Here is a 134,546-nt window from a genome sequence, read left to right as displayed (position 1 = left end):
TAACACCAGAAACAAGCATACAGCTTATCTTGTCAGATCTGACAATAATATCAGAAAACACCTGATCTGCTGCATGATTGTGCATAAAATGATTAGAGGAAGAAGATCAGCACAGCAGGATAGCCAGGGAACTGGTATTGCTTAAAAGCAAATAAATATGAAAGCCTCCATATCCCTCTAGCTTCTAGAAGAGTCTCAGGTTCCATACTTACCTGGGGCTACCTTAAGCCCCCCCCCTTAAGTATGCTCATCCCTCGACATCTTCCCGGGTGGCTCCTGTCCTCCGCAATTCAGCCCGAAAGCTTGGCCAAGTTGCAGAATGCTCCCAGCGAAGGAAGTGAGACAGGGGAGCGCACCTGGCCAAGCACAATGTTTTCAGGCTGAATTGCGGGGAACTGGAGCCACGCAGAACTAGTGCACCTGCGCAGTAAGCCGCGAACAACGTGTTTGTGATTGACAGTGACGCTTTACGCAGGCGCAGTAAGGGCGACCTCGAGGTCGTTCTCTGCACCATGCGTGCGGCGAGAGCGTGATAGTGGCGGAGATCGGAGGTGGCAGCGTGGGACAGTCGGCTGCAAGGGGCTGAAGAAAGCCCCAGGTGAGTAAAGCAGATTTTGTCCAATTTGCCTGATTACTCCTTTAAGGGGGGGTTAAAGTGGACCTGAACTCTTGCACAGGACAGAAGGAAAACATAGAGAAATGCACAATGTAGATAATTAGAGAGTTTAGCCTTTTTAATCCCCTCTCATTTTTGTCTACAAGTTGTAATTTGATTTTTCCCTTGTGTCACATGACTGCGATGGCACAGATTGCAGACAAGAGCGGCCTCAATTCACTAAGCTTTATCAAACACTTTATCAAACGTTTTATTATTTACCTCATGGGTAAAATCTACTTTTGAATTCACTAAGGTGTTATATATTTATTGAACGTTTTAGCGATAAAACATTTGATAAATCTACAACACCTTAGTGAATTCAAAAGTAGATTTTAACCATGAGGTAAATTATCAAGCGTTTGATAAAGTGTTTGATAAAGCTTAGTGAATTGAGGCCAAGCTCATTTAAAAGCACAGGATGTAAACAATATGTCTGCTTCCATAAATCAGGAAGTAGACAGTGCAGATTTATTTTAGGATTTATATCAGCTATAACAAAGAAATGTTTTTTGTTTAAAGGTTATTATGCTGTTGCGTATCTTTTAGAGCAGAGGACGTTCTGAGTTTAGATCCGCTTTAAGGAAGCCCCAGGTAACTACGGTACACTTTAAGGTTGGGGACCACGGGGAGGGGGGTTAATGGTTAGGCATTGGTAGAGGGAGGTCTTAGGGTTAGGCATCAGTAGAGGGAGGGTTCTGTGTGAGAGTAGGGTTAGGTTAAGACATAGTAAAATATCGGTAAAGATTAAAGAGACACTGAAGCGAAAAAAATATATGATATAGTGAATTGGTTGTGCACTATGAATAATTACTAGAAGATTAGCAGCAAAGAAAATATTCTCATACTTTTATTTTCAGGTATATAGTGTTTTTTTTAACATTGCATCATTCTATAATATGTGCAGATTACACAACACTCAGCATTCAAAATGAGTCTTTCAGAGCAGTCTGTGAAGTAATGGCCTCTCCTCTAGCAGAGAAAAAGTAAACAGTTTACTTACAGTTGAGATAATAAAAGTCAGATAACAGCCCTCTCCACCACTAAGACTTATGCTGCGACACACTGGCGACTACGGTCGTTTGAAACAGCTAATTAACGATCGTTCCGCCGACAATCGGGGAATGAACTTTACCAAACGATCATTAACACGAACGACAAAAGAACGACATCGGGAAGATGGAAATATCCAACCTGACGGATCGTATCTACCGACAATCGTTACAAAACTATAGTGTGTACAGACATCGGCCGAGAACGATCGTTACAAGGGCCAATGCGTCTGCGTTGAATTCTGCCCAGCTTCAGTACTTCCTTTGTAGCGCGGCCGTAAAGATTGTTACATTGCTCATTTCAATTAAACTTTGTTTTCAAGTTAACAATCATATATTTGTACTTTGTAACTCCATGTCAGTGGGTTTTTTTTTTATTTAATATAAATATGTACGCAACGAATCCTTCTGATCGTTCTTTTCTGCGAGAACGATCGTTAAAATGTGTATGATGATCGCTGCATCCCATCGTTGCATTCCAATCTTTCCAATATCGTTCGTCTGGTAACTATTGTTCCTTGCAAACGATAGTTATCGCAAGTGTGTACGTAGCATTAGTCGGAGAGTTAATGGCTTGTTTGCATAGAGATAACAACTGGAGTTTCTTAACTCTTCCTGTACTGGAAACAATTAGACTGATGTATCTGATCTTAATGTTTTATTTCTTAGCTGTACTACACATACAAATCATAATATCATAATTTTTTTTTTCGCTTCAGTGTCTCTTTAATGATATTTTACTACTGGAATTAAAGGGAACCAGAGATCCTGTAAAGAAAAGAAGTTATACATACCTGGGGCTTCCTCCAGCCCCATACGCGCTGATCGATCCCACACCACCGTCCAGCGCTGCCTGCAACTACGAGAACGGGCTCTCGTCGCTGACGTCATCGGAGCCGGGCTACGCAGGAGAAGTGCGTCCTCTACGTATCTCTCCATACATTGCTGCAGAGATACGCAAAGAGCGCACCTCTGCTACGCTAGACTGGTTCCGACTGGCGGCAGAGCAGGGTCCTGGTTTTCATAGCTGCGGGCAGCGCTGGACGGCGGCGTGGGATCGATCAGCATTTATGGGGCTGGAGGAAGCTCCATGTATGTTTCCAGCTTGATCATGCAACCTCACTGTCTAACAGCCCTCTTGCAGACTAGAACAGAATCTGTTGGGTGCTTTATAAATACAATAAATAATTTTTTTCATATGCCTCCCAAATACTCCTGTTTTGCTTGAGGAAGCAGGCCGTGTTCCGGAAAACATGTTGCATGTTTGGAGGGTTTTTTTGTGATAAATTAAAAAGTCTATTCTGAAATTGACTGTTTGGGTCATCAATTAGGACAGTGGTCCTCAAACTACAGCCCACGGGCCGAATGCGGCCCCCCGAGGATTTTTCACTGGCACCCAAACACAAAATGTATAACTTTTAGATGTGGCCCACTGCACCTTTAACCTTCTTGGCGGTAACCCCGAACGTAGTTCGGGGTAAGCCGCCGGAGGGTGCCGCTCAGGCCCTGCTGGGCCGATTTGTTTAATTTTTTTTTTGCTGGACGCAGCTAGCACTTTGCTAGCTGCGCCAGCACCCCGATCGCCGCCGCGCGCCCGATCGCCGCTATCCGGTGCGGCGCGCGGCCCCCCCCCCAGACCCCGTGCGCTGCCTGGCCAATCAGTGCCAGGCAGCGCCGAGGGGTGGGCCGGTGACTTCCAATGACGTCCCGACGTCAGTGACGTCGGTGACGTCATCCCGCCCGTCGCCATGGCGACGGGGGAAGCCCTCCAGGAAATCCCGTTCTTTGAACGGGATTTCCTGATCGGAGGTCGCCGAAGGCGATCGAAGAGGGCGGGGGGATGCCGCTGAGCAGCGGCTATCATGTAGCGAGCCCTGGGCTCGCTACATGATATAGAAAAATTTTTTTTAAAAAAAACTGCCGCGCTGCCTCCTGGCGTATTTTTTTTATACCGCCAGGAGGGTTAAATATCCTCAGCCCGCATATAGAATAGCAGTGCTGGCACCACCCATATACATACTACAGCAAGCAGTCAATTGCTGGCTTCCAATTCTGCATCAGGTGACACTGCTGTCCAACTGGAAGGCAGGTTGTCCCCTGGGTATGCTTCACTGTCTGGAGCACAAATATATTCTTCGGGCGCTGCATGACTGAATGGCTGCTGCTGGGAGGTCTCCTCTGGGCATGATTGGGGGAATCAATACAATGGGCTTGATTCACAAAGCCGTGCTAACTGTTTAGCACGGGTGTGCTAAACAGTTAGCACGTGAAGTGCCGTTCGCGGACTTTTGCTCAATCGCGGCAATTTGCGAGCGCCAAAGTCTGCGATTGCGCGAATCGTGGCACTTTGCGCGCGCAAAAGTCCGCGAACGGCACTTCACGTGCTAACTGTTTAGCACACCCATGCTAAACAGTTAGCATGGCTTTGTGAATCAAGCCCATAGATTCAATGTCATTTTTTTCAACATTTTATGTATGTTCCGGCCCCCCAGCAGTCTGAAGTTTGTTGACCTCGGCCCTTGACCAAAAAAGTTTGGGGACCCCTGAACTAGGAGGTAAATCCAACACTACCTCTATTTTTAGTCTGTTTTAATACATTTTATAAATTTTGGCATCTCTGTGACATCTTTTTTGGTGTGGTCATGTAGATGATTTGCCAGGGATTCCTATACAGACCTAATGAGTCTGTACAGCAATCCTCGGCAAAAGCATTGCAATTTCTTGCGGGTTTCCTGACAGTGTGCTGACCCAGAAGGTAACCCCGGTGGCGAAGTCACTGCTTTTGCTGGGGATATATGCACAACTGTAATTCCCATGTATAGAGGCTTTTCTATTACTGCAGAAGTCGACACCACTGACTTCAATGTAAAATGTGAAATTCAGTCTGAAATCTGCTGACAATCTTTTGACTGCTATTAAGGGCTAAAATTGAGAAATGGATACCAACATTTTTACTTCTCTTTACAATAATTTTATGGAAAATCCTTGTTCTTACCTAATGTGGCTTCATGGTGAGAACTGGCTTCCAATCTTGGGAGAATCTTGTTAAAGGTGGCCACACACCATACAATTTTTCATATTTCATTTCCATTCAATTACAATCAATGTTTCTGATAGGTCGATTTTTGAAATGTTACACTCAATGTATCACAACCACACACGTTACATTTTTAAACATATATGAAAAGAATGTTTGAAAACACTGAGAAAATTGCTTGGGCGTATACATAAAAAAATTGACAATCTACCCTACACCATTCAACTTTTATATTTTTATTTTTTATAAAAATCCACCACTCCTGATCGATTTATATTGGAAAAAAAATGGGAAATTCTGTCAGATTTCTTAACCTCTTGAGGACTGCAGGGGGTAATGACCAGGCCACTTTCAGAAAAATTGGCCACTGCAGCTTTAAGGCCAAGCTGCAGGGCCGCACAACACAGCACACAAGTGATTCCCCCCCCCCCCCTTTCTCCCCACCAACAGAGCTCTCTGTTGGTGGGGTCTGATCGCTCCCCCATGTTTATTTTTTTTTTTTTTATAAATGTTATTGTTGTCCTTTTTTTTAAAAAAAAAAACCTGTTTCTTTAAATCCCTTCCCTCCCTCCAGCCAGCCAATTATGGCGATCGGCTGTCATAGGCTTCACCCTATGAGAGCCGATCGTTTTCTTGTCTCACAGGGGGACAGCCGTGTAACACGGCTGTCCCCAGTGCAGCGCTGCTGATGATCGCAGCGCTGCACCATGTAAATAGACGGCGATTACGCCGTCTAACAGTCTACCGAGCGGCAATAGCCGTTCGGAGACTGAAGGCGGGGTGGAGCTCCGCCCCCCAAGCAGGAGATGCGCGCGATCTCCTTTAAAACAGAGCCCCAGGACTTTACGCCAACTGGCGTTAGGCGGTCCTGGGGCTGCCACCGCGGCCACGCCCATCGGCGTGACGCGGTCGGCAAAAGGTTAACCAAAAAAAAAAAAAACATTTTTTCTTTACAACTGATCATTCTTTTCAAATTGCTGTAAAACTGGATCATTTTATTGTATTGCTTGTGGCCACCTTAAGTGGAATTGGGGCTAGAGACTGAACTTCAACATTTTTCTTGCTTATCCTTATTGTCTTCAGGTTAATCAAATTTAATTTTATCATTTTGCCTACTTGTTCTGATTTATCATAAAGGGGCCCATACACTGGTCGATTTCAGCCATCAATCGATCGATCGATCCTATGGATTTATCGATCGGAAATCGATTCCATTAAATCGATTGATTTGCAGCCGATTTTGATCGATTTGATCTATCTGACAGGATGAAAAATCTAGGTCGATCTGCTGCTGGTAGCAGATCCATGGCCCATAGAGTTGCATTGGATCTAATGGTCCAATAATGCATTTAGATCGATTTCCAATAGATTTAATTCTGAATGGAAATCTGTTCCTAGTGTGTGGCACACATCAGATAGATTCCTGTCAGATTCGACTTGACAGGCATCTGACAGAAATCTATCTGATGGTCGAATCTGCTGCAAATCTATAAGTGTATGGTCACCTTAATGTACCGATTTTGTGGAAACCTACAGTGTCTAAAAAAGCATACTTCCAAACATGCTTTATTGTCATCAACAGAGCATTAATTGGCTTGTCTTTCAAATTCTTGTTTTGTTTTAACTTCTTGAAATTGATTACCCTAGTCTAAATATTTAAATAGTTGTTTTGTTACCTGTTTCTCATTGAAGATCATCAAAAACTGATGTTGTAGTCCTGTAAAAATGGACTTAAGCATTTCTTGGTAATGCATCAGCAGCCAGCATAAAATATTAATGTAGGATCTATAGTTATATATTTCTGTTGCTCCTTAAATGAAAAATGTATTCAAATAAAAAGCATTAATCTTACTTTAAGTATTAATATATAAGCAGCGGTCACAATTAAATATTTGTTTTGTAATCAAGCAAGGCTTCAGTACAACTATGTACATACTGAATTATTCTGAAAAATGTGTGGTCATGTTCAGCTTTTAAGTGCTAGTTCACAGTGGTCACTGGTCAGTTGTGTTTCAGCATAATTCTGCAGGTCAACTCACTGCCCATACAATCCTATTGGACTGTTCACGCTACTGCGTTGTAACTGATTGCGTTATTCTAACTCTCTGCATGAAGGCTTTGTATTAAAGGGTACCTGAAACGAATTTTTTAAAAAAAGTTATATACATACCTGGGGCTTCCTCCAGTCCCCTTCAGGCTGATTGGTCCCTCTCAATCATTCGCTGCTACCTGGATCCTCCGATAGGCGGCCCGGTATCTTTGCCAGTCTGTGTAGGTGCAGTCTGGCCACGCACACTACCCCATGGCGCTCCTGTGGCCAGAACTCACCCGGTGACAGGAGCATGATATGGTCCGCACGGGCAGTTCGCGCATGCCGCAATTGCTGAAGACCCCGGGCTGCCTAGAAAAGGATCCAGGTGGTGGAGGAGGACGGCGAGGGGCCGGTCAACCTGAAGATGGCTGGAGGAAGCCTCAGGTATGTACAAAACCTTTTTTAAATGTTATCTCAGGTTTACTTTAAACTGTTTAGTCTCCATTGCATTTCACACTCATCACAATGCGTACATTTAACAACTGACCACTGTGAACCTAGCCTTAATTACTATTATTCATTTTAACACTGAATAAAATCCAACCATTAAACCTGTTGCCAAAATATATCAAATTAATGTTTTTGATAATTAACAGGTTAATGGTCTGTTAAAGTTCTTAGCTGTACAGTCCTGGCCAAAAGTTTTGAGACTGTCAAAAATATTGGGAATTAGAAAAGTTGGTGCTTATGTTTTTATAATAGCAATTTGCATATACTCCAGAATGTTATGAAGAGTGTTCAGATAAATTGCATAGTCCTTCTTTGCCTTGAAAATTAACTGAATCCCAAATAAAACCTTACCACTGCATTTCATTGCTGTCATTGAAGGACCTGCTGAGATTATTTCAGTAATCGTCTTGTTAACTCAGGTAAGAATGTTGAGGAGCACAAGGCTGGAGATCATTATGTCAGGCTGATTGGGTTAGAATGGCAGACATGACATGTTAAAAGGAGGGTGATACTTGAACTCATTGATCTTCCATTGTTAACCATGGTGACCAGTAAAGAAATGCATGCAGCCATCATTGCGTTGCATAAAAATGGCTTCACAGGCAAGGATATTGTGGCTACTAAGATTGCACCTAAATCAACAATTTATAGGATCATCAAGAACTTCAAGGAAAGAGCTTCAATTCTTGTTAAGAAGGCTTCAGGGCGTCCAAGAAAGTCCAGCAAGTGCCAGGATCGTCTCCTAAAGAGGATTCAGCTGCGGGATCGGAGTGCACCCAGTGCAGAGGTTGCTCAGGAATGGCAGCAGGCAGGTGTGAGCACATCTGCACGCACAGTGAGGCGAAGACTTTTGGAAGATGGCCTGGTGTCAAGAAGGGCAGCAAAGAAGTCACTTCTCTCCCAAAAAAAACATAAGGGACAGTTTGACCTTCTGCAGAAAGTATGGTCAATGGATTGCTGAGGACTGGGGCAAAGTCATATTCTCAGATGAAGCCCCTTTCTGATTGTTTGGGGCATCTGGAAAAAGGCTTGTCAGGAGAAGAAAAGGTGAGCGCTACCATCAGTCCCGTGTCATGCCAACAGTAAAGCATTCCGAGACCATTCATGTGTGGGGTTGCTTCTCATCCAAGGGAGTGGGCTCACTCATAATTTTGCCAAAAAACACAGCCATGAGTAAAGAATAGTACCAAAACACCCTCCAACAGCAACTTCTTCCAACAATCCAACAACAGTTTGGTGAAGTAGAATGCATTTTCCAGCATGATGGAGCACCGTGTCATAAGGCAAAAGTGATAACTAAGTGGCTCAGGGACCAAAACGTTGAAATTTTGGGTCCATGGCCTGGAAACTCCCCAGATCTTAATCCCATTGAGAACTTGTGGTCATTCCTCAAGAGGCGGGTGGACAAACAAAAACCAACTAATTCTGAGAAACTCAAAGATTATGAAAGAATAGGTTGCTATCAGTCAGGATTTGGCCCAGAAGTTGATTGAGAGCATGCCCAGTCGAATTGCAGAGGTCCTGAAAAAGAAGGGCCAACACTGCAAATACTGACTCTTTGCATAAATCTCATCACATAGACAACTGAAACGAAGATCTAAAAGCAGTTTAGCAGCAAACTTTGTGAAAACTCATATTTTTGACAGTCTCAAAACTTTTGGCCAGGACTGTAAATGTGTTGTTTTTTTCTGTGCATTCTACTGAAAATCATCTCAGAAAACGTTATACCAAGATAGAGAAATGACTGGGCTACTACTTGACTATAAGTCTACAAATTTAGGTCTCACTTGTTAAAGTAAATCATAGAGGGGCAACTTATACACGGGTCATACCTACGTTTCTGCCATTTAGTGCTGTAAAATGCAGGTTCTTTTGTGATAATTTACACTACGAAACCCATCCCCATATAAGGCCTGGGACCCACTAGCAGCACTTTCCTAAGCTCTTACTAATATAATGCTTCTAATATAATGCTATGGGTGATTTTTGTAAAAATCCCATCCCTCAAATTGGATTTCTCACATAGCATTAAACTAGCAAATCCTTTAGAAAAAGCGCTGCTAGTGGGTTCCAGGCCTAATGTGATAACTTTTAACCCTTTAGCAGCCACTGCAGGGTCAATTTATTTCTGCCGCAGGGAAAGTGCGTCTTTCCCAGCCTGGCAGGTTGTGCAGAGCGGCGCAGGGAGCAATCATATTTACCTTTTCCGGGCAGCTGGATTGGCTTCTCCTCTCCTCCACTTGTGGTGCTGCAGTGCCAACATCCTCTACTGAGTTTCAATCACATGATATCATGTGTGATCATAACCCAGTGGATGGTGTCAGCATTGCAGCACTGCCTGGTGGGTGAAGTGGATGATGGAAGAGTCTCCTCTATCACCCCTCTTCCACCACTGGACGGTGCTGCAACGCTGACACTTTCCTCTGGGTTACGATGACATGCGATATCATATGATCAGTACCCAGGAGAGGATGCCAGGAGTGCAGCACTGCAGGTGGGTGAAGAGGAGAAGCTGATCCATCTGCCTGGAACAGGTAAATATAAAGACTGCGCTGCTCTTCATAGCTGCATTAGGCAGCAAAATGGTTATGCCATTAGAAGGCACCCTGGCACACATTATCTAATTTAAAGGAAAGGTTCAGGGAGGGTGGAGGAAAAATAAAAATCAATTTCCACTTACCTGGGGCTTCCTCCAGCCCGTGGCAGGCAGGAGGTGCCCTCGCCGCCGCTCCGCAGGCTCCCGGTGGTCTCCGGTGGCCGACCCGACCTGGCCAGGCCGGCTGCCAGGTCGGGCTCTTCTGCGCTCCAAGTCCTGGTACTTCTGCGTCCCACGCCGGCGCTCTGACGTCATCGGACGTCCGCCGGGCTGTACTGCGCATGCGCAGTAGTTCTGCGCATGCGCAGTACAGCATGGCGGACGTCCGATGACGTCAGAGCGCCGGCGTGGGACGCAGAAGTACCAGGACTTGGAGCGCAGAAGAGCCCGACCTGGCAGCCGGCCTGGCCAGGTCGGGTCGGCCACCGGAGACCACCGGGAGCCTGCGGAGCGGCGGCGAGGGCACCTCCTGCCTGCCACGGGCTGGAGGAAGCCCCAGGTAAGTGGAAATTGATTTTTATTTTTCCTCCACCCTCCCTGAACCTTCCCTTTAAAGAGAAACTGTAACCAAGAATTGAACATCAACCCAATCGGTAGCGGATAACCCCTTTACCATGAGAAATCTATTCCTTTTCTCAAACGGATCATCGGGGGCTCTGTATGGCTGAAATTGTGGTGAAACCCCTCCCATATGCGATGTCGGCACCTCACAGCTCTGAGGTCCTGACATCACACTGTGGGAGCCTTGTTGCATTGTGGGAAATAACAGCTGTTTCCAACTGCAAAAAAAGCAAGCAGCATCTCCTTCCAGTGACATCACCTGTCAGCAGTAAAAATGTCACCATGTGATAAATGTCAGGGAGAAGAAAGATTTTACTTTGAGCAAACACTGACTAAATCATTTATACATAATTATTGTAAAAATGAAGCACTTTTTTATTACATTATTTTCACTGGAGTTCCTCTTTAGGAAAATGCGTGCAGGAGTGTTGACAGGTTAACCACTTCCCGACCGCCTAACGCACAGCGGCGGCCGGGAAGTGGAGCCCTGAAGGACCGGCTCACCCACAGAGGCGGCGGTCCTTCTAAGGGCATGGGCGGAGCGATTGCGTCATCCGTGACGCGATCCTCCGCCCGGGATCGTTACTCGGGCATTTTGTCTCCGCTCGCCGGCCACTTAGCAGAGCCGGCGAGCGGAGGAATCCGCATAATTGCCCAATCAGGGAGTACAAGGCACTTTGTTAGGTAAACAAAGTGCCTTATACGTGCTTCCTCCTCGCCTCGTGGTCTCATTGTTGCAGAGACCACTAGCGAGGAGGAAGCACATTGTAAGTAGCCAGCACACGTGTTTTTTTTGCCCACAGAGTCCCTGATCTCCCACCCCAGGCCTCATACCCCCCCTGATCACCCCAGCAGACCCCTGCCCAGCACCCTTGCACCCCTGCAAAACCCCCACCCCCCCACCTGCCACTAACTAGCGACGCTGCCCTTTAGTTTAGGTCCCTAACTGCCTCCTAATCACCCCTGATCCCCCCCCCCTACCTTTAGATCACCCCCAGACCCCATCCCAGACTACCCCCCTGTATACTGTATACATCTGTATACAGCTACCTTATCCCCTGATCCCCCTCTGATCACCTGTCTATCACCTGTCCATCACCCCTTAGCACCCCCACCCATCAGAGCAGACCCTAACTGCCCCGCGGGGGTAACCGATCACCTGCCCAGGCCCTCGATTGCCCTCATACCCCCCTTCTGATTACATCCCCTGCTCTTTGTTTACATCTGTCCTCCCCAGCGATCACTAACTGATCTGTGATCAGTAACCCCCTGTGTCTGCCTCTCATCAGATCAGGACTCAGTCTGCCCCGTGCAGGCTCCTGATCAACCCCCCACCCCCTCAAATCGCCCTCAGACCCCCCCCCCTAATCACCGTCCAAGTGCATTGAATTTGACTGTGCTGCGCTTGTATTCGATTGTGCTGCGCTTGTATTCGATTGTGCTGTAATTGTATTTGATTGTCCCGTGATCGGCTTCGATTGCCCCGTGATTGTTTGATTGCCTGAGACCCCACTTCCCACCACACCCAACCCCACCCTCCCCCCCCCACCACCTTCCGAGTGCATCAGATTTGCTTGTGCTGTGATTGGAGTCGATTGTGCTGTAATTGTATTTGATTGTCCCGTGATCGACTTCGATTGCCCCGTGATTGTTTGATTGCCTGAGACCCCACTTCCCACCACACCCAACCCCACCCTCCCCCCCCCACCACCTTCCGAGTGCATCAGATTTGCTTGTGCTGTGATTGGAGTCGATTGTGCTGTAATTGTATTTGATTGTCCCGTGATCGACTTCGATTGCCCCGTGATTGTTTGATTGCCTGAGACCCCACTTCCCGCCACACCCAATCCCACCCTCCCCCCATCACCTTCCGAGTGCATCAGATTTGATTGTGCTGTGATTGGATTCGATTGTGCTGTAATTGTATTTGATTGTCCCGTGATTGTTTGATTGCCTCTGAGACCCCACTTCCCACCAACCCCAATACCTCTCAAATACTCCCTTTTTGCTAGGTAGGTGCTCTTTTTTTCTGGGTAGTCTCGGAGGAAAACCCCATAAATTTAGTAATCCACAATGGCAAGAAGGGGGCTTTCCGATGACGAGGTATACAGGTACATGGACCAGTCGGATGAGTTCTTTTGGGAAGAATCATCCGTCAAATCTTCCGGGTCCGAATTTGAACCTGTAGAAAGCAGTGGTTCCTTGACCGAAAGTGATGACGAGGCTATGGTCCCGGCTAGAGCCAGGCGTACCAGACCCCAAGTCGTTAGACCGCAGGTGGCGCAGGATCCGCCTCAAGGGCAGCAGGGTGGTGCTAGCGCTGATGATAGTTTTCTTGGTGAGGCAGGCACCAGCAGCGCAGCATCTCCTGGACTTAGTGCCAGTGCTTCCGTAGACCCTGGCGAAGTGGTGAGCGTCAGCATGGAAGTTGAAACTGGTACGGTGGCAAGTGCAGTAGTACCCCCATCGCAGCCACCAAGAAGAAGACAGGCCCGTAGTACCCATAGACTCCCAGAGGTGCTGGCACAACCAGATTGGCAATCCCCTGATTCCGCCGCACCCGTAGTGCCCCCTTTCACCGCCCAGTCTGGAGTCCAGGTGGCGACAGCTCATCTAGGAACGGCCCTAGACTTTTTGCAGCTGTTCATCACCCAGGTTCTCCTGGACTTAATTGTGGTTGAGACCAACCGTAAAGCCACACAATTCATCACCGAGCACCCGGAGAGCATGTATGCCCAGCCTTTCAGGTGGAAACCAGTCCAAGTTTCCGACATTAAAATCTTTTTGGCCCTTATCCTTCACTTGGGACTAATGAAACAGAATGTACTGCGGTCGTATTGGTCTACGAACCCAGTAAATCATGTTCCCTTGGAGCCGGTCGGATGCCCTGACTACCTGGGGAGCAGTGGAAAGGTTGTATGGGACTTGGTGTCACCCTTGTTCCAGAAGGGGTACCATCTTTTTGTGGACAATTATTACACAAGTGTGGCCCTCTTTCAGCACTTAAAGTTAGAAGGAATCCGATGCTGTGGCACTGCGCGGCCTAGTCGCCAGGGCTTCCCCCAACGGCTCGTTACCACCAGACTTGAACGGGGGCAGAGGGCCGCCTTGCGTACTGAAGACCTGCTCGCGGTGAAATGGAGGGACAAGAGGGACGTTTACTTTCTGTCCACCATTCACACAGACACGACAGTCCAAATTCAACGGGCAACTAAGGTCATTGAAAAGCCCCTTGTCGTCCACGAATATAATGTCAACATGGGAGGGGTGGACTTCAATGACCAGAGGTTAGCGCCCTATTTAATTTCCCGGAAAACAAGACGCTGGTATAAGAAAGTGTCTTTTTATCTGATTCAATTGGCAGTTTACAACAGCTTTGTTCTCTACAGTAAGGCTGGGAGAACTTGATCTTTCCTTCAATTTCAGGAACAGATCGTTCTGGACATCCTGTATCCAGGAGGTGCCAGCCCCCCCCCCAGATGCAACTAGCCGACTGCATGGAAGGCATTACGCCTATCAGCTTCCGTGTGCCCCAGGTCAACGCATCCGAAGAAAACGTTGCCGTGTCTGCAGCAGGGCTGGAACAAGGACTGACACCGTTTATTATTGTCCCCGCTGTCCTGACCAGCCTGGCCTATGTGTAGGGCCGTGTTTTGAGAGGTACCACGAGCAGGTACACTATTAGAACCTAGGGAACTCCAGACACAGGAGTAGGTACACACTCAGTGGTCTTTCGCACATTGTCGCAGGGAGAGGAGAGGTAAGCTTGAAAACCAAACGGGTAAGCATAAAAGTGGCAAGAAGGATCGGTTTCCATGCTTGATATTGCTGATCTGTCCTGGGTTGGCGATATAAGACGGCATGTTTGAATTTCCCTGGAGTGTAGACACCCCCGGTTTATATGTGATTTGGGCCTATGATGATGCTTTAATGCCACACAGAGTCATCTCTATTGGCAGGCATATTGCTGTATCCTACAGGCATAATGCTGTATACTAAAGTTCTGAGGCCCAGTCACATAAGTTGGTGGCTCACCCTGAGTGCAGGGTGGCACGGGGTGTCTCTCTCCTGAGGTTATCACTGCCATTGATGTGGAGGAAGATCTGCCATTGATGTGGAGCAAGGTATGTTTGCCGTTCATTTTTCCTTTCAGCCCAGAGTGCATTACCCGTATACCCAATATAAGGAGTATAGCAGAAACTCCTAATACTGGCCATACATGTAATGATTGCAGAGACCCTAAAATGCCAGGACAGACTTCACAAATGACCCCATTTTGGAAAGAGGACACCCTAAAGTATTATGTGAGGTGCACGGTGAGTTCATAAAAGATTTTAGTTTTTGTCACAAGTTAGCAGAATTTTTTTTTTATTTTTTTTTTCTAACAAAGTGTCATTTTCCGTTTACTTGTGACATAAAATAAGATTTTCAATGACCTCACCATTACCCTCATGGAATACCTTGTTGTGTATTCTTTCCAAAATGGGGTCATTTGTGGGGTTTGTTAACTGTCCTGGCAAGTGGGCGGGGTGCTAAATTGTGAGCACCCCTGTAAAGCCTAAAGGTACTCATTGGACTCTGGGCCCCTTAGCGCAGTTAGGGTGCAAAAAAGTGCCACACATGTGGTATCGCCGTACTCGGGAGAAGTAGTACAATGTGTTTTGGGGTGTATTTTTACACATACCCATGCTGGGTGGGAGAAATACCTCTGTAAATGGACAATTGTGTGTAAAAAAAAATCAAAAGATTGTCATTTACAGAGGTATTTCTCCCACCCAGCATGGGTATGTGTAAAAATACACCCCAAAACACATTGTACTACTTCTCCCGAGTACGGCGATACCACATGTGTGGCACTTTTTTGCACCCTAACTGCGCTAAAGGGCCCAAAGTCCAATGAGTACCTTTAGGATTTCACAGGTCATTTTGCGGAATTTGATTTCCAGACTACTCCTCACGGTTTAGGGCCCCTAAAATGCCAGGGCAGTATAGGAACCCCACAAATGACCCCATTTTAGAAAGAAGACACCCCAAGGTATTCCGTTAGGAGTATGGTGAGTTCATAGAAGATTTTATTTTTTGTCACAAGTTAGTGGAAAATGACACTTTGTGAAAAAAACAATAAAAATCAATTTTCCGTCTTTTTTGCTGAATATAATAAAAAGTAAAAATCGCAGGAGCAATCAAATAGCACCAAAAGAAAGCTTTATTAGTGACAAGAAAAGGCGCCAAAATTCATTTAGGTGGTAGGTTGTATGAGCGAGCAATAAACCGTGAAAGCTGCAGTGGTCTGAATGGAAAAAAAGTGGCCGGTCCTCAAGTGGTTAATTATCCAGCAAGCACCTAGAAGCTTTGGGGTCCATTCACACTGTGCATGTTGTGATACAATCGCTATGCAAAGGTACTGAATAGTTCCATAACGAATTAGACGTGCAGTGCAACCATTCAGTGAAGCATACAGTACAATGAAAGTACAATGCCACTGTAAACGCACACGACACTGTGCGTTACTCCAACAGGCCCCGCCGCACAGCACCCTATATAAACGTACCATAGAAATATCATTGCATCATGTTGTGATGCGATGATATTGTGCATTGGGAGAGAATGCAATGGATTCAGTGTGAAAGAAGCCTCAAAGGAAACCTGAGCCCCCCCCCCCCCCCCCCCCAAAAAAAAAATCATGGCATTTATATGTACCTGGGGCCTCCTCCAGTCCCCTTTAGGCCATTCTCCCTGGCCATTTCCATCCCCTGCTGGCCGGCTAGATAAATCCTCCAGTCACTATCTACTGTGCACACGCAGCCCTATTGCGCTACTGTCAACGGGAGCGCAATAGGGTTGTGTGTGCGGCTGGGCTGGACATGCGCTATATATATATATATATGGAGGATTTACTGGGCCGACTAGCACAAGATTGAAGCACTGATGGTCAGAAAATCGCTCAGAAAGCGTTCACAGTGTATCTTCTATGTCAGTGGCATGACCTCTTCATATACAACTGTCACGGGCAGGAAAAAGGCTTCACATGCTGATTGTGCTTCATGCAATTGGAACAGACAACGTTACATTATTCAGTGCTCTAATTGGTTATCAGATGAATGACTTCCTGCATGGTACCTGCTAATAGGGTATTAACTGGAATATCTGCTGCCCAGCTAATAACAAATCCCACAGAGAGAGTGGAGGCTTCCTACTTCCTTGGACTATCGGCTAAGAATGCAGATAACTCTACCGCTAGATTTGTTTTCTGTCATATCTACCAGTGTTGGTCATTTTCCAAGTAAATCCATTAATTTACTATTACCGGTACTTCATCACAGACAGTTACTACCTTCAGTCCATGTCCTACAAACACATCAGAACAGAACAAAAGTCTAAATCCAATGGAGTATCTGATACCCCCACTGCTATGTACCTGCTATTTCCCCAACAGGAATAAAGGGATTTTAAAGAAGCGGTGCCTCGATCTTTGTCTTCTACGTGCACGCTCTGATTCCCATTTCCGGTGTGTCTGCCCTGCTGCATTTGGTGCCAGGTACTGTGTCTCTCCTTCCATTTCACACAGACAGTTACTACCTTCAGTCCATGTCCTACAAACACATCAGAACAGAACAAAAGTCTGGTGTTATCTGCTAAACTACAGCCAGAAAAGGCTCCTTGACATGTCACTCGTACATACCTCCCAACTATTTGAGATAAGAAAGAGGGACACAAGCCACACCCCTGCTACACCCCTAATCACAACCATTAGGGCTCTTTCACATCAGAGCTTGCGTTGGAGAACGCTCAAAGCATACGTTTTGTTGTATGCGTTTTAATGCGTTTTGATATGCGTTGCACTGCAGTGAGTGTGCGTTTTTAATCCGTTTTCAATGCGTTACAGGACATAGAAAAACGCAGGTAATTTTTTTTACTTTTAGTTTTCAACTTTCTACATTGTTCCTCTGTTGCATTCTGGGACTGATTGCCTGCGTTAACGGATTAAAAACGCGCATAGTGTGCGTTTTACATTGACTAACATTGTAACGCATAAAGCTAGCGTTGGCAAAAAAACTGCGCCTGGGTGCAGTGTAACGCAACGCACAAAAAGGCTGCGTTATATGTGAAAGCTAAAATGAAAGTCTATGGACTTTCATTGCACCTTGGGTAACGCAAACTTTATCCTTTGCGTTGAAACGCAGAAAATCTGCCCTAATGTGAAAGAGCCCTAAAGCTTTCATAAGAAAAATGAGTTGTTTTATAATTCAAACCACACTAGTTCTTTCGATCCTATATGTAGCCAGGAATAGGTGCCCTCAGTATCAGTAAAGGTAGCCAGGAATAAGTGCCCCCCAGTATAGGCAGCCAGCTATAGGTTCCCCAGTCTAGGTAGCCAGCTATATGTTCCCCCAGTATAGGTAGCCAGGAACAGGTACCCCCAGTATAGGTAGCCAGGAACAGGTACCCCCAGTATAGGTAGCCAGGAATAGGTGCCCCCAGTATACGTACATATGAACAGGTGCATCCAGTATAGGTAGCCAGAAATTGATGCCCCAAAATAGGTAGCCAGCTATAGGTGCCCCCACTATGGGTAGCCAAGAATTGGTGCCCCCAGTATAGGTAACCAGAAATAGGTGCCCCCAGTATAGGTAACCAGAAATAGGTGCCCCCAGTATAGGTAGCCAGAAATAGGTGCCCCCAGTATAGGTAGCCAGAAATAGGTACCCCCCTGTATACATTAGGTAGCCAGAAATAAGTGCCCCCCGTATTGGTAGCCAGCTATAGGTTCCCCAGTCTAGGTAGCCAGCTATATGTTCCCCCAGTATAGGTAACAAGGAACAGGTACCCCCAGTATAGGTAGCCAGGAATAGGTGCCCCCAGTATAGGTAACCAGAAATAGGTGCCCCCAGTATAGGTAGCCAGGAATAGGTAGCCAGACGGAGGGGGAACGTAGCGGCAGGCACACAAGAAGTGGCCATCAGATACTTACATTGATAGGATCCATGCACCACATGTACTTATTCCTTCCTGATCCTGCGTTCCATCTCACAGTAACAGCGCCCCCTAGGGGGAGCGGTTACTATGGGATGGAACACAGGAACAGGAAGTAAGTAGTACATGCAGCGCTGGATCTCGGCAATGTGAGTATCTGATGTCCTTCTCAGCCACTGCTTGTGCGCCCGCTGCCCCCCATGCAGCACGTGGTGAGGACAAGCAGGGCCCCCCCAGGCCCTGTCACACATGTGACCGTGGTCCCTACACCACTGGTTTCTTGCCTTGGAGACCGTTCCTTGGGCTTGATTTATTGCGCGCAATCGTGAATTTCGCGTGAAAATTATAGTTTTTTGCAATGGCGAAAGTGCCGCCATGACGTGAGCCATTTAACTCACGTCTGAGCAGCCCGCCCCCAACACTGATCCTGCAGTGAACAAGAGCCAGAGGTGTAAAACGTGGGGATCCTCCAGCCTGGCGCCCACCTGGCTGCTGATAGCCATATCTCAACTCCCCAAGTGAAAGGGTTTTAACAACCCTAATGCCAGTCTCCCTCCCCTTCTCCTGAAATTGACTAATGTGCATGTTCCAGGCTTAAGCACACCCTGCAAGTTCACATACAGCACTGCAGCAAATCATATATACTGTTCACACCAGTCCGGTCCTCTGCATTAGCGGTACCTGAGTGTTGGGACACTATTCTCTTGTACCAATATAATGATATTCATATTTGTGCTGATTGTAGGAGGGGCCAACTTCACAAAGCTCAAAATGGATTTATCTTCCACAAAACTCTGGGTAGAACAACATTCATTAGCGGTACCTGAGTGTTGGGACACTATTCTCTTGTACCAATATAATGATATTCATATTTGTGCTGATTGTAGGAGGGGCCAACTTCACAAAGCTCAAAATGGATTTATCTTCCACAAAACTCTGGGTAGAACAACATTCATTGTTTGTTTGCTATGGATTGATTGGATCTTCTGGCAGGAACAGAAACAGTTAACATTGGAGACTAGGGATAATCAATGATATGCAGATATTTCCGAGTTTATGCAAACGTCTGTAAATTTGTGTGCAAATATATGCAGCTTGAAAATGGACCAATCAAATCCCACCCAGGTTTAAACTGATTGGTCCAATTTCAAGCTGCATATATTTGCATAAAATTTACATAAATTTGCACAAACTCAGAAGTATTTGCATATCATTGATCATCCCTATTGGGAACCCATGGGCTTGCCGACATGACCGGTATGTTTAATTATTCATGAGTGTGGCTGGCTTCTGGCTTTTTGTTTCCTCACAGGTGGCTGTTGCCGGGACAGTGTTCGCCACTGTTCGGGTTCTGCAGAACATCACCCTGTTCGGGTGATGTTCGAGTTCGGCCGAACACCTGATGGTGTTCGGCCAAACCGTTCGGCCACATGGCCGAACTAAGAGCGCATGGCCGAACGTTCCCCGAACGTTCGGCTAGCGCTTTGATTGGCCGAACGGGTCACGTGGTTCGGACCTGAACGCGCTCTGATTGGCCGAACTGTCACGTGGTTCGGGTAAATAAATACTCAAACCACGTCATATCTCAGCCATTTGTCTGTGGGTTTAGCTTTGGGTAGGCAGGCAGGGTAGTTCGCGCTCCAGCCACGCTAGCCAGGGTCCCCCCAGTCATTGTGTCGCTGCTGGGAATAGTAGTACACCGCTCGCTCAGCCACACTATATAGCATTCTGTTTACTGCCACTCTGTGTACCTCGCTCAGCCACACTATATAGCATTCTGTTTACTGCCACTCTGTGTACCTCGCTCAGCCACACTATATAGCATTCTGTTTACTGCCACTCTGTGTCTGCTGGGAATAGTAGTACACCGCTCACCCGCCACTGTATAGCATTGTGCTCTGTGTCGCTGCTGGGAATAGTGGTACACCGCTCACCCGCCACTGTATAGCATTGTGCTCTGTGTCGCTGCTGGGAATAGTGGTACACCGCTCACCCGCCACTGTATAGCATTGTGCTCTGTGTCGCTGCTGGGAATAGTGGTACACCGCTCACCCGCCACTGTATAGCATTGTGCTCTGTGTTGCTGCTGGGAATAGTGGTACACCGCTCACCCGCCACTGTATAGCATTGTGCTCTGTGTCGCTGCTGGGAATAGTGGTACACCGCTCAGCCACACTATATAGCATTCTGTTTACTGTTCTGTGTCTGCTGGGAATAGTAGTACACCGCTCGCTCAGCCACACTATATAGCATTCTGTTTACTGCCACTCTGTGTACCTCGCTCAGCCACACTATATAGCATTCTGTTTACTGCCACTCTGTGTCTGCTGGGAATAGTAGTACACCGCTCACCCGCCACTGTATAGCATTGTGCTCTGTGTCGCTGCTGGGAATAGTGGTACACCGCTCACCCGCCACTGTATAGCATTGTGCTCTGTGTCGCTGCTGGGAATAGTGGTACACCGCTCAGCCACACTATATAGCATTCTGTTTACTGCCACTCTGTGTCTGCTGGGAATAGTAGTACACCGCTCACCCGCCACTGTATAGCATTGTGCTCTGTGTTGCTGCTGGGAATAGTGGTACACTGCTCACCCGCCACTGTATAGCATTGTGCTCTGTGTCGCTGCTGGGAATAGTGGTACACCGCTCAGCCACACTATATAGCATTCTGTTTACTGTTCTGTGTCTGCTGGGAATAGTAGTACACCGCTCGCTCAGCCACACTATATAGCATTCTGTTTACTGCTACTCTGTGTACCTCGCTCAGCCACACTATATAGCATTGTGTTTACTGCCACTCTGTGTCTGCTGGGAATAGTAGTACACCACTCACCCGCCACTGTATAGCATTGTGCTCTGTGTCGCTGCTGGGAATAGTAGTACACCGCTCACCCACCACTGTATAGCATTTCTGTACTGCCACTGTACTGCTGCCAGTCAGTGTGTACTTTAAGGATAAGTGAAATGAGGAAGAAATCCGGTGAAAGAGGGAGGGGCAAGGGAAGAGGTGTTTCCCCTGACGGTTCACGTACAGGCCACAGGGGAGCACCCAAGAAAACCCACTCAATACCGCCCATGTTGTCCAGGACAACAACCCTCACAAATCCAAAAGAACAGGACCAGATAATTACTTGGATGACCTCTCAAGCGTCCAGCAGTGGGTTAAGCAGCACCAGCACATAAGGCACGAGGTCCGAGTCCTCAGCCAGTTACAAGGAGCCAGTGGGCACAAAGCTGACACAACCGGCAGCGACACCACGCACACAACTGCCAGATAACCAGTCCGATGAATTACCTCAGGACACAATGGGGTATTCGCAGGAGCTATTTCCAGCCCTTCTGGATCCACGGTACAAACACAATGTTCCAAAACTGCTTGAAGAAAGAGTCAGACAGGTCAAAATGGAAGAATACCAGCAGGCCCTTGTGGAGACTTTAGAGAGGAGATTGACATCCTCCCCCTCCTCTAGCCAGTTGTACGCCGACAGACTGACTTCCGCAAACCCAGGACGACCAGGAGGGCAGCAAACAACACAAGCCGCAGCTAGTGCCCAAAAGGGAATGGTATCGGCAGTGTCCTTGGAGTGGGAAAATTTTATGACACCCATGCAGCAGCAGCCCACAGAACAGCAAGCGTGCAGATCCACCTCCAACACCGATCGCCTGGAGAAGATGGTCAAGGACTACATGTCGGATGGCGTAGCTGTGTTGAACAATCCATCTGCACCCTTCAACTATTGGGTATCGAAGCTAGACACCTGGCACGAACTGGCAATGTACGCAATAGAGGTGCTGGCTTGCCCGGCAGCCAGCTTTATGTCGGAACGCTGTTTCAGTGCTGCCGGAGGCATCGTCACAGATCGGCGTATCCGCCTCTCCACAGAAAATGCAGACCGTCTGACTCAAATTAAAATGAATCAATCCTGGATTGGAAACGACTACGCAACACTCCTGGACCCCAACCAAGTAACATGAACAATGACCATCTGTGATGGGTTAGCGTTTCCGGTCCCTGTTTATTGAACCTCTCATCTTTATTAAATTTATGACTGCATGGCGGCAAAAAGCATTGCTATATCCGCACGCTATTTGTCCTCATGCAAGGTCTGGGATGTTGTGTCTCAAAAAGCGTGGCCTTCTCCTCCTGCGGCTCCTCCTGTTCCCTCACGTGTGCTGCTGCTGCTGGGTTAGCGTTTCCGGTCCCTGTTTATTGAACCTCTCATCTTTATTACATTTATGACTGCATGGCGGCAAAAAGCATTGCTATATCCGCACGCTATTTGTCCTCATGCAAGGCCTGGGATGTTGTGTCTCAAAAAGCGTGGCCTTCTCCTTCTGCGGCTCCTCCTGTTCCCTCACGTGTGCTGCTGCTGCTGCTGCTGGGTTAGCGTTTCCGGTCCCTGTTTATTGAACCTCTCATCTTTATTACATTTATGACTGCATGGCGGCAAAAAGCATTGCTATATCCGCACGCTATTTGTCCTCATGCAAGGCCTGGGATGTTGTGTCTCAAAAAGCGTGGCCTTCTCCTCCTGCGCCTCCTCCTGTTCCATCACGTGTTCTGCTGCTTGTGCTGGGTTAGCGTTACCGGTCCCTTTTCCTGGAACCTCTTCTCTGTATTACATTTATGACTGCATGGCGACAAAAAGCATGTTACCTGTGCAAAGAAACATGACATTTTCCACATTTAAAAGACAGTTTTTCCTTTGAAACTTTACAATCAATTTTCTCAAAAACTATAAGCTCTTTTTCAAATATTTTTTTCCTCTTGTACCCACTCCCAAGGTGCACATACCCTGCAAATTTGGGGTATGTAGCATGTAAGGAAGCTTTACAAAGCACGAAAGTTCGGGTTCCCATTGACTTCCATTATGTTCGGAGTTCGGCGCGAACACCCGAACATCGCGCCGATGTTCGGCGAACGTTCGCGAACCCGAACATCTAGGTGTTCGCCCAACACTAGCCGGGACCCTGGATTAGTCTACTGCCGGAGTGGCAGCATGCATTGGTGGACTGGGCCTGCTGGGCTTTCAAGCCGCCAATCAAGGTCAGAGGAGCAGTATTTAATGCTGGGCATGCACGGCGCGATAGTTGTTATCAATCGAGCCGTTGATGGCTCCATTGATAATATTCATTTCTTTGCTATGTTTGATATAATTCTGGTCAGCTGCTCCCACTTGTTAGTTTTTCTTTGGTGTATATGAAACAGAATAGGGATTACTGCGCTCCAATGGACCAATCACACTTAACAGGGGATCGCAGCAATGGTTAGGGTCACTCCACCCGTAAGCAGCTTAATGTCACAATAGATCACCGCGCTCACTTGCCCTGTAAAAAGATCAGAAATTGCACATAGTGCCCAGTACAGTCTATAACTGCCAATAGCGAACACCTCGTGCTGCACTCCAGGGGGTAGTGCCACCACCAGACTAAGGAAACAACGTCAGCTCCCCCTTTGTGGATGCACTCACCAGAAGCGCGTCTTTCTCTATAGCATATCACATCCAACATTGCATGTCCATCCAGCCAAGGATTAAGATCAGCGTGTGGCATAAAACTCGTTTAATAAAAGTTTAAAATGCAGGCTTTACAGGCTATTTCATTACCACTCCGTCCGCGGATACCATAGAGCAGCACGAATACCTCTCCTGCCGTTACTTCCTTACTGACGTCAGCGCGCCTCCGACTCCGCCCTACGCGTTTCGTCACACGTCGTGACTCATTCAGGGGCTGGAGATCGCATCAGACGTCGCATTCAAATACGCACACCGCGCCTCCTCCGCTCCGAGACCCGCCCGCCACTCCGCCCTCTCATAGTTGCTAGGCAGCCCCAGGAGCGTGCTGGCTATAGTATCCCGCAGAGTGCATAAATACATTAGACATTTAAAATTACATTAGACATAGAACATTAGAGAAAAAGGGGAACCTTTCATGTAAAAATTAACAGTGCTTTCCCAATAAATAACTACATATACTTACAATCACTGCAGCAATTACTATATAAATAAATAAACCATCTGCAGTGTTAACCACAGTGACCTTAAATCCTTATAAGTGCCACATTCCTCATTATATCAACCTATACCCCCTATACCTATCAATAACATAAATTATTATTTAATATTACGACCCATAAGTAACCCTACTTGCGTCAGCGAGTGCATGCAATTGAATACACCCGTAAGCACACCCTTTGTGCACCAGAAAGTGCATACAACTGCACACACATATGAATTATCATCCCTACCCTATATCCCTATCACAATCAATAGGACATAAACCGCCCACTATCATCAGTGCTCAACAATATTCCTTATTACACTTAATAAACCCCAGAAACTTCCTTCTATACATATGTATATATAACATTTCCTCAAATATATATAAACAACTATTGCACACGTGACCCAGCTTCAATACAATAATAACAATAACAATACCATCACTCCTAAACTCAATTCCAGTGTCCTTTAGTGACCCCCTCCATACACCCCAAAAATATTGCACATATCCATAATACACATGTCCTACAAATATCAATGCAGTGCCCCCATCACCTAAGTATCCCTACTCATTAGAAATAAAACAATTAATATCCAACTCAATGTTGAGTCCCCTCGGACTAAGAGTCCCCAACATATGAATCCATTCCGTCTCTTTTTTGCATAGTTGCTGCCAGGGGCGTAACTAGAAATCACTGGGCCCCCCTGCGAATATTTGGATGGGCCCCCCCCATAGGTGCCAAATAATCGTAATGGGGCAGCGTTTCACTGTAAATTAATTGTAAAGTGGGCAGCATTTTACCAGACAATCGTAATGTGGGCCAGAAAATCGTAATGTGGGCAGAGTTCACCAGAAAATCGTAATGCGGGCCTTTAGAAAATCATAATGTGGGCAGAGTTCACCAGAAAATCGTAATGTGGGCACCAGTCACCAGAAAATTGTAACGTGGACAGCATTCACCAGACAATCGTAATGTGGGCAGCGTTCACCAGAAAATCATAATGTGGGCAGAGTTCACCAGAAAATCATAATGTGGGCAGAGTTCACCAGAAAATCGTAATGTGGGCACCAGTCACCAGAAAATCGTAACGTGAGCAGCAGTCACCAGAAAATTGTAACGTGGACAGCATTCACCAGACAATTGTAATGTGGGCAGCGTTCACCAGAATATCGTAATGTGGGACAGAAAATCGTAATGTGGGCAGAGTTCACCAGAAAATCGCAATGTGGGCAGCAGTCACCAGAAAATCGCCATGTGGGCAGCAGTCACCAGAAAATCGCCATGTGGGCAGCAGTCACCAGAAAATCGCAATGTGGGCATCAGTCACCAGAAAATCCTAATGTGGGCATCAGTCACCAGAATATCGTAATGTGGGCAGCAGTCACCAGAAAATCCTAATGTGGGCAGCAGTCACCAGAATATCATAATGTGGGCAGCACACACCAGAAAATCCTAATGTGGGCAGCAGTCACCAGAAAATCCTTATGTGGGCAGCAGTCACCAGAAAATCGCAATGTGGGCAGCAGTCACCAGAAAATCGCAATGTGGGCAGCAGTCACCAGAAAATCGCAATGTGGGCAACAGTCACCAGAAAATCGCAATGTGGGCAGCAGTCACCAGAAAATCCTAATATGGGCAGCATACACCAGAAAATCGTAATGTGGGCAGCAGACACCTGAAAATCGTAATGTGGGCAGCAGACACCTGAAAATCGTAATGTGGGCAGCAGACACCTGAAAATCGTAATGTGGGCAGCAGACACCTGAAAATCGTAATGTGGGCAGCAGACACCTGAAAATCGTAATGTGGGCAGCAGGCACCTGAAAATCGTAATGTGGGCAGCAGGCACCTGAAAATCGTAATGTGGGCAGCAGACACCTGAAAATCGCAATGTGGGCAGCAGACACCTGAAAATACTAATGTGGGCAGCAGACACCTGAAAATCGTAATGTGGGCAGCAGACACCTGAAAATCGTAATGTGGGCAGCAGACACCTGAAAATCGCAATGTGGGCAGCAGACACCTGAAAATCGCAATGTAGGCAGCTGTCACCAGAAAATCCTAATGTGGGCAGCAGACACCAGAAAATCATAAAGTGGGCAGCAGACACCTGAAAATCGTAATGTGGGCAGCAGACACCTGAAAATCGTAATGTGGGCAGCAGACACCAGAAAATCGTAATATGGGCAGCAGACACCTGAAAATCGTAATGTGGGCAGCAGACACCTGAAAATCATAATGTGGGCAGCAGTGACCAGAAAATCGTAATGTGGGCAGCAGTCACCAGAAAATCGTAATGTGGGCAGCAGACACCTGAAAATCGTAATGTGGGCAGCAGACACCAGGAAATCGTAATATGGGCAGCAGACACCTGAAAATCGTAATGTGGGCAGCAGACACCTGAAAATCATAATGTGGGCAGCAGTGACCAGAAAATCGTAATATGGGCAGCAGACACCTGAAAATCATACAGTGGGCAGCAGACACCTGAAAATCACAATGTGGGTAGCAGTGACCAGAAAATCGTAATGTGGGCAGCAGACACCTGAAAATCGTAATGTGGGCAGCAGACACCTGAAAATCCCCCTGCAGTGACGTCAGCGGGATACATACCTTCTTCCTTGCGTTCCATCGCCGCCTTCTCGCTCTAGCGGCTGACGTCACTTCCGCTTAGTGACGTCAGCCGCTAGAGCGAGAAGGCGGCGATGGAACGCAAGGAAGAAGGTATGTATCCCGCCGCCGCTGCTGCCCACACACATTCACTAGCTGGAGGGGGGCGCAGAGGGGAGAGCCCCGAGGTGAGGGAGAGGGGGGAATTTCCCCTCTCCCCGCCGACTGTGGGCAAGGCTTTCCCCTCATGCTGCCACCCCTCCAGCCCCCCAAAAACGGCCCCGAGCGGGCCCCCCCGCGGGCGCAGGCGCTGCAGGGCCTATTGCTACGCCCCTGGTTGCTGCAATTGATTTGACCCGCGCCAATGTGAGCGAACGTGCTCGACCGCGGCAACTCTGAGACATCCTGGATTTTTAGCATGTGTTTCCAAATAGTGGGCAGACACACTATGCGATTTTAACCCTTTTCTTATATTATATATATGTTGGTACAACCTTTTCTTTAATGGCTGCGTGGTCCTGCCCACATACTGCTTACCACACCCGCATGTTAACACGTACACTACGTATGTGGTAGCACATGTCATAAATTGCTTAATTTTAAAATCCTTACGAAAACAATTAGATCTAATAATATCTGTAGACACACTAGAAGTGTCACTACATATACAGCACCCTCTACACATATGATAACCCGGTCTTTGCCTTGGGGCAAGAGTTCTACGCGGCGGCTCAACGCAACTCGGGACTAATAAGTCCCTCAAATTCGGCGCACGCTTATAAATAAATTTAGGCCCGTTAGGGACAATACGATTCAATTGAGCATCCTGCTGCAATACCGACCAGTGTTTACAAAAAATCTTCTTCACATCCTTATATTGTGCACTAAAGGTGGAGATAAAAGGAATATCAGGAGTATCCTTCTGCTCCTGTGTTTTTCCTTCTATAAGTCTACCCCTATCCATCAGTGCCACTTCTCTCTCTGTCTCCTTTATTCCATCAGGGTCATACCCCTTATCCACAAAACGTTGGGCCAGGATAGAGGCTTGACTAAAGTAATCATCCACCCTAGAACAATTCCTTCTCACTCTTTGGAACTGTCCCCTAGGGACCGCCCTGATCCATGAAGGGTGGTGGCAACTGGTCGTCGGAATGTATCCATTACGATCCGTTTTCTTAAAAAAACACCGCGTTGATAAACATCCCTCTTCCTTAAAAATGGTAAGATCCAAAAAATCTATACTAGAAAAGCTCATCACTGCCTCCAACTCAATGTTGGGGTGCAGATTATTAATGGCTTCCAAAAACTTAACCCATTCCTGAACAGAGCCCCCCCAAACAATGAATAAATCATCGATAAATCTCCGCCATTCCACCACCCTCCCTGGATTGATCGATATTGCCTCCTCCTCCCATCTTGACATAAAGATATTTGCCAGGGCAGGTGCATAAGGTGCCCCCATGGCGCATCCTTTGATCTGTGCATAAAAATCACCCCTGTGCCAGAAATAATTTTTGGACAAGGCGAATTCCAAAAGCTTTAGCAGGAATTCAGTCTGCTCCATTTTCAAATGCCCCTGCTTGATAAAGGCTTCCTCAACAGCTCTTATCCCTCCCTGATGATCAATATTGGTATATAACGATGCGACATCTGCTGTTACCAGCATTGCCGCATCATCTACTTTCATACCTTTCAGAACCCTTAATGTGTGGGCTGTGTCCCTTAGAACACGGGGTAAATTACCAACCATTGGTTGCAGAAATACATCAAGGTATCTCCCCACCCTATAGGTGATCGAATCTATCCCATTAATAATGGGCCGTCCAGGGGGGGGACACCATAGATTTGTGAACCTTGGGTAACTGGTATATGATGGGGGTTTTGGGATTCTTAGGTACAAGATGCTCAAATTCTCTTTCATTAATAAGACCCCTATCCAATCCCCCCTTCAAAATAACAATCAATTCCCTCTTATAGGCAAAGACCGGATTACCTCCCAATTTCCTATATGCCGTTACATCCCCTACCAACTTATCCAATTCTGTAAAATATTGTTCATGATTTAAAATCACAACACCCCCCCCCCCCCCCTTATCTGCAGGTCTAATAATAAGCTCTTTTTCTTTAAGCAACTTACAGATCGCCCGATCGTGACTCCTGATCCGGGACGTCTGTAGTCGCTCCAAGTCCCCAATAACCAAATTCTTAAAAATATCAATGGTTTGTTTACTCGCATTATTCACAGGGTTAAAAACCGAGTTATTCCTCATGTTAGTATGAGGATAATCTCCACCTTGATTAGCCTTACTAGAGGGCCCTTCCCTATTACCCCGTGTTCTAAGGGACACAGCCCACACATTAAAGGGAAGGTCCAAGCAAAAAAAAAATGAGTTTCACTTACCTACCAGCTCCATGTAGCCATCCTGTGCCCTCGTAGTCACTCACTGCTGCTCCAGTCCTCCGCTGGCAGCTTTCTGACCTCGGAGGTCAGGGCCACATTGCATACATTTTTACGCATTCCAGCTAGTGCAGGAACAAAAATGTATGCGTTGCACCACTAACGCGTAAAAATGTATGTGTTAATGTTCCTGCACTAGCGGGAATGTGTAAAAATGTACGCAATTGGGCCCTGACCTCCGAGGTCAGAAAGCTGCCAGCGGGGGACTGGAGCAGCAATGAGTGACTACGAGGGCACAGGATGGCTGCATGGGGCTGGTAGAAGCCCCAGGTAAGTGAAACTCATTTTTTGTTTTTTGCTTGGACCTTCCCTTTAAGGGTTCTGAAAGGTATGAAAGTAGATGATGCGGCAATGCTGGTAACAGCAGATGTCGTGTAAGACTAAGGAAGCAGGAGGAAATAAATTATATTATAAATTATACGACTGTACGCGACCCACAGTCGTACGCATATACGCGTTCCCTCCTACCTGATCCGCTTGGCGGTTGCGGACGCGAGGGAAACGCTGTGCGTGCACTTGTACGCATATATGCGTTCCCTCCTTTGATCCGCATCACCGCATGCGGACGCGGGGGGAACGCCGCGCGTACATGCGGAGAATTGGATGCATCACGCCTCTGCCTCCACCTCTCACTCACCACCTGCTTCCTGTGATGGTGGGGTGGGAGTGGTCATGGGGGGGCGTGGTAGCATCCTCTGGCCGCCCAGTGCCATTTTAGGCCGGCTCCTCTCTCCCACAGGCAGCAAAACTTCTGAGCCTGCCCTGATGATGCTGGTAATCTCACCAGTGAAACCGGTTGGCCTCTAAGGCTCTCTTTGTGACCAGACACACTTGTGGTGGCAGCACATGGGCTCCTGTGGATGGACTTTGCAGTGACCAGCTAATCAGATGAGTATACCTCAATGATATGCATTTCTACTGGTGACTTGAAAACAGCCTCCTATGGAGTAACCACTGTTTACCATATGATGATTGAAACAGCTTCCTAGGATGCACCTATATGCTGCTATATGCTGTTGTTTGCTGGAACTTTGAGTTTGTCTATATCAAGTTGATGCTGCTGAAGGGATGACCCTGGCGGATTGTTCCATGAATGAACTATATCAACTTTAATATCACACCATCCGTACCTGCATATGTATGTGGTTTAAACACTTGCCTGTGAATCTGTCTCAGAATGTGCTTCTGATTGGGGCACTAACTCTGGTGAATTGCTTGTTGCTCCTGGGGCTTGCGGATGTGTCAGGCTTGCTGTGAATATAAATTTTTGTTTATTAGCCCGAAGTGCTTGCCACATACAGTGTGTGCCTATCAATCTACCTCTGTGCACCTGGCCATTGTTATAGCTCATAAATGAGACAGCTTGCCTGACCTGTGGACCTGCACATCAATTATTTTGTGATAACATATGCAGTAAGACCACCTATTGTGATGGATTGAATCTCTCTATCAGCCGTTATTCAGCCTTTTGATCCTGCAAATCACTGGAAATATTATAGCAACACAGCCGGAATCTGATACACCTGTGCTTTTTCTACTAGGATGTCTTTTTCCATTTAGGTCCTGGACACTTGGCCCTTAAAACCAATGAAACATCGCAGCAACACAGCCAGTATCTGATACACCTGTGCTTTTCTACCAGGATGTCTTTTTCCATTTAGGTCCTGGACACTTGGCCCTTAAAACCAATGAAACATTGCAGCAACACAGCCAGTATCCGATACACCTGTGCTTTTCTACTAGGATGTCTTTTTCCATTTAGGTCCTGGACACTTGGCATTTAAAACCAATGATATATTTCTCTCCAAGGTCTTTTGTTTCAATGTTACCTGCTAGGAGTCGCTTCCCCCTTTTTTGCATTAAGATATTTGATGGATTGCGCACTATCAATATTTTTTTAGGGGATCCCCTACATTTTTCCATCTGGCCTAGACATGGTGGCCCACCTGTGTGTTCTGGTCAATTTTAAATAGATTTACATATATATGTGTTTGTATTTTGGTCATTAATAAAATTTGTACTTTTATATATAATTTATTTCCTCCTGCTTCCTAAGTCTTACATTGATCATATTGAGAAGTCTCAGACTTGTGGAGGATTATCTGTGATAGGAATTTTTAGGACCCATTTGTCTAAACAGCAGATGTCGCATCGTTATATACCAATATTGATCATCAGGGAGGAATAAGAGCGGTTGAGGAAGCCTTTATCAAGCAGGGGCGTTTGAAAATGGAGCAGATTGCTTACGTGAACTACAGCAATGGATGAATGACAACTGGCTGAAACTAAATGCAGACAAAACTGAAGTCCTTCTGATAGGAGGGCAGAGCATGATAACAAAACAACTTAACTTGCAGTCTTCACCACTGGGAATAGGAGGCACGGATCTGCGCAGCTCTGATCATGTGCGTAGCCTGGGAGTTCTAATTGATTGGGATTTAAACTTCAGAACTCAAATCTCTGCTGTGGTGAAATCATCCTATTTTCACCTGAAGAACATTGCAAAAATCAAGCACCTCATACCCCCAGAAGATCTGCCAACCTTAGTCCACGCCTTCATCACATCCCGACTGGACTACTGCAATGCTCTCTACACTGGCCTTCCAAAAAAGGTCTTGTACCGACTACAGCTGATACAGAATACTGCTGCCAGACTGCTAACCAACCAACCCCGTCACTGCCACATAATGCCAGTCCTGCACTCCCTTCACTGGCTACCTATAGAATGGAGGGTCCTATTCAAGATCGGCCTACTGACATTTAAATCCCTGAATAATTTAGGCCCTGGATACATGAAAGATATGTTGCAGCTGCGTAGCAATCCCCGCATTCTCAGATCAACAGGTTCTAATAATCTAGTCATACCCAGAGTCCACTTGGAAACTTTTGGTCCCAGAGCCTTCTGTCATGCTGCCCCTACGTTTTGGAACTCCTTACCTCAACAGATCAGGACAGCTCCATCCCTGGACGTGTTTAAATCCAGATTGAAAACCCACCTGTTCAGTTTGGCATTTGCAGAAATATAACTTTTGTTGTGTGAATACTTCATCCTACTAATTACTGAATCTGAGAGAGCCTAAGCGCTTTGAGTCCTATGGGAGAAAAGCGCTATAGAAATGTTATTGTATTGTATTGTATTGTATTGAATTCCTGCTAAAGCTTTTGGAATTCGCCTTGTCCAAAAATTATTTCTGGCACAGGGGTGATTTTTATGCACAGATCAAAGGATGCGCCATGGGGGCACCTTATGCACCTGCCCTGGCAAATATCTTTATGTCAAGATGGGAGGAGGAGGCAATATCGATCAATCCAGGGAGGGTGGTGGAATGGCGGAGATTTATCAATGATTTATTCATTGTTTGGGGGGGCTCTGTTCAGGAATGGGTTAAGTTTTTGGAAGCCATTAATAATCTGCACCCCAACATTGAGTTGGAGGCAGTGATGAGCTTTTCTAGTATAGATTTTTTGGATCTTACCATTTTTAAGGAAGAGGGATGTTTATCAACGCGGTGTTTTTTTAAGAAAACGGATCGTAATGGATACATTCTGACGACCAGTTGCCACCACCCTTCATGGATCAGGGCGGTCCCTAGGGGACAGTTCCAAAGAGTGAGAAGGAATTGTTCTAGGGTGGATGATTACTTTAGTCAAGCCTCTATCCTGGCCCAACGTTTTGTGGATAAGGGGTATGACCCTGATGGAATAAAGGAGACAGAGAGAGAAGTGGCACTGATGGATAGGGGTAGACTTATAGAAGGAAAAACACAGGAGCAGAAGGATACTCCTGATATTCCTTTTATCTCCACCTTTAGTGCACAATATAAGGATGTGGAGAAGATTTTTTGTAAACACTGGTCGGTATTGCAGCAGGATGCTCAATTGAATCGTATTGTCCCTAACAGGCCTAAATTTATTTATAAGCGTGCGCCGAATTTGAGGGACTTATTAGTCCCGAGTTGCGTTGAGCCGCCGCGTAGAACTCTTGCCCCAAGGCAAAGACCGGGTTATCATATGTGTAGAGGGTGCTGTATATGTAGTGACACTTCTAGTGTGTCTACAGATATTATTAGATCTAATTGTTTTCGTAAGGATTTTAAAATTAAGCAATTTATGACATGTGCTACCACATACGTAGTGTACGTGTTAACATGCGGGTGTGGTAAGCAGTATGTGGGCAGGACCACGCAGCCATTAAAGAAAAGGTTGTACCAACATATATATAATATAAGAAAAGGGTTAAAATCGCATAGTGTGTCTGCCCACTATTTGGAAACACATGCTAAAAATCCAGGATGTCTCAGAGTTGCCGCGGTCGAGCACGTTCGCTCACATTGGCGCGGGTCAAATCGATTGCAGCAACTATGCAAAAAAGAGACGGAATGGATTCATATGTTGGGGACTCTTAGTCCGAGGGGACTCAACATTGAGTTGGATATTAATTGTTTTATTTCTAATGAGTAGGGATACTTAGGTGATGGGGGCACTGCATTGATATTTGTAGGACATGTGTATTATGGATATGTGCAATATTTTTGGGGTGTATGGAGGGGGTCACTAAAGGACACTGGAATTGAGTTTAGGAGTGATGGTATTGTTATTGTTATTATTGTATTGAAGCTGGGTCACGTGTGCAATAGTTGTTTATATATATTTGAGGAAATGTTATATATACATATGTATAGAAGGAAGTTTCTGGGGTTTATTAAGTGTAATAAGGAATATTGTTGAGCACTGATGATAGTGGGCGGTTTATGTCCTATTGATTGTGATAGGGATATAGGGTAGGGATGATAATTCATATGTGTGTGCAGTTGTATGCACTTTCTGGTGCACAAAGGGTGTGCTTACGGGTGTATTCAATTGCATGCACTCGCTGTCGCAAGTAGGGTTACTTATGGGTCGTAATATTAAATAATAATTTATGTTATTGATAGGTATAGGGGGTATAGGTTGATATAATGAGGAATGTGGCACTTATAAGGATTTAAGGTCACTGTGGTTAACACTGCAGATGGTTTATTTATTTATATAGTAATTGCTGCAGTGATTGTAAGTATATGTAGTTATTTATTGGGAAAGCACTGTTCATTTTTACATGAAAGGTTCCCCTTTTTCTCTAATGTTCTATGTCTAATGTAATTTTAAATGTCTAATGTATTTATGCACTCTGCGGGATACTATAGCCAGCACGCTCCTGGGGCTGCCTAGCAACTATGAGAGGGCGGAGTGGCGGGCGGGTCTCGGAGCGGAGGAGGCGCGGTGTGCGTATTTGAATGCGACGTCTGATGCGATCTCCAGCCCCTGAATGAGTCACGACGTGTGACGAAACGCGTAGGGCGGAGTCGGAGGCGCGCTGACGTCAGTAAGGAAGTAACGGCAGGAGAGGTATTCGTGCTGCTCTATGGTATCCGCGGACGGAGTGGTAATGAAATAGCCTGTAAAGCCTGCATTTTAAACTTTTATTAAACGAGTTTTATGCCACACGCTGATCTTAATCCTTGGCTGGCTGGATGGACATGCAGAGTTGGATGTGATATGCTATAGAGAAAGACGCGCTTCTGGTGAGTGCATCCACAAAGGGGGAGCTGACGTTGTTTCCTTAGTCTGGTGGTGGCACTACCCCCTGGAGTGCAGCACGAGGTGTTCGCTATTGGCAGTTATAGACTGTACTGGGCACTATGTGCAATTTCTGATCTTTTTACAGGGCAAGTGAGCGCGGTGATCTATTGTGACATTAAAGAGAATCTGTATTGTTAAAATCGCACAAAAGTAAACATACCAGTGCGTTGGGGGACATCTCCTATTACCCTCTGTCACAATGTCGCCGCTCCCCGCCGCATTAAAAGTGGTTAAAAACAGTTTTAAAAAGTTTGTTTATAAACAAACAAAATGGCCACCAAAACAGGAAGTAGATTGATGTACAGTATTTCCGCACATAGAAAATACATCCATACACAAGCAGGCTGAATACAGCCATCCTTTTGAATCTCAAGAGATCATTTGTGTGTTTCTTTCCCCCTGTAGCTATCTTCCACTGAAGTGTCAGGCTATTTCTTCCTGCAGAGTGCAGACAGCTGTGCCTGTATGTAATTCCTCATTATGTGAAAGCCCAGCCAGCTCAGAGGAGGATTTATCCAGCTTGTAAAAGATAATAGAACAGAGAGAAGCTGCACTAATCTAAATATCACACAGGCAGTGTGCAGAGAGGGGCCTGGATGGGGGAGTTCATAGCAGAACCACAACACTGAAGAACTTGGCAACCTTCCAGACACAGGCCTGACAAGTCTGACAAGAGAGAGATAAGTTGATTTATTACAGAGATGGTGATAGTAGAACGTGCTGCAGTAAGCCAGAACACATTAGAATAGCTTTTGGAACTTGTAGGATGATAAAAAACAGGATGCAATTTTTGTTACGGAGTCTCTTTAAGCTACTTTGGTGTATATGCAGAGCCTCTGTTTGGGTTCAAGGTGCGTTTGTAGTCTCTGGGGGGGCTCAGCGCATCTCTGAGCTGAGGCCATTCAGAGGCGGCCTGGTGATGCGCTGATCCCACTTTTTCTGCGCAATTGATAATATTCAACCTGTCCGATCACCGCAGCGGATCGATTCCGTGCTCGATCCCCGCGGGCGGACAATGGAAGAAACGAGCGGCTGATAAGGAACTGCCCGCGGGGACAAGCGGGAATCTATCCACACACCCGTGCCGACGAGCGGGGATGCGCCGGCATCGAGCCAGCGGCTCGATTCCGGTGCATAGACGCGCAGTGTATGCCCAGCATAACACCTGGTGTCAGCGGTGCAGATCACCATTCTGCAAAACATCAGCCAAATTACCTTCCCTCCCTCCCTGTGAGTTTACAACCTTAATGCTTAATTGGGCGTTTGTCTCCATTTCAAAGGACAACTGACCTGAGAGGGATATGAAGGCTGCCATATTTATTTCCTTATAAACAATACCAGTAGCCTGACAGTTCTGTGAAGGCGCAGTAGTTCTGTGCTTGCGCAGTACAGCCCCGAGGACGTCCGATGACGTCAGCGCGCCCGCGTGGGACACAGAAGTGCCGGGCCTTGGAGCGCAGAAGAGCCCGACCTGGCAGCCGGCCTGGCTAGGTCGGGTCGGCCACCGGAGACCACCGGGAGCCTGCGGAGCGGCAGCGAGGGCACCTCCTGCCTGCCACGGGCTGGAGGAAGCCCCAGGTAAGTGGAAATTGATTTTTATTTTTTCACTCCCCTCCCTGAACCTTCTCTTTAAGTCAAACATCGGCACTGCATGCTTGTTCAGGGTATGTGCCTAAAAGTATTAGAGGCAGAGGGTCAGCAGGACAATCAGGCAAGGTGCATTGTTTAAAAGGAAATAAATATGGCACTCCATGTCCCTCTCAGGTCAGTTGTCCTTTAAAAAAAATGTGTTGCTGTAATGGGAAATGTCACTGGATTGGTGGACATCATTTGTTGGTTTCTAGTTCATGATTCTCTCTTTGGTGTGATCTTAAGATTCAGGGCCCATTCACACTAGAAGCGCTTTTCTGAGCGCTTTGTGATTGATTAGTGCTTTTTAAAAATCGTTCCCATTCACTTTCATCAATCACTTTCAAAATCGCTGTAAACGTTGCGTAAAAATCGCTGCAATTTTCGCATACTAGGTTGCAAAATTGTGTCGCTTTTTACCGCGATGTTGCTGAAAGTAAATGGGAGCGATTTTTAAAAAGCACTTAACAATCACAAAGCGCTCAGAAAAGCGCTTCTAGTGTGAATAGGCCCTTCTGATCACTTGGCAAAATGCAATAAAGTGTGGTTTGGGTACACAATTTAACAATTGTTCAAAAACCCAATAAACAAGGTTGCAGCCTTTTTTCTCTACCCGGTGTTTGTGTGTTATTTTAATTAGACATTTTGTTTTCTTTTACGTCTAGGTTGTCTAGGCCCAATAATTAAATCTACATATTTACTTTCACTTCCTCCTAAACAACTATCCGTTTACTAGCAGAGAGGAGCTACATAACATATTACTCCTGGCTGATGGCTTAACCATTTCAGTGCTAGAGCCGCAGGGACGCGCTAGTCACGTCCCTGCATTTTGGGTGGTCTGCATGCGATCGTGCGAGCAGATGCCCGCGATCGCGCTGCTCCTGCTAGCAGGGGGGATTGGCTGCAGGGGACAAAAGTCCCCTGTGCTAATCTGAGCATGTCCGCCGTGAATAAACACTGTTTTTGTTCAAAAACAGTGTTTATTCTGTAAATGGAGCCACCGCAATTCCCGCCAACCGATCGTTAAATTTATGAATGTAAACAATGTTTCCATTCATAACCTCCCCGCCGCCGCTGTGATCGGAGGCTTCCGATGGAAGCCTACGTCACTTCCCTGGTTACAATGTAGTGATACATTGTATCCCAATTAGCGTACATTGTACTCTAATGGGATTTTTGCTCAGTAGGGACATCTTGTGGCCAAATAGTAAAACACACCTACTGATTTAGGGGAATAAAAATCAAAGGTTATTTATGACAAGAGGACATAAAATTAATAAATATTAGGCTAAAAATTTGTGATGCATGTAAAACTGAAAAAGTGCACCTTTATTTCCAAATAAAATATTGTCACCATACATTACACTAGGTATAATTTTAAGGTTTAAATAATGAAGACAAATGGCCAAATAAAATGTGTGGATTTTAGTTATGGTAGCATTCATTATTTTAAAACTGTAATGGCTGAAAACTGAAAAATAATGAATTTTATACATTTTTTTCTTATTATTCTAATAATACATTTAGATTAAAATAATTCTTAGCATTATTTACCACCCCAAGAAAGCCTAATTGCTGGCGGAAAAAAACAAGGTATAGATCATTTCGCTGTGATAAGTACTGATAAAGCTATTGGGGAATGAAAGGGAGAAGCGCTGACAGGTGAAAATTCCTCTCGTCCATAAGGTAAAAAATCACTGCGGGCTGAAATGGTTAAATTGGCTGTGGCAGCCAGTCAGTGTCGATTATTTTTAAACATCCACTGGAGCTTTCAGATTGGTTGTTTTGGACATCAGACACTTTACTGTACACATTAGGCTTATTATTCATGTGCACTTGTTGCGATACAAATGATGGTTGCCCTACAAAAGGCACCTGCCCATTCTTGTTTACATCATCTGAGTACTTGGCATGAGACTGGCAGTTAGAATGGCATGAGCTGCTGGGCAGAGCTAAGAGCATGAGTGTCAGTTATTTTTGACAGTTGACAGTTGACCGTGGAAGAGGCTGCAGCAAAAACCTTTCCTGCATCTTTATTTCATATTCTAGCATTTTACTAATAGCATTCCAGCGCCAATGGACACCTCAGCGATGGAAAAAGGATCAGCGCCCTCTCCTGCTGACAGCACAACATTTGGTATAAAAAATATGGAGGAAGAGGGAAGATCAACCGAGATCATCCAAGAGAAGGAAGCCACCCCTGAGCACAGAATCGCATTGGAAGAGGAAGAGGAATACAAGGAGGAATCCGAGGAAGATTCGGAAGACGAGGAATTCTACAAAACCCGCAAATGGAGACCGGACCTTTCTACTATTGATAGCGACTCGTTTGGGGAACTCGAAGAGGAATGTAGAACAAGCAGCAGCCTATCTGATGAAGATACTGCATGGCAAGAGGACCTCCCGTCTGAGGACCCCAGACATCAGGCAGAGGAGCAAGAAGAGGTGGAAGACAAGGCAGAGGAGGAATACAAGGAAGAGGAGGAATACGAGGACCCCAGACAGCAGGCAGAGGAGCAAGACACACATGAGGAGGAGAGAAGAGGAAGCAGAAGAGGAATACACCCAATCAGCTGGCTACAATATATGATCAGGAGACTGCCAACACTGAAATGTCTCGTCTTCTGCTGCTTCCCATGTGGCGCTGCCTCACAATAGGCAACCATGGATGGGGCATCCTGGACTCTTTTCAAAGAGCAACATTGGACCCCAAACATATTATGGATTTGCCATCTGATGTGTGACAATGTATACACATCGTGGACTCTTTAGACGGAGCAACATTGGACCCCAATACAGGTAAGGATTTGACACTGTACAAGGGGCAACATATGGCTTATGCTGGACTCTTTGATTAGAGCTATGTTGCACCCTTAGACTGATTTGCCACTATACAAAGGACAACATATGGCTTATGCTGGACTCTTTGATTAGAGCCATGTTGCACCCTTAGACTCATTTGCCACTGTACAAGGGGCAACATATGGCTTATGCTGGACTCTTTGATTAGAGCCATGTTGCAACCTTAGACTGATTTGCCACTGTACAAGGGGCAACATATGGCTTATGCTGGACTCTTTGATTAGAGCCATGTTGCACCCTTAGACTGATTTGCCACTGTACAAAGGACAACATATGGCTTATGCTGGACTCTTTGATTAGAGCCATGTTGCACCCTTAGACTGATTTGCCACTGTACAAAGGACAACATATGGCTTATGCTGGACTCTTTGATTAGAGCCATGTTGCACCCTTAGACTGATTTGCCACTGTACAAGGGGCAACATATGGCTTATGCTGGACTCTTTGATTAGAGCCATGTTGCACCCTTAGACTATGGATTTGCCACTAAAGAAGGATCAGTGTATGGCTATTGCTGGACTCAAATTGTGAGCAACATTGATCCTAGACTACAACATATTTTGGGAAACATAAGGCGTACATCAATTCACTTTTCAGGAGAAACAGAAGACAGGAACCATCTACCAAGTGTAGCTTTTATTGCACCACTTGTGTTGGTAAGTTGTAAGATACAGACAGGTAACAAACCAATACACACAATTGTGTATAGATAAGAAAACAGTTTTAAGTGAACCACATATGGAAGAGGAGGTGACTGCGGAGCACTAGAAGGAGCGAACGGCGGCTGTCACATCTGCGAAGATGCTTGGCTGTCATGTAAACCACCACCCCCCCCCCCCCCCCCCCCGCCTGTGGTGTGAGTGCAGAAGGCTAAACTGTCCACTGGAGCAACTCCCGGCCTCCTCCTGTGTCCAGTGTTACTGTGAGTGCCTGTACCACGTGAAAACCGGGGGGGGGGGTAGAAAAAAACTTGGGGGTGGCCCGGCTAACGGTTAATATCCTTTATTAATGCTTGGTTACCGTCATTATTGATTCCTGTATTGATTTGTGCAGGTGGTCTATTCTGGTTTAATTATTGTCCAGATGAGATGCTACTGTGCATTTAGATTGTGCAGGTACAATTTTTCCTGTTCTCTCTGGATTACACCATGTGGTGACATTCCCTTTTTATTCACTGCACTTCATCTTCTCTGTGTTTTCCATTTCACGCTATCTGCGTGTGGTTTTTCACTCTGTTTACACTTTCTCTGTTTTTTTCTCTATGGTTGTAATCTTGTTATTATAACCTCATTATATTGTGGTATTTTACTGCAATTTTTTAATTGTATTGCATTTTACACTTTTTAGATATTCATTGTATGTAGAAAGGCCTGGAGAAGGGTCATGGACCCGAAACAAATCGATGTTGTTGCCTTCTCTACCAATTACATGTACTTTACCACATGACTGAAGATATTGTATACAAATTTCCGCAAGTTTTTTTGGAATATTAAAGTGACTCTGTAACAAAAATTACAACGTTTTTTCTACCATCCTACAAGTTCCTAAACCTATTCTAATGTGTTCTGGCTCACTGCAGCACTTTGTACTATCACGGTCTCTGTAATAAATCAATGTATTTTTCCCCTGTCAGACTTGTCGGCCGATGTCTGGAAGGCTGCCAAGTTCTTCAGTGCTGGTCTGTTCCTCTATGCACACTCCAGTGTGTGTTTTATTTACATAAGCCAGCAGCTTCTCTGTTATCTTATCAGTGATAGAAGAGAGCTGGCTAAAAATCCTCCTCTGTTAGGCTGTGAAAGTAGCTGGCTGACACATACTGAGGAATTACAAACACAGGCACAGGCAGAGCTGTCTGCAGGAAGCCTGTAATGTTCAGTGCATGAGAGATGAAGGGGACAGAAGGTAAACACACAAATGATCTTTTGAGATTCAAAAGAAAAGCTGTATACAGCCTGCTTGTGTATGGATGTATTTTCTATGTGTGGACATATTGTACATCAATCTACTTCCTGTTTTGGTGGCCATTTTGTTTGTTTATAAACAAACTTTTTAAAACTGTTTTTAACCACTTTTAATGCGGCGAGGAGCGGCGAAATTGTGACAGAGGGTAATAGGAGATGTCCCCTAACGCACTGGTATGTTTACTTTTGTGCGATTTTAACAATACAGATTCTCTTTAAAAGAAAAAGTATATTTTGCAATTTTTGGTTTCCTGAGTTTTTCACTATATCCATGAGTATATAATAATAGATTCCTCTCTGATCTGATTTGATCAGAGGGGCGTCTACCTGCAGGTGATCTGGTAGCAGATTGACAAGTGTATGGGAACCTTTAGAGACAGATTTCTGTCTGCGTTGATTGCAGTGGGCAGGGAGGCTAGTTGGGTGTGTTGCCACTATGCGCATTGCTTGGTGCTATAAATGCTGATGTAAAGGATTACATTATCCTAAAGGTGGCCATACACTAATAGATGAAAACAGATTTGACCAGGAGATCGTTCTTTTTTTCGATCAAATCAGATCTAAGAGGGATCAAATTCTTCCCTACACTGTAGGCACTCATGTTAATAGCAGGCTATTAATAGAAATAAAATATTGCGCGCTGGGGCCAGAAGATATACAAATTGCGGCTATAAAAGGCCACAGTTTGTATAGCGGACAGCCCCAACACCCCCTATTTTATCAGGCTCCCCGACTCCCATTTATAGCCTCTACTAACGTGTTCTCGGTATCGGCATTGTGATCTTTGGGGACAAGGGTGGGGTGGGGTGGGGGGCCGCCAAAGTCTAGCTCCGCTCAGGGCATTGTGAAACCTAAGGCCAGCCCTGGCTCCTGCCATATTCTCTACTGACTGTGAGTATCTGCAGTGACTGTCACCTCCTGCATCCTCTCACATGTTCTCCAGCTTGTACCATCTACAGCAGCTCCAGCCCTCTCATGCAGCTCCTAGCTCCTCCTCCTTCTCATCCATTGTGCTTCATTTCAAGCAGCTCTGATCATCATCTGCAACCACCATCTCCAGCTCCTACCATCTCCTCCAGCTGATAATCCCTGCAGCTCCTGTCTTCTCTTGGATGTCATCTCCTGCAGTGTACGCCTCCTTCAACTAATCTCCTGCAGTGACTTTCATCCCCTGCAGTGTATGCCTCCTTCAACTAATCTCCTGCAGTGACTGTCATCCACTGCAGTGAACGTCACCTTGGAGCTGGTTTCACACTATAAATCAGCGTTGCACCGTCAAAAACAGGCCTTCAGGGAACACCGCGCTTTTGCGCGGTGTTCCGTCTGGCCACAGTCCAAGCAGGAAATTAATCACATCACTTCCTGCTTCAGGTGTACGGAAGTGCACAGAAGTGTATTGTTAAAATATGCTTCCACGCAAGCGCCGTTGCGTCGAACTTTTTTTTAAAAAAAACTATGCATCGCCATAGACTAACATGACTTCCGGGCCAAGGCATCGCTAACGTAGTTTTGGACCTGTACCAGGGATGTGGTGGAAAAGTCACTTCCGCCACGCTGTAAAGTTGCAGTATGAAAGTCTCCAAAGACTTTCATTGCCTGACGGTGGGGTGCGGTAGAAATACCGCACCACCCCGGTGTGGAAGGGCTCTCAATTATATGTACCCACCTGACTAAAGTGGCCAATAACGACTTCGTAAGCCAATAGTCAGGCGCGCGTACAGCAGCCACGACCCCCAAGTGATCCGCCAGGCGGATCAACTCACCCCCGCGACAGCCAATTGCGTTAATTGCGCCCCCCCACCGCGTGACATTACGCATGCGCTGCTCCATCCTCCCTCCACTCCCCCCCCCCACATAGCAACAGAACGCGTTGTCAGCTACATAGTTGACACGCGTCTGTACAGCAATGTCGCCCTAGGGCAGTGATGGCAAACCTTTCAGAGGCCGAGTGCCCAAACTGCGACCCAAAATCGACTTATTTATCACTAAGTGCCGGAGGTGGGGTAGTTGCGGGGCGCGCAGTGAAAAATGGGCATGGCCATGACATTGTATGGGCGGAGCTAACGTAATGATGTAACAGCGAGGCATAAGAAAGCAGTGTTTCCGCCATGATGTGGTGAAATGAGGATTCGCATCATGGGTGTGCAGAAACTGTGTGATGCTATTTATTAGTATAACGTAACCCCAAAGCAGCAAATATAGCCAACTATGACAATTAAATAATAAATGCAGCAACAGTTACCCCAGACACCAGGAAATAAACGCAATGTGGGCAGTATTTCACCAGAAAATAACACAATGTGGACAACATTTCAGCAGTAAATAACGCAATGTGGATCAGCATTTCAGCAGTAAATAACGCAATGTGGATCAGCATTTCAGCAGTAAATAACGCAATGTGGATCAGCATTTCAGCAGTAAATAACGGAATGTGAATCAGCATTTCAGCAGTAAATAACGGAATGTGAATCAGCATTTCAGCAGTAAATAACGCAATGTGGACAAAATTTCAGCAGTAAATAACGCAATGTGGACAACATTTCAGCAGTAAATAACGCAATGTGGACACATGTCAGCAGTAAATAACGCAATGTGGACACGTCAGCAGTAAATAATGCAATGTGGGCACATGTCAGCAGAAAATAACGCAATGTGGACACGTCAGCAGTAAATAACGCAATGTGGACACAGGTCAGCAGTAAAAAACGCAAAATGAACACAGGTCAACAGTAAATAACGCAATGTGGACACAGGTCAGCAGAAAATAACGCAATTTGGACACAGGTCAGCAGAAAATAACACAATGTGGACGCAGGTCAGCAGTAAATAACGCAATGTGGACAACATTTCACATGCAAAAAAAAATAATTTACTCAACTGACAGAAGTCTCCTGTCGCGGCGGCGCGCAGCACCACGATTACCAGCCAGCCGAAAGTCCCGCGCTGACAGGACGTGCTGACGTTGGCACCCCTGTGAGCAGAGCGGGGAGGGTCTGGGGGCAGAGCTTTGACTCTGCTCGTTCGCTGAAGAGAATCGTCTCTTAGAGCCGGCTCTTCGCGAAAAACTCATCACTACTGCGGCGGCGGGGGTTATGGGATCAGTGGTGGTAGCGGACACCGCACGCGTGCCCACAGAGACGGCTCCGTGTGCCGCCTTGGGCACGTGTGCCATAGGTTCGCCAACACTGCCCTAGGGGATCGGGTCCCGATCCCCGACATTCAACATAAAATCCATAGGTGTATGAGCACCTTAACACCCCACCCCATAGACTGTAGCATAGGGCTAACCACATAGATGAGATTAGGATTAGATTAGGCCTATCCTCGCGCGTGCGCACACACAACTTTAGAACAGGGCATATTGGTGGTCGCCACCAATCAGAGCAGGAGATATAGGGTTAGAGTAGGGTACACATACTGCAGACCTGGATCCAGCAGTAGCGTAGGGTTATTAGGGTGACTAGCACTAATTAGAGTAGGCTAGCATAGTTTAGTGTAGGACCCGTCCGAAAAGAGTCTACCGTGACGTGGTGGGCGGGCTTAAAATCCTACTGCTCAAAAGGTTTTACTTTTGCCAGTTGGATTAACCAAAAGACTCTTAATGCTTGAATCACCAACCATCATTACCCTGAAGTGCCAATTCACAATTCCACCGCAGTCAGCAGTCTGGCTCAGTCGCTCATACGCAGAAGAGCCCAACTGACGTGACTGAGCCAGTTACCAGGGCTGAATGCGGCCAAAACGGAGGAACTCAGGAGGACGGCGAGGGATGCAGCGGTGCTCGTGGGGCTGGAGGAAGCCCCGGGTAAGTGTGAAATCTTTCTTATTTCTGCTCTCAGGTACACTTTAAAGCATATAGGATCTCTGGAAAAATGGCATCTGGAAATTGAATGGTGAGCAATCTTGCTGTGGAGCCTCTCATAATAAAGTCAATTAAACAATAATTACAAATAATCAAAACCAGATGTAGGCTTGTAGTTCACTTTTAGGGCTCATTCACACTGCATGCATTTTCTCTGCATTTTACTACATTGCAGAAACAAATAAGAACCGGTAGTCCATTTTATTCAACGGCTCTTTCATATTCAATGCATTTTCATGTTCACAAAAAAATAATAAAAAAATAAAAAAAATAAAGCGGCAGCATGCTGTATTCTGTCACATGCACCTTTTTGTATCAAATGTGTTTTATCTGGTTATGTATAATGCATGCCATGAGTTGGACACCACATAGTAGAATGTGTAAAGTGTGAGGGTTGGTGCACACCAAGAGCGCTTTTAAAAGCGCTAGTGCTTCGAAAAGTGCTTGGCCTATGTTTTTGAATGGGATGGATCACACCAGAGCAATGTGATTTTTTTTTTTTTCCCAAACGCGGGTCCTGCAGCATTTTTGAGGAGATTATGCCTCAATGTAAAGTATAGGAAAAGTGGAAAATCTCTCCAAAAAGCACTGAACAGAGCCATTTTCCTAGCTTTTTTTTTTTTTTTTTTTTTGCAAAGGCTGTTCACGTCCAGGTCAAAGTGTAGAAAAAGTATAAAACTGCTCTCTTTTCCCGCGAAGCCGTCTCGAAGAAACCAGATCGCTCGATTTCCGGCGCCTGGCCCTGCCTCCCCTTATTCCACAGACAAAAACGGCTATTTACTGCAGTTAGGCTTTATTCACATCTAAAATCAAAATCGCTGACGCCAGTGATTTTTGATTTTGTGAGCGATTTTCTTTCCCTCTCCCGGGGCCTACCTGCGCGTTTCAATTTTTGTAAAGCGCATTTCTAAGCGCATTTGCAGAGCGATTTGTTTGTTCACTTCCTGACGCAGGTCAGGAAGTGATCTCTTTGACCCGGAAAATAATATATACAATGTATTTATTCTTAAAAGCGCTATACCAAGTGCCTATTCCCTTCAGGCTGCATTCACAGTGGGACGTTGCGTTGTAATGCGACGTTAAAGTCACAATGCAGCATTACAACGCAACGCAAAGAAAAGGTGGTAGCGCACATTAATGCTGCGTTACTGTCACATACAGTATGTACAGTAAAGCATACAGGCAATGAAATGTATGCTTTCCTGTACCTGGTAACATGTGCGTTTAGAGATAACACACTGGAAGCAGTGAGTTACCATAACGATACACGGTACAATGCGACGCTAATGTCGCACTGTGAACGTCCCATAGGATTAGCATTGCAGTGCGGTAAGCTGCATTATAAGTGCTTATAAACTAGCAAATGAGGGACAAGAATGACAAGTTGTGAAAAGCAAAAATATTATTCCAAAGCAAATTTGCAGTGACCCCCCAAAAAAAACAAACCAAAAAAAAAAAAAACAATGCCAATCAAAGTCAACAGCTGATGAACAATTAGCTGGCAGCTGGTTAACCACTTCCCGACCGCCTAACGCACAGAGGCGGCCGGGAAGTGGACGCCGCAAGGACCGCCGTATAGACAAATGGCGGCGGTCCTTGTAGGGGCATGGGCGGAGCGATCGCGTCATCCGTGACGCGATCCTCCGCCTCCGCCTGGCGCCGCTCACCCGCCGCAACATCCCGCCGGCCATACGGAAGCGCCGGCGGGATGTTAACCCGACGATCGCCGCATACAAAGTGTATAATACACTTTGTAATGTTTACAAAGTGTATTATACAGGCTGCCTCCTGCCCTGGTGGTCCCAATGTCCGAGGGACCACCAGGGCAGGCTGCAGCCACCCTAGTCTGCACCAAGCACACTGATTTCTCCCCCCCCCCCCCTGCCCCAGATCGCCCACAGCACCCATCAGACCCCCCCCCTGCCCACCCCCCAGACCCCTGTTTGCACCCAATCACCCCCCTAATCACCCATCAATCACTCCCTGTCACTATCTGTCAACGCTATTTTTTTTATCCCCCCCTGCCCCCCGATCCCTCCTGATCACCCCCCCCCCCACCCCTCAGATTCTCCCCAGACCCCCCCCCCCCAGATCCCCCCCCCCCCCCCCCCCCATGTACTGTATGCATCTATCCCCCCTGATCACCTGTCAATCACCTGTCCATCACCCCCTGTCACTGCCACCCATCAATCAGCCCCTAACCTGCCCCTTGCGGGCAATCTGATCACCCCCCCCCACACCAATAGATCGCCCGCAGATCCGACATCAGATCACCTCCCAAATCCATTGTTTACATCTATTCTCTCCTCTAAACACCCACTAATTACCCATCAATCACCCCCTATCACCACCTGTCACTTTTACCTATCAGATCAGACCCTAATCTGCCCCTTGCGGGCACCCAATCACCCGCCCACACGCTCAGATTGCCCTCTGACCCCCCCTTATCAATTCACCAGTGCATTAATTACATCTGTTCTTCCCTGTAATAACCCACTGATCACCTGTCAATCACCTGCCAATCACCTATCACCCATCAATCACCCCCTGTCACCCCCTGTCACTGCCACCCATCAATCAGCCCCTAACCTGCCCCTTGCGGGCAATCTGATCACCCACCCACACCATTAGATCGCCCGCAAACCCGCCGTCAGATTACCTCCCAAATGTATTGTTTACATCTGTTATCTTCTCTAAACACCCATCAATCACCCATCAATCACCCCCTATCACCAATCGTCACTGTTACCTATCAGATCAGACCCTAATCTGCCCCTTGCGGGCACCCAATCACCCGCCCACACGCTCAGATTGCCCTCAGACCCCCCCCGCCCCCCTTATAAATTCGCCAGTGCATTAATTACATCTGGCCTTCCCTGTAATAACCCACTGATCACCTGTCAATCACCTGCCAATCACCTATCACCCATCAATCACCCCCTGTCACTGCCACCCAACAATCAGCCCCTAACCTGCCCCTTGCGGGCAAACTGATCACCCACCCACACCAATAGATCGCCCGCAGATCCGACATCAGATCACCACACAAGCGCAGTGTTTCCATCTATTCTCTCCTCTAAACACCCACTAATTACCCATCAATCACCCATCAATCACCCCCTATCACCACCTGTCACTGTTACCCATCAGATCAGACCCTAATCTGCCCCTTGCGGGCACCCAATCGCCCACCTACACGCTCAGATTGCCCTCAGACCCCCCCTTATCAATTCGCCAGTGCAATATTTACATCTGTTCTCCCCTGTAATAACCCACTGATTACCTGTCAATCACCTATCAATCACCCATCAATCACCCCCTGTCACTGCCACCCATCAATCACCCCCTGTCACTGCCGCCCATCAATCACCCGCTGTCACTGCCACCCATCAATCAGCCCCTAACCTGCCCCTTGCGGGCAATCTGATTACCCACCCACACCAATAGATCGCCCGCAGATCCGACGTCCGATCACCTCCCAAGTGCAGTGTTTACATCTGTTCTCTACCCTAAACACCCACTAATTACCCATCAATCACCCCCTGTCACTGCTACCTATCAGATTAGACCGCTATCTGCCCCTAGGGCACTCAATCACCCGCCCACACCCTCAGAATGCCCTCAGACCCCAGCCCTGATCACCTCGCCAGTGCATTGCTTGCATCTTCCCCCCCTCTAATCACACCTTGAGACACCCATCAATCACCTCCTGTCACCCCCTAGCACACCTACCCATCAGATCAGGCCCCAATTTGCCCCGTGTGGGCTCCTGATCACTCGGCCAAACCCTCAGATCCCCCTCAGACCCCCTTCCGATCACCTCCCCAGTGCATTGATTGCATCTATTTTCCCCTCTAACCACCCCCTGAGACACCCATCAATCACCTCCTGTCACCCCCCTAGCACTCCTATCCATCAGATCAGGCCCAATACAACCTGTCATCTAAAAGGCCACCCTGCTTATGACCGGTTCCACAAAATTCGCCCCCTCATAGACCACCTGTCATCAAAATTTGCAGATGCTTATACCCCTGAACAGTCATTTTGAGACATTTGGTTTCCAGACTACTCACGGTTTTGGGCCTGTAAAATGCCAGGGCGGTATAGGAACCCCACAAGTGACCCCATTTTAGAAAAAAAGACACCCCAAGGTATACTGTTAGGTGTATGACGAGTTCATAGAAGATTTTATTTTTTGTCAAAAGTTAGCGGAAATTGCTTTTTATTGGTTTTTTTTCACAAAGTGTCATTTTTCACTAACTTGTGACAAAAAATAAAATCTTCTATGAACTCGCCATACACCTAACGGAATACCTTGGGGTGTCTTCTTTCTAAAATGGGGTCACTTGTGGGGTTCCTATACTGCCCTTGCATTTTAGGGGCCCTAAACCGCGAGGAGTAGTCTAGAAAACAAATGCCTCAAAATGACCTGTGAATAGGACGTTGGGCCCCTTAGCGCACCTAGGCTGCAAAAAAGTGTCACACATGTGGTACCGCCGTACTCAGGAAAAGTAGTATAATGTGTTTTGGGGTGTATTTTTACACATACCCATGCTGGGTGGGAGAAATTTCTATGTAAATGTGTAAAAAAATCAAACAATTGTCATTTACAGAGATATTTCTCCCACTTAGCATGGGTATGTGTAAAAATACACCCCAAAAAGCATTATACTACTTCTCCTGAGTACGGCGGTACCACGTGTGGAACTTTTTTTTACACCCTAAGTACGCTAAGGGGCCCAAAGTCCAATGAGTACCTTTAGGATTTCGCAGGTCATTTTGCGACATTTGGTTTCAAGACTACTCACAGTTTAGGGCCCCTAAAATGCCAGGGCAGTATAGGAACCCCACAAATGACCCCATTCTAGAAAGAAGACACCCAAAGGTATTCCGTACGGAGTATGGTGAGTTCATAGAAGATTTTATTTTTTGTCACAAGTTAGCGGAAAATGACACTTTGTGAAAAAAAACAATTAAAATCAATTTCCGCTAACTTGTGACAAAAAAATAAAAACTTCTATGAACTCACCATACTCCTAACGGAATACCTTGGGGTGTCTTCTTTCTAAAATGGGGTCATTAGTGGGGTTCCTATACTGCCCTGGCATTTTAGGGGCCCTAAACCGTGAGGAGTAGTCTTGAAACAAAAATGACCTGTGAAATCCTAAAGGTACTCATTGGACTTTGGGCCCCTTAGTGCAGTTAGGGTGCAAAAAAGTGCCACACATGTGGTATTGCCGTACTCGGAAGAAGTAGTATAATGTGTTTTGGGGTGTATTTTTACACATACCCATGCTGGGTGGGAGAAATACTTCTTTAAATGACAATCTTTTGATTTTTTTACACACAATTGTCCATTTACAGAGGTATTTCTCCCCCCCCAGCATGGGTATGTGTAAAAATACACCCCAAAACACATTGTACTACTTCTCCCGAGTATGGCGATACCACATGTGTGGCACTTTTTTGCACCCTAACTGCGCTAAAGGGCCCAAAGTCCAATGAGTACCTTTAGGATTTCACAGGTCATTTTGAGAAATTTCGTTTCAAGACTACTCCTCACGGTTTAGGGCCCCTAAAATGCCAGGGCAGTATAGGAACCCCACAAATGACCCCATTTTAGAAAGAAGACACCCCAAGGTATTCTGTTAGTAGTATGGCGAGTTCATAGAAGATTTTATTTTTTGTCACAAGTTAGCGGAAATTGATTTTAATTTTGTTTTTTCACAAAGTGTCATTTTCCGCTAACTTTTGACAAAAAATAAAATCTTCTATGAACTCACCATACTCCTAACGGAATACCTTGGGGTGTCTTCTTTCTAAAATGGGGTCATTTGTGGGGTTCCTATACTGCCCTGGCATTTTAGGGGCCCTAAACCGTGAGGAGTAGTCTTGAAACGAAATTTCTCAAAATGACCTGTGAAATCCTAAAGGTACTCATTGGACTTTGGGCCCTTTAGCGCAGTTAGGGTGCAAAAAAGTGCCACACATGTGGTATCGCCGTTGTAAGGCTTGGTGGTGTATTCTCCACAGTCAGCATGCAACGCATGAGCTGGCGTGGAGGAGGTACACACACTAGCACCAGGAAACAGGCTATCCCTAGTATAGTGGAGGGGAGGACTGACTCCAATAGGAGATTGTGGCGCACAGAGCCGGTGCAGATCTGACAGCCACAAACAATGCTTTCGTTATAACGTCTCAGCGCAAAGTAGCGTTGAGCGCATAAACCAGAACTGAAGAGATCAGGACAGGTAGACAGAATGAACGCTTGCTAGCTAGCGGCTACTTAGCGACAGCAAGCGTCCAAAACCAGACAGACTGGAATGAGGCAGCCAATGCGATGCGGCGATGGCGTGCCTCACAAAGACAGGACAGGATAGTCAGAAAATAGCAGGATTAAGATAGATGAACGTAACACAGATAAATATACAATAAGTATGTTTTCCTAGCGTATTACAATTACAGCTATCAATGAAACTATTTGTAACGTCTGACTAACATATGTATATATCGGCAATGAACCGATATATGACATAAGCAGGAACGCTGACTAGGAATGGAGTAACACAGGGAACAGGACTCAGAAGGATTCGCTATCTCTTCGCAGAGATGAACGCAATCCACAAACGGTAACAGAACAGGATTCAGAAGGATTCGTTATCTCTTCGCAGAGATGAACGCAATCCACAAACAGTAACAGAACAGGATTCAGAAGGATTCGTTATCTCTTCGCAGAGATGAACGCAATCCACAAACAGAACCAGGAGCAGGGTAACTACCTCAGCACGGGTGGTCACGGTACGCGCAACCTACCAAAACGTGCTAGAAAGCTGACTAACTGCACACAGGATATAAACAGTTCGTGTACGTATACATCAGCGACACTGATATATCAACGTAACACCAATACAAGGAAAATAATAAACGTGCTGGTATGCATATATATTGGCAATGAACCAATATATGATGCAAAGACCAGCAAAGTATCTTTAACAAGAAACACGATCGGGGGCTAAAGCGACAGCAAGGCAGGCTTAAGCTGAAGCTATGAAAACCCAAGGAAACCCTGCAGGAAGCAGATCTTTATACTGAGGTCATCCAATGGGAGCAGACATGCAGATTCCCACACAGGTGAATGATAATCAGTCACAAGCCGACAGCAGGGAAAGACAGACAAAGCCATGCAGCCTGCATGGAAAGACATCAGAACTGCCTGAGCTGCAGCACTACTTCCAGCAATAGCTGCTGCAGCAGCGATCATTACAGTACCCCCGCCTTTAAAAGCGGATTCCAGACGCTTTTCAAAACTGAAATTTCCAACAAAACAGTCTGACTGATAATTCATGATGACCGGGACAGCCCGGCAAGACCGAATTCCAGAATCAGTCCCCACAAGACTGGACCCATCAGAACCAGAACCCACAGAACCATGCCCATCAGTACTACAAGCCCCAGCGTGACACCCATCAGAACCATGATTTCCAGAAGAAAGCCCTCCGAAACTCCCTGAGCGATACCCACCGCCTTCCAGGAACAGTTCAGAAACGCCAAAGCCTTTGCAATGCCCACCGGTACTGTCTTTACCAACACAAAACCCACTGTTGAACCAGTCCAAGGCACCAGGACAAGTTTTCTCAGAGACCTCCCAGAACACCTTGAAGCTCCAAAGAGATCCCCATAGGTCAGAATGCCCCTTAGGCTCACATGGAGAACTATCAAGAACCCCCATGGAACCTAGGGTAACTCCCGAGTCAGGGCCACAAGGACAAACATCAATATCAGGGCTTTCAGGGACCAGAACCATCTCTGGGCATGCAGGCAGACTGGCAACATCAGAACATGTTCCCACCAAGGAAGCATCAGAGCACGCTAACACCTTAAACACACTTGGGCATTCTGGCACACAAAGAACATCTGGGCACACTGGCACAAGAGAAACCTCTGGGCATGTCAAGGAACTGTGAGCCTCAGGGTCAGCCAAGACAGGACCAAAACCAGGACTGGCCAAAAAAAAATCATCATGACTAGACTTCGCAACTACTGGATTTCTACACGAGAATGCAGGATCAGACTTAGATGTCGCTGATTCCAGCAAAGTCAGTAACAAATCAGATTCAGGGGCACTAACAAGACAGGACAAATCTTCTGATGTATGCACTGAACCAGATAGGGACTCCACAACTACCTCTGGACTGGACAGAGACTCATCTAATACACTGGATTGGAGCTCATGAGGCGCTGCAGAACAAGTCAGCATTGCAGCAGCCCCCACTGGACTAGGCAAAACTGAGGAATTCCCTGGACAGGAAGGGGACTCTGGAACCTCTGCCACAGCGGCCAGAGAACCAGAATCTTTCAGGATACAGGGCTGGGTTTCAGGAACACACATCAGACCGGACTGAAATTCTGAGATTTCTATTATTTTGACCAGAGAATCAGAATTATCCATGTTACAGGGCAAGACTTCTGAAACATTCAGAGGACAGGGCTGGAGTTCCTCGGCTGTTACAACACTGGAGAGGGACTCAACATTGGTTAAATCAGACTGTGTACAGGGCAAGGTATCTAACACAATTGCTGACGAGGACAATATTTCAATGGCTTCTGCTTTGCTGGGCAGAAATTCATCAAGTTTTATTAGAGCAGACTGTAATTCCAAAACAGCTGCTAGACAAGTGAATATTACTGCAACACCAAGTGAGGTAAGCAGTGCCTCAGACCCTTCTGCTAGAGGGTTTGAAATATCCAAAGTACTGGGTGAAGCATAAGACTCTGCGACCACAGCTTCACTGGACAGGATCACTGAACAGTCCATATTGCAGGGCAAAACCATGGAAGCACCTGCTGGACAGCATAATGATTCTGTGACCTGAGTTTCATTGGAGAGATCTACAGCACAATTCATGGTACAGGGCAAATTTATTGGAACATTTTCTGAACAAGGTAATAATTCTGCGATTTCAGGTTCACAGAGCAGATGCTCTGAGCTATTCACGAAACTAGAGCGAGGTGTAGAAACAGGAAGATCAAGACACAATGTTTGCGCATCTGAATCACCATTCAATTGTAAAATTGGAAAATTCAGATGCTGGGGTTCTGAGATTTCTGGACAGGATTGCTGGGACTCGGAAACTGATGTAGTGCATCTATTGGCATCTGCTGGATCAGACAGGAGTTGAACTTTATTAACACGGGTAATTTCTGCAGAAGTGTTTGCAGAGACAGGCAAGATTTTTCTGGTGTCTGTTTCACTGAACAAAGACTCATGAGTACTGGCTAGGCTGGACTCAGAAGTCAGCAGGACCTCTGGATTCTCTGCTGAGAAATTTGTGCAGGGCAAAGTTAAGAAAGTATCAGTGGCTTCTGTTTTACTGGGAAGTAACACTGAGTTATCCATGGTACAGGGTGGAGTTACAGGAACATTCACAAGACATGGCAGGGACTCAGTAACTGGAGAAGTGGGACAGTCTCCAATTGACAGTGTGTCTTCCCTGGTATCAACTGATTGAATCGCATAAAAATCATCCAAAATCATTTTCCACACATCGATCAATGGAGCCACAAAGTCATACCCACACACACCAGTTTTTATTAGGTTATAGGCAGACTTAATGCATGCATTCAATACTAATTCACCTTTTGCACTGTAAAATTGACAAAATGAACTTGAATCATTCTTCCATTCATTGACCAGAGCTTCCATCTCTCCTTTCTCAAATGGAGGATTCCAAGCATACTTAACAGGCAGATCACAGTTTGCAGATATGATTGTGGCAGGGACATATATTGGGTTAATTAGCAGGTGATTGGCAGATTCCTTATTCTTAAGAATCTCTAATACCTGTAGCAAGTGTTTAACTGTAGTGTATGCAAACTTTCCTTGCTTCACAAATAAGTTGATTTGTTCAATACTCTGTAATATCTCCTCATAATCATACTCAGATAATTCTTTTAAACAAAAATCTTTATTTTCCCTAGCCAGTGATGAAAGTTCATTAGTAGTTTCATAAGTCCATTTAACTCCCCTGAAAGACAATTGCATTTCATTATCTGTTAATGGCAGAATCTCATTATAGGTCTCAGTCGCTAAGGATAACGACTCTGCAGATTGGACACGTTTTTTAGAACGTTTGCGTTTTGCCTTTGACCTTGCGGTTTTTGATGATTTATTCAAAGCTGCAGGAAAATTATCAGTAACACTTTCTGCTTGCTGCTCATTCTTGCAAGCAATTGAAGGAGCAGCTGATTGGCCTGCTGCCAGGAGTTCATTTAGAGGAAAAGGCAATGGATCTATGCGCAACCAGTTATGGATCACAAACGCTAGAAATTCCAGTGGTCTCTCATTCAAATCGGAATGATTGAGAACATCACATGCCCACTGAAGCAATTGCCCTTTAAACAAAATATAAACTAGCTGGAGTGCCCAGGTTGAAACAGGAGTCGCTTGGAGATCGGGATTGGCCAGGAACCTGGCACATTCAGAGAAAAACTCATTTTCTGTTTCAGAGCTAAGTTCTTCAAATTTCTTAAAGGAACAGGAACCATAATTAACAGTGTCATACTTTCTGGGAATCCCCCCCACAATGGGGATTGGTAATGGGGTTTTCATAATGTAAGGCTTGGTGGTGTATTCTCCACAGTCAGCATGCAACGCATGAGCTGGCGTGGAGGAGGTACACACACTAGCACCAGGAAACAGGCTATCCCTAGTATAGTGGAGGGGAGGACTGACTCCAATAGGAGATTGTGGCGCACAGAGCCGGTGCAGATCTGACAGCCACAAACAATGCTTTCGTTATAACGTCTCAGCGCAAAGTAGCGCTGAGCGCATAAACCAGAACTGAAGAGATCAGGACAGGTAGACAGAATGAACGCTTGCTAGCTAGCGGCTACTTAGCGACAGCAAGCGTCCAAAACCAGACAGACTGGAATGAGGCAGCCAATGCGATGCGGCGATGGCGTGCCTCACAAAGACAGGACAGGATAGTCAGAAAATAGCAGGATTAAGATAGATGAACGTAACACAGATAAATATACAATAAGTATGTTTTCCTAGCGTATTACAATTACAGCTATCAATGAAACTATTTGTAACGTCTGACTAACATATGTATATATCGGCAATGAACCGATATATGACATAAGCAGGAACGCTGACTAGGAATGGAGTAACACAGGGAACAGGACTCAGAAGGATTCGCTATCTCTTCGCAGAGATGAACGCAATCCACAAACGGTAACAGAACAGGATTCAGAAGGATTCGTTATCTCTTCGCAGAGATGAACGCAATCCACAAACAGTAACAGAACAGGATTCAGAAGGATTCGTTATCTCTTCGCAGAGATGAACGCAATCCACAAACAGAACCAGGAGCAGGGTAACTACCTCAGCACGGGTGGTCACGGTACGCGCAACCTACCAAAACGTGCTAGAAAGCTGACTAACTGCACACAGGATATAAACAGTTCGTGTACGTATACATCAGCGACACTGATATATCAACGTAACACCAATACAAGGAAAATAATAAACGTGCTGGTATGCATATATATTGGCAATGAACCAATATATGATGCAAAGACCAGCAAAGTATCTTTAACAAGAAACACGATCGGGGGCTAAAGCGACAGCAAGGCAGGCTTAAGCTGAAGCTATGAAAACCCAAGGAAACCCTGCAGGAAGCAGATCTTTATACTGAGGTCATCCAATGGGAGCAGACATGCAGATTCCCACACAGGTGAATGATAATCAGTCACAAGCCGACAGCAGGGAAAGACAGACAAAGCCATGCAGCCTGCATGGAAAGACATCAGAACTGCCTGAGCTGCAGCACTACTTCCAGCAATAGCTGCTGCAGCAGCGATCATTACAGCCGTACTCAGGAGAAGTAGTATAATGTGTTTTGTGGTGTATTTTTACACATACCCATGCTGAGTGGGAGAAAGATCTCTGTAAATGGACAATTGTGTGTAAAAAAAATTAACAAATTGTCATTTACAGAGATATTTCTCCCACCCAGCATGGGTATGTGTAAAAATACACCACAAAACACATTATACTACTGTTCCTGAGTACGGCAATACCACATTTGTGGCACTTTTTTGCAGCCTAACTGCGCTAAGGGGTCCAAAGTCCAATGAGCACCTTTAGGCTTTACAGGGGTGCTTACAATTTAGCACCCCCCAAAATGTCAGGACAGTAAACACACCCCACAAATGACCCCATTTTGGAAAGTAGACCCTTCAAGGTATTCAGAGAGGGGCATGGTGAGTCCGTGGCAGATTTAATTTTTTTTTTGTCGCAAGTTAGAAGAAATGGAAACTTTTTTTTTTTTTTTTTTCTCACAAAGTGTCATTTTCCGCTTACTTGTGACAAAAAATAATATCTTCTATGAACTCACTATGCCTCTCAGTGAATACTTTGGGATGTCTTCTTTCCAAAATGGGGTAATTTGGGGGGTATTTATACTATCCTGGAATTCTAGCCCCTCATGAAACATGACAGGGGGTCAGAAAAGTCATAGATGCTTGAAAATGAGAAAATTCACTTTTTGCACCATAGTTTGTAAACGCTATAACTTTTACCCAAACCAATAAATATACACTGAATGGTTTTTTTTTTAATCAAAAACATGTTTGTCCACATTTTTCGCGCCGCATGTATACAGAAATTTTACTTTATTTGAAAAATGTCAGCACAGAAAGTTAAAAAAATCATTTTTTTGCCAAAATTCATGTCTTTTTTTGATGAATATAATAAAAAGTAAAAATCGCAGGAGCAATCAAATAGCACCAAAAGAAAGCTTTATTAGTGACAAGAAAAGGAGCCAAAATTCATTTAGGTGGTAGGTTGTATGAGCGAGCAGTAAACCGTGAAAGCTGCAGTGGTCTGAATGGAAAAAAAGTGGCCGGTCCTTAAAGAGAATCTGTATTGTTAAAATCGCTCAAAAGTAAACATACCAGTGCGTTAGGGGACATCTATTACCCTCTGTCACAATTTCGCCGCTCCCCGCCGCATTAAAAGTGGTTAAAAACAGTTTTAAAAAGTTTGTTTGTAAACAAACAAAATGGCCACCAAAACAGGAAGTAGGTTGATGTACAGTATGTCCACACACAGAAAATACATCCATACATAAGCAGGCTGTATACAGCATTCCTTTTGAATCTCAAGAGATCATTTGTGTGTTTCTTTCCCCCATGCACTGAAGTTTCAGGCTGCCCTTTTCTTCTTGCAAACAGCTTTGCCCTTGTTTGTAATTCCTCACTATGTGAAAGCCCAGCCAGCTCAGAGGACGATTTATCCAGCTGATTAGAGCAGCTTCTCTCTTCTCTCTTATCTAAATAACACACAGGCAGTGTGCATAGAGGGGCCAGAAAGGGTGAGTTCATAGCAGAACCACAACACTGAAGAACTTGGCAGCCTTCCAGACACAGGCCGACAAGTCTGACAGGGGAAAGATACATTGATTTATTACAGAGACTGTCATAGCAGAAAGTGCTGCAGTAAGCCAGAACACATTAGAATAGCTTTTGGAACATGTAGGATGATAAAAAACAGGATGCAATTTTTGTTACGGAGTCTCTTTAAGGGGTAGAAAGCCCTAGGTCCTCAAGTGGTTAATAAATGCTGGTTAAGCAGACATCATATTTTGTTTGAATCACACTTGTGTAACCCTTCCCCCTTTTTCCACATGTAGTATTATGAGGCACTGTTCTGCTGTTACTGGCTGTACTTTGGGGGCATAGGGTACTATGGCTGCATTTGGGGCTAAAGCCCTTAATGGCACACTTTCCTGAGTTGACTTATACCTGAGTCATCAAAACATTTCAGCTGAAAGCAGCAGGGTCAGCAATACTATGCTAGGAAAAAAATTAACACATATCTAAGTAAATAACTATTTGTTCTACTTACATAACAGATGTATTGTACTGTCCACGTTTTGATTTCAGCAAATTTTATATAGCAAATAAAGAGAATTCTCTTCCTAGTGTGTTACATCTTGGTTCCCTCTGACTGAAGCCAATCTGGATGTAATTTCTTCCCTTACTTTTTTTTCTCCTAGACTCTGTGCTGTCATAGCTAGCTTGCTTTACAAACAGGTGAGCACAGCAAGATCAAATTTGAGCCTTGTGTCACACTGAACTGCCCTCAGCTAATCAGTGAGGAGCAGGAATGTGTGTGTGTGTGTGTTGGGGGGGGGGAGCTTCCATCTCGTCAGCAATGTACCAAATAGAGTCAGTCTGACTGAGATAAGATGTATTACAGCAGAAACATTTCTGATTAGATTGGAGTGCTTGCAATGCAGGATGAGGTTCCAGGCTGCATAATGAACACACTGCAGTGGGTACATAGAATTTCATTCTGTGGTTGACAATCCCTCTTTTAGAGGGTCAAATATTTAGTTTGACATATACACACAGTTGACTTATATCCGAGTATATATGGTAATCCTTTTAAGTTTTCCTATTATTTGCATATAGCTTTGTAATGTTCAAAATAAACAATGAAAATACTGCACTTGCCATCTGTTACATGGAGATAAGACATTAATATATGGAAACTGAATTTCATTACAGTAACAGATTTAGAGTCCGTTATTCCACTGTAGTGTGTGAATGCCATCCAAGACCATATGTTTATTCTGCCAGGGAAGCAGGGGAGCTCAGGGAGGAGGCTGGGCAGAGGACTTCTATTGCCAGCTGCAAGAGCAGTACAGATAGCCCTCGGTTACCATCAGGGCCGGCCCGCCCATGAGGCGGGGTGAAACTTTTGCCTCAGGCGGCACTTCTGGGGGGGCAGCACCCGCCCGTCCGTGTGTGTGTGTGGGGGGCCGCCCAAGCTGGAGGGGATAGCGGGCAGGAAGGGGGTATTGGGCCTAGCGGCGGGGAGGGGGGTCGGACCCCCCCCTCCCTCGCCTGGGTCCCCCGTCCTCCGCTCCCCTCCAGCTTTAAAAGTGACGTCGCTGGCTGCAGCTAGCTACATTGTAAGAGGCAACGGGCGGGGATCACTCACCTCTTCCTCGTTCCAGCCCGAGCCTGCGCTCCACTGATGTCACTTCTTGCTACGCCGCAGGAAGTGACGTCAGTGGAGCGCAGGCTCGGGCTGGAACGAGGAAGAGGTGAGTGATCCCCGCCCGTTGCCTCTTACAATGTAGCTAGCTGCAGCCAGCGACGTCACTTTTAAAGCTGGAGGGGAGCGGAGGACGGGGGACCCAGGCGAGTCCGACCCCCCTCCCCGCCGCTAGGCCCAATACCCCCTTCCTGCCCGCTATCCCCTCCAGCTCGGGCGGCCCCCCACACACACGGCTTGGGGGGGGGGGGGGAGGGGCAGCGATTTTTTTTGAAGATCGCCTCAGGCGGCAAAAAGTCTAGGGCCGGGCCTGGTTACCATCTTATCTCTGTCCCTTGTGCCTCCAGTGTCCCCGTCATCTCTGTCCCGCTTTGTGTCTCCTCGTGCCACCTTAGGTCTCCCTTGTGCCACCTTAGGTTTCCCTTGTGTCTCCATGTGCCACCTTGTGTCTCCATTCTGCCTCCTTGTGACTCCATTGTGCCACCTTGTGACTCCATTCTGCCTCCTTGTGACTCCATTGTGCCACCTTGTGTCTCCCTTCTGCCTCCTTGTGTCTCCATTCTGCCTCCTTGTGTCTCCATTCTGCCTCCTTGTGTCTCCATTGTGCCACCTTGTGTCTCCATTCTGCCTCCTTGTGTCTCCATTCTGCCTCCTTGTGTCTCCATTCTGCCTCCTCGTGTCTCCATTCCGCCACCTTGTGTCTCCATTCTGCCTCCTTGTGTCTCCATTCTGCCTCCTTGTGTCTCCATTCTGCCTCCTTGTGACTCCATTGTGCCACCTTGTGTCTCCATTCTGCCTCCTTGTGTCTCCATTCTGCCTCCTTGTGTCTCCATTCTGCCTCCTTGTGTCTCCATTCTGCCTCCTCGTGACTCCATTGTGCCACCTTGTGTCTCCATTGTGCCCCCATTGTGCCACCTTGTGTCTCCATTCTGCCACCTTGTGTCTCCATTGTGCCTCCTTTTGCCCCCGTTCCAAGAGCAGAGTATGCGCAGCGGAAGCCGAAACAAGTCTCACCTCTTCCATGGCAGCCTGTGTCAATTAGCGACATCATCTTTCCCTTCACTGTTCCTCCTAGCGGCTTCACTTGCGTCGCGTAATGACGCAATCAGGAGGGGCTGCCACGGGGGTGGGGCCGCCATGGAAGAGGTGAGACTTGTTGCTGCTGCCACTGAGCATACTCTGCTTAACCTTTTCGGGACCGCCTCTATGAGATCCTACGCCGCACTTGTGGCTGTTATAGCCTGATGCGGCGTAGAATCTACGCCGGTCCGCAATTTCCGCTCCCGAAGCGATCGTGCGCACCCGGAGGGGGAGATTAAGCTGTCATAAGACAGCCGACATCTCCCCCGAGTGATCAGCAGCCATCGCGTATGGCTGCTGATCACGTGATCACTACAATCGCCGTCGGATCGTAGTGATCAGTTTGACAGCTGCGGCGGCAGGGGGGGAAAGAAGAGGATCCACTCACCTCCCTGCCGTTCCAGCGACGATCGGCGCCCCCCTCCGCTCTGGCCGGCATCTCCGCTCCGTCTGACGTCAGCGCCGGGTCCCGGCTTGATGACGTCATCAAGCCGCGACCCGGAACTGATTGTCAGACAGAACTGAGATGCCGGCTGGAGAAGAGGGTCCCGTGCGGCTCATCGCTGGAGCCTGGAAGGTAAGTGAAGGCTGCTGGCAGAAGGGGGGGGCCAGGCCACCATGGGGGGACACAAATCGAGGCAGCCACAGACGGGATCCGGCCGTCTGACCCCCCCACCCCAAACGTGCGCACCCCCCTCCCGCGCAAAATGCCTGGTCCTTAAGGGGGGTAGGCGGCCGGTCTCGAAAAGGTTAAAGAGAACCTGAACTGAAAAAAGTCAAAATAACCATACACAGGTTATACTTAAAGGGAACCTAAACTGAGAAGGATATGGATTTTTCCTTTGAAAATAATACCAGTTGCCTGACTCTCCTGCTGATCCTGTATTTCTAATCCTTTTGGCCACAGCCCCTGAACAAGCATGCAGATCAGACTCTCTGACTGAAGTCAGACTGGATTAGCTACATGCTTGTTTCAGGTCTGCGATTCAGCCACTACCCCAGCCAAAGGGATCAGCAGGACTGCCAGGTAACTGGTATTGTTTAGAAGGAAACATCCATATCCCTCTCAGTTTAGGTTCCGTTTAACTTCCGTGTAGTCTACTCCTCAATCTCTTTCTCCTCTCCCGCGTCCTGTTTGTCCACTGTAATCAATGGATTTTTCGGTCCTCCATTTTAAAAATGGCGATTACCCCCTAACAGCTTCCTGGTCAGCAAACTGTTAAACTGTAATATCACCCACTTGAGCCTTAGGGAAACATGGACATTAGCTTGCACTTTCAGTTGTAACTGACAGCTGCTGATAAATAACTGACAGCAACTGGTAAATTTCAGTTCTGACAAAATATTGTCGAAACTGGAAGTGATCACTGTAAGAAAAAAATGGTGAGCTTCTGAGAGGAACGGACAGTGAGGTTAGTATGCAATATTCATTTGCAGCTACGTCATGTCTTTATTTTAAATAATGTTCCTCGCTTCAGGTTCCCTTTAAGGAACGGGGCACAAGAGGTAGTCCCTGACTGTGTGATGTCATCGTGGCGGATTGGTGAGTCATTTGTAAGTCGGGAAATACCTGTACTTAGTTGTACTACTCTCAGAGTAAAAATTAAACATTTATAAACGTGGGGAAAAATTTAAAATTAAATTTTATATACCTAAAAATAGGTACTGAAATTTTAACGTGGGGAGTTTAATCCCACTTTAAGCATTGCTGTTTGGACATGTATTAGTAGTATAGTATGAACACAATCCTGTAACATACACAGATGATTAACCATGTGTTTGTATATCCAAGTGCATTAATCAAGATCAAGCATCACTGCACCTAAATCCAGAGGAAAGGAAAGCCACAAGGTGAATTCTTCTCTGACTGGATCAAGGTATCACCTTCCCACAACTAGCAAACAGCTTCGAAGAAAGGAAGCCATCTAAGTCCCTTTTAGATACAAGAATCTTCCCTCCATACATTCACGTCCTATTGTCAGTTGTGCAGACCTAAGGATAAAGAGATAATTTGACAGGTTTTAATATTGTCCTTGGATGTATTTATACATTTTAATTCACTAATCTCTAAAACAACAGTTTTCCATCCTAAATAAGCCCATTTTGTCTAACCTTTCTTGGTACGTGAAATCTTCCAGTCCTCCATTAATTTAGATGCCCGTTTTTGTATCTGCTGTACAATCTTAATGTCTTTCTAGTAGTTTGGTGCTCAAAGCCATATCCCATGCTTTTGATGTGTCACATTCCCCTCTTGGTCACTTCAGTGCCAGGCCCCTCTGCTGCTGTAGCATCCTCCAACTGGAACTCTGCCAAGAAAGCATGTACGCTGTCTTCGTGTGCTCCTGCCAGGTATGCTCCTGGGTTTTGACCGGAGTGCCGTCCCATTTATTTTAGCAGCTGCCACATGTTGCCACATTGCTTGTTAGTCTGTCAGTCAGTACCGTCACCAGTTTGTCCTGTTAGTCTTGTGGCCAGTTAGCCCTGTCTGTCAGTCCAGTCACCAGTCAATTCTGTCAATCTCTGCTTCCGGTCCTATATGCCGGTCACTAGTGCCAGTTTCTCTCTTTACAGTAGTCTTCCCTGCCCTTCCTATTCCCTGTCACCGGTGGGGCAATCCTGAGGGTCAATATTTGGTGGCCACTAAACAACAAAAATAGTACATCTCCTACTAGGGATGATGGTCCATCATCCCTTGCAGGGTGCTCTGGTAAAGACCTGTGGTCATTTAGACCCCATACTAATCACCAATTTCGAGATCAACAGGGCCCTCACAAGATGTGGCTCCACAAAAGACTGAGTTATTAATAGTCAGTAGCACAATAGCATCTCATGCTTTTATTTACCATTCTATGCATCCCAGATCTTTGTTTTCCTTAGCTGCTGTAGCTTGACATTAAATACAGCTGCTTCGCTTATTATTGACCAGTTTTCCCAAGTCCTTCTCCCAGTCTGGTGTTCCCAGCTGTATGCCATTAAATCTGTATGTTGCTATGTGGCACATCTCTAGTTTGTAAATTTCCTGCAGAAATACTGTTACAAACCATGTACCTTATATACCGGCGTATAAGACGACTTTTTAACCCTTAAAAATCTTCTGAGAAGTCGGGGGTCGTCTTATACGCCAGGTGTCACTTGTCAGGCCTGGTCCGGGTGTCAGGCAGAGTTTTAAATACCTCATCCCGCCGTCATCTGGTAAAAAGATAGATTGCGCTCTTGTTTAAAATAACTTCTTGTAATCGCTTCTGGCGAGCGGCCGCTCACACGGGTAGCAGTGCGGCTTCCGGCGTCACCTGACTGGTGATGTGTGCGCCCCACAATACAGCCCTGCATAAGCGTAATCAGTGGAGCGCACATGTCACCAGTCAAGTGACGCCGGATGCTGCACTGCTACTCGTGCGATCGGCTGCTCGCCAGAAGCGATTACAAGAAGTTATTTTAAACAAGAGCGCAATCTATCTATCTATTCATTAGATGACGGCAGGATGAGATATTTACAACTCTGCCTGACACCCGGACCAGGCCTGACAAGTGACACCCATCACACCTACTGTGGGGTAGTCTTATACAGCGAGTATACCCAAACTTCTACATTTTAACTGGAAAAGTTGGGGGGGTCTTCTTATACCCCCAGTGGCCTTATACGCCAGCATATACGGTATATCTCTGCAGTACAAAACCACAGAATAAAGAAATAGAGACATAGCCAGCAATTCAATTCTCTTCCTGTCTATTTATCTTCAAAATCCTTTCCCTGCCTAAAGCAAACTGCAATACAGCTAGTAAGAAAAACAATGATCTTTAGCAATAGCTTCTGTCTTTCTCTCAGAGACACAGTCCTTAACCCCTTCACTACACACAGAATGAGGAAAAACACCCCTATAGTGTCTTCAAGGACAACTTAAAGTGATCCAAGCACCATTTTTAGCACACAGGGCATCTCAATAGAACATTTAGGGCCATATGCAATTCACTTTTTCACCTGGGTTTTCTCCTAGGTGATATTTTCAAAACTTGTCATAAAATGACTTTTAACCTTTTCGGGACCATGTGCATGAGATCCTACGCCGCACTTGTGGCTGTTCTAGCCTGATGCGGCGTAGGATCTACGCCGGCCCGCAATTTCCGCTCCCGACGCGATCGTGCGCACCCGGAGGGGGAGATTAAGCTGTCATATGACAGCCTACATCTCCCCCGAGTGATCAGCAGCCATCGCGTATGGCTGCTGATCACACGATCACTACGATCACCGTCGGATCGTAGTGATCTGTTTGACAGCTGCGGCGGCAGGGGGGGAAAGAAGAGGATCCACTCACCTCCCTGCCGTTCCAGCGACGATCGGCGCCCCCCTCCGCTCTGGCCGGCATCTCCGCTTCATCTGACGTCAGCGCCGGGTCCCGGCTTGATGACGTCATCAAGCCGCGACCCGGAACTGCTCGTCAGACAGAACGGAGATGCCGGCCGGAGAAGACGGTCCCGTGCGGCTCATCGCTGGAGCCTGGAAGGTAAGTGAAGGCTGCGGGCAGAAGGGGGAGGCACAGGCCACCATGGGGGACACCACTCTAGTCAGCCACACACGGGATCCGGCCGCCTGACCCCCCCAAACGTGCGCACCCCCTTCCCGCGCAAAATGCCTGGTCCTTAAGGGGGGGTAGGTGGCCGGTCCCGAAAAGGTTAAACTATCAGCAAGCAAACAAATACTCAAAATACTGTTGACAGTAGTTTTTCACGTACTTTTTGGTACTTTTCCCATTGTAAAATGCTAAAAAGTTCTTTTAAATCGAAGTTGAAAATTTATCTCTTAGGAGAAAACTCAGGTGAAAAAGTGAATTGCATATGGCCCTTAATATGCATTTCAGCAATGTGACTCATTAATTTAAAAAAAAAAAAATTTTTACTTCCTTTTTTACATTTAAAGGTTTAGCAGAGACCCTTGTCCTACTTCCTAGGCCTGCCCAACCACAGACATTTCAGGCTGCTCTAATAATTATATTGCATACATTAGCAGAGAAAACAGAAAGCTTTTGATAAGCAAGGGGGCAGATAGATTGAACTCCGTGTTTCAAAGTGTTTACAGAAGTCAAAGATGCGATCTTCACACCTTCTCCTGGATAAATAATAGGCAACTACAAGGGGAAAGGGAAACATGGCAGCTTCTATAGAAAATAGAATAGAAACCAGGGGAAAAAAGTGGGGCTTGGACCCTTTAAAGCATACCAGATGCAAAAGCACCTGGGAAAAACTAAACCTGTACTGGGTAGGGGGGCATAATCAAACAGTGCACCTCTGGTTCCCCTCCACCCCCCCCCACTCTTCTCTGGTCCGTCCCGTTGTCCTGGGCGTCTTTGGCGACTCTAAGCCCAGACATACTGCGCCACACATGCGCAGTATGGCTGTTCTGCTCCCCTGTGGCCACGCCGAGTGATGTCACAGGACAGGAGCATGCTCGCTCCCCCGTGTCTCCAATCAGCGCTCACGCCGGGATGCAAGAGCGAGCGCACTCCTGTCCTGTGATGTCACTATGCGGCCACAGGGGAGCAGAATGGTGATACTGTGCATGCACAGCGCAGTATGTCTGGCTTTGGGGTCGCCGAAGTCGCCCAGGACAACAGGGCGGGCCAGAGAAGAGCGGCTTGGGATGGAGGGGAACCGGAGGTGCACTTAGTACTTGCTTATGCCCCCCTACCTAGTACAGGTTTAATTTTTATCAGATGCTTTCACATCTGGTATCCTTTAAGTGAGAAGAATATGGAGGCTGACATATTTATTTATTTCTTAACTACTTACTGCACCAGGTGCAGTATAATCACGGCCTGGCAAACTTCACCTGAAGTACCAGGGCCACAAAAGTTAGCCAATGGGAGCGGGCGGCCGCCATGCTGCCGTTACCGCCTGCATTCATTGTATTGTATCTTCCTGTTGTTACTGTGCATGCATTATTTCCGATTCACGTCCTTACATATACGTAAATCGGAAATTATGACTGAGGACATCTTGTGGCCAAATAGTAAAACTACATAAAAAAAATTGTATTCACTAAAAATAACTATATTTACATCTAAAATTAACTATTTCCCTCCCACACTCCCCCATAGTACCTAAACATATATGTGTGTGTAATATATATATATATATATATATATATATATATATATATATATATAACTTTTTTAATAGATATATATATAACTTTTTTAATAGATATGTGAAGATGGTATATAACTGTAATTTTTTAATTTGCGGGCTTATAATTAGTGATGGACGCAAAACTGAAAAAAAATGCACCTTTATCTCCAATCTCTTGCAATAACCGGGACAAATGGGCAATTAAAATGCGTGGGTTTTATCCACAGTAGAACGTTTTATTTTAACACTATAATGGCCGAAAACTGAGAAATAACATTTTTTTTCATTTTTTAATTATTATTCCAATTAAAATGTGTTTAGAATAAAATAATTCTTAGCATAATGTACCTCCCAAAAAAAGCGTAATTGGTGGCAAAAAAAAAACAAGATATAGATCAAGTTGTTGTGATTAGTTGTGGTTAAGTTATTGGTGAAAGAATGGGAGGAGCACTGACAGGTGAAAATTGCTCTGGTCCTAAAGGGGTAAAACCCCTCAGTGGTCAAGTGGTTAAACAATACCAGTTGCGTGGCAGCCCTGCTGATCTATTTGGCTGCAGTATTGTCTGAATAATACCAGAAACAAGCATGCAGCAAATCTTATCAGATCTGACAATAATGTCAGAAACCTTTGATCTGCTGCATGCTTGTTCATGGTCTATGGCTAAAAGTATTAAAGGAAGAAGAGCAGCAGAATAGCCAGGGAACTGGTATTGCTTAAAGGAAAATAAATATGGAAGTCTCCATATCTCTTTAGGATAACCAGACAGGGCAGCCAAGCAAGCAACTGATATTGCTTAAAAGGAAATAAATATAAAAAGGAAATAAATATGGCAGCCTCCATATCCCTCTCACTTCAATTGCTCTTAGAGAGGAAGATGGCTGAGTGATGATCAGCTGTATTATTATTAATATCTTGTATTTATATATGCCATCTTCCACAGGGATGTACAGAAGGTACATAATCACATCAGTAACTGTCAGAGGAGCTCGCAATCTAATGCTTGCCATAATTACAGTATATGTCCCTGTCCTAAACTAAGGCCAATTTTTGTGAGGAACAAGTTTATTAATTTTTGGGGGATTTGGAGAGGAAACCATAGTGCCCAGAAAACAAACAAACAAACACAGGGAGACCATACAAACTCCAGCAGATAGCATATGATACAGTATAAATCTATGCAGTGACACCTGGGCTAGGATCATTCATGTCGGCTGATGGAACAGAAACAAAAACTTAAATTGCCTGAAGATTGTTGACTATGGCTAAGCTGCTCACAGTGGGATTTGTGTGGCATTCCCTGTAAAAACAGCAACGCCGTGGAATGGAAAAGTCACACCTCACATTATGTGCGCATTGCATTGCACACAGTGTAGAATACAGTAACTGAAAAGTATCCTTCTCTGTCACTGTGCACCTTAGCAGTACAATAATACAATACAATAACATTTGCAAAGTGCTTTTCTCCCATAGGACTCAAAGCACATAGATATTACTCAGATCAATAGTCTTGCAGGTTGGACTGTGTTGCAGAGGAAATAGGCATTCATAAATACCAGACTGAACAGGTGGCTTTTTAGTTTGGACTTAAAAAGACTCTGAAGCCTCCCTAAAATCATGTTTTTATTTTAAAAACCTCTTTAGCATGATTGCAGTACCTAAAACACCGCATCCCTGTGGCTGAAAACGCAATCACCCCTAACTCCCGGGCAAACATCCACAGCTTTCCTGGTCGTGGATTTTGCAGCCCGTGGAGGCAGAGCTTTGTGCTGTAGCTCTGCCTCCATGCGCGTCAATCTGCGCTGATCGCCACCTCTCCCCCGTCCCTCTCAGTGAAAGAAGACAGAGGGGCAGGAAGAGGTGGCGATCCGTGCAGATTGATGGAGTAGAGGCAGAGCTACAGTCAAAAGCTCTGCCTCTACTAGGAAGCGCTCTCTGCAATTAGCCCCAGGGAGTTTGAGTTGATTGAGTTTTCAGCCGCAGGGATGTGGCGTTTTGGGTGCTGCAATCATGCATAAAGAGGTTTTTAAAATAAAAACATGATTTTAGGAGGGGGGCGGAGCCAAACATGGAGGAGTAAAGACGTGAGTGTGCCGAGCTCTCGCTCCCACATGCTTTCAACAGCCTGTATTGAATAGAAAACTGAACCTGGCGACTTCTGGAAGGGTATGAAGGACGACAAGAAGGCTTCAGCTACCGATAAGTGCCCTCCGACCCCGAATCAAAGACCGGTAACCCGCTATTTTCAAGCACTAGGCCCGGCCACAGAATCCCCTAATATGGCGGATGCCACGCCTTCCGCATCACAGACCTCGACCTCTTTCAAAACAGGCCCGGCTGCTCTGTGCAATCTAGAGGACATTTGGAAATATCTTCGTGGTCTCCCTACCAAACAAGACCTGGATGAACAAACGGAGCGGATTGTCACCTCTACTAAAGCGGAGATAGCTTCCATCCACGCTGACATCACAGGCCTCTCTGATAGAGTTTCCACGGTGGAAAGCGGCCTCGCGGATCTGCGGGCAAAAGTGGCACAGCTTAAGGTCGCTAAAGAGAAGAAGCTTACGTGCAATCGTACGCTAAGAACGCAAATGGAGGACATGCAAAACAGAAACTGCCGCAACAATATTAGAGTGCGCGGTGTCCCTGAAACTGTGCTACCAGACGACATCACAACAACGCTGCGCGCCATTTTCAACGGCCTTCTGAACCGGCCAACTGAACAACGCCTTAAGTTGTTACTCTGACTATTCTCCTTGCATCTGTCTACTACGGAATTTGCTACCTCGTTCTCCTTCTGCATATGTGATACCCGCGAGCCCGCATATTGCTCATGTTGGGCTCTGGCGGTGTGTGTCCCGCTGCTTGATCTACTCGCCCCCATCCCCTGAATATACTGATTCATCGCCATCCTCTGTCCGGCGTGGCATACACAACACAGTAAACTCTTGGGGCACCTGAAGTGACTGCTTCTCTCAACTCTCACCATTTGAGGGGTCCCACTTAAAGAATCATAAGCACGGAATGGCTGGCGTGCTCGTTTCCCCTGCCTTCTCCCCCCCTCGTACTCCTACTCCATCTGCAGCCATGCACCACATAAATTATGTGCCCATCAACTGAGAAAAACTTCGATCTAGCTCACATTGGGCAGCATGATCACTATACCATTATCTAAATTTCACTGTTAATTGCTGTTTGTGTTTGATGTGGGTTGCATGCGTTTGGGGGAAAATATACCCCGACTCTCCGATCTGCGGAATTGAACCTAACCCCCAATTGGGGACCAGAGATGGCTGTGACGGGGGGGGGGGGGAGGTTCTGAGTGGGGCGGGGGGGTGCGTGGGGACATAGGGCTGCCCTTTAGGGCCTATCAAAACTCCTCAAAATGCCTCTCCTTTCATCGCTAGGTGAGACTTATTTTAGCTCCCATTCCGTTGATATATGCTCCCATTGGAGTGGACGTGGTGGGGTGGCCCTGTGCTCCCGCCGGGTGCCCCTCGTTTTCTATAATTGGGCGAGTGACGCACACTGCTATGGCTCGGCTCTCCTGCTTATCAGGTCGTTACCTGCCCACTATACCAATTACTGTTTGTATGGATGCGGGTCGGGGTCGTGGAGTCCCCTGTGTACCCCTCCGGTCCCCTTCCAGACGCAATGATGGGCTTTCCCGTCCCCCTCCTGGTCGGTGTCCCCTGGGGCCTACGAACGTGGGCTCCCGGGGGGGCCGCCGGCCTGGGGGACAAGATATACGGCACCTAGCCCGGGGGGGGGAAATCGCAGGAGGGAGAGGGGGAGGGTCGAGAGATCTCATAGACTAATGTGTTGGCACATAGGCTTAAGTTACTCCTTGATATGCTAGCTTCCTCTATATAACCGAGGCATAGGGTCGTACATAGGTCTCCTATGACAATATTTTACATAGGACCCCTATGAAAATATAAAACTTGATGCATATGTATTCGTGCTAATCGCGCTGTGTTGAGTGGGGTGGAGGGGCTTCAACTGGGGCAGGCTAGCGAGTAACGGGGGGATATCTTATTGTATATATTATTTTTGTGTTGCTCATGGCCAGCTCATTCCCTGGCAGTAGAAGAGATTCTCAGGTTGTTTATCTCTGGCTTTCATTCACCACTTCGGTTTTCCTTATTGTTATAACAAGCATGTAGAGGGTCCGGGATTCCCGGGACGCACACTCCTCTCAGGTGTGGTTTTCCTTACCCCACGACTATACGCCATATATTTGGGAGACCCAGAGTCTCTTAATATAAGTGTTAACACACCCTTACATTGGGACCACTATGTGTCCCACAGGTAAATTCTGTACTGACTGTACTTTACCTATGTTTTCTGTGTGGCTCCTGACACACACTGCTTTATTCTTTCTTTTCTGCCTCTTTTTCCCACCCATAACTTTGTCTGTTATCTCTTTATATGTTTTACCCTATGTGAAGTGTCGAGAGGTCTGTCCTACACCGGCTCACATTCCAGCAGGCACTAAGACTGCTAACCCTGAATGCCAAGGGATTGAACGTTCCTAAAATCTTCTATTCTAAATATGTGCCATAAAGACAGGGCTAACTTTATCTGCCTACAAGAAAACCCACTTTAAAGGCCGCAAACTACCTAGGCTGTTTAATAAATACTATAAGCAAGCATACTATAGCTCCCCCCCAAGACACAAAAACCAAAGGCACAGCAATTCTGATATCCAGAGATACACCTTTCTCCCTGCAGGCAGAATATAGTGATCCAACGGGCAGATTTAATCTGATCAAAGGCACAATACAGTGGCTTGCAAAAGTATTCGGCCCCCTTGAAGTTTTCCACATTTTGTCACATTACTGCCATAAACATGAATCAATTTTATTGGAATTCCACATGAAAGACCAATACAAAGTGGTGTAAACGTGATAAGTGAAACGAAAATCATACATGATTCCAAACATTTTTTTACAAATAACTGCAAAGTGGGGTGTGCATAATTATTCAGCCCCCTTTGGACTGAGTGCAGTCAGTTGCCCATAGACATTGCCTGATGAGTGCTAATGACTAAATAAAGTGCACTTGTGTGTAATCTAATGTTAGTACAAATACAGCTGCTCTGTGACGGCCTCAGAGGTTGTCTTATGCTGGGTACACACGTTGAGATTTCCCGCCCGATTTGCGGGATCGAACGGTCCGATTCGATTATTTCAAACATGCTCGATTGGATTTCGATAGTTTTTTCCATGTTGCGTATGCAAAATCGACGGCAAAAACGATCGAAATCCGATCGAGCATGTTTGAAATAATCGAATCGTACCGCGAATCGAGCGGGAAATCTCAACGTGTGTACCCAGCATAAGAGAACAACAACACCATGAAGTCCAAATAAGACACCAGACAGGTCAGGGATAAAGTTATTGAGAAATTTAAAGCAGGCTAAAGGCCCATACACACGTCGGATTTGCGCGAACGACGGGTCGTTTGAACGTTCCGTCGTTCGCACGTTTCCGCATGAAATCCGGCGTGTGTACAGACTATCGTTCGGGAGATAAGACTGGTTACCAGCGATCCGCCCGGCGTGACCGTACCGTTAACGCGCTTGTCTCTGTTGCGCATATCGTGCGGGGACCGCGTTTAGGTAGTTCGTTTGTTATTTTCTTTGACGTTCAGATTGTGGTTCTTTGCTGTGTGTTCCCTACTCAGTCACGTTCTGTCTTATTCAGTCTTGTGTCTCTATTAGCAATCGCCATTCTTGCGATTGCTTTCTCACTTTGGTTTTCGCTGTTGTATGTCAACCGTCGCCGGGTGGCGAATGGATTAGTGGACATACATACATTCCGTCTCTGTGCTCACTCTCTTTCTAGGGGCTATCTTGCCCTGTATTGCTTCATCTCGTACAATTTCCATGTGGCATCTGTGGCAGTGCAGAGGGTTTATTCCTCTGCACTCCACAGCTCCACCTGCTGGTGGGAATTCCTCTCTACAGGTGCATTGCACCAAAGCTGGGTTCTGTTATTTAAACGCTTGTGGAGGATTTCCGCAGTGTCAGCGCACATCATGTGCGCTGACCACGGAGATAATTCCCCATTCGTTACACGATCATTCAGAAATGGAAGGAGTATGGCACAACTGTAAACCTACCAAGACAAGGCCGTCCACCTAAACTCACATGCCGGACAAGGAGAGCGCTGATCAGAAATGCAGCCAAGAGGCTCATGGTGACTCTGGATGAGCTGCAAAGATCTACAGCTCAGTTGGTGGAATCTGTCCATAGGACAACTAGTCATGCACTGCACAAAGTTGGCCTTTATGGAAGAGTGGCAAGAAGAAAGCCATTGTTAACAGAAAAGCATAAGAACTCCCATTTGCAGTTTGCCACAAGCCATGTGGGGGACACAGTAAACATGTGGAAGAAGGTGCTCTGGTCAGATGAGACCAAAATGGAACTTTTTGGCCAAAATGCAAAACGCTATGTGTGGCGGAAAACTAACACTCCACATCACTCTGAACACACCATCTCCACTGTCAAATATGGTGGTGGCAGCATCATGCTCTGGGGGTGCTTCTCTTCAGCAGGGACAGGGAAGCTGGTCAGAGTTGATGAGAAGATGGATGGAGCCAAGTACAGGGCAATCTTGGAAGAAAACCTCTTGGAGTCTGCAAAAGACTTGAGACTGGGGCGGAGGTTCACCTTCCAGCAGGACAACGACCCTAAACATAAAGTCAGGGCAACAATGGAATGGTTTAAAACAAAACATATCCATGTGTTAGAATGACCCAGTCAAAGTCCAGATCTAAATCCAATCGAGAATCTGTGGCAAGATCTGAAAACTGCTGTTCACAAACGTTGTCCATCTAATCTGACTTCGCTATAGCTGTTTTGCAAAGAAGAATGGGCAAGGATTTCAGTCTCTAGATGTGCAAAGCTGGTAGAGACATACCCTAAAAGACTGGCAGCTGTAATTGCAGCAAAAGGTGGTTCGACAAAGTATTGACTCAGGGGGCTGAATAATTATGCACACTCCACTTTGCAGTTATTGATTTGTAAAAAATGTTTAGAATCATGTATGAGTTTTGTTCCACTTCTCACATGTACACCACTTTGTATTGGTCTTTCATGTGGAATTCCAATAATATTGATTCATGTTTGTGGCAGTAATGTGACAAACTTCAAGGGGGCCGAATACTTTTGAAAGCCACTGTATATAACTAGAAAATCACAATAGGATCTTTCTACGCTCCTAACACCCAACAGGTCATTTTCTTCCAGAACTTCCTATCTAAACTCAACACTTTTGCGGAAGGCAGTATAATCATCGGGGGAGACCTTAACTTAGCATTAGACCCTACCCTTGATTCCTCCTCTCAAAAGTTCCCGATTTCTAGATGGCTCCTTCGTAAATGTAGGTCTCTCCTCCACAAAATGCAATTAATCGACGTCTGGAGGATACACAACTCCTCACAAAAGGATTATACATTTTTCTCTTTCCCCCATTCCTCATACTCCAGAATTGATTATATCTTCACCTCCCATAACCTGTTATCTGTCTCATCCTCTGCTAAAATTGGTAACATATCATTATCTGACCATGCCCTGGTATTGGTAGATCTTGCTTTAGGAGAATACAGAAAGGGTAATGCCTCCTGCCGCCTAAATAATTCCCTACTCCAAGATAAAGCATTCTATAAAAATTTAAGGGGGAACTGGAAGAATTTTTTCAACTTAACAATACGGAAGATGTGTCTCCAACCATTTTGTGGGAAACTCACAAATGTTTTACGCGAGGCCTGCTAATTAGAGAAGGAGCCAGAAGGAAGCGGATGAGGGAGAAGGATATACAGGATACCCTGGCCTCTATTAAATCTCTAGAGACACAACACAAACAGTCCTGCTCGCCTGAGGTACAAACTGACCTGACTAAACACAGGGAAACCCTTAAAAAGCTTCTATTCTATAAGGCCAAATATGCAGCAGAAAGATGCCGCCGTACCTTCTATGAATTCGGCAATAAATGTAGGTCTATTTTGTCTAGGGCCTTAAAAACCCAGCAAACCTCCAACTATATAGCAGGTGTCAAAAATAAAAATTCAAAGATGCTTCATAAATATGAGGATATCTCAGGCGCTTTCCGAGAATACTACTCTAGCCTATATAATCTACCTCCACACACTGGTAAACCCCCTCCCTTAGCCAATAGAAGCAGGATGTCGGATTACATCCAACAATCAGGCATGCCGTCCCTATCTGAAGCCCAATCGAAAGAGCTTGAGGAGCCTTTCACAGATGATGATCTATGCGCTGCTCTATCTCAAATGCCCTCTGGAAAGGCTCCGGGCCCAGATGGGTACACGCCCGATTACTATAAGAAACTATGCCCTCTCCTAACACCATTCATGCTAAAGGCTTTTAATGCTATTGTAGAACTCCCCTCGGACCAAGGCCGATTCCCCGCCCAGATGCTCGAATCTCATATATTCGTCATACCAAAAGCAGGAAAAGATCCTTCCCAACGTCAAAGCTACAGGCCAATATCTCTCCTGAACATTGACATTAAGGTATACACTAAAATGTTAGCCAACCGACTGGCCCCATTCTTAACGGAGATTGTACATCCTGATCAAGTAGGATTTACCCCAGGAAGAGAGGCGAGGGACAACACAATCCGCACTTTGAATGTCCTTAACTGGGTGAGGTCCCAGTCCACCGCGACTATGCTATTATCCACAGATGCGGAGAAAGCTTTTGATAGGGTGAACTGGGACTTCATTGAAATGACCCTCCGCCACATTGGCTTAGAAGACAAAATGCGTAAACTAATCTTAGCGCTTTACTCCTGCCCATACTCTTGGGTAAAAGCTAACTGGGTGCTGTCTGAGGCATTTACCATTCACAATGGGACTAGACAGGGTTGCCCACTGTCTCCTTTAATCTTCGCCCTATCCCTGGAACCGTTTTTTTGCACAATACGCAACAACCCTGATATTAAAGGTGTCACTTTTCCATCTTCCTCCCATAAAGTAGCTGCTTATGCAGATGATCTGCTATTCTTCCTCACTAATCCGCACATTTCTTTGCCCAACCTGTTAGCTGAATTTAAAAAATATGGCCACTTATCCAACATGTCAATCAACTATGATAAAAGTGAAGCCCTTGGGATACTATTACCAACAGATCTGAAGACCTCATTACAGCTTAATTTCCCTTCTAAGTGGCCCAATAAAGCCCTGAAATATCTGGGTATACAAATAACCCCAGGGACCTGTTCCCAACTAACTTTATCCCTACCCTTGACCGCATTAAACAAGACCTTCTCTCATGGGACAAGCCACACTTCTCCTGGTTTGGCAGAACTAGTATTATTAAAATGACTATCATGCCCCGTCTATTATATTTATTCCAGACACTACCGATATTTATACCCTCCCATTACTTTAAGACAGTTACACAAACCTTCTCAAAATTAATTTGGCACGGTCGTAAACTGAGGCTCAAATATTCTCTCCAAATTGCTTCCAAGGAAAAAGGAAGGATGGCTGTCCCTAACCCACGTCTTTACCATGCTGCAGCCACCCTGATTAGAGTCATAGACTGGCATAGGCATTCACATCATAAGAGATGGGTGTCTATGGAAAATGAAATAATGAATGGACCCCTTATGCACATCCCCTGGTCCGCCCCTTTATTAAAAATAACGAACCCAGCGGCATCCCTGATTTATCAGACAGTTAAAACATTAGCCAAATTTAGACAGGATCCTGACATTTCACCCTGGCCCTCACCCCTTATCCCTCTTTTGGATAACCCGTGATTTCCCCTTGGTCTCCTTTCCAACAGCTATCCTTTATGGCGTACCAACCCTATACTACGGGCACAGCAATTACTCACTGAAGGAGAGTGTACCACACTACCGAACCTCAGACAAGCACTTAATTCTCCAAATTTAGATCACTGGTCCTGGATTCAATTTCGACACTTAATTTTATCCCAGGGTTCAAAAAATAACTTTTCTACACCCTTAACGATATTTGAACAAACCTGCCTTACAGAGGGACCGATGCAAGGCATGGTCTCCTTTATGTACGCGCTTCTAAACAACCTGGAGGCGCCAGCTTCTGCCTGTAGGGAGAAATGGGAACAGGACTTAGGCTTAACGTTCTCAAATAAACAGTGGGGAAAAATACTCACCTTTTCACACAAATCCTCTATTTCCTCTAAAACCCAAGAAGCAGGGTACAAAATCTTCACAAGATGGTACCTCACCCCCTCTAAATTACACCGAATGTTCCCAGGATGTTCTCACCTCTGTTGGAGGTGCGGACAAGGTACAAGGCTCAAGGTCTTTGTTGGTCCCTGTCACTGACTTTGTACATTCTTCTTTGGTTAGTCCAGTAATCATGCACATTCCAAAATCATACTGACACATGAATTAGCTTCCTCCAAAATAGTAATTTCACTGTGTTAAGGCACACACTACATACAATACACAGGTCGATTGCCACCAGAATGACCAACAGATAGATTGAATCTGATCAGAGGGGGATCTATTGGCTGCCCGTACACTGCACACAGATTTTGAATCAATTTCAGCATGAAATCTACTCACAGCCTGTGGAGCTGCCGCTGCCTGCCTCGCCTCCCCCGGCCAGCAGCAATGATATCACCTGTCCGCCGGCGCGAGTTCCTGGGTCCGTGCTGTCCCTTTCTATGACTGGACACCTTCTCCATCTTCTCTTCACTTCCTGTCCCGTCCTGTGACAAGAGGAAGTTCTAACAGTAGAGGCGCTCTAACAGCACGGACCCGAGTACTTGCACTGGTGGACAGGTGATAGTATTGCCAAATCGAACACCGCTAACAACGCGCTCCCGACCTGCTGGCAATCGAGCTAAATTTTCCGCCAGGACAGATCGACCGAATCGATCAATTTCAGATGGAAAGTGCTCGATCGGTCAACATTTGCTTTAACGATTTCACAGCAGATTCGATCACATTGATCGAATCTGCTGTATATCGGCAGGAAATCGACATTGTGTATGGGTACCTTTAGGGGCATCAGAAATGTAAGGCATTCAGTTTTCAGTGCAATATCATTGTCCACAGCAGTGCTCTACTGCCCCCACCTGTGGAAATAGGAAAAATAGTTGCACATTAATTTAGTGCAAATCTGAATGTTTATATATCAACTTTTTATAATACATTTTAGATGTATTCACTCAGTACCTGCCACAAATTACTTCATTACTCAGTACCTGCCCGGAGTACTAATATATTTACTCAGTACCTGCCCCGAGTACTCTATATATCCCCCCCACCCCTTCAACCTCTACAGCAGCCTTTCTCAACCTTTTTACTCTGGAGGAACCCTGCAAATAACATTTGGACCTCAAAAGGAACCCCTTCATTTATTTTGCAGGAGGCATGGTCTTTAAACGTATGTGTGGCTGTTTATTTCACTACCCCCTATTACACTGCCACTCATTATACTGCCTCCTTATCCTAGTGCTTTTTATTAATGTCATTATTATTTCTGACCCCCAATTTAGTGCCTCTTTTTACAGTACCCCCTCTAATAATGTGCTCTATTATACTTCCACCACGATGGGTGAAAAATGCCAAGGAACCCCTGCAGAGTACTCAAGGAACCCTGGGGTTCCAGGGAACCCTGGTTGAGAAAGCCTGCTCTACAGCAATGCTGCCGGCACTCATGTTTATTTGCAAAATAAATCTCTGGATAGTACTCTGAGCATGTGCAATCAACTTTTTTTGTTGACTATGGCAAGGCCTGTTCTGAGTGGAACCTGTCCTGTTAAACCACTGTACAGTTTGGCCACCGTGTTGTAGCTCAGTTTAAAGTGTTGGCAAGCTTCTTATAGCTTAGGCCATCTTTATGTAGAACATTTATTTTAGATGATCAGAGCATTCTCTGCCACGAGTTGCCATGTTAAACTTCTGATAACCAGTATGAGAGAAAGTGACAACACCAAATTTAAAGGATGACTATCAAAGAAACAGTTTTTCTGTTAAGTCCACTTTCCTATAGACAAGAGCTTTTAGCTAGAAAAACTAGAAACCCTTTCAGAGGTCTTTCAGCACCGCATGTGTGAAAAAAATAGCTTTGTTTGTACCAGCTGAATGTAACAATTTGTTGAGTCGGCATCGGGGGTGGGGGGGAAGATGCAAATTTGTAATATGTAGCTAGGTTACACTTCTCCCTGGCTGTAAACTGTTTACTTTAGACTGCGTGGTAGAGAGAGACACGAACAGACAGGAAAGCACAGAGCTGCAGGTGATGATTATTTACACACATTTGAAGCTATTTCTCCTTATCATTCTGAACTCATTTTAGTCACAGTTTTACTGCTAGTAAGGTCTGTCTCTGTATGCTGGATGTGCTGGGCACAGTCCTCCACAGCAATGCCCACAGTGACTTTTCTCTGTCATTTTTTCTTCACACAAATGAAAAGATGAAAAAAAGCCTTTCTATTGATATTTGCAAGTAATTACTGGAAACATGTGGCATTTAGAATTTTAGCTAACTTTGATAGTTGTCCTTTAACAAGCTTGCTCCCTATTCACGCTTGAGACCTTGTACATTAACCACTTGAGGACTGCAGTGTTAAACCCCCCTAAAGACCAGGCCATTTTTCACAAAAAGGACCACTGCAGCTTTAAGGCCTTGCTGCAGGGCTGCACAACACAGCACACAAGTGATCCCCCCCTTTTCTCCCCACCAACAGAGCTCTCTGTTGGTGGGGTCTGATCGCTCCCCCAGTTTGTTTGTTTTTTAATCAATATTTGTTTTATTTTTAAATAGTGTATTTTTTTTTTCAGGGGCCCCTCCAGCCTATTACTGCTATCGGCTGTCATAGGCTGAAGCCTATGACATCGAATCACCTGAGCCAATGGAGGGGACAGCCGTGTCACATGGCTGTTCCCAGTACAGCGATGCCTTAGATCGCAGCGCTGTACAGGTTTATTAGACGGTGGTTTCGCCACCTAACAGTCTCGGAGACTGATGGCAGAGCTCCGCTCCGTCATTCATGTGGAGGTGTCTTGCAATACCCGCCCCAAGGGCAGTCCTCGGGCTGTCTGTGCCATGCCTGTCTGTGTGACGTGGTCAGCAAGCGGTTAATGAGCAACTTGACCCAGAGGACGGAAAATATCTAATTGGGCAAAATTTTGACATTCTTTACTCAGGGGTGCACTCACTTTTCTAGCAGTTTAGACATTATAACCAAGGCAATCTTTTTGTACAGGAACATTTCTTTTTTTAAGGTCATCAGAGTTCTCTGCCATGTTGAACTTCCAGTGAGCAACATGAGAACGATAACACCAAATTTAACACACCTGTTCCCAAATCCCACCTGAAACCTTGCAACACTAATAAGGAACATGATCCCAGGCAAGGAAAATCTCTAGTCGGGCAGGATTTTGACATTCTTTACTTAGGGGAGTATTCACTTTTGTCGCCAGGAGTTTAAACAAGAATATCTGTGTACGGAGTTATTTTTTTAAGGGGACAGCAAATTTGCATCGTTATGCAAGCTGTACACGGACTACATTATATTGTATCAAAGTTTCCTTGCTTCTGTTTTGTCCCATGAAAATATTTAAATCAAATATTTACAAAAATATGAGTAGTACTCACTTTTGTATTCTGTTTCTGGACCTATTTTTAGAGACTGGGCATGTTGATTGCCCTGGATATATATCTTACGCTTTGGCATATTTTCTTTAACAGACGGTCTGTTTAGCTTCTGTTGTGCTGGAACATCTTCTGCATTCTTTCCTTCCATTTAAACCAAGTCTGAAACCATTATAAAAATAAAAAACAGATACTCACCTAAGGAGAGGGAAGGCTCTAGGGCCTACAGAGCCTTCCTCGTTCCCCAGCTGGCTCCTCCATTTGAATCTCCTGCCGCGGAAGACTTCAGGAGTCTTCGGAAGCACTCCTGCTCCGGACGACCGGCGGCTCTTTATTGTGCACACTGGAGAGAGGGCACTCACGTGTGCGCAGTACAGAGCAGCCCGTCTTTGGAAGCCCGAGTGCTTCTGAAGACTGCCGAAGCCTACCTAATGCGAAAGAGAGCAGTCCACAACCGAACAGCCTTGGACTGCTAGCGGGGGAGCCTGCGAGGGAACGCAGGGATCGGGAGGAGAACAGAAAGGCTTATTAGGACCCAGAGCTTTCCCTCTCCTTAGGTGAGTATCTGTTTTTTATTTTAAAAAATCACTTCAGACTCCCTTTAAATGATACCAGATGTGAAAAATATAGGAGAACCAGGGGGAGCTGGTATGTATGGTGAGACGACCTGAGGTCCACCGCTCCCCCCATTCTCCTTTCTGACCCTCTGATGTGGCTAATTGCCCCCCAGCACCCTCTTCCGAGTCAGTGTAGCCGCAGTGATGCCCAACTTCAACGACCTGAAAGAGGGTGCCGGGGGGCAATTAGCCACATCGCAATTAGCTCACCATACATGTCAGCCAGTTTCTCATAATATTTTTTGCATCTGGTATCCTTTAATAAATCTTCTCACCAGTCATAGGGTTAAATAGCACCATCTAGTGGCATAATTATACATTTTGCCATCTTAAAACAAGATATTTGCAATAATTTCGTTTTAAAGTAAACCTGAAACTTTGAAATAGTAAAAAAATAAAAATAATATTTACCTCGGAACAGAGAAGTCTCTGGATTCTAATGAGGCATCCCTCATCCTCCTCTGCGGCCCTGTTCCAGTACTGGCACCCCCGAACAAAAATATTTATATTTTCCGCAGCGCCCAGGTGCACTAGTGGCTTTCCTCTTGGGCTCTGGCAAAAATAGCCAGGTAGAGAAGACCCGACCACTATTTACACCGAAGCTCGAGCAGAAAGTCGGTAGTGCACTTGTTTGTAGTGGCAACGAGAGTATTGCCACTATGGATTGTTAAGCAGTGTGCCGCTAGATTCCTGACGTCATTTATGGGCACCTATAATAAAAATGAAGACAGATACTCACCTGCAGCCTGGTTCTGTGTGACGTGATTGTCTCCTCTCTTCTGTCCTCTCTTAGGGCTCGTTCACACTTGAAATCGCAAAACGCTATCGATAACCTCTAGTGTTTTGCGGGCGTGATTTTTCCGCGATTAACACAGAAAAATTACTGGACAAAGTAGCATTTTGGGAGCGATCGCGTTTAGCGGTTCTATACATGATAATCGCGATCGCTCCAGAATCGCCAAAACGCTGCAAGTAACGTGTTTGCGATTATCGCTAATCACAAAACGCCCGCGATCGCGGCAGTGAGAACACTGCCGTAGCGTACAATAGGACTAGCTATTTTAAAAACCGCTAGCAGTTTGCGGGAATTGCGCGATTCCCGCTAAGATATGAACTAAGTCTCTTTAGTCTGGCGCCTCCGAGTGTCGTGGCACAGCAACTCCAAAGCGGCTCCTCTTACTCCCAAGCATGCAGGAACAACTGAAGGGGAGGAGTCACTGACAAATGAACCGCACTGATTAGAGCCGAAGACACAGAAGACAGGTGTGTAGAGCAGGAATGTACGCAGTGCAGCCTAGTGAGAACGGACTGTAGCTTATACATTTTACAAAGCCACATCAATCCAACATGCCTACAACCCGCTTTGAGAGTGATTCTTCATGTGAAACCACAGTTGCTCAGAGGTGGGTTTGTCAAATCATATTAGGACACAGAGGCACTGTATACAATGACCTGCCTCTGTGTCCTTCCATTGTGCCTCCAGCCCCCAGGCTTAGCGGTCTCCCATTAAAAAAAGCGCCATGCTAGCGACACGCAGATTGTCACTAGCCTGCTATTTACCTCAGCCTGTCACTCACTGCCGCTCCCCCGCCTCCTCTACTACACGGCTCCCCCACCTGTATCCAGGGCCGGCGCTACCATAGAGGCAGAGGAGGCAGCTGCCCCAGGGCCCCAGAGCTTGTAGGGGCCCCCAGTGGCTACAAGAGGAAAAAAAAATTCAAATCGGCCTTATAGTTTTTGAGAAAATCGATTTTAAAGTTTCAAAGGAAAAAAAATACACATTTAAAAACCTGCCGACTTTAATGGTTGATAGCAAATCCACCTTAAATGCTAGAAACCCTAAATTTGCAGGCTATGTTAAGGAGATCATTAGGAATAAGAGAAAAAAACAATTTTTCAAAAAGACCTTATAGTTTTTGAGAAAATCGATTTTAAAGTTTTTTGAAGGAAAAAAGTATACTTTTAAATGCGGTAAATGTCACTTTTAGTAGCAAACCTAACGGTAGTGTAATTTTACATGCATCAAACGAAAGTGCAATACATTTCCTGACGGGGTTTCCAGGGGGTCTATACGCAGCCGCAGCGCTTTGGCCAGGGATCGCTATACAGCCGCAATATGGCTGTATGAAGATCCCTGGAATTTTTTTTTATTTTTCCCATTTTTTTTTATGTTTAGAGTGTGGGAATTTAAAAAAAAAAAAAAGTGGGGTCCCCCTCCTGAAACTTTTTAACCCCTTGTCCCCCATGCAGGCTGGGATAGCCAGAATGTGGCGCTCCGACCGATTGGGACTTCACACCCTGACTATACCAGCTGCAAAAAAGGTCCCCTAATGCCGATTTTTGTTCCGGGGTATATGTTGGGGGGGCCCCCTAGGTTTATTTTGCCCTGGGGCCCCATTGTTGCTTAAACCGGCCCTGCCTGTATCCCTTCCCTCTCCGTAAGCTGATTAGAGGAAGCTTACGGAGGCAGAGAGGGAAGGGACACAAGCAGGGGAGCCGTGTAATACAGGAGGCGGGGAGCAGCAGTGAGTGACAGGCTAAGGCAAATAGTAGGCTAGCAACAATCTGCGTGTGTCGCTAGCCTGGTGCTTTTTTTAATGTGGGACAGCAGAGCCCGGGGTGCTGGAGGCACAATGGAAGGACACGGAGGCAGGTCAATGGCGTCAATTCACCAGAGAGGATTTACTAAGAGAAAAAAGGTAGGTAGTTTATCTCATGAGGTATTTTAACACTCTGGAGTCAATTCACCAGTGTGAGAGGACAGAGAGAAAAATGTTCGATAGCAGGGGATAATGGAGAGATATGCATGAGGAAAGTGTGAGAAAGCAGAGAGTTAGGTAATCGGTATAAATGATTTACATGGGATACTTTTCCTCTCTGTAAGCTTGAAAGTGAAGCATTGTGGGTAGGAGGCGGAGTTTTACCACTACGTGACCAGAGTATTCCTGCCTTTTACTGCCGGATCATATCATAAATCATATCACGAGTGAGTCTGAACTTCTTCACCACCTCTGTCTCAGTAAAATTATCAAGAACTGTTCTCTCACGAAAAATACGAGGGGCGATTAAACAGACCCTCCTCCTGCGCCTTCGTCTCCTCATAATAGAAGCAAGCTCTAAGGCCTAGTGCACACCAGAGCGGTTCGGCTGCGTTTTGCGATCCGCTTGCGGCTGCGGATACGCTTAGGTAATGTATTTCAATGGGATGGTGCACACCAGAGTGGGAGGCGTTTTGCAGAAACGCATACTCCCGGGCTGCTGCAGATTTTGGATTGCGGAGGCGTTTCTGCCTCAATGTTAAGTATAGAAAAAACGCAAACCGCTCTGAAAAACGGCACTTCAGAGCGGTTTGCCAGGTGGTTTTTGTTACAGTAGCTGTTCAGTAACAGCTTTACTGTAACAATACATGAAATCTACTACACCAAAAACGCTTCACAAAACCGCAAAATGTTAGCTGAAACGCTACAGAAAAATAAGAAAAAGCGTTTCAAAATCTGCTAGCATTTTGCGGATCTGCTAGCGGTTTTTGGTGTGCACCAGGCCTAACAGAGTAAGCTCAAAAGGCTCCATCTTCCACAGCAGCAGCTGCTGTGTAAAAACCATGATATCTCCAGGTTCATTCGGGGGATAAAGAGATGAAAAAATAACGAATGGCCACACCCCCTTTCTTCCCTGGTGAATTGTGATTTGGAGAAAAACTAACTACTAACTATCACTTATTTATCTCATACTTATCTCACATTTATCTCTTGCATTTCTCTCTGTCGATATTTTCCCCTATACTTCTGGAGAATTGCTATTTGGAGATATCACAGGAGGTAAATTACCTCCCAAGAGATAAATAGGTTGGTAACCTCTGGTGAATTGACGCCATTGTCTAATATGATTTGACAAATCCACCTCAGGTTCTCTTTAAAGAGGACATATAGCAAATACCGTCTTACAAAATTATATTCAGCTGCAGATGCTCCCTGGGGAACGTGATGCAGTCCACACAGAGTGCTACTAAAGGAGCAGAACCTGTAAGTAATGGTGCCCCCTCCCCATTACAAACCTCCCTTCTGGGGAGGTTTATTGTAAAACAAATGGTATCCTGAGTGCTCAGTGCATGCAGTACTGCACACACCACATTATACCGACCGCCCCGCTAACACGTTGTTGTGAAAGTACCATTACAATATAACTGCATCACATTAGCAATGCAATTATATCTCGTCGGCCGCAACGCACCACTGTGGACGTAGCTAAAAGGGGACCATACACTGAGCCGATTTTGGGCCGATCTATTGCAAATCAATTGACCAATCAACCGATTTTCGGCCGATTTCGATCGATTTCAATCGATCTGGCAGGCTTGAAAATCTAGTTCAGTCTGTTGAGATTGCTTATCATTTTGCATTGGCCGTAATGGAATTTTGATGGCAAAAAAATGCCATCAGATCGATTTTCAATAGCTTTCAAACTGAAATCTATTGGAAATCTGTTCCTAGTAAAAAATGTTCCTAAACACATCAGATAGATCAGAAATCTATTTGATGATCTATCTCCTGCTAATCTAACGAGTGTATACCCACCTGGCATATTTTTAACCAGTGACAATTTATGCATTAAACATGCAAACTGGCAGATCATAATTTTACTGTAGCTTTATAAGCAAACCTCATGCCGCAAATGACGCACTAGGGCAGATTTGTGCATGAAAAATTGCAGCAAAAGTGGAGCTGATGCCCACCCTGAAGATGGCTCACTCTCAGCACCTGCTCCTCTTCAGTGTTGCTTGCACTGGCTTTGGTAAATATGTTCCAGTGTTGTTCCTCTTCTGAAAGGTAGACTGAGCGCTATAGAGAGCTGTCACTCACTCCCCACACACCAGAAACCTCTGCTTGGAGGACGGTGCATATACTGCTCAGCACTCCGCATGAAAAATGCTGCTGACGGAAACCACTGGCGATAACACTTTCTTCTTCAGAATTAGCCACCTGGTCATGGTCATGCCCCTCCCGCTCCACGCCTCCGACTATGAACCACATGACTAGCTGCTTCATCGTGACGTCATCCCCAGGCGCCTTGCAGGGTTGATCCCGGGTTTTGTTTGCTGGGTTTGTTGTGTGTGTGTGATCCTCGTAGTGGCATCAGGTGAGTTGCTCAGACATTAGCGCAGTTTGTGTAGTAGGGGAGGATAGCTGTGTGCCCTGTGCTGCATGCGTGTGATACTCCGCTCTGCAGTCCTCTCATAGCAGAGCTGGACGCTTAGAAAGCCGATGGGTCTGCAATAATGGAGGTTGTGTTTACAAATCCCTCATGTTCCTTGTTTACTAATATTTTAGTTCACTGATACACTTATATCCCTTGTATTCCTTGTTTACTAATATTTCATTACACTCCTGCTCCCCCCCCCTCCTCCTGTGAAATGGTCCCTATCTTTACTTTTCCTCATTTGGACTCAAATGCAATTACCTTTTTCTCCTTTCCTAGGTGATATTTTCATGTCAATTAAATGTATTATAAAGGATACACGAGTTGACTAAACTAATAGCAGATTTACTTACCTGGGGCTTCCTTGCAGTAGCGGCTGTGGCTGAGAGCATTCTGCGCTAGTGCAGTATTTCTGTGCAGACTGCAAGCAGTGTGTCCTTGCACATGCGCTGAAGCTGCCGGCTAGGTTGTTGCCCACTGCAAAGGGGGCCCCAGGAGACCTGGCTGAGAACAGAGCTGTGGTGTGGGTCTGATACAGAAGCTTCTTGGGGCTGGAGAACGGTTCAGTGCTTTTCAGCGCTAGTAGATTTGGGCGCAGCCACAGACTAATAGGAATTACAGCTATAGCGCGCTCAGTGAGTAACGTCGGCGCCGTCAGAAGACTTGCTTTTAAAACACAATAATTCGTCCTCAAGCAATAGCTGGAAGCCGAATTATATCATTCCCCACTATCCATGGCGGCCTGGAGGGGGAATAGTAATTAACATGCCCCGGACTTGTGCAGAAGCAGGATCAGCCATATACCGGCTGTATCCTGCGCCCAAGTCTACTGGTGCCGATTTCAAATGTATGCCTGGAGGAAGCCCCAGGTAAGTAAAGCTGCTATTAGTTTATCCATCATGTATCCTTTAAAGGATACCACAGCCTACAGGCTGTGATAAAATAAATACAGCATGTGTAGGGGGAAAAAAAGGACATACTCACCGCTCCCCTCGCTCCCAGCCGTCGGGTCCCGCTCGTCTGCTACAGCTCCCGGTACCGGCCGACTCATCTGACCCGGACATACTGCTCTGCGCATGCGCAGTATGTCCAATCATCTTCCCTTCTGCCATCGCATCATGACGGCAGAAGATCGGACACTCCCACGCCTCCTCCCTGCCCAGCGTGTGCGCTCCACTAATAAAGCTAGCGTGACATGCTAGCTGGAGTCACGCTGGGAGCGGCGATTTGGAGAGTGAGTGGAGGGGGAGTGAGTTGGGATGGACAGGAAGCGGGCACTTTCATAATAAGTGCCCGCTTCCCGTCCATCCCAACTCACTCCCCCTTCACTTTCTCTCCAAATCGCCGCTCCCAGCGTGACTCCAGCTAGCATGTCACGCTAGCTTTATTAGTGGCGCGCACGCGCTGGGCAGGGAGGAGGCGTGGGAGTGTCCGATCTTCTGCCGTCATGATGCGACGGCAGAAGGGAAGATGATTGGATATACTGCGCATGCGCAGAGCAGTATGTCCAGGTTAGGGGTCAGATGAGTCGGCCGGTACCGGGAGCTGTAGCAGACGAGCGGGACCCAACGACTGGGAGCGAGGGGAGCGGTGAGTTTTTCCCTACACATGCTGTATTTATTTTACCACAGCCTGTGGGCTGTGGTATCCTTTAAGCCATTAGCAAGCAAGAAAATACTCTAAATAATGTTCATAGTATGTTTTCATCTACTGTTTGGTACATTTTTAACAACAAAGTGCTAAAAAAGCTATTTTAAAATTAAATTGAAAAATTATCTCCTTGGAGAAAATGTTTATTTACATATGGGTCATAAAGACAGGAAATCAGTTTAATTATGCATCTGGTGTTGCTACAGGAGTCCAATATATGGTGTGGCTGGGAACAGGCAAGGCTTACCGTGAGAGGGGGGAAAGGGCAGAAGTGGTGTGGTATAGCCCCTCATGGCAAGCATACACTCCCCAGCATCATGTTGAGCTCAAGACCACCTCCTAAAATTCCCCTCAAAGGCTATCATTCATAAAGCATTTCCGCATGTGAAAATGCTTAAAACAGCTGACTTTACCGACCACTCGGCAAAGTCAGCATTCATAAAGCCTCTTTCCGCATGGAAAAATGACACTACCGAGCAGAGTGATAAATCACCGCCTTGTGCGGTGATTATCGGTACAAATGTAGCAAAATGTTCATTCATGAAGATCACCGCAAGCGGTGTGAGGTTGGGAAGTTCCGCTCCCTCTGATGTGGCGATATCAATGTAAATGAATGGAGACACACAGACCTCCCAGGCAGCTGCAGCAGAGCGGAAAACGGAGAAATGTATCAACTCGGCAGCTTCTGTGTCTCCGCAAGCCTACCGCCTGCCTACCGCCAGCTTATTTCGGGGAATCTCCGCACTGCTTCCGCACATGGATACATCTTTATGAATGCCCACCCAGAAGTCTAAAAATCCACCAGCGGTGTTTTCCCGCACTGATTCTGTTTACCGACAGCCTGTTCATGAATGATAGCCATAATCTACTCCACCCAATCCCCTAGTCTCCCATATCTGTATTATTTGGTAACACGTGCAATAATGTGTCCATGTTCATGTCTGTATTATTCTGTATCTTTCGCACTATTGTATCTATGTTCATGTCTGTCTGATTCTGTATCACTTGCAATAATGTATCAATGTTCACGTATTTGTTCCGAATCAAGTGCACTATTGCAGGAATTCCCCAACCATCGGTCCGTGGCCCATTGCCGGTCCGTGAGCCGCTTTCTGCTGGTCCGCAGGTCTCCCCCCTCCCCCTGCGGCCGCCGCTCATGATACCTTAGCTGGTGGCCGCTTCCTCTTACATATTCCCCTGTCCGCCCCTCTACTCCATGCTCGTCTTTAACTTTCACAGCAGCGCGTCTCGTGGCTGCTGTAAAAAGGCAGCGAGCAGATCATCAGCTGTAGCTGCGATGTATATCACCGTTACCATGGGAACCGCTCTTCTGCTTCCTGCCTTTTTCACAGCAGCCGCAGGACGCACTGCTGTGAAAGTTAAAGCGGAATGAAACCCAGCATTTCTTTGATCTAATAGATTTACAGCATATTATATGTTATATGTAACCAGCATTTTTTTTTTTTTACTAGAACAGCATTCAAAGGGTTACACACAGGACTTAAAAGTTCCCTGCCAGGAAAGCTGGACACATCCAAACTTAGATAATGTTATCTTGTATTTAATTGTATCAAGTGAGTAATGTCAAACACTCCTCTGACTGTGCAAGTTTTGATGAACAAAGTCAGACAATCAGAAAGCATTTCATCTTAAGTTAGAAGATGAATAAAGCAGTTATAAATAAAATGCAAAGTCAGCTCTCAGGGCAAAAAAAAGTGTAGTTTGGGAACGTAAAATTTTGAAATGAATAATACTACATGCATAAAAGCAAATATGATAACCGTATGGCATATACAAAGTAGGAAAACATGTTTGTATTGAATATTGTCAGGGTTTTATACCGCTAAGACTAGCATGGAGGAGAGGGGCGGACAGGCAACTAAACTTCCTCCTATACTGGGGTAACTATACCTAGAAACCCTGCCTACACCTGTACCTGGCAACCTACGCTGTACCTCAATAACATACCTTTGTGTATTTTATTCAGGATGACAGACACATCTGATCTAAGAGACTTGTATGAAAGTATGTTTGCTAATCGATTTACTGAAGATGATGAAGAGTATCAGAAGTATGTGACAAAGGCAGAAAGCCAGCCTCCAATAGTAGAAGACTGGAGAGGAGGCCACCAAAGAAACCAGGATAGGTACATCAAGTTTCCTTAATGCAGTTTGAGAAATGCATCATTTGATTTTTCAATGTAAACATTTATGTGTGTATGCAAAGATGGCTATAAGCTTATCCATTTTTCCTGGCAATATCCAGCAGATTCAATAACTGATCAAATCTGCTAGAAATGAATGCTGTAAATGATGCCCGATTGCCCTGGACAGAAGATATTGCTTAAAGAGAACCCGAGGTGGGTTTGAAGAATTCTACTAGGATACAGAGGCTTGTTCTGCATACAATCACCAGCCTCTATGTCTGTACAGTGTCCCCCCCACCGTGCTTTGCTGCCCCCCATAAAAAGAGACATGTAACCTGTCACTAGCTCGCTGTTTACCTGAATGCTTTCTGTCACCACTGCTCCCCCACCTCTAAGCTTCCTCCAATCGGCTCACAGAGGCGGGGAGGGAAGGGACGCAGGCGGGAAGCCACGATATAAAGGAGGTGGGGGAGCGGCGGTGACAGACAGCATCCAGGTAAACTAGCGACAAGCTGCATGGCTTTTTATTATTATTTTTTTATTGGGGACAGCAGAGCGCGGGGGGGGGGGGGGGGGGGGCTGGGGGGTACTGTACAGACACAGAGGCTGGTGATTGTATGCAGAACCAGCCTCTGTGTCCTAATAGGATTCTTCATACCCACCTCGGGTTCTCTTTAATCAGCGGAGTATTGGGATTAGCAGACTGTTGGCAGCGGAACTTACACTCACCTGTCCGCCACTCATTCCTGTGTCTTGCGAGTTCTCTCCATTGCCCTCCTGCCTTGTCTTCTGCCCATCACCTGTGTCCCATGAAAAACAACAGTGACTGAAAATTAGAGGCCTAGCATTTACTTGGTCATGTAGGGTATGTGCCACTGGGCCTATAGACAGAGGAGCAACTGGTGCCAGTGGAGAGAAGACACAGGAAGAAGTAGGTTTGTGAACAGGTGTGTGCAAGCTCTGCTGCCAACATTCTGAATTCTTATTTGGGGGGAGGGGGAGCACATAGATGGGGAGACCTGGCACACAGATGTACTCGTATCCACAGAGTACATATCCCAACATGCAGCAACATATTCCAACAGGCAGCAAGGCATTTTTGTGACAATGCAAATGCAGCACTTACCTATACACTCCATGGATAACTAAAATTTAGTTTAAAATTGAATATGGTTATGGTCCCTTAAGATTAACACTTATCTTCCTACACTCCTGGTTTGCTCCAGACTCCCATTTTTCTCCAACAGCTTTGGCAGGAAGTCATGAAGTCTTCAACCATGTCTCCTGTAGCATGGACACTGCTGTGCATGTGCCAACAGGGGAAAACAGGCATTAAGTCTGTATGTTCCCGTTATCTTATGCCCCTCCATTCCTGCGCTGGCACCCTTTTTACAGTATATATTAGTGTTGAATATTTCTTGCAACTGCACACCTCTCTAAATAGGAGTGTGACCGCAATGTATGGTCTGGACAGAAGCGCAGAGCCACACAAGTGCATGTCTTTTTCCTCTGTGCATGAGCGGCTTTTTGCTATTTAGGAGCAGACCCTACTGGCTCCTGCACAATGCAGCCACGCTCAGACACTGAGTTTGCGGGTGAGATGAGGTCCATAATGGTGTGTTCCGTGGGGGAGGTCGAGTTGAGAAGTGTTACATACTGTGGCCTCTCGTCTGTCTGGTGGTCACCTTCTGGACCACACAGTGCTGCATATTCTGGAATGCATGCCTAGAGATGTAGTCTGGATGAGAGTACAGAGATGTACTCACATCCACAGACTACATCTTCCAGCATACATTGCTGCGTGCTGGGAAAATTAAAATGCAGCACTGTGCAGACGAGATGTTGACCACATATGGATGAGAGGCCACAGGAGCAGCAACCCGTAGGGGAGATAACATTGTGGTCTATGGTGGTGCCCATATTACCAGGTGCCGAGCAGGAACTAGATCAGCTGCCTACAGCTAAAGAACATAGCTATGCAATGTCACTGTTTATATAAGTGGTTTTTTTTTCTGTTGTCTTTCTTCAGACATCGAGGTAATAGACATCATGGTTGGGATAGACGTGATTCATCAAACAGCTACAACCAGTATAATCAGCACCGCGGAGGTAGAGGTTGGGGTAACAGCTACCATCAAGACAGACGTGACCGCTCCTACCATCAACAGGACAGTTACTATGGCAATCAGAGATTTCATCGCTATTAGTAACACTTGTAGAACGACTCACCCTTTACATGTGTGTAACTCATTCACTGGCTTTTTAATTGACTGACAAGCTGAAAATAAGGCCCGTTATTGCTAGAAAGTGACATTTTACAGAATGTAGCTGAGATAAAGAGAAGCTTTCGTTAGGCGTTACTGCCTTGGGAAATGTTGACCTCTGCATTTGATACACCTGTGTCACACGTGCAGAGGCAGGTAATGGAACAGATTGGTTTGGGCCCTCAGCCTTGCCCTTGTAGGCAAAGTCTACGGCAAAATATATTTTTACATTATGGTTCAGTTTCAGAACTGGGATGAAAGCCTTACAACCAAACGCTAAAATCTCCACTGTGTCCTTTTCCCATACCATTATTTTATTTTGCAGTATTACATTTTATTAAAAAGTAGGAATGACCTTCACCTAGATTGCAGACTGTTCAACATACAGGTTATAAGATTTTTATTTTTTTTCAAACAAACCTGTAAAATCTTTGTATTTACTTTTGTAAGGGAACACAGGTACATCTGTGATATAGATTAAGTTGTATGTATTTATTAAGAACTGGATTGCAAAAGTCTTCCTTCACCAGCATTGTTTAATTTCACATTATCATGTAAACTTGAACATCTAAAGTTTGTGTCTGTTTTTCCTTATCACCAGTAGGGCTTGTTTAGTGTAGTGGTGAAGGGCTCTGCCTCTAGTCCAGGGTTTGAATCTTGGCTTGCCCTGTAATGTAACCCAGCACCTAATCAGTAAGGAGACCTAGGGCAAGACTTCCTAACACTGCTACTGCCTACTTAGTGCACCCTAGTGGCTGCTGCTTTAAATCCACCAGGAGAAATGCGCAATATAAATGTTCTGTGTCCTGTCTTGTGTAGGATGTTTTACCAGCAGGGATGGTCAACTTACGCAAAATTATGCATCTTGAAAATGGACTAGTTAAATGCAGCAATGGTGGGATTAGATCAGTTTTCATCAACTCTAAATTATTTGCATTAAATTGACCACCCCTATATATGTGTGTGCTCTGCCTTCCCTGCACACATTACAAGTACTGCTGGCATATTAAATACAATACTTAAGCAGAACAACTAGACCAGGCATGGGCAAACTCGGCCCTCCAGCTGTTACGGAACTAAAAGTCCCACAATGCATTTGCCTTTGAGTCATGACTGTGGCTGTCAGACTCCTGCAATGCATTGTGGAACTTGTAGTTCCATAACAGCTGGAGGGCTGAGTTTGCCCATGCCTGAACTAGACCCTTTACTTTCAGAATATGGGCGTTCTGCCAACTCCCACTTGGGAGTGGGTATGATCCTAGCCTACATTTACACGTTGTGTATCAAAAGAGATGTAGGCAACCGGCACCAATTGCTTAGACCGGCAGGTCGGGAGCCTTGGGTGCAGCACCAGTGTGCCTCCAGCCAGAGTAGATCAATGTGCATAAGAGAAAACCAGGGTTCCGGGCACCAATGATTTGCAGTCACCCTTTATTTAGTTCCCGACACCTTCCAAACATATACATGTATCTTAGGCCTTACAGCCGTTTCGCAGGATAACCTGCTTCTTCAGAGGCAAGATAGTTACGAACTATCTTGCCTCTGAAGAAGCAGGTTATCCTGCGAAACGGCTGTAAGGCCTAAGATACATGTATATGTTTGGAAGGTGTCGGGAACTAAAAGGGTGACTGCAAATCATTGGTGCCCGGAACCCTGGTTTTCTCTTATGCACATTGACCTACATTTACACTCCTTACCTGAGGCCTCATGGGAGAGGGGTGTGGTCAAGGCTGTTAGGGTTGCCTAAAGGCCTTATTCACACTATACGTGATGCCATGCGCATTTCGGTAGCACTTATGGTATGCGTTCAGCAAGATCAGAAGTGCATAGAAAGCACTTCTGATGTTCAGACTATGCACGCTGCGCAGCAGTGCAATGCGGTATCGCACTGCTGCATGCATTTTTGGTAAAACATACCGCTGATCCCATTCACTGTAATTAATGGCATCAGCAGCGCAACGCAGATGGCATGCGATTGGTTGCACTTGCATCCCGAATGCCTCGCCATATGCGTTGCCTAATGTGAACGAGGACTAAGAAGCATATCTAAAGTGGCTAAAGCTGAAGTACTTTGAGACAAACAGAAGAAAAGTGCCAGTGAAAATGGACACGGTTGCTATCGGGAGGCATATTTGAGAGCTCTTATTCTAGTGGTTATTTGAAAGTGAGGTGTAAAATTGTGCAAATTCCAAGAGTGATGGCATGTTTTTAAAGGTGGGGAGTAAAGTGAGCCTATTCCAACGTGCCACCATGATGGCATATTCTTTCAAAGGTGGGGAAGATTGATCAAGATTACTAGTCTTGCATTTAGGAATGTCCAGTATAAGGCCTCCTGCACACTGCAAGCAATTCAGATTCCGCTTTTTAATCTGTTTTTACTTCCGATTCAGATTTGCAGTTTGCTCCTTGCACACTGCAAATCTGAATCGGAGGTAAAAACTGATTAAAAAGCGGAATCTGAATCGCTTGCAGTGTGCAAGAGGCCTAAAACTGAATTAGCAGCCGCTACATAGTTTTCAAAGGTTTAGTATGACAATCTATGATTTTCAGTGAAATATCAGTAATGGACTGTACACTTCTTAGTCACCATTTTTTTCAAAGTATCTTAGCCGTATTGGTAATTGCCAAATCCAGTTTTAATTGTGTAAAATTCGTATGTACATTCATGGCTCCATTGTCCTTTTAAATTTGTGGCAGCCAGACCCTCTAACTGCCATCTTGGTTATATGGCTACAGTCAACCACAGCTTGACACACACTTTACAGAAAATATGATCAATGAGATGTTAAGTTTTTAAATAGGATGCAGATTTTTTTTTTGCAATTTTTATGCAGGTTTAAACTGGAGCAGTCAAGTGCAGCTGTTCCAAATTTGTATTCATGTATTGGCCTAACTTGAAGCTACAAGCTCACTGCAACACAATTTTCATCAACTTAGAAAAAAAAATAATCTTCATCTCATTGAAAATTTCTACCTTTTACTATGCAAAAAGCATTTTGTGATCAATTCTTCAGTATCTCTAAAAAATAAACGTAATCTTAGGGCTAGGGTACACCAAAAGTCGCTAGGCGTAATGTCACTTAGACATTTGCAGTAGCGATTCTGGGTATATGCCCATTTGATCTGGAAATGAACAGCGTTGGGAAAAACCCGCAGGGAGTGTAATCGCTCTGTAGCACATTTAAGGCCTGCAACCCACTAGCAGTGCTTTTCTGATCGCTGTGTAATGCTATGGGTGTGATCCCACTTGAGTTTATAAGAATCCCCCATAGCATTGCATTAGCGAGAGCTTTTTCAAATCACTAGCGCTTAGAAAAGGTTGCCATGGGTTTGAGCCCTTAGTGATTTTCCACTTTTCCTATACTGTACATTGAGGCATAATCGCCTCAAATGCTGCAGGAACTGTTTACATTTGGGAAATTGCTCTGGTGTGATCAATCACATACAAACACATTAGCCAAGCGCTTTTCAAAGTGCTAGTGAATTTAAAAGTGCTCTTGGTGTGCACCAGCCCTTAAAGAGAATCTGTAAGAGAAAAATAAACCACTTTTGGATCCTAATGAGGCTTTCTCCAATCCAGCGCTGGCTCCCCCTGATAATTGAGGTGCTGTATCTCCTGCAGCATATGAGGATATTTATCTTTGCAATCCAGTGCAGGCGCAGTAACTTCTTCCCCCTCGGGCTCCAGCAGAAAGAGCTGAGCCCGATCAGGTTTGCTCTACTGCAGGCGCAAGATGCTTACTGGCACTGCACCTGCACTGGATCACAAAGGTAATATCAAAATGTTATTGAATTGCCCCTGCTAGGACACTGTGGAAAGCTACAAAATATCGTCTGATGCTGTCTGGGGGGCCTGAGCGCTGGATCCATGTGGCACAGGAGGAAGAGAGGAAGCCTCATTAGGATCTAGAGGCTTTCCCCTCCCAAGGTTTTTTTCTTTAACAGTTTCTCTTTAAAGTGGAAAATGGACAAAGCGCAAGCCCTAAAGGATACAATACATTTCTCCAGGCCGTTGTGACAGTAGTGGCTTGTCTCTACCTAGCACAATAAAGAGAAAGTTCTGTTGGCATGTTGAAACACCTCCCAAAGTGTTAAGGTAACCATACATTGAGCGAATTTCGTACGATCGATCGATCCTTCGATAATTTTTTTTTTCCCACAATGCATTATTCGATCGTTTGGGAATCGATCTGACAGCGCTTTTGTATCACCGAATTTCTTTCGATGGATCGATTCCCGTGCATCGAATCGAGCACGGGAATCTTTTATTTTGCAAACGATTCGTACTCGATCGTTGTTTATTTCCCTGGAACTGATATCACTGATGTCACTAATCACGCCCCTTCCATGATGTCACTATCATGCCCCTTCCTTTTTTCAGTGTGACTCCGCCTTCCATTGTTCATGCTCCCTATTGTTCTTGCCATGTGGTTTTGCCTCAGTGTGATTCTGGTGTGGAGAGAGAGCAAGGTGTTCCAACATGATGTTGAACGATTGGGATGCTGAGACATTGGTTGTTGCTGCGTATGTTGCTGAAGTCATGCAGCAGCAACCCAGCAGAAAGAGAAAAAGGAGAGTGTGGAGCAAGAATTGGCTTCTGCAGCGTGAGCGATATTCAGATGTAAGGTTGTTGAGTGAATTGGCAGAGAATAATCCGGAGGACTATCGCAATTATCTCCGTATGTCGCAGGACAATTTTGTTTTTCTGCTTGAGAGAGTGCGTCCCTTCATCGAAAGGCAAGACACAAGGCTACGTAAGGCTATTTCTGTAGAGGAGCGTCTGACCGCCACTCTGCGGTTTCTAGCCACAGGTCGGAGCTATGAAGATTTAAAGTTTTCAATGGCAATTTCTGCACAGGCACTTGGCAGAGTTATCCCTGAGACGTGCCAAGCTATCGTAGATGCCCTGATTCGGGAGTACATGCGGGTAAGCAATAGTACAAGTAGTTTCGTCTGTGGTTGTAAGTAATGTGTGATATGCCACCCCCCCCCCCCCCCCCCCCTGGCGGACTGATAATGTTTTCATTGTGATGTAAGCATGTATCATTTATGCCTGATGTATGTACTGTAGTTATAGACCACAGCATGCGTAAAGAAAGAAAGCCGCATGTTTGGTAGTTGAGAACATGGGGCCTCATTCTGTCGTTATTATCATAGCTCTGTGAGTGTAGCGCTTGTTATTGGGGTATTTTGCAAGCATTTTTGATGTGGGCTTGCGTGCATCGTGTTGTGTTGCACGATGCTGCGCTAATACAAGTCAAGGGATCACTGCATGACAAAACGGTATTCAGTTAACGTGCACAAAAGAACTCCCTGGCCTGCCATGACCCTGCCATTACCACGGCTTTGTATCAGGGGCCGTTGTGCGGCAGTCCAATATGGTATTGTACCCCACTAATGTTGTATATGTTTTTTTTCGTTCAACAGATGCCGAATACTCCGGAGGAATGGCTGGCAATTGGTACACAGTTTAACGAGATGTGGCAGTTTCCAAATTGTGGAGGAGCACTTGATGGAAAACATGTTAGGATTGAGGCCCCACGTAAATCCGGTTCACTTTATTATAACTATAAACGGTTCTTCAGCATTGTGTTAATGGCCCTTGTGAACCCACGTTATGAGTTCATAATGGTGGACATTGGAAAACCCGGGCGTATGTCGGATGGTGGGGTGTTGGATCGCATTCCTTTTGGAATAAATCTGAAGCAGAAACTGTTGCCATTGCCTCCAAATGAACACACGGTAGCTGGAATGAACTATGCTTTTGTCGCTGATGAGGCCTTCGGACTAGGTGATCACCTGTTGAAGCCTTTTCCCTTAAAGTCATTGACAGTGGAACGCAAAATCTACAACTATCGCCTGTCACGGGCAAGAAGAGTGGTGGAAAATGCCTTTGGGATAATGGCACAGCGTTTCCGGGTGTTCCACACATCTATGAAGGTGGCGCCACACAGAGTGGAGGTGGTTGTTTTTGCTTGCTGCATTTTGCATAACTTCTTGCGCAGACACAATGCCGCTGGTTACATTCCACCTCTGTCTGTGGACACTGAGGACTTGAGCACAGGTGTGGTTACTCCCGGTGCATGGCGTTCCGATCCTGTCGCACTGACTGATATACAACCTGCACAGCCTGTGCGTTCCAGCGACCGTTCGCAGGAGAACCGTGAAAACTATGTAGAGTATTTTAATGGTGTTGGCGCAGTGTCGTGGCAAAATGATTGTATTGTATGACTTTAATTTTGTGTACTAGTGTATATTGTGAAAGGGGCCATCTGTACTTTCTGCCTGATGACTCCTTTCTTTGTATAATGTCATGTCAACTTTTATTTTTTTGGGTTCATGCCACAACATAATACAATATGTTTTTTCCCTTGTATGTACCTTTCCACTTCCTTTGAATGTTGACCGCTATATAGCAAGGTGTATCGAGACATTGGGAGATAGGTAATATCTATAGATCTCTCTCTATCGAGCTATATAGCTGTCTGTACACAGCGAGCTGTGTAGATGTCGCTTTAATAATACCGAGCAACATCTACACATTACAAGATATACTTACAAGATCGCTACAGCTAGCTGTGTACAGACATCTGTACAGCTAGCTGAATATGCAGCGAGCTGTACAGACACAGCTATATAGCAAGGTGTATCGAGACATTGGGAGATAGGTAATATCTATAGATCTTTCTCTATCGAGCTATATCGCTGTCTGTACACAGCGAGCTGTGTAGATGTCGCTTTAATAATACCGAGCAACATCTACACATTACAAGATATACTTACAAGATCGCTACAGCTAGCTGTGTACAGACATCTGTACAGCTAGCCGAATATGCAGCGAGCTGTACAGACACAGCTATATAGCAAGGTGTATCGAGACATTGGGAGATAGGTAATATCTATAGATCTCTCTCTATCGAGCTATATAGCTGTCTGTACACAGCGAGCTGTGTAGATGTCGCTTTAATAATACCGAGCAACATCTACACATTACAAGATATACTTACAAGATCGCTACAGCTAGCTGTGTACAGACATCTGTACAGCTAGCTGAATATGCAGCGAGCTGTACAGACACAGCTATATAGCAAGGTGTATCGAGACATTGGGAGATAGGTAATATCTATAGATCTCTCTCTATCGAGCTATATAGCTGTCTGTACACAGCGAGCTGTGTAGATGTCGCTTTAATAATACCGAGCAACATCTACACATTACAAGATATACTTACAAGATCGCTACAGCTAGCTGTGTACAGACATCTGTACAGCTAGCTGAATATGCAGCGAGCTGTACAGACACAGCTATATAGCAAGGTGTATCGAGACATTGGGAGATAGGTAATATCTATAGATCTCTCTCTATCGAGCTATATAGCTGTCTGTACACAGCGAGCTGTGTAGATGTCGCTTTAATAATACCGAGCAACATCTACACATTACAAGATATACTTACAAGATCGCTACAGCTAGCTGTGTACAGACATCTGTACAGCTAGCTGAATATGCAGCGAGCTGTACAGACACAGCTATATAGCAAGGTGTATCGAGACATTGGGAGATAGGTAATATCTATAGATCTCTCTCTATCGAGCTATATAGCTGTCTGTACACAGCGAGCTGTGTAGATGTCGCTTTAATAATACCGAGCAACATCTACACATTACAAGATATACTTACAAGATCGCTACAGCTAGCTGTGTACAGACATCTGTACAGCTAGCCGAATATGCAGCGAGCTGTACAGACACAGCTATATAGCAAGGTGTATCGAGACATTGGGAGATAGGTAATATCTATAGATCTCTCTCTATCGAGCTATATAGCTGTCTGTACACAGCGAGCTGTGTAGATGTCGCTTTAATAATACCGAGCAACATCTACACATTACAAGATATACTTACAAGATCGCTACAGCTAGCTGTGTACAGACATCTGTACAGCTAGCTGAATATGCAGCGAGCTGTACAGACACAGCTATATAGCAAGGTGTATCGAGACATTGGGAGATAGGTAATATCTATAGATCTCTCTCTATCGAGCTATATAGCTGTCTGTACACAGCGAGCTGTGTAGATGTCGCTTTAATAATACCGAGCAACATCTACACATTACAAGATATACTTACAAGATCGCTACAGCTAGCTGTGTACAGACATCTGTACAGCTAGCCGAATATGCAGCGAGCTGTACAGACACAGCTATATAGCAAGGTGTATCGAGACATTGGGAGATAGGTAATATCTATAGATCTCTCTCTATCGAGCTATATAGCTGTCTGTACACAGCGAGCTGTGTAGATGTCGCTTTAATAATACCGAGCAACATCTACACATTACAAGATATACTTACAAGATCGCTACAGCTAGCTGTGTACAGACATCTGTACAGCTAGCCGAATATGCAGCGAGCTGTACAGACACAGCTATATAGCAAGGTGTATCGAGACATTGGGAGATAGGTAATATCTATAGATCTCTCTCTATCGAGCTATATCGCTGTCTGTACACAGCGAGCTGTGTAGATGTCGCTTTAATAATACCGAGCAACATCTACACATTACAAGATATACTTACAAGATCGCTACAGCTAGCTGTGTACAGACATCTGTACAGCTAGCTGAATATGCAGCGAGCTGTACAGACACAGCTATATAGCAAGGTGTATCGAGACATTGGGAGATAGGTAATATCTATAGATCTCTCTCTATCGAGCTATATAGCTGTCTGTACACAGCGAGCTGTGTAGATGTCGCTTTAATAATACCGAGCAACATCTACACATTACAAGATATACTTACAAGATCGCTACAGCTAGCTGTGTACAGACATCTGTACAGCTAGCTGAATATGCAGCGAGCTGTACAGACACAGCTATATAGCAAGGTGTATCGAGACATTGGGAGATAGGTAATATCTATAGATCTCTCTCTATCGAGCTATATAGCTGTCTGTACACAGCGAGCTGTGTAGATGTCGCTTTAATAATACCGAGCAACATCTACACATTACAAGATCGCTACAGCTAGCTGTGTACAGACATCTGTACAGCTAGCTGAATATGCAGCGAGCTGTACAGACACAGCTATATAGCAAGGTGTATCGAGACATTGGGAGATAGGTAATATCTATAGATCTTTCTCTATCGAGCTATATCGCTGTCTGTACACAGCGAGCTGTGTAGATGTCGCTTTAATAATACCGAGCAACATCTACACATTACAAGATATACTTACAAGATCGCTACAGCTAGCTGTGTACAGACATCTGTACAGCTAGCCGAATATGCAGCGAGCTGTACAGACACAGCTATATAGCAAGGTGTATCGAGACATTGGGAGATAGGTAATATCTATAGATCTCTCTCTATCGAGCTATATAGCTGTCTGTACACAGCGAGCTGTGTAGATGTCGCTTTAATAATACCGAGCAACATCTACACATTACAAGATATACTTACAAGATCGCTACAGCTAGCTGTGTATAGACATCTGTACAGCTAGCTGCATATGCAGCGAGATGTACAGACACATCTATATAGCAAGGTGTATATAGATAGATATATATATATATATATATATATATATATATATATATATATATATATATAGATAGATATATATATACACATATACACATATACATCACTATCAGAATACTATACAGGTATGGTTAAAAAAAAGCAAGAAAAATAGGTTTGAGACAATTTTTATTGTCAACAATAATAACAAAAAAACAAGCAAGCAATGTAAGCAGTCATGCAGAGCACCCAAAGTACAATCACAAGTATAGTGGCCGCAGCCCTGCGCGTCTATCAGCGCGTATCTCCGCCTCTCCCCCCGCCCCTCTCACGGGCCACAGCTACAGCCATTCGCTGTGCCCCCCTGCGCAGCAACATCACAAAGGTAAAAAGCGAGTTCAGAGTGTTCAGTTTACAAACTGTGGTAGCTGTTTCCAGGTTCATAGTTGTACTGCATTTGTGAAGGCTGACTATAATGTTGTGGTTGTGCCATCTGGTTCCTGTTATACTGTGCATTATTTTGAATATGACTTGACGTGGAAGGGAAATAAGTTGACTGCTGCGAAGACAATGGGCTTAGGAGTTCTCGTGGATTATCGACGTTGAGTTTTTTCCGTTCGGCTAAGTACAAAAGTTCCGTTAGCACAACCTGAAATGCTGTGCTCTGGTCAGGGTCCATCAGCCGCATTTTTTTGGCAACCGTTTGAGCAATGGTATCATATTGGTCCATCTCTCTCCCCTTGACAAATTGCTCTAAAAAGCCCCTCGCCTCCCCTCCACTTGTTGGTGTTGCAGTAGATTTTCTTTTTCGTCCACTGCCTCGGCATGGTGGAGTTGACGGTACTTGCGTGGCGAGGGACTGTGGAGTACTACTGCTACTACCAGTACTGGTACTTCCCTGGGTGAAGCTGTGATTCTCTTCTTCGGTGGGCTAAAAACATACAAACAAAACAATCTTTTAACATTTATGACAATAAACAACAGTCCAATGTGGGTGAGTCACAAAATGGTGCAAAAACTCCCCCCCCCCCCCACAAATTTCCGCAACCGGTGCAATGCCCCCCCCCCCCCAGGTGTCATCACGGCATTGTGATAATCGCCATGGCCATGCCCGAACCCCAAACAGGACATCATGTTGTAACCGGCATTTCCTGCTTTGCGTTCGGACGTGGCCATGGCGATGATCGCAATGCTGTGATGACGCCTGTCTTTTCATCCCCGGGGACAATGGGAGGGGTGGGGGAATGCGCTGTGGTTGGAGCCATCATGATAGGCTAGGCTAGCTAGATGAGCACAAACCAAACCAAACATTACATAAAGGCACTCCGCCACCATGGTTAAACGCCAAGGCGGTTAATTTGGCCCACAAACAACCCCAATAACACGAGGGACCAAACAAAAAAAAAAAAAGTAATAACCTTACTACTTACAGCGCTGCTGTCAAGCAGGTCCAACTCCGGAGATATACATCTGCCGCTGTCCTGTTCGTCCAGATACTCCAAGCGCTGCGTATTGCCAATTGACGGATGGTCTAAATCTTGGTCTTTGACAAAGCTTAAAAGTGGGTAGTACCATAAACGACATTCGTAGACGTCGTCTGCTCCTGCACCTGATCGCTTGCTTTGTTCCTCCTTATAGCTTTCTTTTTAAAGACAGTGCGCAGGTTGGCGATTTTGTGTTTCACAAAACTGACATTTGCCTCAGGTAGAATTGTACGGCAGTATTCGGCAAGGGCTTGGTAATCCCGTTCTTTCACATATTTGTTTGCGTACTCCTTTGAACTGGTTTTCCACAAACTCGGCCTCTCACGGTACATCTCGATAAAAATGCGCATCTGCTCCTGTGTCATGGTCCGATTAGCTTTTCGAGCAGGCATCCTAAAACAATAAATATTGGTTAAAAGATGCATACCTTTGCATACAGGTTGCACAGCACACATCAAGCACAGGGCATATGGGGTGGGGGATGCGCCCTGACCAGAGCCATCATGTAGCTAGTGCTAGGCTAGGTACATGGGAAAAAATAATTAATAAATAAGAAAGTCAACATTGAAACAAAAGAGAACAACACAACAGTACATGTTTTTACCTTGCTGTTTGTGAGCTGGACATGTTGAAGAAGACAGTGCAGAAAATCAGCCGTTTCCACCTCACCAAGCAAACTGAATGTACCTCAAACAATCACAACAAACACAAGGTTTTAAAGTGTATTGCAAAGCATCATGGGTACAGTGGGTGGGTCGGTCCAGGAATTCCACATTGAAAAAGCGATTCTTTAATGAATTCTGTAGGGAAAAGTGCTAGATTCAGTACTTGATTCCAGAATGCAATAAACATTTAATTTCGATCATTAAATTATTCCGGGGGAATCGTTTTTGGATTCTCGTATGCCGATTATATGCCGCGTGGGTCACGTCTGGGACGTTACGTGGGGGGCGGAGCCAGAAGCGTAGACAGGCGCGGCAAGCGGCCATTACACCACTCTGCTGGCAGCGCGCGGCACTGAAAGACACGGCGGCAGCGTCTCTGAACAAAGAAGAGGCCTTGCCGATCACAGCCACGTGCCAACACAAAATGGATGCTGCTGCAATGGCAAAGGCCAGTATGACAGGGGAGAAGGACGGCTACTCTGCGGAATGCAGAGGGGAGGCAGGTGTGACAGGGGAGAAGGACGGCTACTCTGCCCAATGCAGAGGGGAGGCAGACATGACAGTGTCCCAATTGGGTTTGGGAAATAAGGAGCCATTTGATGGAGGACCAGTGGGATTGCAACGGTGTGCAAAAAACAAGGACCCAAAAGATCCTGCACAACGCAAAAAGGTAACACCTGCTGCTGCTCACTGGTTTTCAGTCAATTCAATAGCAGGAGGTGCAGGCCCACACAAAACAAAGGAGGCCTCAGTGGAGTCAATTCCGGCAGTAACAGAAGGCAAGGCCTGCACAGATGGGATGCAAAAAGTATGTGTACAGTACAGACGTCACACAAAGCAGGGCAACAGAAATGTGAAACCACCCTGCACATTAAAATCTACAAATATCAAGACACCCAGAGGGTATCATTCATCCACACAGTCGCCTTCTAACAAGGTCCCTAAAAAAAAAAAGGCATCCACAGTTACAAAAGCCACAGCGAGGCAAGCGAGCTCACCTCGTACACAGTGTAGCAGTAAAAAAGACAACAAGGGACATATCATTGGTGTTGGGGAAGGTGGGAGCAAAACATCAGTAAAGAAGAAAAATAGTCCTAGTAGGTGCTCATCCTCTGCAGCAACCCAACACGGGGAAAAAAAAAGTATGGCGGGCTGCGTCAACAGTCGTGAAACAAAGCATGCTGATCGAGCGGATGTTGGGCCCAAAGTAATGAAACAGTCCTTTGGCGAGGCAATAAAACAACCAGAAGTGCTCATCCGCAAAAAACAACGGCACACACACACAGCCAGGCGAAAGGAAAGTATACATGGCATGAACGCTGTCAAAACCTGCAGTACAGTACTGTCGTCCAAAACCCAGGTGTCAGAAATTGTGCCCGTGCTAGAAAAGTGGACAAAAAAACACCCTGTGCCACAAAACACACACATTGAAAGTAGTGGGAAAAGCATTATGTGTGCTAAGGAAAAGTTATTCAAATGCCCTGCCATGAGTGAGGACGAGATACGCATTCTGGTGTACCATTTTGATTCACGTGACTATGATTGTGTGTTACGCCACTACTTGCACCCCAATGTACGAAAGAATCGAATAATTGACAGAGTTATGAAAGACCTGCAGGAACAATGTGGTGTACTCAGAGAGCGCAGTGCGTTGATCAAGAAGTGGTATGATCTGAAGCACAAGCAACGACGTTGCCTTAAAAGAATACGTGATGACCTACGACCACGTAAGTATGTGTGGAAATGACATGCCATAGCTGTGCAAGTTTTGTCGTGACTGACTATACGAGTAGAAAACAACTGAAATCCGTGATGCTAAGGAGGCGTTAGTAGGCCCGCTGTGCACGGTTGGATGCACATCGTTTGGCTTTGATGTCTTGTAAACGTTTTGCGTGTAGGCAGAAGTGTACAATAGAGACACCTGCAAGACATTTGAAAGGCATACAAAGCGGATGATGGGTAATTGAAACCACCCCCCCACTTTTTTTCCAGTGCACAGGTGGGTCTATGAAGCCATTTTTTCATTGCGGGTGCAAGATGTTTTCAACTCTTTACCTCAGCCCTATCAAAAATGCATTTTGTTCCACAGGCCACGAGAGGGAAGACCCACGGAACAAATACAGCCGCAAGACCCAGTCTGCGTCCGAATGGCAACCAAGCACCAAGTCAGGTAAAAAACCATTCACACACCTGTGCAAACATCAGAGTACGCTACAAACTCTTTTTATTCATATCCTTCAGCGACCACTTCGGTACACTTTGGCCCCCCAAGTGCCTGCGTTCCCCTGCGATTGCCGCCGGTATACGCCCCACCTCCCCACAGGGCCGGCCTTACCTTTCACAGCGCCCTGAGCGTAACCTGTTTTTGACGACTATTCATAAATAAAATCAGTGTGACAGTTCCTCCCCCCCCCCCCGCCTATAAGAATCATAGCAAAGCAGCAACAAATTGCACCCCATGTTATAGATGCAGTGCTGACCCCCCCCCCCCCCCCCCCAAAAAAAAAAATGCCCTCAGTAAAGGTAGCCAGCTATAGGTGCCACCAGTATACCAGTATAGAGAATCAGGTGTAGGTGCCCTCAGTATAGGTAACCAGCTATAGGCGCCCCCTTAGAAGCCGGCGCCCAGAGCGACGGCTGTGGTCGCACAGGTCAAAGGACGACTATGCCCCCCCCCCCGCGCAAGGGCCTGGTCTATCCAGATCAATGCTGGCGTGTGTTCCCATATTTCATATATTGTCATGCAATCCACAATTGTATAGCTATATGCACGGTATGAGCAATTTTGTACAATCACACAAAAACTGTTGTTGTTCTCTTGACAGACCATCGACTCGCTGACATTCAGTCAACACAAGCGAATGCCGATCCACCGAATATTGAAGGTATGCAGAAATTCAGTTGTTTTTTGTCATTTGGGCTGTCCCGAACCATTCGTCTAGCGAACCTCTCTGCGCCTCTTACTACTTCAGGGTCGCAATGACCCGGAGTACTACGCCTGCGCTGTCGCGCAATCTAGGCCGCGCTCCGCCGGCCAGCGCAGGCGTAGTACTCTGGGTCATTGCGACCCTGAAGTTGTAAGAGGCGCAGAGATGTTTTGATGTTTGCGGGCGAAAGGTTCATGAACCGTACGCATCTCTATTTGTCATTTCCCTTCACTACCCCTGTGTGTTTTCACCCTTTGCGTGTGAGCCTTTACAATACCTGTTGTCAAGTGTTTGTGTCTCCCTGTACCCACAAGGTGTATATGTTATCGACTTTGGGGCCGATTGGTACAGCGCAAAGGTTTACGGATGTTAACCTTCACCTAGGTGTACTAACCTTGAGAAAACTGACATGCAAAGGGCTTGCTTCACAGAGCCATGCTGTGTCATAGCATAGTTGTGTGAAGCAAGCCCTTTGTGTTTGTTTTTTTGAGCTGGATGGATGTAGTACAATATAGTCAATGTTGTACTCGACCGCGTGCAACTGACTAGGCAGGCGGAGACACGGAAGCTGCCGAGTTGATACATTTCTCCATGTTCTGCTCTGCTGCAGCTGCCTGGGAGGTCTGTGTGTCTCCATTAACTTACATTGGTGTCGCCACATCAGAGGGAGCGGGACTTTCCGACCTGACACCGCTGGCGGTATTCTTTATGAATTAACATTTTGCTACATTTGTTCTGTTAAGCACAAGGCGGTAATTTATCACTGTGCTCGGTAGTGTCTTTTTTTTCATGCGGAAAGAGCCTTTATGAATGCTGACTTTGCCGAGTGTTCGGTAAAGTCAGCTGTTTGTAGCATTTCCACATGCGGAAATGCTTTATGAATGATACCCGTAATGTAAGGGGGGAGCTTCCAGGATCAATATCAAGAATGCCGCAGAGTTTCCCTAGTAAATGCACAGTTGCAGATGGCTGTTGGGAAATGTAATAGGCTATCATTACTGTTGTATGGATCATTGTCCTGAACATTGTGCCGGTCTCCTTTGAATTGCAGAGTGTTTAATCGAGCACGGTGCATGCGCAACATTGGGCCCAAGAACTGATGTTGACCAGCCACCCACTATTGAAGGTAATATTCAACCATTACATCTTCACCCATTTTCAAGTGCCGTGGCTGTTCTTCCCCCCAACCACATAGGGCTAAAGACGGCTATATTACATGAACGTTTTGCGTGTCTTGCTGGTTTTTACCTTCAAACTATCAAAATTGTGTGGGTGGAAACTGACAATAAGCAATTGCTTGGCTTTCTGCCCAAATACCCATACTCTCCATTTGCTTGTTTTCAGACCCTGATGGCGTCCCACTGCCTCAGACTGCCCACCACGAGGCATCAACCTTGGAGCAACACCCACGCACACATGAAGGTACAGCATAGGGACCTTGTACCCCTAGGGACATTGTAGGTATTAATGGGCCACAACACCCCACCCCTTCCAAGGTAACCTACGCCCTTGGAACAATTGCCGGTACTTATCTGTTAGCCGGGCGCATCCGGCAGGTGGCGAACAAACTCCACCATAGTTACATCTTTCCGTACTAGCCATGGCGGCCTGGAGGGGGAATAGTAATTACCGCCACCTGCCGGATGTGTCCGCCTAACGGATAACTACCCAATTCCCTGTATGTGCTTCTTTGTAGGGATGCTCTCCATTTGGGGCAGATGTGGAGGGGGGTGGGGGGTTAACTGACCTTTAGGTGCTTGCAAACATGCGTCCCACCAAGCAGTTCAACTCGACCTCACGTCACTACTGAACTTCCTCCTTCCGCTTCAAGTGAACGACTCCAGGAACCGCAATTTGAACCGCTTGTTTGGACGCATGGTTGCAAGCATGTATTTTAACCTAAACACTTGGGCACTTTCAATTATGTAGTACCCGCATGACACCACAACGGGCCCACACCAAAGCCACAGTACTTGTGTATTTTGCCAGCCAAAGCTCAGAATACAAACGTACTAGCTGGCATCATCTCCCACGGCCTAGGTCACAACGCAGCTGAGCAAGAGCCCTGACAGGGCACTGTTGTCAATAGCATCTGCTAGGACTGGTTATCATGTACACATTCCTGATCAGCTTCCTTCCTTGCACCGTAGAAACCAATTGCAACAGTACACCCAACCATAGGCAATGTGGAACACAAGAAGCCAACATCCAATCCTCAAGTTCTGAAGAGCATTCTGGTAAGTTGATATGTTTGTGAACAAGACACGACACGGCAGCCCCGATTCAGCATGAACAGTGTTCAGGGTGACAGAGCAGAGCTACGGGGATCTGGCGCCCGTACCCCTGTACTGGAGACAAATCATTTCAGCACATCTTGGTGGGAACACATCTTTCTCATGGCTCGCTGTTGCATCCTTTTTACGCTACGTCCACCCAGTAAAAGTGGGGACACAGTGCTGCAGTGCCAATCAAGCATTGATCCTGTCATCCCAGCACACAGCAAGGTTATCAGCTGTGTATAGGGAAGACAGGGCAGGTGCCTGATCAGTACAGTAGCATACTTTCAACGCCATGAACATCACAGTACAAAGCAACAGGCAATGTTCTGCTGAGAGACACTTCCTAATAGAAATATAACCCATCCCCTGAAATAATCCGTCACACATCTTTACAGCACAAATTAATATTTCAAATTCATATTTCCGGGGAAAAACAGCACAAAGTCTGCATGTGTGGGCGCGCCCCAAACACCCTCCGATTGGTACTCAGTGCCTCGCACTTTGGCCTCTGAAAGGTTCCCTATCACTGCCAACCCTGTTTTACAATCTGTTTTGTATGTTTCCTACTTTTCTAGATCGGCTGGGATTTCAGGAGAAGAAAAAGGCCATTTTAAAACGTTTGCACAAAACTGAAGCTGATGTCCACGAACTGAACCGTAAAGTACAAAAACTACAGCACATTGAACAGCTATCCAAGAAATTGGAAGAGGATGTGGCAGCGCTGCGCACTGCGTTGGTGAACTTGTGAATAGTTGTTGAACATTCCCTTTTTGACAGTACTTTTGGAAACTATAGTCGTAGAGTTGCTAACCGTTACACTTATGGAACATACTTGTAAAAGTTTGCATTATAATAATTGAACGTGTAGTGGACCCGTTGGTACCCATTACACTTTTGAAACTGCCTCACGTTTTCACAATCATGTACCAAACAAAGTGTTGTGGCGTTAGTACAAAACGTTAAGTAGTCAGTTGATAATAGCATAGTATAATGTAGGCTTCCTGGGGGGGGGGGGGGGGGGGGTTGTGGTGCTCCAATTAGGTAGCACATATGATGAACATGATCCTACTAATGTATGGGTCATTGCATGTAGAAAGGATGACAAACAGGTTGTTGTGAACTAAATTGCACCATGACCATCAACATTTCTGGGGAAGTATTGTGCTCTGTTTATGCAAGAAAATCCACAAGTCCGTTTGGAATTGCACACCAGCGTCGAGGTGCTGGGTCGTAATCATATACCAAAAATCATCCAGGAGATCCGCAAACTCTGAATGAACCAAGTTCAATATTTTCATTCAGATAAAGTGACACATGCCATTCCATAACACACAGACGATTCGTTTCGGGGCCCCGTGGGGTCCCCTTTGTCAAGGTAACACCATTCTGTGTTTGTTACCTTGACAAAGGGGGCCCCGAAACGAATCGGCTGTGTTTTATGGAATGGCATGTGTCACTTTATCTGAATTAAAATATTGAACTTGGTTCATTCAGAGTGTGCGGATTTCCAGGATGTTTTTCAGTTTATGCAAGAGGCTTGCCCTGGTTGGTCGCTGCCCCTTGTAGCTATCGGATATGGTTAGCAGGAGCTTAGTAATGTATGGCTCATTGGGTACCTACAAAATGACAGCCAAGATGTTGTGACTACATGTGCCCACACCCACCTGCAACACAGCGACAATGCCAACCCCCCCTCTGGACCGAATTGCCTCAACAAGTTCAATAAAAATGTTGGAAACGTTCATGCTTCTGCCTTTCTTTATTTCAATATAAACATGTTGTATTGTACAAGGAAAGTCAATCAAAATCAAGGGGGACATAATGTCATTGCATCGACACATACAATCTGCAGCTTAACCAAGGACCATTTGAATTTCTTCTGATCGGTGCTGCGTGGACTCTCCTGCCCGCAGCACCGATCAGGTATGTGCCAGGGCGATCAGACTCCTCCCCCCCCCCTTTTTTTCCCCACTAGGGGCATGTCCTGCTGCAGGGGTCTGATCGCCGCCGGCTGCCCGCACTTTCCGGGGGGGTCCTCTTCAAAGCCCCCCTCCGCAGCGCTTTCCGCCCTCCCCGGCTTTCCCTCCCTCTCCCTTCAGTCTCCGTGAACTAACGACCCGCCGACGCCTATGGGCGTTAGGCGGTCTTTAAGTGGTTACATACAGAAAAACAGCCTTGGTAGAAACACAGTAAAAACGCCTGTAATTAGTCTCTGCAGGGCCCATGCTGTAGCGCCTTCAACACAATCCAAAGGGAATATGAGGTTAGGGATATGGAGGTCGTCGTCGTGGCTTGGCCACCACATTCTGCACCGGATAGAAGTCTGAGTGGTAACCCTGAAAAAAGCAGATGAAATGTATCCATGTCCACTGTAGTCACCTGTACAAAGAAAAATAAAAAAAAACAATTTTTAGTCGCCTGGGGCCATCAAGCTAACATTGTTCATTTTCAAAAGATGTTTACTCACCCGGGGGTCTTACCAGGCCCCCCCTGCACCTTACCGTGCCCTCGACATCACTTGCAGAGATCTCCTGCTTGGTGAGGACACGAAGTACACGTCCCCTGGCCCATCCTCAGTGGCCCTGCCGTCCGAACCGGACAGAAACGTGGGGACAAGGGGAGGAACAGGAGTGATGTCGAGGACAAGGTATAGCTGCAAAGAAGTCTTGTACCAACGCAGACACGTGGCGATATTGCAGAGAACTGGATGATTCCTCGCTACTACTGCCCAAAACGTGGCGTAGTGACTGCAGCTCTGGCACCTGGAGTCCACAAGGAGAAAAGTCAGTGGCATAGCTAAGGAGCTGTGGGCCCCAATGCAATGTTTGGGGCCCCCCAAGCACTCTATACATAACAATTGACACGGCACACCAAAATCTGCCAATGGCAACTACAGTGTCAGAGGTGCAAGAAGGGAATGGGGAACAGATTGTATTCAAGGTATGTATAGAAATGATTATTATGAGCACAGGACCAATTAGAGAGCTAATACTGTAGCTGAGGGAGGGCCCCTCTAGCCCCGATGCGGTCGCTACCTCTGCACCCCCTATTGCTACGAAAGTACTATATGTTCTGTGTTTGTGCACAGGTTTGCAGTGGCCTGCACGTTGGAATGAATGCTCCTTTTTTTTTTGTCACAGACCCTTCGTTCACCCATCCCCAACCCTTGCAAACATTCCTCAAATGTCAATCATTGTGTGCTGGAAATAGCTGTACACGCCCCCCTTGAAACGATGGATCGATCACTTTTCCATCGAAAGTCAGCAAACTTGCTTCCGATCGCCACGCGATCGACGGCAAAATTCCGCTGTGCCCGATCGACTAGTCGATTCATATCGACTCTTTTTCGATCGAATGACAACACCTTTTGCACCCGATTACTGATCGATTCGACGGGATTCTCAGGTCGTTCGGTCGAATCGCCCGTAAAATCGACCAGTGTATGGGCTGCTTTAGTATGTTCTACTCAGTCCAAGTGTAATCTTTCCATTCAGCCTTTAGCAGCTTCACTCTTCAGCTTCTCTAGCACAGCTTCTGGAGTAGTAGCAGCAGAAACCTTTATGATCTTCTCTCGACTTTTTCCACCCTGTTAGAGGAAAGGAGGTTAGTAATGTTTGTAAATAAACCAGCTTGTTCTATCTTTACCTGCATGAATTAAAAAAATCAAGGCATGTTCTTACAGAATACATTATTCACTAAACATTACACTGATGTAGAATTTACACCTTGATGTAGCTGAAATAAATACTGTAATGACTCTCCGATACAGATATGGATCATCAGTTTTGAGAACAGTATTTCACAGCCTAAAATCGTTTTGAGAGGGGTGTGTGCTCTCACTGTAAAGACAAACCTGTTCATATACTGAGGGCTAATGTAACTACACATATGAAAGCTGCATCGTCTAGAGGGCAGCTGCCACCAGCATATACATGCAGGGACAGGAGCCACAATACCACTAGTGCTGAATGCTTGCAGCTGCCTACAAGCAACCTGCAGCTCTATGGGAAAAGTCAGTGGTGGACATACTGCTGTCCACGGCCCATGTGAAATGAAATTCTCACCATGCCTTAAAGGGACTCCAAGTAGTGCAAAAACTGGAAAGATGCATATCATTTTAAAACTCTTTCTCCTCTTTCCAATGATATACAAACCGCCTCCCTACGCCTTTTAGTTTTCGCTATTTTCACGATTGAAGTTGCCGCGATTTCAATTGTGAAAATAGAGAAAACTAAAAGGCGTAGGGTGACGATTAGGTGTCGCCAGAAAGAGAGCTTTAAAAGGATATCCATCTTTCCATAGTTACTTGTATTACACAGGACGACACTTTCCCCAGTGTCAGCAGCTGCATTCAGCAGAATGGAGCTGCTGACTTTAGGAAAAAGTCTCCCTGTGTAATACGATGTAACTATGGAAAGATGGATATCATTTTAAAGCTCTCTTTCTGGCGACACCTAATCGTCACCCTACGCCTTTTAGTTTTCTCTATTTTCGCGATTGAAATCGCGGCCGCAGCAATTTCAATCACGAAAATAGCGAAAACTAAAAGGCGTAGGGTGGCGGTTTATATATCATTGGAAAGAGGAGAAAGAGAGCTTTAAAACGATATGCATCTTTCCATAGTTTCTGCACTGCTCGGAGTCCCTTTAAAGGATACCTGACCCGAGGCAAAGCTACCAAAAGTAAGCACGGAGGTAAGTTCATGCTGGATCCACATACCCCTGTGTGTCTTTGTTCCTCCTGGTCTCAATATCACTCCTTGAAAAAGTTCATCTAAAGTCAAAATTTCAAGCAGAAAAAAAAGCAGTCTGACTGCGTGTGATACTGATTATGGAGTATCACATACAGAGGTATGCAGCATTTCTGCTGATTTCTGAGGCGATTCAGCCTCAATGTAAAGTATAGGAAAGTGGAAAATCGCTCTGAAAACCACTAGATCAGAGCAATTTTTCAAGCGTTTTTGTGACAAAACCAGTATACTAGCAGCTATACTGTATACAGGGAGTCCCCGGTCTACAAATGCCTGACTTACAAACGACCCGCCGATATGAACGCCCGCTGACATGACTTTATGCCGCTGGGGACTACCTCTTCTGCTGCCGTTTTTAATGCAGAGTAGGCGTAGCGGAAGGTAAATAGAGGACATCTCACCTGTTTCACGGCAATAGAAGGTCCCAGCGTGCTGCCTGGAAGCTGCGTGACCCGTCCTCTCTCTCCGTCCACTGTCCCCCCGTCGGCTTCACATGCGTCGCATAATGATGCCACTAGATGGCTTTTCCTGATTGTGTCATTATGCGACGCATAAGAAGCCGCCGGAGAGAGAGGATGGGCCGGGCAGCACGCTGGGACCTTCTACCACCGTGGGACAGGTGAGATGTCCTCCATCTACCTTCCGCTGCGCCTACTCTGCTTTAAAAACGGGGGCAAAGGTGGCTGTCCCGACTTAAGGACAGATTCAGGTTAAGAACCAGCCGACAGTCCCTATCTCGTTTTTTAACTGAGGACTACCTGTATATAAAAAAAATGCTACACAAACGCTCCAAAAATTGCTTGGTATAGATATCACTAGGCACATGCCAAGATTTGCCTTGAAAAAAATCACTTCAAAAAGCACTGAGCGTTTGCAATTAAGCTAGCGCTTTTTGATGTGCACTGGCCCTAAAGGAGATACACAGTGCAGAACTGCAAAGTTTAGTGCCTACTTCAAATACGCAATCATTTTGCAGAGTGGTTATTTTCGTCTTCTATTCCCCTTCTCAGGATTGGAAGAAGTGAACAGAATGAGGCTTCCCAACCATTTTACCACGCGTCTCTTGTTACGGGTGGCACTGTGTCACCTGACGTTACCTTTCTATATAAAGTTTACTTGTGTACGCTTCTAGACATTCACAGCTAGAGACATGTACACATAATGAACAGGGCCAGATTTAAGCCAAGGCTGCCTAGGGCACCAAAACAGCAGGCTAAACTGGTGCAGCTAAACTGGTGCAGCATTTGCAAGCTTGCAAATGCTGCAATGCACGGAGATCAGGCGAGCATTTGACCATAGTACTCTGCTGCTAGCTGCCTATGCAGCTGCCACCTTGCTCTCTGTGCACATTTGCATTGTGGCCGGCGGCTATGGACTTGGGCAGTATTGGAGACGAAAAGGAAGAGGAAATTTCTGCACTGGAGACGGGCAGAGGAATGAGTGACACAGACGGCTGCTGCAGTGTGCAGGTGAGCTGGCTACCTATACTCAAAGTTGGTGGTGGTGGGGGGGGGCAGAGGAGGGATTAAGGGAGTCATCTGGCTACCTATACTGGAGGGAAAGGGGGGAGGAGTCATCTGGCTACACATACTAGAGGGAAGGGGTCATCTTGCAACCTATACTGGAGAGAAAGGAAGAGTCATCTGGCTACCTATACTAGAGGGAAGCGGGGAGGGTTCATCTCGCTACCTATACTGAAGGGGGGCGGCTGGTGACAGTGGCCTAGGGTGGTAACGAGTACAAATCCAGCCCTAATAATGAAACGCATGACTTCTACTTTGCTGAAAAAGTTACAAACCACTGATATACAGGTTGTATCATAATGTATTATTAACAATTCACTGTGTCACACTACAGTCAGGTTGATGTTCTAGAGTAGACAGACAGAAGAACAGTGGATACTGTTGTAGCAATTTGAGGATATACCTTACAGGCTATAATAAGATTTATTCATCATAATAGGCTATTGGATTTCAACCTCGGTGTAAAAAGTGCTGTCTAGTTTCTGTGACTGATGATCCTCTAGGTGAAAGGGAACCTGAAGCGAGGAAAATTATTTAAAATAAACACATGACGTAGCTGCAAATGAATATTACATACTAACCTCACCGTCAGTTCCTCTGAGGCTCAACATTTTCTTCTTACAGTGATTCCTTCCAGTTCTGACATTATTTTGTCAGAACTGAAATATACCAGTTGCTGTCAGTTATTTATCAGCAGCTGTCAGTTACAACTGAATGTGCAAGTTAATGTCCATGTTTCCCTATGGCTCAAGTGGGTGATATTACAGTTTAATAGACATACAATTTATATGGAGCTAGTAAGTAACTCTACACAAGCTGCGTGTTGCAGAGGGATACCTTCAACCCTCTCTCAATGTAATACCACAAAATATAATCACAACTCGCGCTAATTCTATATTCTTAGAATAAATGTTATTAAAATATAATGTATAAAATTCCAAAATTTACAATCCACATTTCACACTCATACACACCACAACCACTCAATATTGCTATAGGGCCCTTTGAATCAGCAGCGCTCTAATTGCCAACTATAATATAATAAGTTCGTTAGAAATCACTCTTATCAATGCACAGAAGGGATCCAATTTGTGCTTAAACTTGTGAATAGATAGTTCTTATGTTTATAGATAACACACTCCACATTTATTATGCAGAAGCGCTCATATCTGTGCACGAAGGGGATCCAATTTAAATTGTCCCGTTTTCATTGAGGAAAACTACAAACAGATCCTACTTATGTCTCAGAGTGACAAGGTTCAGGTCTCTTATATAGGAGCTCTGTAAGTAATCAATTAGTATCCAGTACAGCGATTCCTTGCATGTTTAATTCTTATATGTCAGTCTCTCAGCCAGCTGCACTCACAATGGATTCTTTTCTGAAAACCGCTCTGATGCGAGTGCTTATCCTCTACGATATTACAGTTTATTACAGTTTAACAGTGTGCTGACCAGGAAGCTGTTATGGGGTAATGGCCATTTTTAAAATGGAGGACGGAGAATTCCATTGATCACAGTCGACAAATGGGATGCAAGAGAGGAGAAAGATTGAATAGTAGACTACACAGGAGGTAAGTATGACCTGTGTATGGTTATTTTGACTTTTTATTTTCAGTTCAGGTTCTCTTTAAAGAGACTCCGTAACAAAAATTGCATCCTGTTTTTTATCATCCTACAAGTTCGAAAAGCTATTCTAATGTGTTCTGGCTTACTGCAGCACTTTCTACTAACACCATCTCTGTAATAAATCAACTTATCTCTCTCTTGTCAGACTTGTCAGCCTGTGTCTGGAAGGCTGCCAAGTTCTTCAGTGTTGTGGTTCTGTGATGCATCTCCCCCCTCCAGGCTCCTCTCTGCACACTGCTGTGTGTTATTTAGATTTGTGCAGCTTCTCTCTGCTCTATTATCTTTTACAAGCTGGATAAATCCTCCTCTGAGCTGGCTGGGCTTTCACATACTGAGGAATTACATACAGGCAGAGCTGTCTGCACTCTGCAGGAAGAAACAGCCTGACACTTCAGTGGAAGAGAGCTGCAGGGGGAAAGAAACACACAAATGATCTCTTGAGATTCAAAAGGAAGGCTGTATACAGCCTGCTTGTGTATGAATGTATTTTCTATGTGTGAACATACTGTACATCAACCTACTTCCTGTTTTGGTGGCCATTTTGTTTGTTTATAAACAAACTTTTTAAAACAGTTTTTAACCACTTTTAATGTGGCGAGGAGCGGCGAAATTGTGACAGAGGGGAATAGGAGATGTCCCCTAACACACTTGTATGTTTACTTTTGTGCGATTTTAACAATACAGATTCTCTTTAAGGCTCATTTCACACGACAGTGCACTTGAAGAAACTATATGGTAAGGGCATCTGCGCAGCATCATTCACATACCTGTCATTTTGCATCCATTCACGTTGCCACCTTTCCGCTATTGCTCCTTTGCTTGTCCTAAAATAGATTGGAGCCTGGCAGAAGCATGGGGCTCCCTACTGGATTGTAAACAAAAGTCAACTGGAGTTCTATCTAGCAACAGAGAGGATTCTCACTGGTCCAAAATGAACCAATGAGAAATTTCTCTGTTACAGCAGGATTTCCATTTTTTTTCCTTGCAAACTAATAGAGTGCCCCATGCTTCTGCTGGGTTCTGATCTGCTTCTCTCCTGCAGCAGACCGAACGGCAGGTGTCAGCGGGAGCAGAACAGAATCGACAGGTGAGTTGGCATTTTGCATGCAGTGGAAATCAGTCTAGTGGGAATGGACACCATCCGTTTTCATAGGCTTCCATTGTGTCCGATTTGCAGCGCAATATGGTTGCGGAAAATTGATGCAGGTCAACATTTTTAATTTGCAGTCTAGTCTGTGCATGTTCCCATTCCAATTTTGTGTTTTTCTGTGTTCCGGAAAATGCAACTTTTTTACTATGGTGTGAACCAGGCCTAAAACTCCTGTCTGGCCAAACAGTGTTAGGGGTACTCAGGGCCGGCCTTAGACTTTTTGCCGCCTGAGGCATAATAAGAAAAAAATCGCCCCTCCCCCCCCAAGCCGTGGGTTGGGGGAGGGGGGGGGTCGGGGGCGCCGATCTGGAGGGGTAGCTGACAGAAAGGGGGTATTGGGCCCTCGCCTGGGTCCCCCGATCTGCACTCCTCCCCCAGCGTTAAGTAACCAGCTGCGTGCATAATGAAGAGGCAAAGGGCGGGGGAATCACTCACCTCTTCCGCGTTCCATCGTGCGCTCCACCGACGTCACTTCCTGCAAGGCCGTCCACTTACAATACAGTGGGCGGCGTTGCCGGAAGTGACGTCAGTGGAGCACACGATGGAACGCGGAAGAGGTAAATGATTCCCTCACCCGTTGCCTCTTCATCTTTATGCACGCAGCTGGTTACTTAACGCTAGAGGAGGAGCGCAGATCGGGGGACCCAGGCGAGGGGGGGGGGTCCGACCCCCCTCCCCACCGCTAGGCCCAATACCCCCTTTCTGCCAGCTACCCCTCCAGCTCGGCGGGCAGCACCCAGCATCCACAGAGAGGCGGGTGCCGCCCCCCCAGATCTGCCGCCTGAGGCAAATGTTTCACCCCGCCTCATGAGCGGGCCGGGCCTGGGGGTACTGCTTACCACCTCTCTCTATAAATATATAGGAGAGCGTAGCATCTACTGCTGTAGGATCATTTCAGGTTGAATGTCACATGAAGCAAACAGTCTACAGACCTTTCACTACGGAAATTCACTCCATGCATTTATGAATGAAAAGACTTGGAACACATGCATTGTGGCTCAGCAAGGAAATATAAAATGAAATATGAGTGTTACCACCACAACCATGTGACTACTGTGGTCTGTGCTAAGGCTGTAGCACACAGGGGCTAATAAGGGAAGGTGCTTATACTGACTACTATCAGGTGGTAAAGCTGGAATACTGCTGAAAAAAGCAATACATTTAGTAAGTCCAGTCCCTTCATTGTGCTAATCATAATACATCTCAATGTCCAATTAAACCTAGAATTGAACAAGGCAAATTCCAATAGCAATCAGGATGTTACATGATAGTAAATAGTATATAGAAAGCAGAGGACAGAGTGCCTTTTTCATGGGCTGGTTGTACGTGAAACTGCAGTACAGTTTTTTTTTTTAGTATTAAGTATGAAAACCGATAGATGCCAGACTATCTTTCCCCTGAATGACAACATTGCAGCAAAAAACGTGTCTGCATGAGAATGTGGATAGAAAATAGTGAAGTTCCCAACTCTGGTAACAAGAAACTAACAGGCTGTATTGGTCATGCCTGCAGGCTAGCCACGCATCTGTTGAGCCTCGGCCCTACAGTGTCATCCAAGGGATTGATCACCGATGCCTACCAGACGACATGGCTCGTACAGGTTTATGAGGAAGTGAACCTAAATCGAGCTGTAAAAAACAAGTTTAACTTACCTGGGGCTTCTACCAGCCCCCTGCAGCCAGCCTGTGCCCACACCGTCACTGAACGATCCTCCGGACCCCCTCTTTCTTTTGGATGTGCGCAGAACCTTCCTGATGACGGGAGTGCGATCGAGTATGCACGCAGCCAGGGCCACGCATGCATAGTTGCCATCGACTTGCGGGCCCATAAGAGGGGCGCTGTGGGGGACTGGAGGATCATTCAGTGACAGCGCGGGCACAGGGTGGCTGCAGGGGACTGGTAGAAGCCCCAGGAATGTAAAACTCATTTTTTTACAGTTCGGTTTGGGTTCCCTTTAAAGAGACACTGAAGCGAAAAAAAAAATGATGATATTATGATTTGTATGTGTAGCACAGCTAAGAAAAAAAACATTAAGATCAGATACATCAGTCTAATTGTTTCCAGTACAGGAAGAGTTGAGAAACTCCAGTTGTTATCTCTATGCAAAAAAGCTATTAAGCTCTCCGACCAACTTAGTTGTGGAGAGGGCTATTATCTGACTTTTATTATCTCAACTGTAATTGAACTGTTTACTTTTCCTCTGCCAGAGGAGAGGTCATTACTTCACAGACTGCTCTGAAAGACTCATTTTGAATGCTGAGTGTTGTGTAATCTGCACATATTATAGAATAATGCAATGTTAGACAAAACACTATATACCTGAAAATAAAAATATGAGAATATTTTCTTTGCTGCTAATCTTCTAGTAATTATTCATAGTACACAACCAATTCATTATATCATATATTTTTTTTCGCTTCAGTGTCTCTTTAAGTGGCAGAAATTAACTGACTATAGAGCAAAAAACAGGACGACATGCCTGTAATGACATTTGCAGAATTTACTGAGATTGAGTTTGCAGCCCACATGTCACAGAGATGATACATTTTGTAGCTCTGGCCATCTGGGTTAGATGTCAGAATTAGTGGGGACAGCTGGTGACATGAATTATGCAATGTATTCTGTAAAGCACAGTGGAATATACAGTAATGCTATATAAATGCATAATAAAATATAAATAAACATGAGTAAAAGCAAAGGCAGTTCACCTTGTCAAGTACAACTTCACTTTTTTTTACTTCCAGAACCTTTGATAGGTAGCGGCACAGTTCCGCATTCGCCTCACCTTCAGTTGGAGGAGCAGCAATGGCCACGCCAACAGCCTCTGACGTCACATCTGTCAAAAGAAGACATTAATGGTCAGTGACTAAGACTTAAACACTACATTATTTTGTATTGGATTACTAAAATTGTAGCTTTAAGGTGGGATGAAGCTGGAAATTGAAAATTGTTGTACCTATTGCTAGGTATAAGAGTATTAGAGTAACATAGTTACCACCATATTTTTTGTCCACAGTAACTTTTCAGGTTGAACTGAAATTTGCATGTGAATACATTTTTTTCACTCCTCACTGTTGCTAATATGTCAACAGGAAGTAAACAAACCTCTCCAAAGAGGACACCACAATGAACAGAGACATAGGTTCTAACTTCAAGCAGTGTGTTACCAGTACATCACCACCTTGTACGGCGGATCTAGATTCATTTATACAGCCATGCAAGGCTTGACCGTTTCCATTTTCCATAATGCAGCAGAGACATACTGCACCATCCTTATGGTTGCTACAGTAACTGTATATATATGGTCCTTGCACTACATGAAATACAAGATTGATGAGTGGCTTAGATGTTTTATTCGACCTTTCCTTTACAACACTTTCTTACTTTTTGTCACTTTTGGAGAAGTTTATTCACTTCCTGACACAACAGGACGTGTAGGGAAACACCAAAAAAAACATGACGGGGAAAAATAGAAGCCAGTCTACCTCTGCAATGCAACCCGTACAGTGCAGCATGCAGTCCATAGACTTCATGATTGGACCACGCGGGTTGCCTAGTAACGCAATACAGGCAGTGGGACTTGTCGCACTGCACTGCAAAAATGAAAGGCGCCACTGAAATATAATTGTATCAAATTTCGATATTATCTGTTGAACCCCGAAGCAACAGACATAGGATCAGATTCAATTCACTTCTACTAAGCTTTCTCACAGGAGATCATTTTCATCTTCTGTTTAATATAACTTTTCAGCACTCTGCAAATGAAAAAGTAGGTAAAAAAATTACGGTCAAAAAGTATTTTCTTGCTTGTTGGTGGCTTAAAAAACATTTTATTGATATGACGTTAAAATATCACCTAGGAGAAAAAGTGAATTGGATCAGACCCATCATGTAAAAGGATCCATAGAGCAAAGTATTTTGAACCGAAAAAAAAAAAATGATGATATAATGCATTGGTTGTGTAGCACGGATAATTACTAGAACATTAGTAGCAAAGAAAATATTCTCATTTCTATTTTCAGTTAGTTTTTTTTTATATAACATTGCATCATTCTCTAATATTTGCAGTTTACACACTACTCAGCATTCTAAATGATTTTACAGAGCAGGCCAGTGAACTTTTGAACTGTCCTCTGCAGGAAAAAAAAAACAATACAGTTAGAGATACTTGAGATAGACACTAGTTACTTACCGGTAACATCTTTTCCGGGAGTCGGAAGGACAGCAACCCAAATGAGAGATTACCCTTCCACACACTGATGGACAGGAAGAGGTTAATCGAGTGGTCCCCTGCCGGGTATATAGGCCTGGTAACAAACATCCTACCTCAGAAATGACAAAGATAACCACATATAATGCTCAACAATATGTATTATACAGTATTACATCCAATACAAATTGAACCCAAGGGTGGGTAGTAAGGGTGCTGTCCTTCCGACTCCCGGAAAAGACGTTACCGGTAAGTAACCAGTGTCTTTCCCAGGGTCGTCTCCAGGACAGCAACCCAAATGAGAATCAAAGATTATACATATTAGGGTGGGACTACTGCATGAAGAACTCTTCTACCAAAAGTAAGATCATTATTAGAGGATAGGTCTAATCTGTAATGTTTAACAAATGTACTTTTACTTGCCCATGTGGCAGCTCGACATATTTGTTCAATCGACACGCCCGCTTTTTCCCAAGAGGTGGAAACCGAACGAGTCGAGTGGGCCCTGATGAGACTTGGAACCTCCTTTCCCTGTTCTTGATATGCCATGCTAATGGCCTGTCTAATCCATCTAGCGATAGTGGCCTTGGACGCCTGTTTACCTTTATTCACTCCGGCAAACAAAATGAACAAAGCTCGAGACTTTCTCCAAGTCCTAGTCCTTTCAATATAACTTAGGACACAACGTCTAACATCAAGACAGTGAAGGCGTCTCTCTTTTTCATTAGAGAGGTTACTACAAAAAGAGGGCAAAAAAATCTCCTGGGACCTGTGAAAACGAGAGCAGACTTTAGGTAGAAAGGTTGAGTCTAATCTCAAGGTTATTCTATCATCTGATATCACACAATATGGTTCAGCAACGGATAAGGCCTGAATCTCTCCCACACGTCTGGCAGATGAAATAGCCAATAGGAAAGCTGTCTTTAAAGTCAAAAGTTTATCAGAAATATCATTGATTGGTTCAAAGGGGGGTTCCATAAGAGCCTGTAGGACCACATTCAAGTCCCAGGGTGGAACCTGACATTTTATAACAGGTTTTATTCTCTGGATTGCTCTGAAAAAACGAATAAAAAACTCATTATCCGCAAGTCTCTTCTGTAGGAATACACTCAGAGCAGATGTCTGCACTTTCAAAGTACTAGAACTCAGTCCCTTTTTAAATCCAGCTTGCAGAAACTCTAAGGCAGAATATAAGTCCTCTTTATTAAAGCCGTTCTCCACACACCAGGAACTATAAGTTCGCCAAACTTTCAAGTAGATTTTTCTAGTCACCAACTTCCTGCTTTGTAAAAGAGTATCAGACAGTTCCTTCGAGAATCCCTTACCTCTCAAAAGCTCCCATTCAGCATCCATGCTGACAGATGCAACATTTTTTAATGAGGATGGAAAACTGGACCCTGCATCAATAAGTCCTGCCGAACTGGTAACAAGATTGGCTCTGCCACAGCCAACTTCCTCAGAAGTGAGAACCAAGGTCTTTTCGGCCAAAATGGCACCACCATGATCGCCATTGCCCTGTCTTGATTGATCTTGTTGAGAGACCTGGAAATTAGATTGAGAGGAGGGAAAACAAACAGGAGAGGAAAATCCCACTTGATCGAAAATGCATCCACCGCCCAAGGGTTGTCGCTCGGGCACAGTGAACAAAACATTGGACATTTGGTATTCCATTTGTTCGCAAATAAGTCTATGGTCGGCATTCCCCAGTTGGCAACTATGTTCAGAAAAACTTCCTGATTCAGAGACCAATCGTCCTGACTTATTTCCGATCTGCTGAGGAAATCCGCTATCTGATTGAGTGCACCCCTTAAATGTACTGCTCTCAGGGAAGCTAACTCCTTTTCTGCCCACATCAGGATCCTTTCTGCCCTTGAATTGAAAATTCTGCTCCTTGTCCCTCCTTGATGGTTTAGATAAGCCACTACTGTGCTGTTGTCTGATCTGATGGTCACATGCTGGTACTTTATCAATCCCTGAAAATGTAACAGAGCCCTCCTGACTGCTTCTAATTCTCGGATGTTGGAATGTGCTTGACTCAACTCTCTTCTCCATGCCCCCTGAACTGGGAGACTGTCCATGTGCGCACCCCAACCCCAACTGCTGGCATCTGTCGTGATCACCTTTTGGGTTGGAAAGTCCCATAATCGACCCTCTGTCAGATGGGCTACACTTGCCCACCAGAGAACGGCAGTCTTTATGTAATGGGGTATGACAACTCGTTTGTCCAGAGACCTGTTTCCTCTGTTCCAAACCTGCAAAATCCAGTGCTGAAGCTGTCTTGAATGCAATTGGCCCCACTGGACAGCCGGGAATGAGGATGTCATAAGTCCGAGTAAGGACATAGCGCCCCTTATGGAGATGGTAGTAGTCTCCTGAAAGGCAAGAACATTCGTTAACAACAGATCTCTCTTAGAGGCAGGGAGATAAACTCTTTGTTCAATAGAATCTATCTGAAAACCTAGAAACAACATAGACTGCGATGGAGTCAATGAGGATTTCTTCCAATTAATTATCCAACCCAAGGATTCCAGTACTTCTACAGAAGTCTGAACCTTGGCGGCCACCGACATAGCCGAGTCTCCCCAAAAGAACAAGTCATCCAGATAAGCAATAATTTGTAAGTTACTTAGTCTCAGAAAGGCTAACACCTCAGTCATAACCTTAGTGAAAAGCCAAGGTGCTGATGAAAGACCAAACGGTAATGCAGTAAACTGGTAATGTCTTACCTCCTTTTGCTGATGAACTGCAAACCTTAGGTAGGCCTGTGACTCCAGGTGTATGGGTAGGTGAAGATAGGCATCTTGTAGGTCCAGTGAGGCCATGAAACAATCCTTCTGTAGCAGATTCAGAACTGATCGAACATTGTCCATCTTGAACTTCCTGTATTTGATAGACTTGTTGAGCACCTTTAAATTGAGGATGAGCCTGTGGCCGCCCTGCTGTTTCTGAACTAAGAAGATTGGGGAATAAAATCCCCTTCCTTCTTGACATAGAGGGACCGTCTTATAACCCTTTTTTGTAAAAGATCTGACACTGCATCGTGGAGAGCTGCTGACATTACTGGCGAGGGCGGTGGGGGTGTTGGGAAGAACCTTGTTGGTGGACTTTGTGTGAACTCCAATCTGTAGCCCTCCAATACTATCTTTAATAACCATTCGTTTTGAAAGAGGGTTCTCCAATTCTCGAAAAAATGTGACAGCCTCCCTCCCACAGGAATCCTGGCGTCATTGTTTTTTAGATTGATTTGCGGAGCTAAGGAGGAAGGATGACTTTCCTTTCTGATTTTTCTGGGGTTTCCACTGCCTTCTTCCAGACCTAAAGCTGGAATCCTGATTTCTTGATGAGCGAAAGGAACGTTTAAATCTGAACACTTTCTTCCTATCAGGAAAATTATTTTTGTTGTCTGCTGATCTATCTAAAGTCTCCTCTAATTTTGCACCGAACAACAAATTCCCCTCACAAGGCAGTCCACATAGCTTAATCTTTGAGGACACATCCCCATTCCAGGTTCTAACCCAGATGCCTCTCCGGGCTGAATTAGCTAGAGCAGATGTTCTTGCCACCAATTGGACTGAGTCATCTGCGGCATCACAAAGGTAATTAACAGCATGAAAAATATTGGGAAAAGACTTCAAAATAACTTCCCTAGGGGACCCCCCCGCTATGTGGGCCTCTAACTGTTGTAACCAGACTTTGAGAGCTCTTGAAAATGCTGTGGCTGCAATCGCTGGCTTAAAACTCAACGTGGCTGCCTCCCATGTTCTCCTGAGTAGGTTATCCACTTTCTTATCAAGAGGATCTTTTAATGCCCCAAAATCTTCAAATTGAAGGGCTGTTTTACGTGATACCTTAGATAGAGATGTATCAATTTTAGGAACAGGACCCCAGTGTTTCTGGTCATCAGGTTTATAAGGATATCGTTTCCCCATAGATCTGGGCCAAAAAGCTCTCTTTTCCGGATTTTCCCATTCTTTGGATATCATGTCTTTAAGGGAACTATGAACCGGAATAAAGTTCATTCTATTGTCACCCAGAGATTGATACATTTTATCCAAGGTAGATAAACTCCTCTCCTCCTCTTTAATGTCCATTGTAGCATACATTGCACTTAACACACTATCCATATTATCCGTGGAGAAAGCAAATTTCTGAACCTTAACACAGTCTATTGATCCATCATCCTCCTCTTAAGAGACAGACATTGCCTCTAAAGAAGATATTTCCCCCTCTGATAACTCTACATCGGAGTCTCTAGTATGACGTCTCTTGGAGGTAGATTTTAAACCTTGCAAGGGGGGGCCCAGAAACCACCGGAGAGGCTGGTAAAATAGGCAAGGATAGATCAACTGTAGCAACTGCACTGGAAGCAGTAGCAGATGTGGATGCTGAAGCTGAAGAATCCTTAAAGGTCTGTAAGGTGGAAGTCATTTCCGCCTTCACCCAGCCCATAAAATCCTTGAATACTGCAGGGGATTCTTCTTTAACAACATCCTGAATGCAAGACTGACATAAAGGCCTAACAGCAGCCACAGGCAATTTTGCTGTACAGAAAACACATTTCTTGACATCTTTCCTCTGCTCAACTACAGGTGCAGATGAGGAAGAAGACCGAGAAGTAGAATCACTAGAGGAGCGAGTCTGGCTCTGATTCCCCTTCCTGGTATCTTTAACTTTAACAGCCTTATCAACCTTGGGCTGCAACAGAAACAAACAAGAAAAAAAATACCAGTGACCTTGATGTATAAAACATGGGCTGATACACCCTCATTAAGGCAGCTGAACATACCACTGCCCCGGGGTCCTGAGCGCTGTCCGTAGTCTCCATGCTGGCCATACAACATACATTATGCCAGCCGAGACCAGGACTTTAAATAGTAAAATCTGGGTGCTACAAAAATTACTCACCCTGGAAACATGCGCTCAGGAACGGGTTCCAAACACTCCCTGTCAGGTGCTTGCGACTCTGTCCGGCACCGAAGGGGTTGATCCATGCCGCCCTTACTTCCGGACGCCAAAGCGGAGATCGTTAGCCCCCAGCCAGCTGACTGGTCCAACTCCATTGGCGCTTCAAACCCGGAAGCAAAGGGTGACGTCACATCCCATCTGGTCATCTGACCTAGACGGCCAATCCCATCACAGAAGCCGCATCTGCGCGCCGGCGCGCGCTTTCCGTATATCAAATCCTCGCACACTGCCTCTGTAACTTAAAGGGGTCGGACGCTTCTCCCAGCTGATCCTGCCTGGCCAGCCCTGCAAGGAGAACCTCCGCCCAGGACCCCGCAATCTAGCGTCAGCCCTCCTGGAACATCCTCCTCCGTCCGTGGACAGGAATAAAACTGAGGTAGGATGTTTGTTACCAGGCCTATATACCCGGCAGGGGACCACTCGATTAACCTCTTCCTGTCCCATCAGTGTGTGGAAGGGTAATCTCTCATTTGGGTTGCTGTCCTGGAGACGACCCTGGGAAAATAAGCTTCAGAAGACAGAGCTCTCTGCGACTTTGAAAGTCTTGGAGCTCAATGGCTCTTTTGCATAGATAACAACTGAAGTTTCTTAACTCTTCCTGTACTGGAAACAATATTAGACTTATGTCTCTGCTCCTAATGTTTTATTTCTTAGCTGTACTACACATACAAATCATATGTATACACTGATGCAGGATGCACGCACACACCGTACTCACTGGAGGTCATACAATATAGAGGTAACTACACAAAGTACTCACCAGTTATGGCATTTTGTTTGGAACCTGGCTTGGCGTGAATAGCTATGGCAATAGATCCACTTTTGTCTTGAGTTACAGGACTAGTGGGCTTTGCACTCTGCACTGAATCTTTCTTCGACTCTTTACTCTGCAATAACATACATACGCCATAAGACAACAGTTACATAGCAAAGACAGGTAGGGGTGAATATTAGAAACAAACTAACAAAATTGTATACTCTTACGTTATACAAATTACCACTACATATATCAAGAGACTAAAGTAAAAAAGTGAGGGAGATTTATCATGCAAGACTCCACCAGAATCAGATCTTTTCTAAGGGCCCTGATTTACCAAATAGTTTTGCACGTCGTTTTCATTTGGTTTTTTTTAAACCCTCCATTGACTTACATTAAAATCTCGGCAATTATAATTTTTTGAAAAATCTCAATCGTGGTTGGCAATTGTCTCGATTTTAATGTAGTCAATGGAGGTGTTTTTAAAAAAAATTAAAACGACCTGAAAAAACTATTTGGTGTGTCAGAGCCCTAAGGCAGACCCAGGTTTCCTGCTGGGTCCCGTAAAGTAGACTAGTGCCAAGAGAGGTTGCTTATCGTGGAAGCACCTGTGCCTGAAGCAAATGAGATAATTGCTGCTACTTCCACTGCGTACTAAAAGAATGGGGCGGGGAGGTATAAAGGGGACAAAAAAGGCACAAGGGGATAAGAGGTTACACAAAGGGGAAACAAAAGAGGTACGGAGATAAGAGGTGACACAGGTGAGGACAAAAGAGGCACAAGGGGGACATCCCTAGCAATTTATCTGCCCGCAATAACCTGTAGTCACATTAACGGACTACATCTCCCAGCATGCATTGTGATGGTTGGGGCTGCATGATACCACCGTGGACACCGGCGGGAAAAAGCTGAGCCAGATCAGGTCTATAACTGCGCAATGTAGACTACATCTCCTGGCATGCATTGCAGCGCCAGGGAATCAACGACACTACCACGGGAACTTTAAACTACGGCACCAGGGGGACCATCTGGAGAGGATGGCAGAGTGCATGCAGACAGGAGGCTAGACAAACATGTCAATCGATCCTATGTTACCTATAAAACTTGTGCAGCCACGTTTGTTTTAACTTATTTGTTGTCTCTATTGTGGTATCATTCCGTGAACTCCCATCTTGGAAGACTTTTCCGTACGCCACAAGGAAAATGCAGAAGACAATATTGGCATACAACGGACAATCAATCGGTAGTGGACGGTACATCTGATCCATTGTTACCATACAAGTTGCCAGAATGGCATACTGTGGACCTAGACCAGTGATGGCTAACTTTGGCACGCCAGCTGTGACAAAACTACAAATCCCATCATGCCTCTGCCTCCCTGAGTTATGCTTAGAGCTGTCAGAGTAATGCAATGCCTCATGGAACTTGTAGTTCCACCACAGCTGGAGTGCCAAGGTTAGCCATCACTGACCTAGCTAGCCTATACTGGTGGCAACTATACTGGCTACCTAGATTGGAGACACATACCTAACTAACCTATGCTGGGGGCAACTGTTCTGGCCCTCTATTAGAGGCACCCACCTAGCTAACCTGTACTGAGGGCACCTACCTATCTAACCTATACTGTGGGCAACTATACCGGCTACCTATACTGGAGGCACCTACCTGGCTAACCTATACTGGGGAAAACTATACTGGGGCACCTATGCCTGGCTACCTATACTGCAGACACCCATACCTGGCTCCGCGCGCGCTGGGGGGCGCAATTTTACACCCTCGCCCTGGGTGCATTTTAGCCTAGAAACTGCCCTGGGGATAAACCTGTGCTCCTCAATAGGTTAAGGGATGACAATAAAGTTTATAGCAAATAAACACATTTTTCAGTAGATAAATTACATGTATTTACATAGATCTGTACGAGTCCTGAAAGTGATACAAATGAGGACATAGATCTGTACATAAGTCCTGAAAGTGGGACAAATGAGGACATAGATCTGTACATAAGTCCTGAAAGTGGGACAAATGAGGACATAGATCTGTACATAAGTCCTGAAAGTGGGACAAATGAGGACATAGATCTGTACATAAGTCCTGAAAGTGGGACAAATGAGGACATAGATCTGTACATGAGTCCTGAAAGTGGGACAAATGAGGAAGAAAGTGGGACAGTTCCCAAAGAGGGACTGTGCCTCCAAAAGAGGGACACTTGGGAGCTATGATGTTAGAGCCCACGTTCAGGTTTCATTACACCCAATTATTCCTTAAATCATCAACAATAAATAAGATTTATTGCAACACATAGCACTGGCGAACTCAGGGGGCTATTCCGGGTGTCTGGAACCTCCCCCCTGCACTGAGCTGTGTATTCAGCCAGGGAAGCCTGCATAATATAAACAGTCTCATTCTCCCTCCATTCTTACTTCTGGTGCCTCCCTCCAGCTAATAGAATGAGAGAGGCAGCCGAGCTTCCCTCACAACCCTCACAAGAAGATGCAGCCTGCAGTGAGAGAATGTTGATTATGGAGTCCTGGACTCTCCACAGCACAGAAGTGTCCGACATGATGAAATTAGAGTGCAGGCAAGCTGGTAAATATGCACAGCATGATGCAGAGCTTGCCTGGACTCAGGGTCTGTGGGCAAACATCTGTCTGGTCTCTCCCCATTGTTATAATGACTGCATGTGTGGGTAAGGTGTGGATAACAAGCTGAAAAGTTTTTGACAGTCCCTAGACTCCAGGAGGGCTTCTTTCTGACTTGTGTGAGAGACTGACAGGGACAGGAGTCCGATTACAGGCAAGTAGCCTGTCTGATGTGGGACTTCAATACAGATAAGTTCTCTGCTCCATCTCAGGCTATTCTCAATTTCTCCACTCCTCTCTCTGGGCTAGTGCAACGCCAAAATGACAATAGCAATCGCTAGCAATTTGTGAGTGTGATTTTGTGAAGTGATTTTCAGAGCGATTTTTGAATGAATTGCTCAAAAACATGCTACATGCAGTATACCTGCGATTTTGAAAAAATCACAACGCTGCTGTGGGAACACCCACATAGGGCATTAGCCAAGCGCTTTTCAAATCATTGTTGATTTGAAAAACGCTCAGAAGCACTCTTGGTGTGCACCAGCCTCCTTCATTCACCTTTGTTTCCCTCTTCCCCTAGAGCTGACTGTGTGTTCTTGTCTTACAGGAAAGCTAAATAAAAGTGCAATCCTGGTGAGGCAAAATATTATTATTTAGTATTTATGTAGCGCCGACATCTTCCGCAGATGCATATATCCCTGCATCATATGGGTATCGCTTGCGCTATGTGAAACTATGTAGCATATTCCACTGAATTGTCCAAACTAAGTCTATCTCCCGTTCCTCTCTTGGGGAGTTGTTCCAGCGCTGTACCCCGTTCACATTCGCTGCTACCAGAAGCCCTCAGAAACACTCGTGTCCTTGAGTACTTCCAAAGATAGGCAGCTCCGTAATACGCCAGCGCACTTTTGTGCATGGGCAGTATGGAGCCACCTGTATTCGGAAGCACTCGGGACATACGTGCTTCTGGACCTTTCAGGAACCCCCCCCCTTAAAAATCCTGCGTTTGCCCCTGCATAGGTTATTTATTGGCAAATGCATATGGAGAGAGCGTTTCCCTACAAGCATAATTCCTATCCATCACCTCCTTGCTCTGCTTCCGCGGCATGGTGTGAGCGGGCGCTGCACCTCGCAGCACTGCGGGGATCCCTCCGCGGCACAGGCGGACCAGCATGCAGTAGAGATGGGAAGTTCGGATCTTTTCAATGATCCGGATGATTCGAATCGGATCATTGAAGAGATCCGGATCTTTGATCCGAATCTCGGATCATTTTACTACCGAAGCATTCGGGGGTGAAATGAACAGCAGGACAGGTCTGTGGACAGGAGAAGGGGAGGGAGTGGACACACAGAGAAGGGGAGAAGATGGACAGAGGGCAGGGAGTGGGCAGAGATGGGAGGAGGGACGAGCAGAGAGCAGAAATGTTTGCACACAATACCCACAATGCTGCAATCATATGCTTTACATGTATTTCACCTATATGCTCATCTGTGTACTCTGAATGGAAACTTCGCACAGTGAAAGAAAGCATTCCCAGAAGATAAGTGCAGCTGTTTAGTGCAGAGTGCAGGAGGATGATCATATTGCCTTTCAATCACACTGTCTGCAAAGTTACTGAGCTGTGCTGAGCTGAGCCAAAAGCTTCCCATGTGATCACTGTGCAGCACTACGGAACAGACAGCCTATAATTGGCAGCACGTTATAGCCAGTATGTGTGCTCTACACATATCTGGCAGTGGCACCCATGTCCCCTCTCTCTCATCTACCTGTCCCTGCAAGGCTGGCTCCCCTCCAACAAAGCGATCCCTGCTTCCAGGACCCCGCTGCCCGCTGAGAGGGGGCGTGCCGCTCCTGGCCCCGCCCCTTTTCCGATCCGAATCGTTCATTTTGATGATTCGGATGATCGACTCATAAAATAGATTCGGATCAAAGATCCGAATCGTTCATGATCCGGACACCACTAGCATGCAGGTTGGCAAGCAGGGCTAAGCCACACTCCTCGTCTCCGCTATGACTCTAAAGACAGTAAAGCAACTTGGCAGACCCCACAGCCAGGCGACAGTAGCAGCCTGCGCATATTTCCCCTGCTGTAGCTTTGCTAGTAACAACACATTATTGAAGCGGGTAGATTGAATCGCAGTCCGCACGAAAGAGCCGCATATATTACAGGAAGCCGGAAGATGCAATAGTCTCTATTTACACTTGGGTCTCCTAGCGCCATCTGCTGGGCTGAGACCGTCAATTCCTCCAGAAAAAATAAGTACAGTACAGTAGTTGAGCACACCTGATTTTGTGTAGTTGGAATGGGAATGCTTCGCGAATGTGCACTGGGTTATGTTTATACTGCAACCTGATCTGAGTCACCCTCCCCCGGTCTCCTTCTACTAAAGTATTTTTATAGGAAATAATATTTCATAAAGAAAAGAAAATGTCATACTTGGATAATCCACAGACTTCCCACATCCTTTTCAAGACCAGCAATCCAGCACTGGGAGCCTCTGGAAGTTCATGTCCACGCTCCCATCCCTGAATGAGCACGACCACACTGCACAGGGGTAGGACACCTTGCCAATGCGAATGCGCAGTTGTTGGGGCTTGGTGGAAAAAGCTGAGCCCGAGCAGCTCCATGCTACCGCACAAGGTACGAGGCACCCTGCAACGGCATGCACCTCTACAAGCCTTTGTCAATGAGGTTTGGGGGGGTCGCAGCATTGAACCATTGGACGCAACGGTGTATAGAGGAGGCTTCCTTCCACTGAGGACAGTATCTAAATGTGGCACCTTTTTCCCTACAGATACAATCCTATTGCACTTTTTTTATAAAAATGTTCTGGGATCAGAATATTTCAGGTTATCTACTCTACTATCAAAGTTAAGATATCCAAGCTCCCTGAAATAGCCCTTTTAGGTATGC

At 45.7% G+C, this 134,546-nt stretch overlaps 3 protein-coding genes and 2 long non-coding RNA genes across 7 annotated transcripts; 2 read left to right on the top strand and 3 right to left on the bottom strand.

Annotated features, from left to right (window-relative positions):
- Positions 1-63,200: 63,200 nt before the first annotated feature.
- Positions 63,201-86,912, bottom strand: LOC137563198 (uncharacterized). The gene is made up of 3 exons (XR_011030290.1): positions 86,675-86,912; positions 78,722-78,800; positions 63,201-63,567 (listed from the first exon to the last, which is right to left on the bottom strand). It is a non-coding gene; the product is annotated as an uncharacterized lncRNA (long non-coding RNA).
- A 1,075-nt stretch (positions 86,913-87,987) lies between these two features.
- RAMAC (RNA guanine-7 methyltransferase activating subunit) lies at positions 87,988-93,141 on the top strand. The gene is made up of 3 exons (XM_068273583.1): positions 87,988-88,007; positions 90,776-90,934; positions 92,964-93,141. The coding sequence occupies exons 1-3, from the start codon at positions 87,988-87,990 to the stop codon at positions 93,139-93,141; spliced, it is 357 nt and encodes a 118-aa protein (XP_068129684.1).
- A 534-nt stretch (positions 93,142-93,675) lies between these two features.
- LOC137563197 (uncharacterized) lies at positions 93,676-95,584 on the bottom strand. The gene is made up of 2 exons (XR_011030289.1): positions 94,877-95,584; positions 93,676-94,461 (listed from the first exon to the last, which is right to left on the bottom strand). It is a non-coding gene; the product is annotated as an uncharacterized lncRNA (long non-coding RNA).
- A 228-nt stretch (positions 95,585-95,812) lies between these two features.
- On the bottom strand, positions 95,813-133,751 carry C3H15orf40 (chromosome 3 C15orf40 homolog). 2 transcript variants are annotated; one of them, XM_068275362.1, is made up of 6 exons: positions 133,604-133,751; positions 132,716-132,809; positions 129,056-129,182; positions 121,829-121,956; positions 113,527-113,657; positions 95,813-97,292 (listed from the first exon to the last, which is right to left on the bottom strand). In XM_068275362.1, the coding sequence occupies exons 2-5, from the start codon at positions 132,803-132,805 to the stop codon at positions 113,562-113,564; spliced, it is 441 nt and encodes a 146-aa protein (XP_068131463.1). In that variant the 5' UTR covers positions 132,806-132,809; positions 133,604-133,751; the 3' UTR covers positions 95,813-97,292; positions 113,527-113,561. The 2 variants fall into 2 exon arrangements, with proteins under 2 accessions (XP_068131463.1, XP_068131462.1); XM_068275361.1 differs by lacking the exons at positions 132,716-132,809; positions 133,604-133,751 and adding an exon at positions 133,399-133,533.
- On the top strand, positions 104,447-111,062 carry LOC137561240 (uncharacterized). Of its 2 annotated transcripts, XM_068272502.1 has the most exons (6): positions 104,447-107,035; positions 107,691-107,750; positions 108,844-108,918; positions 109,137-109,214; positions 109,943-110,029; positions 110,647-111,062. In XM_068272502.1, exons 1-6 carry the CDS (start codon positions 106,873-106,875, stop codon positions 110,817-110,819), a joined length of 636 nt encoding a protein of 211 aa, XP_068128603.1. In that variant the 5' UTR covers positions 104,447-106,872; the 3' UTR covers positions 110,820-111,062. The 2 variants fall into 2 exon arrangements, with proteins under 2 accessions (XP_068128603.1, XP_068128604.1); XM_068272503.1 differs by lacking the exon at positions 109,943-110,029.
- Positions 133,752-134,546: the final 795 nt, after the last annotated feature.

This window comes from Hyperolius riggenbachi, chromosome 3 (assembly GCF_040937935.1).
Source record: "Hyperolius riggenbachi isolate aHypRig1 chromosome 3, aHypRig1.pri, whole genome shotgun sequence".
In the NCBI taxonomy this organism is placed as follows: domain Eukaryota; kingdom Metazoa; phylum Chordata; class Amphibia; order Anura; family Hyperoliidae; genus Hyperolius; species Hyperolius riggenbachi.
Note: the sequence above shows the minus strand (reverse complement) of the source record. Positions and strands in the feature narration are given on the sequence as shown.

Bases quoted from the DNA above. Each gene is read 5' to 3' on its own strand.
- C3H15orf40 (XM_068275361.1), bottom strand. From the start codon at position 133,518: ATGAACGATTCGGATCGGAAAAGGGGCGGGGCCAGGAGCGGCACGCCC. The intron at 129,183-133,398 runs GTAGATGAGAGA...ATGTTATTGCAG, and splicing joins AGCCAGCCTTGCAGGGACAG to AGTAAAGAGTCGAAGAAAGA. The intron at 113,658-121,828 runs GTGAACTGCCTT...TTCCTCTAACAG, and splicing joins GTGAAGTTGTACTTGACAAG to GGTGGAAAAAGTCGAGAGAA.
- RAMAC (XM_068273583.1), top strand. From the start codon at position 87,988: ATGCCTGGAGGAAGCCCCAG. The intron at 88,008-90,775 runs GTAAGTAAAGCT...TATTTTATTCAG, and splicing joins ATGCCTGGAGGAAGCCCCAG to GATGACAGACACATCTGATC. The intron at 90,935-92,963 runs GTACATCAAGTT...GTCTTTCTTCAG, and splicing joins CACCAAAGAAACCAGGATAG to ACATCGAGGTAATAGACATC.
- LOC137561240 (XM_068272502.1), top strand. From the start codon at position 106,873: ATGAAGCCATTTTTTCATTGCGGGTGCAAGATGTTTTCAACTCTTTAC. The intron at 107,036-107,690 runs GTAAAAAACCAT...TTCTCTTGACAG, and splicing joins GCAACCAAGCACCAAGTCAG to ACCATCGACTCGCTGACATT. The intron at 108,919-109,136 runs GTAATATTCAAC...GCTTGTTTTCAG, and splicing joins CCAGCCACCCACTATTGAAG to ACCCTGATGGCGTCCCACTG.